Source organism: Dipodomys merriami, unplaced genomic scaffold (assembly GCF_024711535.1).
Source record: "Dipodomys merriami isolate MVZ:Mamm:240054 unplaced genomic scaffold, mDipMer1.0.p SCAF_6, whole genome shotgun sequence".
NCBI lineage: Eukaryota > Metazoa > Chordata > Mammalia > Rodentia > Heteromyidae > Dipodomys > Dipodomys merriami.
In genome coordinates, this window is record NW_027206179.1 from 1,635,053 (window position 1) to 1,769,139 (window position 134,087).

The following is a 134,087-nucleotide window of genomic DNA, read 5'->3' on the forward strand; positions in this document are numbered from 1 at the left end:
GGTAGCCTCCGCCTTCATCATCGTCCTCTGCTGCGCCATCGTGGTGGAGAATCTGTTGGTCCTTATCGCCGTGGCTCGCAACAGCAAGTTCCATTCGGCCATGTATTTGTTCCTGGGGAATCTGGCCGCCTCCGATCTCCTGGCCGGGGTGGCGTTTGTGGCTAACACCTTGCTCTCGGGTCCCGTCACCCTGTGGCTGACGCCCGTCCAGTGGTTCGCCCGGGAGGGCTCTGCTTTCATCACACTGTCGGCGTCCGTCTTCAGCCTGCTGGCGATCGCCATCGAACGACACGTGGCCATCGCCAAGGTCAAGGTGTACGGCAGCGACAAGAACTGCCGGATGCTGTTGCTCATCGGGGCGTCGTGGCTCATCTCGCTCATCCTGGGGGGCTTGCCCATCCTCGGCTGGAACTGCCTGGGGCGCCTGGAGGCCTGTTCCACGGTGCTGCCCCTCTACGCCAAGCCCTACGTGCTGTGCGTGGTCACGATCTTCTCCGTGATCTTGCTGGCCATCGTGGCCTTGTACATTCGCATCTATTGCATGGTCCGCTCCAGCCACGCGGACGTGGCTGGTCCTCAGACCCTGGCTTTGCTCAAGACGGTCACCATCGTGCTGGGAGTGTTCATTGTCTGCTGGCTGCCCGCCTTTAGTATCCTCCTTTTGGATTATGCCTGCCCCGTGCGCGCCTGTCCCGTCCTCTACAAAGCCCACTATTTCTTCGCCTTCGCCACCCTCAACTCCCTGCTCAACCCTGTCATCTATACCTGGCGCAGCCGGGATCTTCGGCGGGAGGTGCTGCGTCCCTTCCAGTGCTGGCGTCGGGCCACGGGGGTCACAGGACGGCGAGGGGGCACCCCGGGCCATCGCCTGCTTCCCTTACGCAGCTCCAGCTCTCTGGAGAGAGCAATGCACGCGCCCACGTCCCCCACGTTCTTCGAAAGCAACACTGTGGTCTGACCGATGTTCAGGCCACAGCGGGTCACCACCAACACGCCTATTCCGGGGAACGAGGTGTGTGTGTGGGGGGGCTGTCCAGCCAGAAGCCCCCTCCCCCCCAATTCTGCAGAACTGGGTGAGAAGGAACATCACTCGTTCACAGCCTGGGGCGACTTTTGGAAGCCACCGGCCAGTCCCAAGGCAAGGACGAGACCGTGTGAGACTCAAAATGACCAGGTGATGCTGGGTGTCGGTGCTCACGCCTGTAATCCCGGCTACTCAGGAGGGCTGACGATCGGAGTTTGTGAGACTCTGAATCTAACTCCAATGAACCACCAAAGAGCGAGACGTGGCGCTGTGGCTCGAAGCGGTAGAGCACTTAGCCAAGTCTAGGGTGACGAGGGCTAAGCAGAAATAGTTCCCCACTGATTAAAAAAAAAAAAAGGATTTCACCATCTTCCTGCCTGACCGTCCACCCCGCCCCCAGCTCCCTTCTAGAAATGTCTCTGAATCACCTGAGGCAGGGGCGTAGGGAGCTGCTTTCTTGCTTCCTGAGCCCGGATCCTCTGTCTGCCCGGTCTCCTCCTCCTTGCCAGCCTCCTCCTCCCCTTCCCTCTCCGATGCCAATCATGGGGGGGGTGGCGCTTGGGGGGTGACTGAGCCCCATTCCCCATTCTCAGACCAGACAATTGCACTATTGGGGTGCAGAGGAATTGCCAAAGACTGGAAAAACCTGCTTGGGGAAAGGCTTTGGGCCTCTTAGAGCGAGGAAATACTTGAGAATGTTCTGGGGGGGGCGATGTAGCAGCAGCTCGCGCAATAAGTCCCATTTTTATACTTTCCTCCCCAGCGGAGGGTCCCGCAAGCAGAGAAGCCTCGGACCCACCGAGCCACCCTGTAGGCTGTTTTAAAACACAGCATGGGAGAGGGGTGCACAAGGACATGGGCCTTTTGTTCCCCCACAAAGACTCTGCAAGCCTGCACCCACCACCGTGCCTCACACCTGGAATCCCAGCCATTCGGGAGGCTGAGGTCTGAGGATCCAGGTTCAAAGCCAGCCTGGGCAGGAAAGTCCATAAGACTTACCTTTAAAGAACTAGCAGAACAAACATAAAAGCCAGAAATAGAGTTGTGGCTCCAGTGGTAGTGCGCTAGCTTTGAGTACAAAAGCTCAGGGAGAGCGCTCAGGACCTGAGTTCAAGCCCCAGGACTGGCACAATTTAAAAAAAAAAACAAAAAGACTTTGCAAAACATCTTGTGGATAAATTGTAGGGCAATTACGGTACAAACTATTTATGTGTCTGTGTGCGGTGTGTGCTGCTCTCCCTCTTCCTGCCCTCCCCACCCCCTCGATGTTCCGTGTCTCTATGTGTGTGTGTGTGTGTCCACGCTGAGTAACTTCTTGTGAATGCAAAGGCTGGGGAGGGGGGGGCTTTGGGGGTGCAAGGAGCCAATTGGGAGCTCAGCTCCCCTCAAACAGCTTCCCGATGTCACCCCTCAGCCCCACCTTGGAGACCCAGAGCCGGCCTAATAAACGGTTCCGTTTTTCTCTTTCTGGTAGTGGTTGTGTCTTTTGGGGTGCTTAGACACCCCCGGCTTTATTTATTTAGCTTTGTTTTGTTTTTGTTTGGTCGTGGGGCTTGAACTCAGGGCCTGGGCGCTGTCCCTCAGCTCTGCAGCTCAAGGCCAGCGCTCTACCACTTGAGCCACAGCGCCACTTCCAGTTTTCTGGTGGTTTATTGGAGATAAGAGTCTCATGGACTTTCCTGCCTGGGCTGGCTTTGAACCGCGATCCTCAGATCTCACAGCCTCCTGAGTAGCTAGGATGACTGGGCCAGTGCCTGGCCCAGCTTTACTTATTACTATTATTATTATTATTATTATTATTTTAGGTCCAAGAAGGGAACTCAAACTGGTACCTGAGCACGTTCTCGCTCATTGGCCAGCCCTCTGCCAGTGGGGCCCCGCCCCCTGCTCCAGGCCCTCCCCAAGCTTTCTGCTGGCTCCTCCCCCACCCTCAGGCCCCGCCCCCTTGTCTGAGCTGGGCGTTCAGCTGCTTCTGAGAAAATACCAGCAACCTTGATCTTTTCCCTGAGCTGCTAGAGGAGTTTGAGGGGCGCCCGCATTACTTCAAAGAGAGCCTAGGGGGTTATTGTGTGTGTGTGTGTGGGGGGGTGCTCCTCTGTAGGTCCTGATACCCTCCCCCATCTCACTAACCCCACCCCCAACCCAAGGAAGACTTAACCTTTATCAAACACCTTCCAGGCCTGAACTCTTCTGCTGGTAGAACCAAATTTAAACTCTTGCTGGGGAGGAGTGGGGGAAAGATGAGTTCAGAGAGGTTGTGTGAGCTGTGCAGGGTCACACAGCTCCAGGTCAGAAAATTGCCAGATTGGAAACCTAGCAAGATGACTCCAGATCCTCCTACAGGCTCCACTCCTACCAGGCGACACAGAAGCCCCCTTCAGTCCCTCCGTGCTTGGGAAGGGGGTTACACGTCTTCCCCTAGAACCGGGCTGAGGCAACATTAGCTGGGTTTTTGGGCCCTAACTGTGTTCCTTGGAAGATACTCTCCTCAGGCCCTGAGATCAGAGCCTGGTGGCTTCTTCAGGGACAAATCTGAGCAGGGCACTGGTGGCTCACAGCTCTAATCCTAGCTACTCAGGAGGCTGAGGATCCTGAGGATTGTAGTTCAAAGCCAGCCTAGGCAGGCAACTCTATGAGATCCTTATTTCTAATGAACCACCAAAAAAGACAACAAGAGCAGCTCAAGTGATAGTGTGCCAGCCTTGAGCAAAAACAGAAAGAAAAAGAAAGCGCAGGGACAAAACTCAGGCCCTGAGTTCTGAGTTCAAGTTGTGGGACAGGCACAGAGAGATAGAAGAGCTAGAGAGAGAGCCGGGCGCTGGTGGCTCACGCCTGTCATCCTAGCTACTCACGAGGCTGAGATCTGAGGATCGCGGTTCAAAATAAAAATTAAAAATAAACTACTCAGAAAATCGGAAGAGGCCTTGTGGCTCGCTAGCCTGGAGCTGAAGAGCCAGAGTTCAAGCCCCATGACTGACCAAAAAAAAAAAAAAAAAAGGCTGAGATCTGAGGATCGCAGTTCAAAGCCAGCCCAGGCAGAAAAATCCCTGCGAGACTCTTATCTCCACATGAACCACTAGAAAACTCGAAGTGTCGCTGTGGCTCAAGTGGTAGAGCGCTTGCCGTGAGCTGAAGAGCTCAGAGACAGCGCCCAGGCCCTCAGTGTAATCCCCATGATTAAAAAAAAAAAGAACTGGGGGGGGATTCCAGCCCCCCCCAAACTGGAGCTGCTCCCAGGAAGGCCAGCAAAAGGCCAACAAGAAGAGGCAGAGACAGAAGCCTCCAGCTCCCACTGGAAGTCCCCTGTGTGGACACGAGGCCCCACTGGAAGCCAGCTCCGGGGGAGCGGTTAGTGTGGGTTGGGGAAATACCATGGGCCCAAGTCCATGCAATTCTCCCAAACATACAACCCAAACACACTTCTGTCTCCTCCTCCAGGCCTGGTGCAAATGAGGCCACCCCCTCAGAGAACCCCTCTCTGACCACCCCTCTCCTATGTCCCTCCTCCACTGATCACCTGACACTAAATTATATCAGCAATTTACCTGCGTCTCCTATGAAAATATAAGCACCCCGGCCAGGCACCTGTGGCTCACGCCCATAATCCCAGATACTCAGGTGTCAGATCTACAGGATTGGGGCTTGACACAAGTCAGGGCAGGGAAGTCCATGAGACTCCTTGTCTCCCGTGAACCAGCAAAAAGCTCAGCTGGAGGCATGACTCAAGTGGTAGAGCACCAGCAGTAAGCTAGCAAGCTGGAGCAAGCTGGGGCAAGTACAAAGTCCTGAGTTCAAGGCATGGCACATACCCACCACAAAAAACTTAAGGATAGGGCCTGGCGCTGGTGGCTCGTGCCTGTCATCCTAGCTACTCAGGAGGCTGAGATCTGAGGATTGTGGTTCAAAGCCAGCCCCGGCAGGAAAGTCTGTGAGACTCTTATCTCCAGTAAACCACCAGAAAACCAGAAGTGGTGCTGTGGATCAAGAGGCAAAGCACTAGCTTGAGCTGAAGAACTGAGGTAAAGCACCCAGACCCAGAGTTCAAGCCCCACAACTGACCAAAAAAAAAGAACCAAAAAACTTAAGGATAGGACTGAACTTGTTTTGTTCATCCACGTGTATCTAAAACCTTGAACAATTCTGGGGAGAAAATAAGGAGGGGTGGGTGAGTGCTAGTGTGCGCACCTGCTGGGCACATGGTCCTGGGTTTGATTCACAATGCTGAAGAGAACAAGAAGGAAGAAGGAAGGAAGGAAGACTGCTTCATGGGTTTCTTTTTTTTTTTTTCTTTTTGGTCGGTCGTGGGGCTTGAACTCTGGGCCTGGGCGCTGTCCCTCAGCTCTTCAGCTCAAGGGGAGCGCTCTACCACTTGAGCTACAGCGCCACTTCCGGTTTTCTGGTGATTTATTGGAGATAGGAGTCTCATGGTCTCTCTTGCCCGGGCTGGCTTTGAACTGCGATCCTCAGATCTCAGCCTCCTGAGTAGCTAGGATTACAGGCGTGAGCCACCAGCGCCCGGCTGCTTCATGGGTTTCTACCCCAGGACCTTTGCAACTTCTGTCTCCTCTTCCTGGACTTAAATACAGCAGGTGCTTAATCAGGGCTGAATGAACAAAAGCAAAGGCAAATAGTGGTTGTTTCTGGTGAGTGTTTAGTACAAATTAGGGGGTTGTGGATATAGCTCAGAAAAGTCCCTGAAACTTTTTTTTTGGGGGGGTATGGTTGTGGGGCCTGAATTCTGGGCGCTGTCCCTCAGCTCTTCAGCTCAAGGCAAGCGCTCTAACACTGAGCCACCTTCCCAGCCCCTCCCTGAGACTTTTATCTCCATTTAACTAGTAAAAAGCCAGAAGTGGAAGTATGGCTCAAGTGGTAGAGCCTTGGACAAAAATACTTAGGGCTAAACCCCTGAGTTCAAGCCCAAGTTCTAGCACAAAATAAATTAAATAGAAAAAAAAATATTTTTGGCTATTTTTAAATAGTGAGGCCAGAGAAAATCTTTGGACAAGTTATACAGCACATTCATTGGCTAGTTGTTTGGACAAATGGCTAATAATAATTTAATAATAGTAATTATTATTACATGATCTATAGTGCCTTATTATAATATGGTATTACATTTAATTATATGTCATATATTGTAGTAATATATGGTATAGTGATAATAATTACTATTACTATTATTAGCAGTATTGGGATTTGAACTCAGGGCCTTGCACTGCCACCAGAGGCCTGCTCTCAGCCAAAGTGATGCGAAAGTGATGCAAGCTAATTATAATAATAAAAACTGGCCAGCACCGGTGGCTCACGCCTCTAATCCTAACTACTCAGAGGCTGAGATCTGAGGATTGAGGTTCAAGGCTAGCCTGGGCAGGAAAATCCATGAGACTGTTATGTCCAATCAACCAGCAGAAAATGCTGGAAGTAGAGCTGTGGCTCAAGTGATAGAGGACTAGCCTTGAGGACAAAAGCTCAGGGACAGCCCCCCGGCCCTAAGTTGTAATTGTCAGAAGAAGGTTTTTTGTTTTTTTTTTTGCCAGTCCTGGGGCTTGAACTCAGGAACTGGGCGCTGTCCTTGAGCTTTTTTACTCAAGGCTAGAGCTCTACCACTTAAGACACAGCACCACCTCTGGCTTTTTCTGTGTATGTGGTACTGAGGAATTGAACCCAGGGCTTCATGCTTGCTAGGCAAGCACTCTACCACTAAGCCATATTCCCAGCCCTGTCAGAAGAATTTTTGTTTCATTTTGTCAGTCGTGGGGCTTGAACTCTGGGCCTGGGCGCTATCCCCTTAGCTCTTCAGCTCAAGGTGAGCGCTCTACTACTTGAGCCACAGCACCACTTCCGGTTTTCTGGTAGTTCATTGGAGATAAGAGTCTCACGGACTTTGCTGCCCGGGCTGGCTTTGAACCATGATCCTCAGATCTCAGCCTCCTGAGTAGCTGGGATGACAGGTGTGAGCCACCGGTGCCAGCTTCCATTCTGCTTTTTGATAAGAGGAAAGAGTCTCACGGACTTTGCTGCCCGGGCTGGCTTTGAACCGCGATCCTCAGATCTCAGCCTCCTGAGTAGCTAGGATGACAGGCGTGAGCCACAGGTGCCCGGCTGTCAGAAGAATATTATATCCATGAATTGACTATTTGAAACAACCCTTTAGAGTAAGTGTTATTATCAGTTGTATGATTGGTAAGGAAACTGAGCCGTAGACCTCAAGTAAGCTGCTCTAGGTCAAGTAGCATGTGCGAGGAGAGGCCTGGGTTTGAAGGGGTGCTCATCTGTTTTTGTTTTTGTTTTTTGGGTCCGGTGATGGGGCCTGAACTCTGGGCCTGGGCGCTGTCCCTCAGCTCTTCAGCTCAAGGTGAGCGCTCTACCACTTGAGCCACAGCACCACTTCCGGCTTTTTTCTTCTTGCTTATGTGGTGCTGAGGAATCGAACCCAGGGCCTCAAGCATGCAAGGCAAGCGCTCTACCACTGAGCCACCTTCCCAGCCCAGGGGTGCTCATCTGAAAGGCCATCATCACAGCTGGGACCTGGTAGCTCACACTTGGGAAGCTGAGATCCAGAAGATCTTAGTTCAAAGCCAGCCTGAGCAAGAGAGTCCATGTACTCCAATTAACCAGCAAAAAAGCTTATCTGGAGGTGATGTTCAGGCGTACAGCACCCTCTGTAAGCCAGAATGGCAAACAAGAGAAGCCCTGGATTCAAGCCCAAGTATGGCTCAAAAAAACAAGGCCTAGGAGCAATGGCTCTCACCTATAATCCTAGCTATTCGAGAAGCTGAGATCTGAGGATCTTGGTTCAAAACCAGCATGGGTGGGAAAGCCCATGAGACTCTTTCCTCTTATCAAAAAGCAGAATGGAAGCTGGCACCGGTGGCTCACACCTGTCATCCCAGCTACTCAGGAGGCTGAGATCTGAGGATCATGGCTCAAAGCCAGCCCGGGCAGCAAAGTCCGTGACACTCTTACCTCCAATGAACTACCAGAAAACCGAAGTGGCACTGTGACTCAACCGATAGAGCGCTCACCTTGAGACAGTGCCCAGGCCCTGAGTTCAAGCCCCACAACTGATCAAAAAAAAAAAAAAAAAAAAAAAAAGAACCGGAACTATGGCTCAAGTGGTAGAAAAAAAGCTTTCAGAGAAGATTTGCCTAGGGCCAGAAGGACAGATGCCCAATTGCGAGCACTTTGGGCTCCTATCTGTCCATCCATCTGTCCACGAAACTATCCATTTCTTTCCCATGATCTGTCCATCCATCTACCACCCACTCATCCATCCTGTAAGCGGCCATCCCAGAAGGCCACACGGACACAGTCATGTACAGAAGGAGGTTTATCAGAGGGGCTAACATGGCTATCTCCCCTGCGGGAGAGGGAGCAAAATGGCACCTGTCCCTACTGGGGACATTTTGCTGATGCAGCTGGTGGGCCAGATCCAAGCTGCTCTGGGAAGTGAAGAAGGAGGGGCTGAAGACCTGAAGTGGAGGGAATGCTAACACAGCCAACCAACCACCCACTCATCCTACCATCCATTCATCCATCCATCCACCCACTCACCCTGCCATCCATCCATTCATCCATCCACCCACTCACCCTGCCATCCATCCATTCATCCTGCCCTCCATTCATCCATCCTGCCATCCATTCATCATCCATCCGCCCACATTCATTCATCTGTCCAGTCATTGTTTTCATTCACTTACCCCATTCATCCATCTCCATCCATTCATCTAAATTGCTCAGCAAATTTCTCCAGGGAAAGTCCTTCTTTTATATAACCTCAAGGAACCTATCAGAAGAAGATAAAAGCAAAATGAAAAACTAGCAGAAGCATGAAGGCTCCAGATCTCAATCAGATTCACCAATGAGCTCATTACTGATCAGCTCAAATCGAGTCTTTATCCACTGTTTGTTCTGATCCTGTGTCTCTTACAGCCCAGAGCTCCTGAACCATGGAGATTAGTTATTTGCTAGAGTGTCCTTTAATGGGATTGTCTGTAGCTCCCTCCCCACTGGACTCCAGAGTGATTTTTGGCCTGCTGCTGGTAGCTCCTGCTTATCATTCTAACTACTCAAGAGGCCGAGATCTGAGGACTGCAGTTCAAAGCCAGCCTGAGCAAGAGTCTGTGAGCCTCTTTTCTCCAATGAACCACCAGAAAAGCAGATGTGAGCCAGGCGCTGATGGCTCATGCCTATAATCCTAGCTACTCAGGAGGCTGAGATCTGAGGATCGCCATTCAAAGCCAGCCCAGGCAGGAAAGTCTTTGAGACTTATTTCCAATAAACCACCAGAAACCCGGAAGTGGTGCTGTGGCTCAAGTGGTAGAGCGCTAACCTTGAGCTGAAGAGCTGAGGGACAGTGCCCAGGCCCAGAGTTCAAGCCCCATGACTGACAAAAAAAACCAAAAACCAAAAAACAAGTGAAGTTGTGGCTCAAAGTGGTAGAGTGTTAGCCTTGAACAGAAAATCTCAAGGATAACCGGGCGCCGGTGGCTCACGCCTGTAATCCTAGCTACTCAGGAGGCTGAGATCTGAGGATCGTGGTTCAAAGCCAGCCCAGGGAAGGAAAGTCTGTGGGACTCTTATCACCAATAAACTACCAAAGAGTTTTAGAAGTGGAGTTGTAGCTCAAGGGGTAGGAGCACTAGTTCAGGGCAGTGTTTGGGCACTGAGTTCAAGCCCCAGGACCAGCATAAAATAAAGTTATTATTTCCTCTGCTTTTTCTTCTTCTTCTTCTTCTTTTTTTTTTGTAGGCTGTGGGGCTTGAACTCTGGGCTTGGGCGCTGTCCCTCAGCTCTTCAGCTCAAGGTGAGCACTCTACGCTTGAGCCACAGTGCCACTTCGGGTTTTCTAGTGGTTAATTGGAGATAAGAGTCTCACAGACTTTCCTGCCTGATCCTCAGATCTCAGCCTCATGAGTAGCTAGGATGACAGGTGTGAGCCACTGGCACCCGGCTTGCTTTTTCTTTTTTAAATTTTGTTATTAGAAAGGTGATGTACAGAGGAGTTACAGTTATATTAGTCAAGGAATAAGTACCTTTCTTTTCTTTTCTTTTTGTCAGTCATAGGGCCTGAACTCTGGGCCTGGGCACTCTCCCTCAGTTCTTCTACCACTTGAGCCACAGCGCCACTTCTTGCTTTTTCTGCTTATGTGGTGCTGAGGAATGGAACCCAGGGTTTCCTGCATGCAAGGCAAATGCTCTACCCCTGAGCCACCTTCCCAGCCCCCGAGTACATTTCTTTTTGACAATCATGTCACCTCTTTCCCTTCCTCTCTCCCAGTTTTTCCCTCCTGTCCCCACCCGAAATTGTATGGTTCATTTTCAACAGTGTCTAGTGAGTACCATGGCTGCATTTGTTCACTTTTTGTCCCTCCATTTCTTTGCTCACCCCTTATCCTCCCCAATATTTCCTCTTTTGTAATGATTAAGTAGTTATGGGGGAAGTATTTTAACTCTTCATCTTACTATTCAGCAGACTTTCATTCTTTCTTGCTCAGTTAAGTTATGACTCACTGGATATTTTGATGCAAATCTGAGATCTCCCCAAATCATTTCATTTGCAGTTGTTTTACTTTCTATCTGTAAGACAGCCACACTTACAAAAGCAAAAACAAACAAACAACAACAAAACCAGTGTTAGTAGTTCATACCTATAATCTTAGCTACTCAGGAGGCTGGGATCTGAGGATCACAGTTCAAAGCCAGTCCGGGCAGGAAAGTCTATGAGACTCTTCTCTCTAATGAACCACCAAAAAGGAAAAGAAAAAAAAAAATCTGAGACGGGGCGCTCTGGCTCCAAGTGGCAGAGTGGTAGCCTTGAGCAGAAGAGCTCAGGGACAGTACCCGGGCCCTGAGTTCAAATCCCAACACCAACAAGAAAAAAGAAAGAGAGAGAGGAAAAAAGAGAGAAGGAAGGCAGAAGCAAGCTGAAAAAGCTGAGCAAGAGGGGGTCCCGCGTTCAAGCTCTGGGACTGTCTTCCACGCCCAGATGTTCACCATCAGGTACCAGGTGCATGGGGCATGCCTGCAAGTTCCACCTACTCACGAGGAAAGAGATCTGAAGGATTACAGTTTGATACCAATCCCCTGTGGAAAAAGCTAGCAAGGCCCTGATCTCAGTCAACAAGCCAGGTGGGAGTGGTGTGTGCCTAGTCGCCCATCTGGATGGTGGACATCCATAGGTGGATTTCGATCCAAGCCTGGTCTGAAAGGAAAACATAAGACCCTGCTTGAAAAAGTAACTGAAGCCAGGCTTCAGGCTCATGCCTGCCATCCCAGTTCAAAGCCAGCCCAGGCAGGAAAGTCTATGAGACTCTTATTTCCAATTAACCACCAGAAAACCAGAAGTGGTGCTGTGGTTCAAGTGGTAGAGCGCTAGCCTTGAGCTGAAGAGCTGAGGGACAGCGCCCAGACCCAGAGTTCAAGCCCCACAACAACCACCAAAAAAGTAACTGAAATGGGTCTGGCTGGGAAGGTGGCTCAGTGGTAGAGTGCTTGCCTAGCATGCATGAGGCCCTGGGTTCGATTCCTCAGTACCACATACTTAGAAAAAGCCAGAAATGGCTCTGTGGCTCGAGTGGTAGAGTATTAGCCTAGAGCAAAAACAACACAGGGACAAGGCCCTGAGTTCAAATCTCAGGACTGGTGACTATAAATAAATAACTGAAGCAAAAAAGGTCTGGAGACATGGCTCAAGTCGTACCAGCTGTGGGTATAGCACTGACCTGCTTAACAAGCATGATGTCCTGAGTTCAAATCCCCAAGACTACAAATATTAAAAAAAAAATCCAATCTTGATGGCAAAAAATAGCACCTCTTTGGACATTGCCTTGGAAGTATTATTCAAAGGCAATTATAATCTTACCAGAGGACCCATCAATTTGCCTCCAGGGCCATCTTCCTAAGAGATCTCCACGGAGATCTCAGGTGAATTCATAATAGCTCCAAAGTAGAAACAATTCAGATGTTCATTCACTTGAACCAGAAAAACATGGAACCTACAATGAAGTAATATGTAGCCATGAAAAGGAACCTGATCATTGCACTTAACCCATTATTTAAAAGAAGGAGGAGGAGGAGGAGGAGGAGGAGGAGGAGGAGGAGGAAGAGGAGGAGGAGGAGGAGGAGGGGGAGGAGGAGGAGGAGGAGGGAGGAGGTGGAGGGGGAGAGGGGGAGGAGGGAGGAGGGGGAGGGGGAGGAGGAGGAGGAGGAGAGCCACTTGCTTGTAATCCTAGATATTTAGGAGGCTGAGATCTGAAGACTGAGGTTCGAAGCCAGCCCAGACAGGAGTGTCAGTTCACGAGACTCTTATCTCCAATGAACCACCAAAGAGTCAGAATTGGAGCTGTCATTCAAAGTGGTATAGTGCTAGGCTTGATCGCAAAAGCTGAGGGACACTTCTTAGGCCCTGAGTTCAAGCTCCAGGACTGGTACCAAAGGAAGGGGGAGAAGGAGGCTGAAAGAAAAGGAAGTCAGGGAAGAGAAGGAGGAGGAGGATAAAGAGGAAAAGGAGAACGAGAAGGAGAAAGAGGAAGGGGAAGAGGAGAAGAAGGAGAAAGAGAAGGGGAAGGGGAGGAGGAAGAGGAGGAAGAAAGAAGGAGAAAAGCTTCTGAGTCCAGGTAGCTCAAGTTTGTCATACCAGTTACTTGGGAGGCAGAGATTGTGAGGATTGCAATTTGAGGCCAGCTTGAACAAAACAAAAACCAAAGAACCCTCAACAGTTCCTGAGACCCAATCTCAACAGAAAAAGCTAGATCTAGTGATTCACACCGGCCGGTGCTGGCGGCTCACACCTGTAATCCTAGCTACTCAGGAGGCTGAGATCTGAGGATCATAGTTCAAAGCCAGCCCGGGCAGGAAAATCCATGAAACTCTAAACTCCAATAAAGTACTCAGAAGGGACACAATGGCTTAAAGTGGTAGAGTGCTAGAGAAAGACGATGCCCAGGTCCTGATTTCAAGCCTAATGACCAACAATAATTAGCAACAGTGAAAAAAGGTCTACCAGGTCAGCCTGGAAGAAAAAGAGAGACCCTCTCTCAACAATAACCAGAGAAAAAAGACTGGTTGGTATGGCTCAAGCAGTAGAGTGCCTTTCTAGCAAATTCCAGTAACTAAAACAAACCAACCCACCCTTATATTTTCTCTATTCTTTTTGTTGTTGTTGTTGTGTTGGTCGTGGGGCTTGAACTCAGGGTCTAGGCGCTGTCCCTTAGCTCTTTAGCTCAAGGCAAGCGCTCTACCACTTAAGCCACAGTGCCACCACCTCTGGTTTTCTAGTAGTTTCTTGGAGGTAACGGTCTCATGGAGTTTCCTGCCTGAGCTGGCTTTGAACCGTAATCCACAGATCTCAGCCTCCTGAGTAGCTAGGCTGACAGCTGTGAGCCACCGGTGCCGGGCTCATTTCCCTTTTTTAGAATATTTTGTGTGCCAATCCTGGCGCTTGAACTCAGGGCCTGGGCAATGTCCGTGAGCTTTTTTGCTCAAGGCTGGTGCTCTACCACTTGAACCACACCTCTACTGCTAGCTTTTTTTTGCTGCAAACCACACACAGCAGCAACAACAACAACAATAACAACAACAGGACATGAAGTCACACAGGCTTTGCTGCTCAGGCTGGCTTTGAACTACGATCCTCAGATCCTCAGCCTCCTGGGCAGGCGTGAGGAACTGCCCGCCCCATCCCAGCCCCTCCAAATGCTGTTTTGAAAGCGCTTTGGGTGAGGTATGCAAAGGGAATGTGGCTTGCGTAAGCCTTGGATACTTTATATAATGACATTTCCACATAGTTAAAGCAATTCTGCTCCCTTGCCCAGGGGACATTTGGTGATGCCTGCAGACATTTCTAGTGGTCCTGTGGGGGCGGGGGAAGGTTGCTATGGCACCCGTGATCAGAGGTAGGGATGCTCCTCCCACAATGCACAGCAAAAGCCTCCCCCTGACCAAAGAGAATTCAAATTCAACTCTTTTTTTGGTTGTTGTTGTTGGTCGTGGGGCTTGAACTGTGGGCCTGGGCACTGTCCCTGAGCTTCTTTTGCTCATGGCTAGCACTCTACTACTTGAGCCAAAGCATCATTTCCAGGTTTTTCTGTGTGTGTGTGGTACTGAGGAATGGAACCCAGGGCTTCATGCGTGCTAGGCAAGCACTCTACCACTGAGCCATGGTTTCCCAGCCCTCAAATTCAACTCTTATTGTCAACAGGCCCCAGGCTAAGCAGAAAATGAAAACTGGATCTCTTTCTGTCTCTATCTCTCCATTCCCATGATCCTGGGTTCCCAGTCTAGGTTCTAGAAACATCCCCACATGCCCTGAATCAAGATTGAGCCTCTAGCTTTCCCAGGTATTCTGAATAACTTGGAGATTGCTTGTTGGAGACTCAGTTGTGGTTCATTGGGTGTGTGTGTGGGGGGTCAATTTGGAGGTATCTCAGGTGAAACCCTTTGGGGTTTAATGATGTGGGCGGGCCCAGCTTGTATTTCTACCCCTGGGGCAGGGACCTGACACTTTCCCTTTGGGCAGTTTCAGAAGTGAATGTCGTAACTTCACTTCGTTTTCCTGGAAGGTAGGTAATTTCTTCTGTTTAACTTTTTCCTTTCTGAGCGTAACCACTGGCTTTCTCTAGGGCCACTGTGGGCGATAGTTGGGGGACCCTGGGTCTGAGCAGACCTAGAGGCAGACTGTCTGTACAAGGGATTTGGGAAGAAGAGAGGAGCCCCCTTCCCTGAAATGGAGAAGGAAAGTGGGGAGGGATGGATAATAACCTCTATAAATGGTATTATGCAGAGTGTGTGTGTGTGTGTGTGTGTGTGTGTGTGTGTGTGTGTGTGTGTGTGTGTGTGTGTGTGTGTGTGTGTGTGTGTGTGTGTGTGTGTGTGTGTGTGTGTGTGTGTGTGTGTGTGTGTGTGTGTGTGTGTGTGTGTGTGTGTGTGTGTGTGTGTGTACTGAGGCTTGAACTCGGGCCTGAGCATTGTCAATTAACTTTTTTATTCAAGGCTGGTGCTTTTGACACGTGAGCCACAATTTTCCCTGCCAGCATTTGCTGCTTAATTGAAGATTGTGTCCCAGGGTTTCTAGCCAGGTCTGGCTTCAGTCCATGATCCTCAGGTCTCAGCCTCCTGAGTAGCTAGGATTATAGGTGTGAACACTGATGCTCAGTTTTATTAGTATACATGAGCATTAGTACATATTAGTACAGTTTCATTAGTATACATGAGCCCACTCAGCTATCTTTCAGTGTTTGCTTTTGAACTCGCATGACACAGTAGATTGGAGGCCAACAAATTATGAAAATATGTTTACTTTCTGGATTTTTTTTACAGCAAAAGCCTTATATATAGTATTCACAACAGTGAATACTATAAGCGTGAGTTGAGTGTGGTGGTACACACGTGTAAAGAAGAACCAGGAGAGCTGGGTGCTGGTGGCTCACACTTGTAATCCCAGCTACTCAGGAGGCTGAGATCTGAGGATCACAGTTTGAAGCCAGCCAGGGCAGAAAAGTCCCTGTGGGACTCTTACCTTCAAGTAATGACTTAAAAACTAGAAGTGGTGGGCTGGGAAGGTGGCTCAGTGGTAGAACGCTTGCCTTGCATGCATGAGGCCCTGGGTTCGATTCCTCAGCACCACATAAGCAAAAAGAAAAAAAGCCGGAAGTGGCGCTGTGGCTCAAGTGGTAGAGCGCTAGCCTTGAGCTAAAGAGCTGAGGGACAGCGCCCAGGCCCAGAGTTCAGGCCCCACGACTGGCAAAAAAAAAAAACAAACAACAACAAAAAAAAACAAATATACACACACACACACAAAAAACCTAGAAGTGGTGGGCTGGGAAGATGGCTCAGTGGTAGAGTGCTTGCCTTGCATGCCTGAGGCCCTGGGTTCGATTCCTCAGCACCACATAAGCAAAAAGAAAAAAAGCCGGAAGTGGCGCTGTGGCTCAAGTGGTAGAGCGCTAGCCTTGAGCTGAAGAGCTGAGGGACAGCACCCAGGCCCAGAGTTCAGGCCCCACTACTGGACCCCCCCCCCAAAAAAAAAGAAAATAAAAGCAGGAAGATCCAGAATTCCTGGCCAGCCTAGATTACCTAGGGAGATGCTGCTATCTCCAAAAAAGGCCAAGCATGGTGGCATATTCCTGTAATTGCTTCTGCTTAGGAGGAGAGGAGATAGGAAAGTCGTGGTTTGAGATCAGCACCGAAAAAGACCAGGAGCTCAGTAATCCTAGCTACTCAGGAGGCTGAGATATGAGGGTGGAGGTTCCAAGCCAAGTGGGGCAGATAAATCAATGGAAGTCTTAATCACCAATTAAAGTCAATGGAACGCTTACTCACCAATTAACCACCAAAATGTTACAAGGGGAGGCGTGGCTTAAGGGGTTGAGCACCAGCCTTTAGTGAAAAAGCTGAGGGTAGGCATCCAGGTCCGGAGTTCAAGCCCCAGTACACACGCACCCCAAAGCAAAAACAAAATAACCACTAGATCTTATTCGAAATAAAACAGAACCCTTATTAGACTTTATCTAAAAAACTAAAAAACAAGCGGCCTGGGGTGGGGCCGGCGTGGTCACAAGCCTGGGAGCTGGGGGCGGGGAATTGGGTGTGTGTGTAGGGAAAGCGGGGGAACTGAGGCTTGCTTGCCGCATTTCCCCTCTGACTAAGGAACTTGAGCCGTTTTCCAGACAGGCTGGCTCACTTCATTCCTTTTGGTTAAGTGTCTTGTCAACTCCTTTGTCCACCGAATAGCCATAGGGATTTCAGGGCCTTGTAGGAAAGGAAGGAAGCTCTTTTGTGTCTGGTAGGTGTGGGTTCCTTGTTAGGCTCTGGGGGAGCCATCTAGCAGTCATCTAGGGGGCACGTTGGGGGTGATGGAAGGAGGGAGGGGTCCTCGTGACATGTGAAGAGGAGGAGGAGCAGGAGGATCTCAGGAGAGGAGGAAGGTGGGAATTTGGGAAGGAGGCAGGGCTGGTTCAGGGGAAGGGCTGTGAGCCTTGGGCCTGGACATTGAAGGGGACACTTACGGGCTCTCTACCATCCATGGTGGTTATGGGGGGCCCTAGGCTGGCTCAAGGGCCCCACAAAGCTCTAGCTGTGCCCAGCACACTGCAGAGAAGGACTTGGGGGTTCCGTGTGTGTGTGTGTGTGTGTGTGTGTGTGTGTGTGTGTGTCCTGGGCCTGTATGGAGAGGAGTGTGTGTGTGTGTATGTCCTGGGCCTGTATGGAGGAGTGTGTGTGTGTGTGTGTGTGTGTGTGTGTGTGTGTGTGTGTGTTTGACCTGGGCCTTGATTTGAGCTCAGAGCCTGGGTGCGTGTGTGTGTGTGTGTGTGTGTGTGTGTGTGTGTGTGTGTGTGTGTGTGTGTGTGTGTGTGTGTGTGTGTGTGTGTGTGTGTGTGTTTGACCTGGGCCTTGATTTGAGCTCAGAGCCTGGGTGCTGTCCCTGAACTTTTTTGTGCTCAAGACTGGCCATTCTATCACTTGAGCCCGATTGCCACTTCCGGCTTTTAAGTGATTGGTGGGAGATCCAGAGTCTCAGAGTTGGCTGCTCAAGAGGGCTTGGAACGCGATCCTCCTATCTCAGCCTCCTGCGTAGGTAGGCCAGATTTACAAGGTGTCCAGCTGAGCCTGGGGGAACTTCTGGGGTACAGTTGAAGGGTGAGAGATGAAATGGAGGATGGTTGAGTCAGACCCAAGTGCTGGGGTGGGGCAGGGAGGGTCTTGGTGCTGGACCCCAGTTCTGGGGCTGTGACAAGCCTTACTTGGGGTACCAGAGACCAGCTAGTAGCTGATTGAGCTACAGCCACGGATCACCTGGCCTGCTTGGGGCTCAGGACACCGGGCCAGCCTTCTGTCAGCTCTCAAACCCTAATTTGGGGAGCCTGGACTTCAGTCAGCTGGGGATCTAGCTGGAAGCAGTAATGGGGGGGAGGGGAGGGCGGGTTGCAGGTCAGGTGGAGCAGTGAATGCCTACAAAGGGTGCTGGTGGTTCATCGCCCAGGTTCTAGTCATTTCTGTGAAGGGTGGGTCCTAGCTATGGTGGGGAGGGGTAGCTGGTGAGGACAATTATGCCAGAGGACAGGTTATACTGTGCCTGTTCTCGGCTCCCTTCCTTTCTCTTCTAGCCTCTCCCCCCTCCCCCCCAGCTACCTTGTGTGTGTGTGTGTGTGTGTGTGTGTGTGTGTGTGTGTGTGTGTGTGTGTGTGTGTGTGTGTGTGTGTGTGTGTGTGTGTGTGTGTGTGTGTGTGTGTGTGTGTGTGTGTGTTGGTCCTGGAGCTTAAACTCAGGATCTGCACACTGCTGTCCTTTCTTCGTTCAAAGCTGGCGCTCTACCACTCCAGCCACAGCTCCACTTCTGTGGGTTTTTTTTGATCAGTCAGGGGCTTGAACTCTGGGCCTGGACACTGTCCTTCAGCTTTTCAGCTCAAGGCAAGCGCTCTACCACTTGAGCCACAGCGCCACTTCTGATTTTCTGGTGGTTTATTGGCGATAAGAGTCTCAAGGGCTTTCCTGCCCAGGCTGGCTTTGAACCATGATCCTCAGATCTCAGCCTCTTGAGCAGCTAGGATGACAGGTGAGCCACCAGCAGCACCTGGCGTCACTTCTGGCTTTTTGGTTGTTGGTGAATTGAAGATTATTCACAGGCTTGGCTTGTCCATCCTGCCTTCAAAGCACAATTCTCACATCTCAGCTGCATGAGTAGCTAAGACTACCGGTGTGAGCCATGAACTTGGGACTGATTTGAACTTGGGACTTCCCATTCTGTAGAAAAGTGCTATACCACTTGAACCATGATGTCCCAGGCCCTTGTTTTCCTATTGACTCTCTTCCTTTGCCTTTCTCTGGGTCTGCCAGGGTTTGAATGTTTGTCTCTATTGCATTGCTTTCTTCCCCCCATCCCTTCCCCCTCTCCCCTCCTTCCCCCTTCCCCTCCTTTCTCTCCTTCCCCTTTTCTTCCCCTTTCCCCTCCTTTCTCTCCTTCCCCTTCCCCTCTTCTCCCCCACCTATGGTCTTGGGATGCTGGGGTTAGAACTCTGGGCCTCTGGTCTGCAGGGCAAGTTCTCTACCACTGAGCTATACCCCTACCATGGAGTTTTATTCTTACCTTTGGAATTTCTACTGGTCAGATGAATGAACTAAGGCAGGCAACACAGGGACTGAAGACAGACCTACTTTTGCAACCTGATCCACTTGGGCCTCAGTTTCCCTATGTAGAACAGAAATGACACTATGGTGGGGGGCAGAGAACAGCTTTTTTTTTTTTTTTTTTTTTTTGCCAGTCGTGGGGCCTAAACTCTAGCTTTTTCTGCTTATGTGGTGCTGGGGAATGGAACCCAGGGCCTCATGCATGGAAGGCAAGCGCTCTACCACTGAGCCACCTTCCCAGCTAGAGAGAGCAGCTTTATTAACTCACCAGCATTAGGCCCTTTCCATGCTCAGATAGTAACTGAACTGGTAACTAACTACATCTGGCTTTTTGTTAATAAAGTTTTATTGAAAGTCATAGCTTGAGATGGTTGTCTGGTCTTCTGCAGCAAGTCTGTCTTCCTCTGTACCAGGATAAAAAGAGTGGATGAAAGAGTCTTGGAGCTAAGTGCTGGTGGCTCATGCTTATAATCCTAGCTACTCAGTATGCTATGACCCATCTTGGTTGGAAGTCAGCCTAGGCAGGAAAGTCCTTGACACACTTATTTCTGATAAATCAGCCCAAAACAAAACAAAAAACTGGAAGGAGAGGTGTGGTTCAAGAGGTAGAGTACCAGCCTGGAGTAAAACAGCTAAGGGCTCTGTATGAGGCTGAGTTCAAGCCCCTGTACTGGCTCACATATCAAAAAGGATCTTGGACATTTGAATGCTATAGAGCCACAAGGTAAGCAGAATGGTGTGGGTAGGGTACAGGGGATTTTTTTTCTTCTGACTGGGCTGAGGAATGTATGTTTAAAAGAATTGGATAGGGGCTGGGAAGGTGGCTCAGTGGTAGAGCACTTGCCTTGCATGCTCGAGGCTCTGGGTTTGATTCCTCAGCACCACATAAGAAAAAAGCTGGAAGTGGTGCTGTGGCTCAAGTGGTAGAGCGCTAGCCTTGAGCTGAAGAGCTGAGGGACAGTGCCCAGGCCCAGACCCCCCCCCCAAAAAAAAATTGGATAGTATGGTTTTGTTGTTGTGATGGTCTAGGGTCTGGAATTTAGGGCCTGGGCAATGTCCTTTTTTTTTTTTCTTTTTTCCAATTATTAGCTCTTTATCACTAGAACCATGCTGTACTTGCAGCTTTTTGGTGGCTAACTGGAGATGAGAATCTCGGATCCCCACCACCACACAATTTGAACCACAATCCTTCTATCTCAGCCTGCTGAGTAGCTAGGATTACAGGCAGAACCTACAGCGCTCAATCTGAATATGTAGTTTCGTATTGGAAGTGATGCATTATCTCCCGTTCTAACGTGAAACTGGACCCACTGACCGTGAGTGAGCGTGGTCCCCGGCCTCCCCTGCAGGGCGAGATGGATTCTAAACCTCTCTCTTCTGGTGGAGGTTCTATTTAACAGGCTAGATTTTTTACACAGTGCCAAGGACCTGCTCAAGGTCAGATGCTGAACACAGAGGCTGAAGGTGGATTGGAACTGAGGGCTTTTGAGGCTACCTCCTCCCCCCAGAGCGGCTGGGGTTTCCAGTATGATGTTTAGAATGAGCAAAGGAATGAATGAATGTCTCAGGCGGCCCGGGCGCGTGTCTCCCCGCCCCCCTCCCCTTCCCATAGACAACAGTGTTGGCAAAGCTTGGGCGAAACCATGGCGCTGCGCTGGGAAGGGGGAGTCGCGCCCATTCGGCGCATGCGCACCACTCCGCTCCCAGTCAGTCCCTATGTAGTAGAGCGCGCGGCTCCGGCGTGGTACGTCCGGCCGTCCCCCCCGCGCGCGGGGCCCGGGTGGTACAGGCGGCCTCCGCTCGCCGCCCCTCCCAGTTGGTTTCCGCGCGAAAAAACCTCAGGCCTCCAGCGCTGTTGCCGCCGCCGCCGCCGCCGCCGCGTCCCGTGCAGCTTCGGAGAAGATGCCGGCCCGAACCGCCCCGGCCCGAGTGCCCGCCTTGGCCACCCCGGCCATCTCCCTCCCCGAAGATGTCCGTAGGCGGTAGGTGATCAGCAGGGGAGAAAGAAAAGGGGGGTCGAGGGGACGCGGAGACGGGAAGAGGCCGAGGCCGGGCCGGGGTGCGGTGTAAGGGGGGGGTCTTTCCTCCCCCCCCCCCCCCCCCGCCTTCCCCGCGGCCGGCGGCCTCCGCTGACAGGCGGGCACGCATGCGCAGTGTGGCCCTGCGAGGCGCGCAGCGGTTGGCGGCGCGCAGGATGGAGCTTCCGGTCCCGCCGTTTTTCCCTCCTTGGCCATTTGGCGCCAAAAAAGCAAAACAACAACAACAAAAAACAACCAAAAGGACATAACCACGGGCACCTGGTTGCCGTGGGACTGGGGGTGCGGGAGGGGATTTGCTTGTGATGGTTCCCGGAGAGAGGGAGCTTGCTGTGCGGGATCGCCTGCCCCGACGCGCAGGAAGTGGGCAGCTCTGCAGTCCCCTGGAGCCCCCATCCTCGGGGCTTCCACTTCCGGTGCCTGGCCTGGCTCCCCCACACCCCGGGGCAGCGTGTGTGGGAGGGGTGGGGTTCCTTGTACCCCCGTGGCACCACGATCTTTGCAGGGGAGCAGGGTGGTGCCTGGAGCAGGCACGGTGCATGCATGGTGCTTGGTGCTTGCAGGCCCAGGGGCCCTTCTTGGTCAATGGGGGCCCACGTTCCTTGGGATCCCAAGGAAGCCGAACCTGTGAGAACCCGCAGCTGTTGTTTAGTATGTACACAGTGGGCAGATCGAGGGGGAGAGGATGCCCTCCACCATCATGGCTTCCTCTCCCGCCCCCCCCCCCTTCGAATTCTTAGCAAGTGTGGTTTCTATGGGGGGTTTTCTGTGCCGAAGAGTTGGCGGGAAGATGGATCCGGCCTCCCCTTACAAATCAGTCCTAGAGACTTGTTTTGCCAGAGCCTGGTGCATTAGTCACTCAGAGCCCTGCCTGGGTCTGGATAGCCCTGCACCGTATTTACCGCACCTATTTTCTACCCTTTTCTTAAGTTTGGTGGTGGCTGTCTTTGTGCCAGGCTGGCTCTGGTTTGGGGCCTTGGGGAATGAAGTGGGGGTGGGGATGGTGTTTTGATTTAAACTTTTTTTTCTTAACATACTGTGGTTCTGACGGAGAGCCTGGTCCACGCCAGGCAAGCATTATAGCAGCAAGCTACACAGATTTTTTTTTTTGTCCTGAGCCTTTTTCTTAAAGCTAGTGCTCTACCACTTGAGCCACAGCACCACTTCTGGCTTTCTGGTGGTGAGTTGGAGATAAGAGTCTCATGGATTTTCTTGCCCAGACTGGCTTTGAACTGCGATCCTCATATCTCAGCTTCCTGAGTAGCTAGAATTACAGAAATGTGCCACCAGCGCCTGGCCAGATCTTTTTATTTCCTCTTAATCTTGAAATGGAGTCTTTTGAAGTTGTCCACTCTTGACACCCCCTGGCCCATTCGGCTTTTTTTCTCCATTCTTGGGCTTGAACTCAGGGCCTAGGCACTGTCCCTGAGCTTCTTTTGTTCAAGGCTAGCACTCTACCACTTGAGCCACAATGCCACTTCCGGCTTTTTCTGTTGATGTGGTACTAAGGAATTGAACCCAGGGCTTCATGCATGCTGGGCAAGCACTCTACCACTAAGCCACATTTCCAGCCCTCACAGGGACTTTTCTCCTTGGGCTGGCTTCGAACGGCAATCCTCTGATCCTCAGTCTCCTGAGTGGCTAGAATTACAGGTGTGCGCCACTAGTACCGGGCTTATTACTACCCTGCTTATTACTGTCATTTCTATACAGCTGATTTAACCTTTGCGATTATTACAGCTTTCTTGTCATTCTGTGAGATTTAAGCTGGGTCTCAAAAGCCTTGCACTCTACCTCTCCTGCCACTAGAGTGGGTGTGGAATAGGGCAAAGCTGACTTGACTTTTTCTACCTTTACCCTCCGAGGTAGAGGTTAGAGGACCACAGTCACTGCAGATGAAATCCTGAGCTGCCTGTAACCCTCTGTTGTGCCTGTCGCCTCTAGATGCCCATCAATGGTCTGGGCCACCTGGTTGCACCGCCGGGATAGTGTCCCCATCCAGTGTCCCCATTAGAGTGCCTGCCTGTCCCCATCTGCCCTGAACAGAAGTCTTCATCACCTGCAACCTCATGGTCAGCAGTGTATTTTTTTGTTGTTGGTCCTGGGGCTTGAACTCTGGGCCTGGACGCTGTCCCTCAGCTTTTCAGCTCAAGGCAAGTGCTCTACCACTTGAGCTGCAGTGCCACTTTGTTTTCTGAATGGTTTATTGGAGATCAGAGTCTCACGGACTTTCCTGCCCGGGCTGGCTTTGAACTGCAATCCTCAGATCTCAGCCTCCTGAGTAGCTAGGATGGCGGGTGTGAGCCACCGAGGCCTGCCATTTTCTGTTCTGTTCTTTTTTGCCAGTTATGGAGCTTGAACTCAGGACCTGGGTGCTGTCTCTGAGCAATTTGTATTCCAGGCTAATGACCTACCACTTTGAGCCACAGCGCCACTTCTGGTTTTCTGGTGGTGCCCAGGCTGAATTCACATCTGAGCCACCTGAGTGGCTAGGATTACAGGCATGAGCCACCAGCACCTGGCTCATTTCCTTAGCTTTTGTGTCCAGGTATGTTAGTCCTTTTTCTTTTTTTGTGTGTGCTAATCCTAGGGCTTAAAACTCAGGGTCTGGGCCCTGTCCCTAAGCATTTGTGCTCAAGGCTTGTGCTCTACCACTTGAACCATAGCCCTACTACTGACTTTTTTTTGGTGCTTCATTGGAGATGAGTCTCCCAGACTTTCTTGCCCAGGCTGGTTTTGAACCATGATCCTCAGATCTAGGCCTGCTCAGTAGCTAGGATTAGAGGCGTGAGCCATTGGCAACCGGCTTCCTCTTCCTTTTTTTTTTTGCTAGGGCTAGCACTCTACCACTTGAGCCACAGTTCCACTTGTTTTTCTGTGTATGTGGTACTGAGGAATCAAACCTAGGGCTTCATGCATGCTAGGCAAGTATTCTACCACTGAGCCACCTTCACAGCGCTTCTTTTACTCTTTATTTATTTCTTTTGTCTGTAGTGGGGCTTGAACTCTGGTCCTGGGCGCTGTCCCTGTGCTCTTCAGCTCAAGGAGAGCACTCTACCACTTGAGCCACAGTTCAGTGCCGCTTCCGGTTTTCTGGTGGTTCATTAGAGATTAGTCTCAAGACCATTCCTGCCCAGGTTGGCAGGCTGGCTTTGAACTGGAATCCTTAGATCTCAGCCTCCTCAGTAGCTAGGATGATAAGCGTGAGTCACCAGGGCCCGGCATTTTTGAGTTTAATTCTACTGTTACAGTGTTGAACAGAGGTGTACATTACTGTTTGATTTTTCTCTTTGAGAAGGGTCTCACTCTGTTGCTCAGGCTGCCTCTAAACTTGGTCCTCCTGCCTCAGCCTCCCTAATACTGGATTGTAGATCAACACTGCCATACCTGTCTGTGTGTTGGGGGAGGGGGGGGACATTGATGATGATGAGATACTACTCAAATACTCTACTAGGGAGCCATACCCTCCACTCGGAAATAATCATGTGTATTTGTTACCTTACAGTTGTGTGTCAGGAATCCTCGGTGGGTCTCAGCAGCTGGAAACAGAAGTGTCTGCAGGTTTCATTCCTTTGCAGAGACCCTAGAAAGAATGTCTCTTCCAAGGCAAGAGTGGCTCACACCTGTAATCCTGGCTAATCAGGAGGCTGAGGATCATGGTTCAAAGCCAGCCCTGGCAGGAAAGTCCTTGAGACTTGATCTCCAATGAAGTAACAAAAAAGCTGGAAGTGGAGCCAGCCTTGAGCAAAAGCTCAGGGCTAGCGTGCACTGGCAAAAAACAGGGTGTTTTTTGTTCTCTCAGGGTGTGAGCAGGATTCGGCAATGACTGGAAGCTCTGGTCTCTCATCTCTTGTTGATTAAAGCTGAGAACTGGTCCTAGTTTTTGGGAAGGTTTTTTCTCCCCTTCCTCCACCTTTCAACTACACACTGCTCCATCTTTACTACATACTTGTATTTCTTTTGAAATGCCTCTAGAATGTTTTTTGCTGGTCCTGGGGCTTGAACTCAGGGACTAGGCACTGTCCCTGAGCCTCTTTGTGTTCAAGGCTAGCGCTTTACCACTTGATCCACAGCACCACTTCTTGCTTTTGGAGTAGTTTATTGAAGTAAGCATCAGATTTTCCTGCTTGGGTTGGCTTTGAACCAAGATCCTCAGATCTCAGCCTCCTGAGTAGCTAGGATGACAGGCGTGAGCCATTGGCACCGGACCTTTTTTTTTTTTTTTTTTTTTGGTGAGCCCTGGAATTTCAACCAGGGCCTTCAGCTTTCTAGGTAGGTCCTCTACCATTTGCATCATGCCCCCAGTCTGGCAGCCAGACTTAAGCAGGGGTTGAGAATGGAGGCGTACAGCTCAATGTTAGAACCTGCACTTAGCTTGCCAGAGACCCTAGTTTCCATCCTGTTCTCAGACTACATTTCAAAGCAGTACTGCTGGCTTTAAGGGTGTGAAGAGTTGACTTGCCATTTTGTAATCTGTTCCTATCTAATACTACATGCTTTGGCCAGATTAATTTCCCTAAAGCAGGGTGCTGTTGTTGGCTTGTTGGCTGTGGAACAAACCCCAGACTATCAAGCCTATGTTTCAGACTGTCGCCCTCTTCCTGTCTCTGGCCTTGCTGTCCCGCCTTTGGTGCTTGATCTGTTTCTTGGGCGATCCCCAGGCCAGCTTCTGCACTGGGGTATGCCTACATGGTTGTCTCTGCCCTGTGCTTTTGTAACATTGCCCTTTTGTTTTGGGCAGGCTTTAACTGTAAATTACCAATTTTTGCGCGTATATATGTCTGCGCATGTGCACACAGACATATATATACAACCTTTTGTTTGCTGGTCCTGGGCTTGAACTCAGGGCCTGCCCCTTAGCCTTTTTGCTCAAGACTGGTGCTCTACCACTTGAGCCACAACCTTGACTTTCAGCGTTTTGCTGGCTCATTTGGAGATTAGAGTCTTGTTGGAGACTTTGCTGCCTGACCTCATTTCAAACCTCCCATCCTCAGATCTCAGCTTCCTGAGTAGCTAGGATGATAGGTGTGCTCCAACAGTGCCCCGCCTAAGTATATTCATTTTTGGGCCAGTCCTGGGGCTTGGTTGGGGCTTGGGCACTGTCCCAAGCTCAAGGCTAGCACTCTACCACTTGAGCCACAGCACCACTTCCAGCTCTTTCTGTGTATGTGGTGGTGAGGAATTGAACCCAGGGCTTCACAAACACTATCACTAAGCCTCATTCCCAGCCCCCTTCACCCCCCTCCCCCCCATTTATACCTATTTATCTCCCCTCTTAAATGACTAATGTCAAGTAGGAGTGAGTCATGAGGTCTCAGGCCCTGTGGAGAGAGCTGAGGTTGTTTTCATGTTCTCCCGTATTTGATCCTTCTCTTTGTTCCGCCGCTAATACTCCTGGGCATGAGGTGGAGGACAGAAATCTCACTGGGAGAGGAGTGGACTTGACCTTTGGGGGGAACTTGGTGGTGATCCCCAAGCACTGTTTAGGCACTTAAGAGAGACGCTGCGGCGGGCCGGCCTACCCCCTTGGTGGGCGTGGCTTGGCGGCGCGGGGGCGTGGCTTCGCCTGGGAGCCCTTCCCTGAGAGGCTGGGATCAGTCTGTGCTCAGTCTCAGCACTGCGCGTGCGCACACCCCGCCAGCCGCTCTGCTCTACGTGGGATTTCAGTCTGACATGCCCCTGGCTGGAGGGGCGGCGTGGTGCAGCTGTTCTTTTCAGGCTCGCCGCAGGGCTGCGATGACTTTTTGCCAGCCACGTGCTCCAGGGCCTTCTTGCAGTTGTTTTTTAAACATTTCCCCCCCCCCTTCCTCCTGAGTGTTGGGGATGGAGCCCAGGATCTGAGCGTGCGACATGAGGTCACCCCCCTCTACCCCTGGGGGGGGGCGGCCCCCAGCACTCCTACTCTTGGAAGTCGCTGTGGGGCTTCCGGACTCCAGGATACGCAGTCTAGGTAATCACGTGGTTTGTAGTTGAATATTTCTCCAGCCACCCAGCAAGTTAGAAGGTCCCTTCCTGGTGGCACCACATCCGGCCTCCCAGCTTGCCGTCTGAAACGACCCGCACACGGTAGACGGGCACAAATGTGAGTAGGAAGTAGGAAGCTGGGTCCGCTCTGTGACGCTGGCCTGGCACGGACCCTGGGCTTCCTCAGGTGCCAGGCTGACCTGGCCGATGGTGCTTAATCGTCTACAAAGGCCAGCCAGAGCTCGCTGCCCTTCAGCTAAAGATCACTGAGCTCCTGGTCTGTGTGGCTGCTGGGCCCTGGATCCAGAGATGTCACTAGCCTGGTCCCTGCCCAGGGCACCTTCATTCCAAACACCAGACACCAATCCAGCTGGTTAGACTTGTTTGCTGCACTGTCTGCAGGCAGCTTCTGCCATTTCTATGCCACTTTCCGGTCTCTTCCTCATTGTCTGCCCCTTCTCTATTTTTCCCTTACAAATCAAGTCTAACTAAAAACACTGCATTGATTCCCTCCCCACTAGGGCTTGAACGCAGGGCCTAGGTATTGGCCTTGAGCGTTTTCACTCAAGGCTAGCACCCTACCACTTTGATACACAGCTCCCCTTCTGGTTTTTGGTGGTTCATTGGAGATCAGAGTCTCATGGACTTTTCCTTCCTTAGCTGGCTTTGAACTGTGATCTTTAGATCTCCGCCTCCTGAGTAGCTGGGATTTCAGGCGTGAGCCACCAGTGCCTGGCTTATTTTTTGGGTGGTACTGAGTCAAGCTTCCTAGGCAGATTCTCAACCCCTTGAACCCACACCTTCAGATGCTTTGGAGATGGAATCTTTTTTTTTTTTTTTTTTGTCATGGGGCTTGAACTCTGGGCCTGGGTTCTGTTCCTGAGCTCTTTGGCTCAAGGCTAGCGCTCTACCACTTTGAGCCACAGCACTACTTGCAGATTTTTAATGGAGGTAAGAGTCATGGACTTTCCTGCCTGGGCTGGCTTTGAACTGCGATCCTCAGACCTCAGCCTCCTGAGTAGCTAGGATGACAGGCACAAGCCACCTTTTGTAACTTCATCTCCAGCTGCCCTGTGCGGCAGCATACCCAACTGCTGGCCCTAGAGGCCTGACTCGCCCATCTCAATACTTGTGGTTCTGCCGTGGTCAGCTGTCAGTTCCTTCGGTCCCCTCAGGGTGGCGCTAGTGCACTCATTGTAACACTTGCCACAGCCTTTTGCATGCTTATCAGACCTAACAGGAAAAAGCCTCAGTAGGTCTGATTGATATCCACTGGTAGAAGGACCTCAACAGTGGGATGTACCTTCTGCAAAACCAGGAAAGTCTTGAAAGTTGTAGTATTGATTCTCAAAGATAAATGAAGTTGATAACCAGTGTTTTTCCATTTCCTTTCCCCCAGGCTCAAAGACTTGGAAAGAGACAGCTTAACAGAAAAGGTAAGCTATTTTTTTTTTAATTACTTATTTATTTTTTGTCAGTCGTGGGGTCTGAACTCTGGTCCCTCAGCTCTTGCGCTCAAGGCGAGCGCTCTACCACTTGAGCCACAGCACCACTTCTGGCTTTTTCTGTGTATGTGGTACTGAGGAATCGAACCCAGGGCCTCATGCATGCAAGGCAAGCACTCTACCATTGAGCCACCTTCCCAGCCCCATAAATTTCTTTTTTTCTTTTGCCAACACTGGGGCTGGAACTCGGGTCTCGTGTTCTTGCTGTTTGTTTGTTTTTTGGGTCCGGTTGTGGGGCCTGAACTCTGGGCCTGGGCGCTGCCCCTCAGCTCTTCATCTCAAGGCTAGCGCTCTACCACTTGAGCCACAGCGCCACTTCTGGCTTTTTTTTTGCTTATGTGGTGCTGAGGAATTGAACCCAGGGCCTCATGCATGCAAGGCAAGCGCTCTACCACTGAGCCACCTTCCCAGCCCTTCTTGCTGTTTTTTAACTCATTGCTGACACCCACTCTAAGCTACAGCTCTCCTTCTGGCTTCTTGCTAGTTAAGTGAGTTTTCATGGACTTTGCTGATCAGACTGGCTCCAAACCTTGATCCTCAGATCTCAGCCTTCTAAGTGTCTGGGATTACAGGCGTGAGCCCACAGCACTGGGCTCATTGTCAACATGTGTGAAAATAGGAACATCCTATTTTGGCCATACTTGCCCTTTTTCCTGTACACTTTAAAAAACTCATCTCTAGGTGATTTGCTTAAACATACTGTATAATGTAAATATCATGTCACTTTCTGCTGTGGCTTTAGGGAATAAGAACAAGAAAAAGACTTAGGGCAGTGGTGCCGTGGCTCTAAGTGGTAGGGCACTAGTCTGGAGCAAAAAACATTAAGCAGCACCCAGACACTTAGGCTAGGAGGCGATGGCTCACGTCTGTAATCCTACTCAGGAGGCTGAGGTCTAAGGATCACAGGTGCAAGCCAGCCTAGGCAGGAAAGTTCTTGAGACTCTAATCGCCAATTAATCACAGAAAAGCTGGAAGTGGCACTGTGGCTCAGGTGATGTGCTAGCCTTGAGCAAAAGGAACTCAGGAACAGTACCCTGGTCCCGAGTTCAAGCTCCAGGACCAGAAAAAAACTTGGAATATGAACACAATTTTTAGACTATTTTGCATATGAGTTTGTTGTTACAGGGCTGAGTGTGTGCATGTGTGCATGCGTGTGTGCATGTGTGCTCGTGCCTGTACTGGGGCTTGAACTTGGGGCCTGGCCCCTTTTCCTTGGCTGTTTTGCTCAAAGCTGGTTGTACCACTTGAACCACAGATTCAAGTGTGGCTTTTTGTTGATAATTGGAGATAAGCTTTATGGCCTTTCCTACTGGGGCTGGCTTTGAACTGCCATGTTCAGATCTAATCCTCTTGAGTAGCTAGGATTACAGGTGTGAGCCACGTTGCTGGGCCTGCATTGGATTTTGTGGCTGACACGATGTTAACTCCTGTTAGGTCACTGGCCTTGAAGGCAGCTTAGTTTCTTGAGTATGCGTCTTGTTCGCGGATTTGTTAGCAGTTGAGGACTGTTCACACCTGTGTCCTTCCCTTAGGAGTGCGTGAAGGAGAAATTGAATCTCTTGCACGAATTTCTGCAAACCGAAATAAAGAATCAGTTGTGTGATTTGGAAACCAAATTGCATAAGGAAGAATTATCTGAGGTAAGAGTGTGTTCTTGGCCTCCTGACTTCCACCAAGAGCTCTCCCTGGCCAGGCACTGGGTGGCTCACACCTCTAAGCTACTCAGGAGGCTGAGATCTGAGGATCAAGGTTCGAAGCCAGCCTGGGCAGGAAAGTCTGTAAGACTCCTATCTCTATTAACCACCAGAAAATCGGAAGTGGGGCCGTGGCTGAAAGCGGTAGAGTGCTAGCCTTGAGAACAAAAGCTCAGGGACAGCGCCCAGGCCCTGAGATGACACCCCATGACTGACCAAAACCAAGACAGGCAGAAAGCGCCGCGCTCGCCCTGCTGCCTGCGAATTCTAAGGGAGCGAGCTGTCGCCTCGTGACGTCACTTGTTTGCATTCACTGCTAAATTATCCTTTCCCGCTGTAGGAGGGCTACCTGGCTAAAGTCAAATCCCTTTTAAATAAAGATTTGTCCTTGGAGAACGGAGCTCACACATTCAGTCGACAAACGAATGGCTATCTAGAAAATCGGAATCGAGAAGGCCGGAGAAGGGGAATGACCGAGCCAAATACGCCCCCAGCTCCCACTTCTAAAGCTCGGACACCCCGTAGAAGCAAGACCGATTTGGAGACGAAGCGTAAGGCCACTTGACCTGTTCTTACCCTCGCAGGCTACGGCTCGGAGCGGACAGTCAGCCTGGGATGAATGACTCTGGGTGGTAGAGGATAAGGATGGGAGTAGGGAAGACCCAGGGTTAGTGAATTTCAGCTCAGGAATTGGTAAACTGATTGCTTGAAGTGGGGGTGGGGGTGGGGTAGGGATGGAAGGGTATGCCGGGCTTGGTGGCACATGCCTGTAATCCCGGCACTTGGGAAGCTAAGGTAGGAGGATCACAAATTTAAAGCCAGCCTGGGCCACACTGTGACCCTTAATCTTAAAAACACAAAACCTAACTCTTAAGACCGCTTATTGGCCAGGTTCCTGGTTTTCTTCAGTAGCTTGGTCTTGAAGTAGCCCATGTCTGTGCACTTGTCTGTTCCTAATGGTGTCTTCTTCCTTGCTTTCTTTTACATAGCGGAAACCCCATCCAGCTCCGTGGTTACAAGGAGGACTACCAGGCAGACCTCGATCACATCTCATTTCTCAAAGGCGTCAGTATTGATTGAATGGGGCATTGATTGCTTAGGCCTTGTTGGATGTAATCAGCATGAATGACTTCCATACTGTGCAGAATTTTTGTGTGTGTGGTGTGTGTGTGTGGTGTGTGTGTGTGCGTGCGTGCGTGCGCGCTTGTATTGGGGCTTGAACTAGGGGCCTAGATGCTATCTGAGCCTTTTTTTTGCCAATCCTGGGACTTGAACTTGGGGCCTGGGCATTGTCCCTGAGAATCTTTTTTTCTGCTCAAGGTTAGCATTCTACCACTTGGAGCACAGCATCAGATCTGGCCTTGTCTGTTTATGTAGTGCTGAGGAATCGAACCCAAGGCTTTGTGCATGCTGCTAAGCAAGCACTCTACTACTAAGCCACAGTCCTAGCTCATCTATCTATATTTTTTATGTTGGTCGTGGGGCTTGAACTTGGGGCCTGGGAGCTGTCTCTGAGCTCTTTTTGCTCAAGGAGAGTGCTCTACCACTTTGAGCCACAGCGCCACTTTGGGTTTTCTGGTGGTTCATGGGAGACTAGTCTCATAGACTTTCTTGTGGGGCTGGCTTTGAACCGCGATCCTCAGATCTCCTCTGAGTATCTAGGTTGACAGATGTGAGCCGCTGGTGCTCCCTTCCTGCTGTTCTTTTTAGCCTTTTCACTCAAGGTTGGCGTTCTGCCATTTGAGCCCCACCTGCCCTTCAGGCTTCTTAGCAGTTTGTAGCAGATACTAGTGCCAGGCTTTTCTACCCAGCCTGGCTTTGAACCCATGATCCTCAGATCTGAGCCTCCTGTGTAGCTAGGATTTAAGGCATGAGCTACCACGAGGCCTTTATCACGCTCACTTGGGCACTTGGGACACGGTGATGGTAGTCAGCCTGCCATTGAAGGGTTAACTAGGCGTGTTGCACGTGCTGACACCGAGGCTCGGGACATGGGTTTGGGGGTTGGTGGTGGGGCTCGGTGGAGGGCTGGGGTTTCTGAGCTCATCGCTCCGCATTTGCCACAGCCCCACCAAGCGGAAACCCCTGGAGGAATCTGAAAGTCTGAAATCAGAACCCGAGTCAATGGAAGAAGAGGAACACGATCAGGTGCGCTGTCCTTGTCCACTCGGGGTGCTTCTTGTGCGGGGTCTGGCCAGGAGGCCAGCATGCAGTCGCTTTCCCCAGGGAGGGCAGTGCAGGGTGCGCATGCGCATCTGGGGGTATGTGCAGGGAAGGCATTCTGGGGAGTGGACGGGCTCGGTGCACAAGGCAGACCTGGATGCTTGAACTGGGGCCGGGGAGAGCTGAGTGCTGGCATAGCTCAGTCTGAAGGACCAATTGAATTTTTTTTTTTGGTAGGTTATGGTGCTTGAACTCGGGGCCTGGGCACTGTCCCTGAGTCACTGTGCTCAAGTCTAGCCTTCTACCACTTGAGCCACAGCGCCACTTCTGGTTTTGAGTGGTTTATTGGAGATAAGTCTCAGTCTTTCCTGCCCGGGCTGGCTTTGAACCTCAATCCTCAGATCTCAGCCTCCTGAGTAGCTAGGATTACAGGCGTGAGCCACCAGCGCCCGGCTTCCCCTTTATTCTCGTGGTGATCCTGGGGCTTGAACTCCTGGCCTCCCACTTGATAGTCGCTGCTCAATTGCTAGCGCCGGGCCCCCAGCCTAGGATTGCTCTAGCACTTCATAACAGTGCTTGTTTATTGGGGTTCTGAGAATTGAACCCCAGCAGCTTGTGTGTGCTAAGTGTGTGCCCAACCACTGAGCTCCCTCTCAGCTTTACCCATGAGCTTCACCCAGGACACCCAAGGTCAAGACTCTCAGGGAAGCTGGGCACTGATGCTCACATCTGTAGATCTGAGGGTCACTGGTTTGAAGCCACCCTAGGCAGGAAAGGCCAGGAAATTCTGTCTCCAGTGAACTACTAAAAACCAGAAGTTGAGCTGTGGTTCAAGTTGGTAGAGCACTAGCCTTGAGCACCAAAGCTCAGAGCCAGCGTCCAGGTCCCAAGTTCAAGCCCCATGAACCACCCTCAAAAAAAGCAACCAAAAACACCAAAAAAAAATGAGTAAAGGGGCTGGGAAGTTGGCTCAGTGGTAGAGGGCTTGCCTTGCATGCCTGAGGCCCTGGGTTCCATTCCTCAGCACCACATAAGAAAAAAGCCGGAAGTGGAGCTGTAACTCAAGTGGTAGAGCGCTGGCCTGGAGCTGAAAAGCTGAGGGACAGCGCCCAGGCCTAGAGTTCAGGCCCCACGACCGGACTTCCCCCCCCCCCCAAAAAAAATGAGTAAAACCCAGGCTGATAGCTTTAGAGTATACACCCCTCCTCTCCTACATGTTCCTAACTTCATGATGTGTATTCCCTGAATAGTTGTTGTATCAGTTCAGATTGGCTTCCAAATGATTTTCCTACCTTCCTTCCGCCTCCTGCATGCTGGGATTAAAGGCATGCATTACTCTGCCCAGCTTCCAGCTTCGTTTACATTTAACTCCTGCTTTTGGCCCTGCTCTTCCTTTAAAATCAATTTCTTTTCTGTTTTTCCTCCCCTCCCCTCCCTCCTCCCCCTCTCTGCACAGGAGGAGAAGAGGCGTAGAGTTACATCCATGGAATCGTAAGTATCATTCCTATTCTTTGGCTGTTCATTTTATTTTCATTTTGTGCATTGTATCATTTTGGGTATGGAAATGTTCTGGAGGGTTTGCGAGGGTTGCTAGTGAGTTTTTCCATCATAGGCCTGTTAATAAGCTGAGTTTTGGGGTCACATTCCTCCCCTTGGTTGTAAAGCAGGAGTTGTGTCCCAGGGGAATTTGTGGTCAGAGGCTATTGAACGGTTGCCGCATACGAGCCCTGAGACTCCTGGGGAGGGGAGGGGGGTCTGGGATGACCGCTGGGAAGAGATGGGGTGCATTTTCTGGGGGTGTTTTAAGTGTGACAAGTGCTTGGTGCTTTGTGTTCAGAGGCGCTGAGAGTCCTGCAGCAGAAGTGGAGACTGCTCCAGAAGCCGCCGGGGACCCGGAGATGAGCATCAAAGTAAAGCCTGGCACCCCAAGTGTTGTCCACCCCACCTGAGTGTCCTCCAGGCCCCCTTTGGCTATTGGAGTAAGGGTGGGAGGAAATGACCTTCAGGATGGCTGGGAATGGCGTATGACTGGGTCAGATGGCCATTCAAGGTCACCAGGGGCAAAGTCAGGTTTTCTTTTCTTTTTTGGGGGTCATTCATGGGTCTTGAACTCCAGGTCCGGGCGCTGTCCCTGAACTCTTCAGCTCAAAGGCTAGTGCCCTACCACTTGAGCCACAGCGCCACTTTCAGTTTTCTCTGGCTAATTGGAGATGAGTCTCAAGGGCGTTCCTGCCCAGGCTGCCTTTGAACCGAGTTCCTCAAATCTCAGCCTCCTGAGTAGCTAGGATGAGAGGCAGAAGCCACCAGCTTCTAACCATCTAAGAATATTTTTAATTGCCCATCTCACTCCACCAAAAGGATTGTGGGGCTGGGAAGGTGGCTCAGTGGTAGAGCGCTTGCCTTGCATGCCTGAGGCCCTGGGTTCGATTCCTCAGCCACCACATAAGCAAAAAGAACAAAGCCGGAAGTGGCGCTGTGGCTCAAGTGGTCGAGCGCTAGCCTTGAGCTGAAGAGCTGAGGGACAGCGCCCAGGCCCAGAGTTCAGGCCCACGACCGGACCAAAAAAAAGATTGTCTTGTGACAGCCAGTCCTGACTGCCAGAGAGAGGATAGGGACTTGGGTCCTGTCTCGATGGGTCAGTTTGGCAATGGAAGAAACTCATCTAGCCTTTTCTTTTCTCCTAGGAGGAAAGCCTCGAAAGTCCTGTCCAACAGCTGTAAGTCTAGTTAACCTACTTCTGCGCTCTATCTGCAGCCTGTGGGTCGGTCTGTCTGCAGCCTGTGGGTCGGTCTGTCTGCAGCCTGTGGGTCGGTCTGTCTGCAGCCTGTGGGTCGGTCTGTCTGCAGCCTGTGGGTCGGTCTGTCTGCAGCCTGTGGGTCGGTCTGTCTGCAGCCTGTGGGTCGGTCTGTCTGCAGCCTGTGGGTCGGTCTGTCTGCAGCCTGTGGGTCGGTCTGTCTGCAGCCTGTGGGTCGGTCTGTCTGCAGCCTGTGGGTCGGTCTGTCTGCAGCCTGTCTGTCCTAGGGCTTGAACTCAGGGCCTGTGCGTTGTCCCTAGACCTTTTTGCTCAAGGCTGGCACTTTGCCACTGGAGCCGCAGCTCCACTTCCAGCTTTTTTTGGTGTAGGTAGTGGAGCTGGGTCTCATGGGCTTTTCTTAACCAGGTTGGCTTCACACTGCTATTCTCAGATCTCGGCCTCATGAGCCGCTGGGGTTACAGGCACGAGGCACCAGCACTTGGCTTAGCTTTGTGCTTTGTTGAGGTTTCATTGCTAACGTGAAGACCTGGTAAAAGGATGGGTGGGTTCTAAGCCCCTGCGGGGGGGGGGGGGGGGGGAGGGCGGGGGAGGAGGGAAAAGGGAGTAACAAAACCCTTAATGTTCAGAGGAGTCAGGGCTCACACTCTAACCCAGCTACTCAGAGGCAGATTGGAAGGATTGTGATTGAGGCCAGCTGGGGCAAATCAAGTAAGACACAGCTAGGGCGATCTTCCTTGCTCCGCCGCCTGTGTGCTGGGATTACAGGGATGCACCACTATGCCTGCCACCACTATGCCACTATCTCCTTTTTCTTCTGTTGGTTGTGGGGCTTGAACTCTGAGCCTGGGCGCTGTCCCTCAGCTCTTCAGCTCAAGGCTAGCGCTCTACCACTTGAGCCACAGCACCACTTCCGGCCTTTTCTGCTCATGTGGTGCTGAGGAATCGAACCCAGGGCCTCACTGCATGCAAGGCAAGCGCTCTACCACTGAGCCACCTTCCCAGCCCACACATGTATTTTTGAGCCTCTGTTAAAATTGGCTGAAGCAATATTGGGGCTCTAGACAGGTGACAGTGTCTCATGCCTGTAATCCTACTCAGGAGGCTGAGATCTGAGGCTCCTGGTTCAAAGCCAGCCTGAGCAGGAAAGCCTGTGAGACTTACTTCCACTGAACCACCCGAGGACAGAAGTGTTGTGGCTCAAGTGGTAGATTGCTGGCCGTGAGCACAAAACTAAGGGACAGCGCCCGGGTCCTGAATTCAAGTCCCGGACCGGCAGAACAAACAACCCAACACCACACTAATCATCCTGTGATCTCTATGATGGGGTCGTAATACAAGAGAGCTCGGGGGCTTCCTTGGACGAAGATGGATGAGGAAGGAGCCCACTGAGTCACTCGCTGCCTCGTGTTCTTGGTTTCTGCAGAACGCCTAAATTGGAGGAGCCAGACCGAGAAGCCAGTCCAGGAACAGACGCACAGATGGAGGAAGATGACCCGGATGTCAAGGTTGGAGGCTTTTGTTTTCCCTTCGCTCTGCTTTATAGAGATTCTTACTTGACTGGGAGGGAAAAAAACATGTAGGGCAGGGTTCTGTGTTCACATCTAGCCCCGCACACTGTGGCAGTTGTAGACATGGTTCACCTGATGTCCCCTGGGGTCACTGGGGACTGTGGGTGTCAGTGCCCCACGTACCTAGTGTGGTCAGCTCACAGCCCTAGTGGCCTCAGAGCCTGGGGGTTCTGCTCTCTTACGCCCCCTGCTGGCCATGGTCTTCAGCTGGTAGCATGAAGGGAACAGTCTCCCCCAAGGCTGGGGAGGCGTTGGGCTCTGGCCACAGCTGGTACATCTGGGGGCCATCGATGCAGCTGGTAGTCCTGTCTCGCGGTGGAGGACTGTGAGCATTGATCTTGGCCTTTTGCCTACCATTGACTTTTTGTTGGTGGTGGTGGTGGTTGGCTGTGGGATTTGAACTCAGAGCCTCGTCACTGTCCCTGATCTCTCTTGCTCAAGGCTAGCACTCTACCTCCTTGAGCCACTCTACCCCCTTGAGCACTACTTCCTGTTTTCTGGTGCTTGGTCTCGTGATCTTTCTTGCCCTGGCTGACTTCAAACTGCGATCCTCAAATCTTAGCCTCCTGAGTAGCTAAGATATAGGCGTGAGCCACCAGTGCCCAGTGAATCTTAACAGACTTGGGGCCCTGGCTGGCTTTGAACTGTGATCTTCAGGTCTGACTCGTCCATAGCCAGGATTAGATGAGAGCCACCAGTGCCCAGCACAGAACTCTTAAAAACTTCCTGGCTGGGTTCAATTCCTCAGTACCACATACACAGAAAAAGCTGGAAGTGGCACTAGCCTTGAGCAAAAGCTCAGGGCCATCACCCAGGTCCTGAGTTCAATCCCCAGGACTGGCAATAAACTAATACTTTTTGGCAGTGTTGGAGATCGTGGAAGGTTCTAGTTACTGCTTTTTGGGTCGGAGACTAATGGATGGCGCTGGGAGCCCGGTGCTCAGCCTTAGGCTCCCAGGCCTCTGCTCTCCTTGCCTCCAGTTCTCCGCTGTGTTGGAATCTGACCTTTTCCTCTGTCTCCACCTCCCTTTTTCCCCTGGCAGGATGAAAAGAAGCCTAAGAGTCAACTCAGGGACGTGTAAGTGATTGGGGTGCTATGTTTGGCATTCGGGAAATGTGGGGTGATGGGAGTTTTCTGGGGATAACGGTAGTGCTATGAGGGTGAGGCAGGACCAAGCGGTACTCCACGCCTGCTTCCCTCCACGTCTGCGCAATCTCGTGGGTGCCGCAACCCGAGGACCCGCTTTTCTCCACGTCAGGGAGGGTGCCGGAAAGACCATACGTATTTTGGGGGGCGGGGGGAATGGGTTGTGCAGTTACCAGGGTTGGAACTAAGCCTTGAGCTTGGCTTGGCTCGCTTGGTGGATGTTCCGCCACGTGAGCCACACTTCGCTCTGGCTTTTGGCTGGATATTTTGGGAGATGAAGTCCCAATTTTTCTGCCCCAGCCTGGCTTTGAACTTCCAGACGTGAGCCACCCTCACCTCCCCAGCGAGTTGCTCTGCCTGTTTTTTTTTTCTTGCCAGTCCTGGGGCTTGAACCCAGGGCCTGGGCGCTGTCCCTGAGCTGCTTTTGCTCAAGGCGAGCACTCTACTACTTGAGCCACAGCGCCACCTTTGGCTTTTTCTGTGTCTGTGGTGCTGAGGAATGGAACCCAGGGCTTCACGCATGCTCGGCCGGCACTCTACCACTGAGCCACAGTCCCAGTCCCAATTGCTTTGCTTGTTGATAGCGAGATAGTTATTTGACATTTTGGGTCCAAGAAGGGCAACGCGTTTTTCCCAGCTCACATTTAAGTATTTGCTCACTTGGCCAGGACTCCCAAACGGAAAACGAGACCGGAAAAGCGACCAACTCCACACACATCTGCATCAAGAGCCACCCGTGAGAGTGTAAGGCAACATTCTTGATTCTTTTTTAAATCTTGGCAGCATAGGGATTTGAACTCGGGCCTTTTGGACTTAGTAGAAAAGTGCTCTGCCCCTTGAACCTCACACTCAGCCCTTCGTGCTTGCGCTTCTGATAAGAGAGCCCTGCCTGGTTTCCGACATGGTTTGTTCCACCACTGCCTTGCATGTAGCTGGGATTACAGGCAGACACTACTGTGCACGGCTTCCCCTGACTTTCCTTTGAATCGAGCCCTGCACAAGATCTAGATAAATGTACGGTCATGTGTTTAAACCTAGGAACATGGTCTGGGAAACGAGTTTTCTATGAGCTGGTTATTGTGGCTGGCTTTTACACGAGCACAGTGAGTGTGACCGTCACATGAATGTCATATACGGGGTTCATTGGTGACCCAAACACCATGAGGCAGCCCAGATCTCTAGCTTGTGCAAGGCGCTTTTATTTTCTGTTCTCCATTTTGCCTGGTCTTCCCCGCCTTCAGTTCTGTCTCTTGTAGGGTTGGGTGAGGTGGTGGGATTGGGGGTGAGTATTTTCTAGAGAACTCTGGAGGTGATTGGTTTTCATAGGAGACCCGAGAGTCTCTGTTGTATTAACATTGCTCCCAAACCTCGCCTGCCATCCGCCTGATCAGCTCACCTGCCTGATCTTCTCACTTGGTTGAGTTCTTTTCTCAAAGACCCCAGGGCCTTTGCACATGTTGGCAAGTACTTTACCACTGAGCCCCACCCAGCCCTCATTAAGTGGACAATTCCTTCTGCACAGTACATCATTAGAATTGGCTCACTGTGAATGTCGCCATCCCTGCGTGTCGGTATGCCCAGTCCCCATGGACCGGCATTCAGGGAAGACATTCATGTCCCTCTCTTCACAATGCGAACAAGCCTCTTGGCAAATGACCTCCTGGTTACTTTCTTACGAGGCGGGTGGGACCCCAGAGGGCCGTCCCCTCTTTATCCTCCTTGGGGGCTCCCCTCACGAAAATGTCCCAGCTGTTGGGGGCCACACTGGCATGGCCTTCAGGATCCCTGTGCCCAATAGAGACACGGGGACCGAGGGCTGGTGTGGACACTTATCTGTACTGGGGCACGGCTTGCTGTGCACCAGCCTTGCAAGCTCACTGGCTTTTCCTAAAGGTAACGCTTGATTTCCCCTGGCCTCCCCTGAAACTTCATGTTTGTGGGACTGGGACTTGAACTCGGGGCCTCAAAGTTGCTAGGGGTGGTCTACCATTCGAGCCATGCCCCTAGCCTTTGTGAAACTTGGTTTTGGATGGGGATGGTCACTTGTGGGATTTGAACTTGGGGCCTGGGTGACGTCCCTGTGCTTTTACACTCGAGGCTGGTGTTCTGCCACTTGAGCCAGAGTACCACTTTGGACTTTTTGGTAGTTAATTGAAGATCCATCTCATGACTTTTTTCCTGCCGGGCTAGCTTTGGACTGTTATCCTCAGATCTAAGGCTCCTGAGTAGCAAGGATTACAGGCATGAGCCACCGGCGCCCAGTGCTCCTTGTAAAACTCCCTATGGGGTGTTGGGCCATAAAACTTTTTTTGAGATAGGATCTTACCTATATCCCACACTTTCCTGGAACTCTCCCTCCTCCTGCCTCAGCCTCCTGAGTGCTGGGACTGCAGGCATGTACAACTATGCCCCACTTGGGCATAAAATGGAGGAGTGTGGGATTTTTGGTGCTGGGTCAGATCCTGCCTCTTGACAGTGTTGCTGTGTGGGTTGATCACCTTTGGTTTCTTGGTCTGGATGCAGAGTATTGACTTAACTTTCTTAACGTACTATTCCTCTTTTCTTCTAGGATGAGAAAAGAAGCAAAACCAAAGAAATGTAAGAACTCTTTGTCATGGTTGTTGTGCCAGTACTGGCACTTGAACTCGGGGCCCTGGGGGCGTCCTCGTGGCCTGACATCTCCTGTGTGGGTGGGGGGGACACTGGTCCGCTGGGGTCTGTGACACCGTTCCCAGTTGATAAACCTTATGTTCTTTGCGCAGAGCTGAGAAAAAAGAGACCGGGACCAAAGCGATGCTGAACCTCAAGGTAAACTACGCACTGTGGGGGGCAGGAAGGAGGCTGGAGAGAGGGAGCCCTACGCATGCGCCCCGCTGACACCCCTGGCCGCGCCCCCCTGCCCCCCACAGCCACAGGAGCCCAGGTGTTCGGAGTGCGGGCAGTACCTGGACGACCTGGACCTCAAGTATGAGCAGCACCCCCACGATGCCGTAAGTGCCAGCTCTCCGGTCCCCCCTTCCCGTCCCGTGTCCCCCCCCCTCCCCCCCTCCAGTGCCTCTGCCTCACTTGGGCCCTGGTCCCTCAGCTGGAGGAGCCCCAGATGTTGACCAATGAGAAACTCTCCATCTTCGATGACACCAACGAATCTGGCTTCGAGAGTTATGAGGCTTTACCCCAGCACAAGCTGACGGGCTTCAGGTAAGCCACGCCCACGGGCATGGGCTGGGCTGGGGCCTCATAAGCCACGCCCACGGGCATGGGCTGGGCTCAGCTTCAGGTAAGCCACGCCCACGCGGGCATGGGCTGGGCTCAGGCCTGGTCTGCCAGCTGCTCCCCCCCATCCCTGCCCCCACGTGGGCATCCCAGACCTCTAAGGCTGTGAGTGGCACCATCTTGGTGGCTGTAGTTGTTTTGACACTTGGATCACATTGCAAACCTTGCCCAAGTCTGGATACTGGGCCCTAAACACGGGGGGGGGGGGGGGGGGGCGGGGAGGGAGACTTCCAGCTACTTTGCCTTAAGGCTAAGCATTCTACCACTTGAGCCACAACACCACTTCTAGCTTTTTCCATGATTAATTGGAGATAAGAGTCTCACAGACTTTCTTGCTGGGCTGGCTTTGAACCACGATCCTCAGATCTCAGCCTCCTGAGTAGCTAGGATGACAGGCTTGAGCCACTGACACCTGGCTTTTTTATTTCCTTTTTGGTCGGTTGTGGGGCCTGAACTCCGGGCCTGGGCGCTGTCCCTCAGCTCTTCTGCTCAAGGCTAGCACTCTACCACTTGAGCCACAGCGCCACTTCTGGCTTTTTTGGTGGTTTATTGAAGAGCAGCATCTCCCAGACTTCTCTTCCCTGGGCTAGCTGGGAACCAGCCCTTCCCCTCCCTCCGCCCCCTCCCACCCTCTTGGTATGTACCTAATTGTCCTGAAATAGTTGCACATCACGTTCATCACAGACCTGCTCTATAATAGGGTTTCTTCTTGTCGGCCCCCTGTGCCTGGCCTCGGCTCCCTGTCCACGTGAGGTCGGCATGGAACCTTCCAGTAGCCCTCACCATGCTTCTCTCGCTTGCCTAGAAAAGCAATCGCTTCCCCACCTGCCCTGGCTCTGGCCAGCTTTCAAAGCGGGCTGACCATTGATAAGGTAGCCCGGCTGGCAGACGGTTCTCGAAGCCTGCGCTCACGGCCTGGGTGACAGTGCCCGGCCCGGGGCTGGGGCTTTGTGTCATCGCGTGGGCCTGGGCCTCTCTGTGCGTGGAGACCTGCCACAGTGGCTCAGCTGTAAAATGTCCCCTGACCGTCTACCTAGTGTGTATTGCAAGCGCGGCCATCTGTGTCCCATCGACACCGGCCTGATCGAGAAGAACGTGGAGCTCTTCTTTTCTGGGTCGGCCAAAGCCATCTATGAGGACAACCCATCTCTTGAAGGTACGTGGAAAGTTCCAGAAGGGGATCTTGGGGGGAGCTGGTTTCCAAACCAACCCAACTGGGGAAAATACTCTGTGTATGTTCCATCCTGGGGCCAAGCTGGTTCCTGTCTGTGCACACAGGTGGCGTGAATGGCAAACATCTGGGTCCCATCAACGAGTGGTGGATCACAGGCTTCGATGGCGGGGAGAAAGTGCTCATGGGCTTCAGCACCGGTAACGGAGCAGTCGGGGCCCTGGTGCGGGGGAGGGGCTTCCAGGGTGACGCATGGGACCCAGGCTCCGTGGTGGAGCCTCATGTTTGAGTAGGTCAGAGCAGAGCTTGGTGCCTCACGCCTGTAATCCAAGCTCCTCAAAGGGCGGAGATCTGAGGATCGCAGTTCACAGCCAGACCCACCAGGAAAAGCCTGAGATGTTAGTCTGCAAATGACCACCAAAAAGCTGGAAATAGAGCTGAGGCTCAAGGGATAGAATGACAGCTTTGAGTGAAAAAGCTCAGACAGTGCTCAGGCCCTGAGTTCAAGCCCCAGGACCGGCAAGAAAAGAAAAAAAAAAGGCAGGTACTGTTTTTTAATAGCTGTGTTCCCTCAGCGTTTGCTGAATACATCCTCATGGACCCCAGCCCAGAGTACGCCCCCATATTTGGGCAGATGCAGGAGAAGGTGTACATCAGCAAGATAGTGGTGGAATTCCTCCTGGGGAACCCTGACGCCACGTATGAAGACCTCATCAACAAGATTGAGGTGAGGTGACCTGTGCTAGCTCCCAGGAGCCAGCAAAAAGCTGGAAGTGGTCATATGGCTCAAGTGGTAGAGCACCAGCCTTGAGAAAAACCAAAATTGTGGGGCAAGGCCCAGACACTGAGTTCAAGCCCCAGTACTACCCCAAAAACAGTTAACAAAGGAATACATAAGTAAGGTAATCCTGTCACCAGTGGCTTACACCTATCAGATCCTCAAGTGGCTGAGGATCAAGAATTCCAAGCCAGCCTTGCCAGGAAATGCCCTTAGAGACTCCCCATCTCCAGTTGGTGACGGAAATGCTTGACTGGAGCCGTGGTTCAAGTGGTAGAGCACCAGCCCCCCAAAACAACAAAACTGAGCAAGACTGCCGGGTCTCCATCCCACACCTCAGGGCAAACACAGAATATAGGAAACACCTGTCTTTTGTGTTTAGTTTTATTACTTGGGGATGGAACCCAGGACCTTCGTACATGCCAGGCAAATGCTTTACCACCTTGTGTTTTGTAATTTCACTTTTTTTTTTTTTTTTAATTCCTGCCCAAAGACCACAGTGCCTCCTTCCGGCCTGAACCTGAACCACTTCACCGAGGACTCGCTTCTGCGCCACGCGCAGTTCGTGGTGGGACAGGTGGAGAGCTACGACAGGGCCAAGGACACGGACGAAGAGCCCATCTACCTGAGCCCCTGCATGAGGGCCCTCATCAAGCTGTGCGGCGTGACGCTGGGACAGAGGTAGGGACCCCCGCAGCCGGGAAGGCCCCACGCGTCCTCCGTAAGCGGGGCGCTGGCGGCTCATCCAGGGCTGTCATCCCAGCTGGGTCAGGAGGCTGGGATCTGAGGATCACGGTTTGAGGCCAGCTCGGGCAGGGAAGTCCAGGAGACTCTGATCTCGAATGAATCCCCTGCAAACAGGAAGTGGCGCTGTGACTCAGTGGTACCGCGCTAGCCTGGAGTGAAATGAAAGCCCAGGGACAGCGCCCAGGCCCTGAGTTCAGGCCCCACAACTGACCGTTATCCTCCGCGTCCGCTGCCCCTAAGATGGTTGCCTCCTCTTTTGCCCTCAGACGAGCCGTGAGCAGCCGCTCCATGAAACCCCCTGCCAAGGACAAAGACAAGGGCCCCACGAAGGCCACCACCACCAAGCTGGTCTACCAGATCTTCGACACCTTCTTTGCCGAACAAATCGAAAAGGATGAGAGGGCCGACCGGGAGGACAAGGAGAATAATTCCAAACGCCGCCGCTGTGGTGTCTGCGAGGTAGCCACGCCCCCTCCCGCCACTGCCACGCCCCCTCCCGCCACTGCCACGCCTACCTCTCATCCTGCCCCAGCCACGCCCCCTGCCAGCCGCCTGTTGGCTCTGTAGCTGGGGACAGATGGCTCTGGGTAAGTGGCCCCGTGTTTACTCGCAGGGCTGTGGGTTCCAGGTCCGCCTGGGCATCCACGCCAAGCCCTGTCAGCACCTGGGCAAGCGCCTGTCACGCCAGCCATGACAAGGTCGCTTGAAGTACGCGGGTCGCGGTCCAGTGCGAGCTGTTTTGCCAGTGGCTCGTGCCTGTCATGCCAGCTACTCGGGAACCTGGGATCTGAGCGTGGGTTCTAGGCCAGCCCGGACAGGAAAGTCCATGAGACTCTTGCTTGCACTAAACTGCCCAAAGGCCGGAGGTGGAGCTGTGGCTGGAGCTAAAAACCTCAGGGATAGCAGGCCCTGAGTTCAAACCCCAGGAAGGGCACAAAAACTATAAAAACAGAAGGGGGTTGCTGCAGGCATGCCCAGTGGCTGAGGCCTTGAGTTCAAACGAGTCCACCCCCAAAACGAAAAGGACAGCCAGGTACTTGTACTCGTTCACACCTGTTATCCAAGCTACTGAGGCGACTGAGATCGGAGGCTCAAGAACGCAAATCCAGCCCGGGCAGGGCAAATCCATGAGCCCCATCTCCTGCGCTCAGCGCAAAGCCAGAAGTGAAGGTGTGGTCTACATGGTAGAGCACCACCCTGAGTGCAAAAAGCTAAGATTAGCAGCCCAGGCCTGAGTTCAAGCCCCACTATTGGCACAAACGCCCAGCACCCCGCCAAGGATGGCTACTTGAGGTGCCCTGGGCTTTCCTTCGAAGGTGTGCCAGCAGCCCGAGTGTGGCGTGTGCAGGGCGTGCATGGACATGGTCAAGTTTGGCGGGAGTGGGCGGAGCAAGCAGGCGTGCGTGCAGCGCAGGTAGGTGGCAAGCGCCCCCTGCTGGCCGGCGGCAGAGCACAGGGCCCGCCCGCATGGCCTCTGCGGCCTGGGCCAGCGGGGCCCTGCCGGTGGACACGTTTTCTGCCCCGTGGGCGCACAGGTGTCCCAACCTGGCCATGAAGGAGGCCGAGGAAGACGAGGAGGTGGACGACAACATCCCGGAAATGCCATCGCCCAAGAAGATGCACCAGGCCAAGAAGAAGAAGCAGAACAAGGCGCGGATCTCCTGGGTCGGTCCAGCCATCAAGGTGAGCTTGGCCCAGGACCTGAGACAGCTGGGTGGCTTTTGGTTTTGTGTTATGGTTCCAGTCCTGGGAGGCCTTGAACTCGGGGCCTGAGGGCTGTCTCTGAGGTTTTTTTGGTTTTCTTTTTTTGGGGGGTCCGGTCGTGGGGCCTGAACTCTGGGCCTGGGCGCTGCCCCTCAGCTCTTCAGCTCAAGGCTAGCGCTCTACCACTTGAGCCACAGCGCCACTTCTGGCTTTTTTCTTTTTGCTTATGTGGTGCTGAGGAATCGAACTCTGGGCCTCATGCATGCAAGGCAAGCGCTCTACCACTGAGCCACCTTCCCAGCCCCTGAGTTTTGGTTTTTTGTTCATTAATTTCTTTTACTCAAGGCCAATGCTCTACTGTTTGAGCCACAGCGCCACTTCCGGCTTTTTCTGTTTATGGGGTGCTGAGGAATGGAACCCAGGGCCTCATGCATGTGAGGCAAGCACTCTACCACGGAGCCACCTTCCCAGCCACATCGTTTTTACTTTTAATTTTTTTCTTAGCTGATAATGGGGCTTAAATTCTGACTTAGCTTTTTTTTTTTTTTTTTTTTTGGATCTTAACTGCTTGAGCCATACTTCCAGCCCAGCATTTTGCTGGTTTCTTAAAGGTAGAGCTTCTGGCCGTTTTTTTTTTTTTTTTTTTTTTAATTGGTCGTGAGGCTTGGACTCTTGGGTCTGGGCGCTGTCCCTCAGCTCTTCAGCTCAAGGCTAGCGCTCTACCACTTGAGCCACAGCACCACTTCTGGTTTTCTGGTGGTTCATTGACAATAAGTTTCACGGCCTTTCCTGTCCAGGCTGGCTTTGAACCATGATCCTCAGATCTCAGCCTCCTGAGTAGCTAGATTAAAGGTGTGAGTCACCGGTGCCTGGCCTTCTTTTTTTTGGCCTATGCTGTCCTTGAACCTCAATTCTCAGGTCTTGGTCACCTGTCGCAAGGGATGATACATGAATTTAGGGACCACCACCCTGGGCCGCTCCCCATTGTCACCTGTTTCAGGTTGAAGGGAAGAAGACTTTCTACCAGAAGGTGTGCATCGACGAGGAGACTCTGGAGGTGGGCGACTGCGTCTCCGTCATCCCTGATGACTCCTCCAAGCCGCTCTACCTCGCAAGGTGCGTGGCCCAACACCTGTGCTGGGTGACGTAGCTCACACCTGTCATCCCAGCTACTCCGGAGGCTGCGAGGGGACCCTCGTGGTTCAAAGCCAGCCTGGGTGGGAAAGCTGGGAGCCTCTTCTTGCCAATGAATCGCAAAAGCCCGAAGTGGCGCTGTGGCTTCTGTGTAGAGCACCAGCCCCAAGCAGAGACGCCGGGCTCTAAAACCAAACTTCCCCGCATGCGCCTCCTGCGGCCCAGCGTCACGCCCGCGTGTCACACACCCGCGTGTCACACACCCGCTGTCCTGTCGCTGCCCGCAGGGCCACGGCGCTGTGGGAGGACGGCAGCGGGAAGATGTTCCACGCACACTGGTTCTGCGCGGGGTCGGACACGGTCCTGGGCGCCACGTCGGACCCGCGGGAGCTGTTCCTGGTGGACGAGTGCGAGGACATGCAGCTGTCGTACGTACACAGCAAGGTCACCGTGATCCACAAGCCGCCGTCGCCCAACTGGGCCATGGAGGTGAGTGTGCGTGGTGCCCCCCACCCCCCTCACCACCCCAGGCTCTGGGGCTGACCCCCCCCTGCGCCTTTGTCCCCCAAGGGAGGCCTGGAGCCCGAGGACATGCTACTGGGCGAAGTCAATGATGGCAAGACCTACTTCTACCAGCTGTGGTACGACCAGGACTACGCCAGGTTTGAGTCCCCGCCCAAGATGCAGCCCACGGAGGACAACAAGCACAAGTGAGTGTCAGGAGCCGGCCTCCGCGCTCGGGCCTCCGCGCTCGGGCCTCCGCGCTCGGGCCTCCGCGCTCGGGCCTCCGCGCTCGGGCCTCCGCGCTCGGGCCTCCGCGCTCGGGCCTCCGCGCTCGCTTACTGCCTCTCCCACTCACGCTCTTTGCTGACTTTGGGGATATGAGAAGTCTTGGGGCGGGGGGGAGAGTTGGCCCTAAGGTCAAGCCCTAGTACTATGGGTTCTCACCTGGCTTTCTCACGCTCATGGCTGGGGATCTACCACTTGAGCCACGTCTTCACTTCCAGGTTTTAGGCTGGTGAGTTAGAGGTGTCTTGGGACGGTTTGGCTCCTCTGCCCTTCGCATCCTGAGCATCAGGATTGCACGTGTGCACTGCCGGCACCCAGCAGTAGGAAAAGCAGTGGGCCAGGATCTCCCGGGCTGGAACTCCTTGGGTTAGGGGGTCTTCTTGCTTCGGTTTTGCTTCCCACGTAGCTGGTACTATAGGTGTCTCTGACATACCAGCTTTGTGGTTTGTTTTTTGTCGGTTGTAGGGCCTGAACGCTGGGCCTGGGCGCTGTCCCTCAGCTCAAGGCAAGCGCTCTACCACTTGAGCCACAGCGCCACTGCCGGTTTTCTGGTGGTTCATTGGAGATGAGAGTCTCACGGACTTTCCTGGCCAGGCTGGCTTTGAACCGCGATCCTCAGATCTCAGCCTCCTGAGTAGCTAGGATGACTTAGTGTCCAGCTCTCTAGTCACTTTTCACACAGGGTTTTAGGTTTCTGGCTCAGGTTAGCCTCGCCCAGTCTTTCCACCTCCACTTTCCGTGTAGCTGCTATTCAGGTACGCTCCACTGAGCTTGGCCTAACTCTTCGTTCTTTGAGGTCTGGTGTTTGTCTATAGCGCAGGCTGGCCTCACACTCCAATCCTCCTGCCTCAGCCTCTCTAGTGCTGGGATTACAGGTGTGAGCCATCATGCTGAGCTCTTCTCAGCCACACTCCTATGGCTGGCTTTGTTTTCTTGGGTTCTGTCTCTGGGTATTTGGGGGGGGGTGGCAGTCTTCAGTGCCTCGGGTCTGTTTGCTTCCTGCAGGTTCTGCGTGAGCTGCGCCCGGCTGGCGGAGATGAGACAGAAGGAGATTCCCAGGGTCTTGGAGCAGGTGGATGAGCTGGACAACCGGTTCTTCTACAGCTCGGCCACCAAGAACGGCGTGGTGTACCGTGTGGGCGACGGGGTGTACCTGCCCCCCGAGGCCTTCGCGTTCAAGTGAGCCCCCTTGTTCCCTGCCAGCGGGCACCCCCAACTTCTGTGCCCCTCAGATCACACTTGAGCTCTGTGCCAGACCCATGACGAGGTAGCCAGTGGGTGAGGGCTGATCCTGCTGGGCTGCCAGCTGCCCCATGTTGCTGCAGAATGCGGGAGCTGAGCATTGTGATCACGCATGTAATCCCAGCTGCTCCGTAGGCTGAGGTTGGAGGATTGAGGGTTCAAAGCCAGCCTGGGCAGCAAAGTCTTGAGACGGCTTCATCTCTAATGAACCATGCAACAAGCTTAGATGTGGGGCTGTGGCTCAAGTGGTGGAGCGCCAGCCTTTGAGAAATCTCAGCATCCCAGGCCCTGAGTTCAAATCCTAGGACTGGTGTGTGCGCGCGCACGCACACACACACACACACACAAACACACACACACACACACACTCGGTAGCCCCAGTGTCATGTGGCCTGACCCCCACTTCTCCACAGCATCAAGCTGTCCAGCCCCATAAAGCGCCCAAAGAAGGAGCCTGTGAACGAGCACCTGTATCCGGAGCACTACCGGAAGTACTCGGACTACATTAAAGGGAGCAACCTGGACGCCCCCGAGCCCTACCGCATTGGCCGCATCAAGGAGATTTTCTGCACCAAGAAGAGCAACGGCAAGCCCAATGAAGCAGACATCAAGATCCGCGTCAACAAGTTCTACAGGTAGGTGGGCGGACCCCCTTCCAGAAGCTTCTACCAGGGCTGGTTTTCTAGTCTTGGCTGTGACTCCAGCTGGTCAGGAAGCAGGGATGGGCGGCTGCGTTCCCCAGCCATCCCCATGGACCCGCGTGTTGAGACCCCGTGTGTACCAGTCGGCCAGGTGGGGTGAGGTACTCCTGTCATCCCAGCTCTGAACGAGGCCTCAGTTGGATCTTGGTTCAGGCTAGCTTGGACACGAATGCCAGACCCTACGAAAGGGCCAGGGACGCGGGGTTCGATGGAGAGCTGCCAGAACAGATGTACACAGCTGTTTCAAACGTGTCTTGCTTTTTGGGGTTTTATTTTTGGTCATGAGACTTGAACTCGGGTCCTGGGTGTGCAGCCCCTGAACTCTTGCTCGAGGCTGGTGCTCTACCACTGCGAGGCGCAGCGCCACTTGTGATTTTCTGGTAGTTCATTGGAGATGAGTCTTCATAGAACTTCTTGCCCTGATTAGTTTTGAACCACGATCCTCAGTTCTCAGCCTCCTGAGTAGCTGGGATTACAGGCATCAGCCACCACACGGGGCCTGGCTCTTTGAGCTCAGTGGATCCCTACTGCCTTAGCCGAGCCATATAGCACCTCAACCCCGCTCCCCAGCCCCCCAAGATCTTGCGTGACATGGCCAACATCCCAGTGTCTCCCAAACTGGGAAACGCTTCCAGTGGCCCTCCTTGTGGGTAAGGGGGCGCAGTATGTTGTGATTCCTTGAGAGCTCCCAAGCAAGCATCCTCCCCGCACAGGCCGGAGAACACGCACAAGTCCACGCCCGCCAGCTACCACGCAGACATCAACATGCTGTACTGGAGCGACGAGGAGGCCGTGGTGGACTTCAAGACAGCGCAGGGCCGCTGCACGGTGGAGTACGGCGAGGACCTGCCCGAGTGCGTGCAGGAGTACTCGGCCCGCGGCCCCGACCGCTTCTACTTCATCGAGGTGCGCCCCCCCCCCCAACTGCCCCGATCGCTTCTACTCCATCGAGGTGTGGCCCCCACAGCACGCGCCGCCCCATGGGCCTGGCGGTCGTCTTTGGCGTTTCAAGGAAAAGTGGGAAGTCAGGCACCAGTAGCGCACACCTGTAATCCCAGCCACTCGGGAGGCTGAGATAGGAGGATCGTGGTTCAAAGCCAGTCCAGGCCAACAAAGTCCATGAGACTCTTGTTATAAATCTCCAAAAAAGCTGCTAGTGGAGCTGTGGCGCCAGTGATTGCTTTTTCACTTGTGGCTGGTGCTGTAAGGGACGAGGCCCGGGTCCTGAGTTCAAGTCCCAGTAATAGCGCACACAGAACACAAAGGGAAACAGGTTGTTGGCCGCTAGGAACTGAGGAGTAGGATTTGGTTTGGCATTTTGCAGTGTGGTTAAAAAAAAAAGTACACCATACTGGTAGCCAATTAGCTATGATTCTAGCAACAAGTTAGCTAACTTTCTTTATGGTGGGTCTTGAACTCAGGGCCTGGGCACTGTCCCAGAGTTCTTTTGCTCAAGGCCTAGCCCTCTACCACTTTGAGTCACAGCTCCACCGGTTTTTGAGTGAACCACTGGAAATAGTCTCTCAGACTTTTCCTGCCCAGGCTGGCTTCGAACTGCCATCCTCCAATCTTGAAGCTGGGATTACAGGCAGGAGCCACGGGTGCCCAACCCAAATGAACTTTCCTAGAAGTGTGCCGGGGCAGGGACCGAGGGCCGCGTTCCCTCCGAGCCTCACGGCCGCTTCTTTCCAGGCCTACAATGCAAAGAGCAAAAGCTTCGAAGACCCCCCAAACCACGCCCGCAGCCCCGGGAATAAAGGGAAAGGAAAAGGCAAAGGTAAAAAGACCCCTTCCCACCTTGGGGTGTGGAGGTGCACCCCTGGGGTATGGGGCTTGAACTCTGGGCCTGGGCGCTGTCCCTCCGCTCTTAAGCTCAAGGCGAGCGCTCTACCACTTGATCCACAGCGCCACTACCAGTTTTTTGGTGGTTTATTGGAGATCAGAGTCTGATGGCCTCTCCTTGCCTGGGCTGGCCTTGAACTGCGATCCTCAGGTCTCAGCCTCCTAAGTAGCTAGGGTGACAGGCGGGAGCCCCGGCGCTGCGGAGTGGCCGGAAGTCCCCCTTTTCCCCGCCCCCTTGGTTGGTGCGCACTGCGCGTGCGCGGCCTCCACCTTTGCTTGTGGCCTCCTCCAGGGAAAAGCAAGGCGAAGGCGGCGCCGGCGCCGGAGCCCAGCGAGCCCGAGGCCGGGAGGCTGCCCAAGCTGCGCACCCTTGACGTGTTCTCGGGCTGCGGGGGCTTGTCCGAGGGATTCCACCAGGCCGGTAGGCGCCATTGGGGAGGGGGCGGTCGTGGGGAGTAGGGGGCTGCTTGGGGGGAAGGCCGGCCCCTCCCCGATGTCCCCATGCGGTCCTCCTGTCCCCCCGATGGCCCCATGCCATCCTGCCCCCCGATGCCCCCCATGCCGTCCTGCCCCCCGATGCCCCCCATGCCGTCCTGCCCCCCGATGCCCCCCATGCCGTCCTGCCCCCCGATGCCCCCCATGCCGTCCTGACCCCCGATGCCCCCCATGCCGTCCTCCTGACCCCCGATGCCCCCATGCCGTCCCCCCCACGCAGGCATCTCGGAGACGCTGTGGGCCATCGAGATGTGGGAGCCGGCGGCGCAGGCGTTCCGCCTGAACAACCCCGCGTCCACCGTGTTCACCGAGGACTGCAACGTGCTGCTGAAGCTGGTCATGGCGGGGGAGGTGGCCAACGCCCTGGGCCAGCGGCTCCCCCAGAAGGGCGACGTGGAGATGCTGTGCGGCGGGCCGCCCTGCCAGGGCTTCAGCGGCATGAACCGCTTCAACTCCCGCACCTACTCCAAGTTCAAGAACTCCCTGGTGGTCTCCTTCCTCAGGTAGTCACAGGTCGGAGGGGAGCGGGGTGCCGGGGTGCCCGCCCAGGATGCTGGATGGGGGCAGAGGCCCCTGCCCGCTCTCCCGCCAAGGTCCCTCATCCCACGTCTCCTCCCCTGTAGCTACTGTGACTACTACCGACCCCGCTTCTTCCTCCTGGAGAACGTGCGCAACTTCGTGTCCTTCAAACGCTCCATGGTGCTGAAGCTCACGCTGCGCTGCCTGGTCCGCATGGGCTACCAGTGTACTTTTGGGGTGCTGCAGGTGTGTGCTTCACCCTGTCCTGATGTGCCCCCACCCACTCGTTCCTGTCCAGAGAGGGCTGGGCAGGCCAGGGCACAGGGTTGCCTACTGCTCAGCCTGTTGTGTCAAAGTGGGGGTGTCAGGGGCCTGGCAGGAAGGGGGCTGGGGTGACCGAGGGAACCGGGGCGCCTCTGGTAAAATGTTGGCTCTGGACTGCGGTGGCAGTGGGGGAGGGGTGTACCCTCCCCCCCATCTGTGGGGAGCCCCCTCCCCCTCCCAGAGTCAGGCTGGTGCGGGGTTTGGGGTGTCTGATCGTGGGGTGCGGCCCTCCCTGGCGCAGGCGGGGCAGTACGGCGTGGCCCAGACGCGCAGGCGCGCTATCATCCTGGCGGCGGCCCCCGGGGAGCAGCTGCCCCTGTTCCCCGAGCCCCTGCACGTGTTCGCGCCCCGGGCCTGCCAGTTGAGCGTCGTGGTGGACGACAAGAAGTTTGTCAGCAACATCACGAGGTAGGAAGCCCCCCTCCCCGTCCCCCCGGGGTGCGGCCCGGCCGCGGGGTCCCCCAGGCGCTCAGGCTCTCCGCCCTGGTGCAGGTTGAGCTCCGGCCCCTACCGCACCATCACCGTGCGGGACACCATGTCCGACCTCCCCGAGATCCAGAACGGCGCGTCGGCCTCTGAGATCTCCTACAACGGGGAGCCCCAGTCCTGGTTCCAGCGGCAGCTCCGGGGCTCCCACTACCAGCCCATCCTCAGAGACCACATCTGCAAGGTAGCGCCGGCCTGCGGCTCCTCCCTGCCGGCCCGGCCCCGTGCCCTTCCCGCTGGGGCCCCTGGTGGGGTGCGGCCCCCCCCTCTTTCGGCCCGGGCTGAGCCCCGTACCCCCTGCAGGACATGAGCCCCCTGGTGGCCGCGCGCATGCGCCACATCCCGCTGGCGCCCGGCTCGGACTGGCGGGACCTGCCCAACATCGAGGTGCGGCTGTCGGACAACACCATCACCAAGAAGCTGCGCTACAACTACCACGACCGCAAGCACGGCCGCAGCCGCTCGGGGGCGCTGCGGGGCGTGTGCTCCTGCGTGCAGGGTACGGCGGCCGGGGTCCCCCGGGCCGGGGGGGGGGTTCCCTGCGGGCAGTGTGAGCGATCGGGGGTGGGGCAGTGTGTGAGCGATCGGGGGTGGGGGTTCCCCACGGGCAGTGTGAGCGATCGGGGGTGGGGGGGTCCCCGCGGGCAGTGTGTGAGTGATCGGGGTCCCAGGGCGGGGGTTGGGGGGTCCCCGCGGGCAGTGTGTGAGCGATCGGGGGTGGGGGGGTCCCCGCGGGCAGTGTGTGAGCGATCGGGGGTGGGGGGGTCCCCGCGGGCAGTGTGTGAGCGATCGGGGGTGGGGGGGTCCCCGCGGGCAGTGTGAGCGATCGGGGTCCCGGGGCCGGGGGTGGGGGTCCCCGCGGGCAGTGTGTGAGCGATCGGGGTCCCCGCGGGTTGGGGGGGTCCCCGCGGGCAGTGTGTGAGCGATCGGGGTCCCGGGGCCGGGGCCGGGGGGTCCCCGCGGGCAGTGTGTGAGCGATCGGGGGTTGGGGTTCCCCACGGGCAGTGTGAGCGATCGGGGGTGGGGGGGTCCCCGCGGGCAGTATGTGAGCAATCGGGGGTGGGGGGTCCCCGCGGGCAGTGTGTGAGCAATCGGGGGTGGGGGGTCCCCGCGGGCAGTGTGTGAGCGATCGGGGTCCCGGGGCCGGGGGTGGGGGTCCCCGCGGGCAGTGTGTGAGCGATCGGGGTCCCCGCGGGTTGGGGGGTCCCCGCGGGCAGTGTGTGAGCGATCGGGGTCCCGCCGCCCGGGCCCCGCCGCTCAGCGCCCCCTCTCGCAGCCGGCACCCCCTGCGACCCGCTGGCGCGGCAGTTCAACACGCTCATCCCCTGGTGCCTGCCGCACACCGGGAACCGCCACAACCACTGGGCCGGGCTGTACGGGCGGCTGGAGTGGGACGGCTTCTTCAGCACCACCGTCACCAACCCCGAGCCCATGGGCAAGCAGGTGCGTCCCGGGGCGCTGGGGGTCCCCGCACCCGCCCCCCCCCCCGCCTCCTCCGCTCACCCCACGCCTGCCTCCACCCAGGGCCGCGTGCTGCACCCCGAGCAGCACCGCGTGGTCAGCGTGCGGGAGTGCGCGCGCTCCCAAGGCTTCCCCGACACCTACCGGCTGTTCGGCAACATCCTGGACCGGCACCGCCAGGTCAGGGGGCGTGGTCAGGGCGGGGCGTGTCCGCAGTCTGGGCGGGGCGTGGTCTCGGTGGGGCGTGCCCGCGGTCTCGGTGGGGGCGTGGTTGCGGAAGGGCTGGTCCACTGGGAAGTCACGGCGGGGGCGGGGCCACGCCCTCACGCACCACCTCCCGGCCCCCAGGTGGGGAACGCGGTCCCGCCGCCCCTGGCCAAAGCCATCTGCCTGGAGATCAAGCAGTGCCTGTTGGCCAAGGCTCGAGAGAGCGCCTCAGGTACGCGGGGCCCCCATGCTCGGGGTGGCGGGGATCCGGGACCCGGTTCCAGGACCCTCGTCGGGGTTGGGAGGGGCCACAGCCCGGCTACGCTGTTGAACTTGCTTGGCAAGTCGCCGGCCTTCGGTGCCTATGGGAACTAATAGACGGCGCACCTAAGGCCGCCGTGGGCTCCTCGGAGCCGGGGCGGCGAGGGCCCGATCGCGCGTGCGTGGCGGGCGCCTGGCTGGGTGGTCGCCGTCCCTAGCAAAGACTCCTCCTCGCCCGCAGCGCAAGCGAAAGAGGAAGAGGAGGAGAAGGGCGCCCAGGGCTAGGCCGCCCGGCCGCGCGCCCGTCCTGTCGCCAGGAGCCCGCGCTCGCTGCCGGTGTTGTGCTGTTGACATGTCTGTGTCAGTTGGATGGTGTCCACGCGGCGCCGGGCGCCCTGGCCGAGCTGAGTTCTTCCTGTGACTTTCTTTCCCTTCGTTTTTGTTGTTTTTTTTTTTTTTTTTGGCTTCTCCACGACTTAGCAAAGCAGTGATCACCCTCTCAATTTTAAAAAGAAACTTTTTTACGACGGCATTATATCCAAGCGACCACTTCCCGGGTGGAAATCAAGACTTTATGTAGTTTTTGTATGTTGTAATATTTCTTCAAATAAATCTATAAAGCATCGAAACTACCGGACTGATTGACTCGGGGCTGAACTGAGCCCCGCTCAGCTAGCTGGCCTTGTGTGGGGCGCGGGTGTTAACTCCTGGGATCCTGGTTCTGGCCGCTGAGGTGCAAATGGAACTTTTTATTTGGTCTGGAATGGAATTGTGATGCCTGGTGATACAGCAGCTGTCTTGTGACCATGGGGACTGGCAGAGGATCACGGGACAAGAACTCACTGCCCAGCTGTGGGCCTCTCCAGCCCTGAACAAAACCCCTCGTTTGCTTAAGACTTAGATGAAATTGGGTGCAAGTGGCTTACACCTGTAACCCTAACTCCTTAGGAAGCTGAGATCTGAGGATCGGTTTGAAAGCTAATTGGGACAGGAGAGAGTCTGGAGACCCTTATCTCCAATTAGCCAAAAGTCAAGTGGTGTTGTGGATCAAAGCGGTAGGAGGACTAACCTTGAGCATAAAGTGCGAAGGGGCAGTGCGCAGGCCCTGGGTTCAAGCCCCAGGACTGGCAAAGGGGAAAAGGCTTATTTGGGCTTGGCAGTCAACCCAGCTTGACAAGCACCCTGGATTCTACCACAAACCATAACTAATGTAGTTCATCTGTGGGAAAGGATTTGCTAGGAAGTGCTTTTAAAAACTAAAGTGGCTGGGAAGGTGGCTCAGTGGTAGAGTGCTCGCCTCGCATGCATGAGGCCCTGGGTTCGATTCCTCAGGACCACATACACAGAAAAGGCCGGAAGTGGTGCTGTGGCTCAAGTGGTAGAGCGCTACCCTTGAGCAAAAGAAGCTCAGGGACAGCGCCCAGGCCCCAAGTTCAAGCCCCAAGACTGGACAGCAAAATTTTAAAAAGCCACTCCATGTCAATCACCCAGAAGGCCGCAGAAGTGGGAAACGCCCACCCTGGCCGCCGTCGGTGCGCTTCTGTGGGTGACCCCTAGACGGCGCCCTAGCCCCCTGTCCTCAACCGGGGCCCTGAGACCCGCGAAGTATCCAAGGGAATGCGCCCTGGAATGAATCCCAGCACGGAGCGGGGTGGAGGATCACAGGCTGGGCCAGCGTGGGGCTTCAGGAGCCAAAGCAGCCCAGGCCTGTGCACTGATCCCCAGTACGTACTTTATTTATTTTCTATCAGCTCCATCACTGCCCCCCCACCCCCCCACCTGGTATCTGGATTTGCTTATCTGAGCTACCTTGGGTGCACCCACACTGTGTTGGTTTTTCTTCTTGGTTTGATTTAAACCAGCTTGGCTGGTGCTCTACCACTTGCACAGCTCCACTTCTGGCTTCTGTGTATGTGGTACCTAGGAATCGAACCCAGGGCCTCATGCATACTAGGCAAGTCTACCTCTAAGCCACGTGCCCAGCCCAGGGTTTTACTTTCAAATTGCTCAGTATTGTTTGGTGCTAGTGGCTCACGCCTGCAATCCTAGCTAGTCAGGAGGCTGAGATCTGAGGATGATGGTTCAAAGCCAGCCTGGACAGAAAGGTGTATGAGACTAAGCTCCAGTGAACCACTCAAAAGCTGGAGTGGAGCGGTGGCTCAAGTGGTAGAGCACTAGCCTTGAGCACAAAAACTCAGGGACAGGTGTGCTCAGGCCCTGAGTTCCAGCCCCAGGATCAGCACACAAAAGTAAAAGAAAAGTTGGATTTAAACAAGGTCATTAAAGTGAGTCCTAATCCAGCATGAGAGGTGCCCTTGGAGGGATTACAGCAGACAAGTGCAGAGCTCAAAAGCCGTGAGGATTCAGAAGAGGTTGCTAAGGAGAGACGCAGAAGACTTGCTTACTGACTCTGAATTCCGCACCAAGGCCTCCAGAACTGCAAGAGAATAAACTTCCCTTTTACCCACTGAGTCTGATTTTTTTTCTAGCTGCAGGGCTGGAATTTGGGGCCTGGTCCCTGTCTTGAGTTCTTTTGCCACAGCACCACTTCCGGTTTTCTGGTGGCTTATTAGAGATAAGAGTCTCACAGACTTTCCTACCCAGGCTGGCTTTGAACTTCGATCCTCAGCTCTCAGCCTCCTGAGTAGCTAGGATGACAGCTGTGAGCCACTGGTGTCCAGCTCAGGCCCAGGTTTCCTTATGGTCAGATAACTTGGGGTTTACATCACGTGCTTTCGTCCGAGAATACCCGGTGTTCTGTGGTGGATTTCGACACTGCAGCACTTGAATGGACTCTGCCCCGTGATCGGCAGATACTTAGTTCTTGTGATTGCCATCAGCTCTCACAAACAACTCTTCTTGGGCTTTGGGGGTGAGGTGCGGGAGAAGTTGAGAGTTGTTCAGGGTCTTGTTATGTAACCCAGGCTGCCTTGAATCCAAGTCTTACTGCCTCTACCTGCTGAGTGCTGGGATTACAGGCGTGCACTACTGTAACCTGCTGGAATACACAATTTATACATTCCTTTCATCTGAGCCTGGGGCTGGTGGCTCACACCTGGAATCCTAGCTTCTCAGGAGGCTGAGATCTGAGGATCATAATTCAAAGCCAGCCCCAAGCAGGAAAGTCTCCAATTAGCTATGAAAAACTGGAAGTGGAACTGTGGCTCAAGTGATAGAATGCCCATCTTGAGCCTAAAAGCTCAGGGACAGTGCCTAGACCCTATGTTAAGCCCAGGATCAGCATACACAAAAAGGTTGAGGGGGCTGAGAAGGTGGCTCTGTGGTAGAGCGCTTGCCTTGCATGCCTGAGGCCCTGGGTTTGATTCCTCAGCACCACATAAGCAAAAAGAAAAAAGCCAGAAGTGGTGCTGTGGCTCAAGTGGTAGAGCGCTCGCCTTGAGCTGAAGAGCTGAGGGACAGCGCCCAGGCCCAGAGTTCAGGCCTCACGACTGGATCCTCCCCCCCCCCCCCAAAAAAAAAAAAAGTTGAAAGTGGAGTGCCTGATCTGAATAATTTCATGTCAAATGGATCATCAACCACCCTGTTTTTTTGTTTTTTTGTTTTTGCCAGTCCTGGGGCTTGAACTCAGGGCCAGACACTGTCCCTGAGCTTCTTTTTGCTCAAGGCTAGCACTACCGCTTGAGCCACAGCACCACTTCTGGCATTTTCTGCTTACGTGGTGCTGAGGAATCAACCCCAGGGCTTCATGCATGCGAGGCAAGCACTCTACCACTGAGCCACATCCCCAGCCACCCTCTTATCTTTTTTGTCGTGTTAGGCTAGAACTTTATATATGTGTAGGGGGAGGGAGGAGGAGCCTGGCAGTGAACCCTGGGCCTTTGCACAAGCTTAGCACATGCCCTGTCACTAAGCCGCGCCTCACCCCTGATGTTAAGTCGAGTGACTTCGATAGGTAAAATTAGGCTCATCCCAGCTGCCAGTCTGGACTATATAAAATGCTGGCTCGAAAGAATGAGAACTGACCATGTGCTGGTGGCTCACGCCTGTCATCCTAGCTACTCAGGATGCTGAGATCTGAGGATCATGGTTCAAAGCCAGCCAGGGCAGGAAAAGTCCATGAGACTTGTTGGTTGTGGGGCTTGAACTCTGGCCTATGTGCTGTTCCTGAGCTCTTCAGCTCAAGGTAAGTACTCTACCACCTGAGCCACAGCGCCACTTCCGGCTTTCTGGTGGTTCATTGGACATAAGAGTCTCAGTACCAGGCTGGTACTCAACCATGATCCTCAGATCTCAGCCTCCCGAGTAGGTAGAATGACAGGCGTGAGCCACTGGCACCGGCTTAGGAGACTTTTTTTTTTTTTTGGGTCCGGTCGTGGGGCCTGAACTCTGGGCCTGGGCGTTGTCCCTCAGCTCTTCAGCTCAAGGCTAGTGCTCTACCACTTGAGCCACAGCGCCACTTCCAGCTTTGTTCTTTTTGTTTATGTGGTGCTGAGGAATCGAACCCAGGGCCTCTGGCATGTAAGGCAAGCGCTTTACCACTGAGCCACCTTCCCAGCCCTTAGGAGACTCTTAAGAGCAATAAACTACTCAGAAAAAGCTGGAGGGCTGTGACTCAGTGGTAGAGTGCTATCCTGGAGCCCAGAGAGACTCAGGGACAACACCCAGGCCCTGAGTTCAAGAACAGAAAGTGTGGCTCAGGAGTAGATTGCTGGCCTGGAATGGGAAAGGCCAAATGAGAGCATGCAGCCATTAGTTGAAGCCTTGGTACTGGCACAAAAAGAAACAAGAGAAAGGACAACATTTGCTATTTTAGAAGTGACCCAGTCATGAAAGAATTGTTCTGTGTGTGTTTATGTGCCAGTCCTGGGGCTTGAATTCAGAACCTAGGTGCTCTTCCTGAGTTTTTTTTTTTTTTTTCTGAAGGTTGGTGCTCTACCACTTGAGCCACAGCTCCACTTCTGGCTTTTTGCTAGTGAATTGGAGATGAAGAATCTCACAGCCTTTCCTGCCCAGGCTCTCTTTGGACCTTGATCCTCAGATCTCAGCCCCCTCTTTAGCTAGGATTGCAGGTGGGAGCCACCGGTGCCTGGCTTCTATTTCTACATGTAGGAAGCCAGACCCTGGGTGGATTCCTGGAGTCCTAGCGATGGCGAGCTTACAACAAGACCTGCGTTCCTGGCCCGCCTTGCGTAGATGGAGCAAGACTTTGTCTCAGGATGATTTTTAAAAAGTCAGAAAATAATTTCCGAGCGGTTGAAGGCGTGGCACAGGCGCCAGCCCATGAGCAGCAGTGTCAGGCGCCGAGTTCGAGTCCTGGGATTCTGGGACAAGTACATACAGACATACAGAATATATTCTGAGCCGCTCCCCAGCTCCCCACGCTGGGAAAGCCAGCGCCACAGGCTGCGCGTCCGCCTCCTGCCGCCACGGGGCGCGCGAGAGCAACGCGGCAGGGCCGCTCTAGGCCGCGGCGGCGGCGTCGCCGGAAGTCTCGTTCTCCGGCCACTTCCGCTCTCTTGGCCCTGGCTGGGGCTGCGTGGAGAGGCCTGCACGATGCCGACCGGCGACTTTGAGTGAGTCCGGGGGGCCGCGGGGGGAGCCTGCAGGGGCGATCTGCGGGTCTGGGGGGGAGTGGCAGGCCCGGGGTCCCCGAGGCCGGGCCTCGCCCACCCCAGCCCTTCCTTTGCCCCTCTCTCCGCAGTTCGAAGCCCAGCTGGGCCGACCAGGTGGAGGAGGAGGGAGAGGATGGTGAGTCGGGCCGGCGCCCTGCCGCTTCCGGCTGCCCGCTCGTGCCCGATGATCTGGGGGTCCCCTCCCCTGCGCCCCACGCCATCCTGAGGCCAACCTTCCCACAGGTCCCTGGAGGAAGGAACTCCTGACACCCTAAGATGGCTTCGTGGCTTGACCCCCCCCTTCATGCATGGGGTCCCCCTAACCTTGCCCAGTGCTCCAGGTCGCCCCGATCGCTCTCTGTCCCTCTTTCCCCCAGCTCCTGGTGGGGGTGTCAACGCCCCCCCCACCCCGGCCCCTCCATTCCCTCCAGCTGACCCCCCCCTTCCTCTCCATGGCTGCCCTCGGCAGATAAATGCGTCACCAGCGAGCTGCTCAAAGGGATTCCTCTGGCCACTGGCGACACCAGCCCCGAGCCGGAGCTGGTACCTGGAGGTGAGTGGCTGCCTCTTCACCCCATCCCCTGGCCTCCGGGGAGCCCTCTCCCCCTCCCCCGGGACTCAGTTTCCCTGCTCTTTTTCAGCACCATTGCCGCCTCCGAAGGAGGTCATCAATGGAGACATAAAGACGGTGACGGAGTACAAGATAGACGAGGATGGCAAGAAGTTCAAGGTGAGGCGGGGGCGGCGCTGTGGGGACTCAGGGTGGACCAGGAAGGGCTGCTGGTCCCAGGAAGCCTGGCCTGTCTTCCTCCCATCCGCAGATCGTCCGCACCTTTAGAATCGAGACCCGGAAGGCGTCCAAAGCCGTTGCAAGAAGGAAGGTGAGACCCTCTTTTGCCTGTTTGTGGGGCTCATCCAGGACTGGGACACAAGAATTGGGAAAGTTTGAGATAGAAGTTCAGCTCACTGTTACAGATGTATTTATTTGTTTTCAGTCGCTGATGGGGCTTGAACTCAGGGCCTGAGTGCTGTCCCTGAGCTCTTTTTTTTTTTTTTTTTTTTTTTTGGGGTCCGGTCGTGGGGCCTGAACTCTGGGCGCTGTCCCTCAGCTCTTCAGCTCAAGGCTAGCACTCTATCACTTGAGCACAGTGCCACTTCCGGCTTTTTTCTTTTTGCTTATGTGGTGCGGAGGAATCGAACCCAGGGCCTCAGGCATGCAAGGCAAGCGCTCTACCACTGAGCCATCTTCCCAGCCCCCTGAGCTCTTTTCACTCAAGGCTAGCGCTCTACCACTTTGAGCCACAGCACCACTTCTGGCATTTTGTGGTTCTTTAGAAATGGGAGTCTCACGGACTTTCCTGTCCAGGCTGGCTTTGAACCATGATCCTCAGATCTCAGTCTTCTGAGTAGGATTACGGGGGTGAGCCACCAAAGCCCCGCCTGGTTGTTTTTATGTTCTTGCGACAAGATTTTATTATGTAGCCCCCACGGCCTGTGCCTCCCGAGTGCCAGGATTACAGGCATGCCTCTGAGGGCTGGGCTGTAGTCAAGGCTGGTTCAGATTTTACTCCTTTTCCCTTGAGGCAGAGGAAGCAACTTTATTCACCCACACAGGGCTTTTGGAAGAGTCTCAGTGGCACACATCGTGCCAGGCTTTACACCAGGCATTTGCTGGAGCTGTGACTGGTGACCTCCATAGTGGCCTGGGGTTGGGGTGGGGGGTGAGGGGGACAGATGTGGTCCCTGTTTTCGAGGAGGTAGTGAGGCTGGAATTCCTCAGCTGACTCACCTAGACCCATGCCCTGAACAGTGCCAGAGTTGGTGGCAGGCCGGCCGCTGTGACCTAGCGCTCTACTACTTGAGCTCCAATTCTGGCACTTCGGGTGGCTCACTGGCAGACTTTCCTGCCCAAGCTGGCTTCCAACCAAGATCCTCACATTTCACCTTCCTGAGTAGTTAGGATGGCAGGCGTGAGCCACCAGCACCCAGCTTCTGACCTGTAACTCTCCCCCCCCCCCCCCCCACACACACCCTGTCCCTTGCCTGTCCTTGAACCCAGAACTGGAAGAAGTTTGGAAACTCAGAGTTTGACCCGCCAGGGCCCAACGTGGCCACCACCACAGTCAGCGATGACGTCTCCATGACGTTCATCACCAGCAAAGAGGTAAGGGGGGAGGTGGTGGCTTGGGGGTGTGGCTGTGCGGGGTTTGGGGGGGTGGAGGAGAGGTGGCAGGGTCCCTGAGCCCTCACCCCACACACTCCTGCTCCCCACCAGGACCTGAACTGCCAGGAGGAGGAGGACCCGATGAACAAGCTCAAGGGCCAGAAGATCGTGTCCTGCCGCATCTGCAAGGGTGACCACTGGACCACCCGCTGCCCCTACAAGGACACCCTGGGGCCCATGCAGAAGGAGCTGGCCGAGCAGCTGGGCCTGTCCACCGGCGAGAAGGAGAAGCTGCCTGGAGGTGCGGGGCTGTCTGGGGCAGGGTTCCTCTGGCTCTCCTCTCCTGCCCCCCCCCCCCCAGGTTGCTGGCCAGCGCCTGGCTCGGACACCGGCCTGGGCCACGGCCTGAGTGCTGCTGGGGACGGTCGTGCCTCTGTTTTGCCCTCATTCCTCTGGTGGCTAAGCATTGGGAGTTGAGGGTGCAGTGTGTGGCCTGTCTGCGCATGCGCGCCCGCAGCCCCAGTGGCGGCCTCGGTCCTTAGAGCTGTCTGCTAGCTGCGTTGTCACCTGCCATGCTTGGGGACCCGGGCTTCCTGGGGGTCGCGCGGCAGGTGTTGCCCGGGTGGTGGCTCTGTGGGATGGGGGGGCGTCTGTCCCGTGGCTCTTGCTCCGCCAGCGAGGGCTTGCGCGCCTCTTCCGTCCTTGGGGTCGCCGAGGTTTGTGGGGCGCCCTGGCCCGGGCGGGGCTGAGCGGGCCCTGTGGGGCGTCTGGTTGGCAGAGCTGGAGCCGGTGCAGGCCGCGCAGAACAAGACGGGGAAGTACGTGCCGCCCAGCCTGCGTGACGGGGCCAGCCGCCGCGGGGAGTCCATGCAGCCCAACCGCAGAGGTGAGGCCCTGCGCCCCGGGGATGGTGGGGGGGGGACCCCAGCCGCCGCGGGGAGTCCATCCATGCAGCCCAACCGCAGAGGTGAGGCCCTGCGCCCCGGGGATGGTGGGGGGGGGACCCCAGCCGCCGCGGGGAGTCCATGCAGCCCAACTGCAGAGGTGAGGCCCTGCGCCCCGGGGCCGGCGGGCGCAGGGGGGGGCACCCCGAGCCTCCCCCAGCCCCGCCCCCCACCATCGCCTTCTCACCCCCCCCCCCCCCCCGCAGCCGACGACAACGCCACCATCCGCGTCACCAACCTGTCGGAGGACACGCGGGAGACGGACCTGCAGGAGCTCTTCCGGCCCTTCGGCTCCATCTCCCGCATCTACCTGGCCAAGGACAAGACCACCGGCCAGTCCAAGGTGCGCGGGCCGCCCGGGCCGGGCAGCGGGCGAGCCGGGCAGCGGGCCCGCGCCCGCCCCTCACCCCGCCTCCCCCCGCCGCCCCCTCCAGGGCTTCGCCTTCATCAGCTTCCACCGCCGGGAGGACGCGGCCCGCGCCATCGCCGGGGTGTCCGGCTTCGGCTACGACCACCTCATCCTCAACGTGGAGTGGGCCAAGTAAGCCCCGCCCCCTCCGCCGCTGCTCAGCCTATAGCCTGCGGGCCCCGCCCTCTGGTGCTCCACCCCCAGTGGCAGGCGCCGCCACGCCCCCTCGCAGTCCCCTCACAGGCTCCGCCTCTGGCCGTGCGCACCACGCCCCTCCAGGCCACGCCCCCTCCAGGCCACGCCCCTCCCGTCAATCTCCTGCCACTGCACACCTTGAACCTCCCAGCTCTGAACAGCCGCCCCACCTGCTTGTCCCGGATTCCAGGGTCCTCCTTGCCTGGGACGTGGCCCGGCTCCCCCTGGGCCCTTGGTCACCACACTGCCTATTTGGGGCCCACGGAGCCCCCACAATGGGGGGGGTGCTTGAGGGTGTTCTGACCCCACATCTCATCCTTCCCTCCTCCAGGCCATCCACCAACTGAGGCCCGGCTCTGCTGGACCCTGGATGAGAAAGCCTGCGCAAGTGCGGTCGCCGAGGGCAGTAAAGAAGGCACAAAGCAGCTTGTGTGTGTTTGGCTTTATTGTGTTGGGGTGCAGGGTGGGGTGGCGTACCAGTCCTGCTGGGGCTCGAACCCAGAGCCTGGTGTTGTCCTTGAGCTGTTTTGCTTAAGGCTGGCGCTTCTGCCGTCTGAGTCACAGCTCCACACTTCTGGCTTTCTGGTCATTAATTGGAGAGTCTCTGAGCTTTCCTTTCCCAGCTGGCTTTGTCCTCGGCCTGAGTGGCTGACAGGTGTGGCCCTCCCTGCCACCTGTCCCAGCCCAGGGTCTGAGCATGGGGTGGGGGGGTGCTCTGGATGTCTTGGGGCGGAAGTGGCTGCAGGGCCACGTCAGGGCCCAGGGCCTGTCACCCTGCCTTGTCACCGTCGCAGGGGCCTGTGGTGAGCAGCAGGCTGGGCCGGGCTTCGGGGCTGGCCAGTGCGGTGAGAGGCTGGTCTTGGCCGGGACGCTGGTCCCGCAGGTCCCGCCCCGCCCTGCAGGCTGGGCAGCCCAGGCTGGGCACCACGGCCATGTAGAGCAGCGGGTGGGTGCACATGGCAAGGGGCACCAGGCCCCGCGTCACCTGGAAGCCCAGGTAGGGCCCCAGCTCCAGCGCCCGCACCGCCTGGGCCTCGTCGGCGAAGCCGGGGCAGCGGGCCAGCCAGCGCTGCCGGGCGGCCACGTTGAGCACGCGCAGGACCAGGTAGGGCACGTAGGAGCTGGCGTACACCGCCACCCCCGCGGCCACCAGCAAGGCCACGCGCAGCTTCTCGGCGGCCGACATGCTGTGGCTGCGCAGCACGGCGCGGCCCAGGGCGCCGAAGGCCAGCAGCGTGAGCAGCAGGGGCAGCGCGCCGCCCAGCGCCGCCAGCGCCAGGCTGTAGGCTCTGAAGGCGGGGAGCTGGCCGGCCGCCCCGGTGCCCAGACACCGGACGCAGGCCTGGGGCCTGGCCGCGCCGCACTCCCGCCCCGGCCCCTCCGGCCCCTCGAGGTGGGCGAAGCCGAGGGCGGGCGCGGCCAGCAGCGCGGCCAGCACCCAGGCCGAGGCGCTCAGGGCCCACGCGTGGCGGGGCCGCAGGCGGCTGCGGGCGAGGAAGGGGTGCGCCACCCCCAGGTAGCGCGCGAGGCTGATGCAGGTGATGAAGAGGACGCCGCCCAGCAGGTTCCACGCGGACAGGAAGCGCTCCAGCCGGCAGGCCGCCAGCCCGTAGCGCCAGCTCTTGGGCGGGTAGAAGTAGGCGGCCATCGGCGGCAGCGCCAGCGCCGACAGCAGGTTGCTGGCGGCCAGCTGCGCGGAGAACACCACGGCGGGCGGCCACGGCCGCCGCTCCCGGCGGCTGAAGCGGTACAGGGCCAGGCCGTTGCCCGCCACGGCCACCAGGAACTCGGCCACCAGGACGGGCCACAGGTAGGCCTCCTGGAAGCTGCTCAGGTGGCGGGCGGCGGCGGCCGAGAAGTTGGCCGGGCAGGGCCTGGCGCCTGGGGGTGGGAGCACGGCTGAGCCCGCGGCGCCCGCCCCGCCGGCCATGTCCCGCCTCGCTTCCTCAATCTGCGGCACCCGTCACTCGCCCCCTCCTCCCGTCGGAAAAGCTGGGGGGGCGTCAGTGGCACCGCACCCCTGGGCGCCCAAAGCCTTTGGTTACAGCCCCGGGGCCTCGGCACCGCACTGCTCAACGCGGTGCCTGGCTGGGCCTCCCCGCGCCCGCCTCTGGGCCGCTCCTACCCCCACTGCCCGCATCCTGGAAGGTTCCATCCAGCCCCTAGTCAATCTGACCTTTGGCCCCACAGCCCCCCCCCCCCCCCGCCCAGGCGTCCCCACCACGGACGGAGCCCGCCCTCACCTGGGCCTGCGGCTGCCATGGCCCCGCTCCCGCTCCGCCTCCGCTCCCCGCGCCGATCGGCTCCAGCCCGGGCCGGCAGGCCGCCCCGCGCCGCCCCGCCCCCGCTTCCTTCCGCATCGTCCCCGACGGCCGGGGGCGGGGCCGGCGCACACAGCGAGCGCAGCCCGGCCCGGCCCCCCCAGCCCCGGCTCCCGCACCCCCAGGCCCGGCCCGGCCCCCCCAAGCCCCGGCTCCCGTCCCCCCCAAGCCCCGGCTCCCGTCCCGTGTGAGCGGGCGGCGGCGGCAGTGCCCGAGGCGGACGAGCCGGTTCCAGCGTTTATTGGCAGCAGATGAGGGGACAGCTCCTTTATGAAAGGAAACCGGGGCGCCCGGGCCCCAATGTGGGGCGTTCCGCCGTGCGGCGGCGCTCGCTCAGGAGCCTCTCCTCGGGCCCCGGCCCCGGCCCGCAGCCTTGGGCCCCGGCCTGGCCCGCGCCCCCCGGGGCTCGGGCGGCCTCCGCGCTGCGCCCCGGCCCCGCTGCCGCTGCTGCCGCTTCCCGCCGGGAGGCCCCGGCCGCCTGCGCTTGGCCGCCGTCGGGAACATGTCTGCGGGGAGACAGGGTCGGTCAGGGTCGGTCAGGCCCGGGGCGGCCCCCGCCCCCCCCCCCGCCGCCGGCGCAGGCGCACACCCTCGTCTGGCTCCTCGCCCACGGCCTGGCGGAAGTACTCGGCTTCATCCTCCTCCTCCTCCGCCTCCTCCGGGGGCGCCCCGGGGTCCTCCGCGTCGCTGTCGCCGCCGGCCCCGAGCCGGGCCCGCTTCATGCCCGCCAGGCTCTTCTTCCTGGAGGACAGGGCAGGGTCAGCGGGCCGCCGGCCTCGCTGCTGCCCCCGCGCCCCGCGCCCCGGCCCCGCGCCCCCGGCCCCGCACAGACTTGTTGGCCTCGCGCCGCTCGCGCTTGCGCAGCACGTCCTCCGCCTGCTTTTCGCGCCGCTGCGCCTTGAGCCGCAGCTTCTCCTCCTTGGCCGCCAGGATGGCCTGCAGCTCCTCCTCCGTCTTGTGCACTGCCGGGAGGGGGGGACCGGTTTACGGGGGTCCCCGCGGCGGGGCGCCGCTCCCGGCCGGGCCCCCCAAGCCCGCCGCGCCTCACCGAAGCTGTGGAACAGCACGTTGCCAGCGCCCACGCCCTCCTGGATCTTAATGAGCCGCAGGGTCATCCGGGGACCGATCTGGGGGGCGGGGGGGGGGTGAGAAATCAGCGCTTATGCAAGGCTGGGGGGCAGCGGGGGGCCTGCCCCACGCCCCCCCTCACCTCCGTGAGGCGCACGGCGCTCTGCTGGGCGCGCATGTTGCCGCGGCCCGCGATGGCCTGGGGCAGCTCCGTGACGTTGTGCTCCCCGTCGGGCTCCGCCTCGCTTTCCGACAGCCCAGCACCCCTGCGGGGGGCACAGGCAGGACTCTGAGCCGGGCGACCCCGGAGCTGGAGCCCCGGGCACCGCAGCACCCCGCGGCCGCGCCTGCTCACGTGGCCAGCAGCTCGCTGATGTCCTGCAGGCGGCTCATGTTGGGGAACTTCTCCTGCAGCAGCTTCTTCATCCCGCGGCTGGCGCCCACCGGGACCACTTTGATGCTGCTGCAGGGGGGAGGGGGGCCGGGTCAGGGCTGCGATCAGAGGGCGCGGCAGATCCCCGGGTCCTCCCCCCCTCCCCACAGTGCGTCAGCGCGTTTACTTTGAGGCTGAACCGTCACGGGGTCTCAGCAGCATCAGCGTCATCAGCCGCACACCCGCGCCCCTACCCTGCCCCCCTCCACCCCCCAGCAGCACTCACTAATGTCGGAAGTCCAGCTCCTGGGAGTCAGGGTTGTAGTTGATGAGCAGGCAGCGCTTGATGGTGTTCAGGTTCACCTGCAAGGGAAAGCGGCAGGGCCACGTGAACCAGGGTCAATCAAGCACACCGGTGAGGGTTCACAGGCTGGGGGGAGGCCGGGCCTCTGCGGGCAGTGCCCACGGGTTCTGCACTTTACCAAGGACGCACAGATCAGATTTCTACCAAGCCCCAGCTCGTTACACAGCTAACCCAACACCCACAGTGCCATGGGGTCGAAGCTGGGGCTCCTGACTTCATCACTTGGTAAGAAGCCTCTGAGCTCAAAGCTGGACTGGGCCACACAACCCAGCCTCAAAACAAAAACAAGCTCATCTGGAACCTGGTATGCCTCTAATCTTACCTACTCAAGGAAATGAGATCTGAGGATCACAGTTCAAAGCCAGCTTTGGCAGGAAAGTCCGTGAGATTCTTTTTTTTTTTTTTTTTTTTTGGGGGGGGGGTCCGGTTGTGGGGCCTGAACTCTGGGCCTGGGCACTGTCCCTCAGCTCTTCAGCTCAAGGCTAGCACTCTACCACTTGAGCCACAGCGCCACTTCTGGCTTTTTTCTTTTTGCTTATGTGGTGCTGAGGAATCGAACCCAGGGCCTCATGCATGCAAGGCAAGCCCTCCACCACTGAGCCACCTTCCCAGCCCCTCCGTGAGACCTGATACCTCCACCCCACCACCCTGTGCCCACAAGATGCCTGACCCACCTTGTGCACGTTGATGGAGGGGAACAGGTTCTGGAACATGGTGGCCATGAGCTTCACATGCATGCCGTGGGGGCCGAAGCTGTTGAGGACCAGGAGGGGCGGGTGGGCAAACTGCTGCTCGTGCATGCGGTGCCGGCGCAGCGAGGAGACCACGTCACGCACCAGCGTGTACTGCAGGGCAAGGAGGTGAGTAGGTGACCTGGGCCTAGGGCTGTGTCCCCAAGCCTTCCTTCTCCCCCACTGCTGCTCCTTACCTTATTGACCTGGAAAGTCAGGGTCGGGCCTCCAGGAAGGCGCATCAGCTTCTGCAGGAAAACGGGGTGAGTTAATGGTGGCAGGATCCAGCCGGGTGGGAGGGGGCCTGGGCTCTGTGTCCCATCTTCTTCAGAGCGTTTACTTTGAAGCCAGAATCATGGCAGCTCAGAGGCATAGGGGTTCATCATGAGAGATGGGAGGAGGCCGCCTGGGGATGGGGGGGTGAGGGTTGGGGGGGGGGAGGAGTTAGTGGGGAAACAAAAGATGAAGAGGGTCCACTCACAAAGTATACGCTGGTGTCCGTTTTGCTCAAAATCAGGAAGTGTGTGACCCCCAGGGGCCCGGCCACTGCCACACAGTCCTTCAGGGAGTTTTTCTTGCGAACCTACACGTTGTAAAAAAGGGAAAGGGGTCAATACTGAACAGATCCCACATCGAGCAGAGGTCACTGCAGATGGGGAACCACGACACTCCGGGTCTCCTGAGTAAGTAATAACATTGAGCCGCGGGGGCCGGGCTCCGCGTGAAGCGCTCATCAGCCCTCAGCGCGCCCGTGAAGCAGATCCCAGGCTGGACGCAGGGAGGGAGCCATCCCGCGGCCCGTCTCCCCGCGGCCCGTCTCCCCGCGGCCCCTCTCCCCGCGGCGCAGACCTGCAGGCGGCTGGCGGTGAGCGGCTCCACGACGCGCCGCAGGTCCAGGCTGAGCTGCCGCACGCTGCGGCCCGCGCGGCCCCGGGTGAACACGAACGAGTGCGGCTGCGCGGCGTAGGCCTCGAGGTTGCGCTGCTGCGCCTGGGCGCGCGCGCGCTTCTGGTGCCGGGACTGCGGAGACGGACAGGGCCGGGGCACAGACGCAGGGTGAGCCGGCGGGGTCCCCGCCGCCACGCCCCCTCCGCCCAGCCCGGCGGCCCGGACTCACCTTCCCCGACTGCCCCATGCTGCCGTCTGCTCCACGAGGCCGCTTCTGCGGCCGTTTCCGGCGCCCGGAGGCTCACTTCCGGCGCCCTTCCGGTGACGTCACCCCGCGCGCGCGATTGCGGGGCGGGGGAGAAGGAGGGAAATCGATGGGACGCGTTGCTATGGAGATGGTGGGCGGGGCTCTGCTGCCAGAGACGTTCAGAGAATCTGGTACACGGGTTCGAATCCCTCCTCGGTCCATTTCCTCCAGCTCTACTATTGAAAAACTTTTTAAGTTTTTGGTCAATTCAGGGCTTGAACCAAGAGCCTGGGCACGGTCCCTGAACCTGTGTGTGCTCAAAGTGCTCTACCCTTTGAGCCACAGCACCCCTTCCAGAGTTTTTGTTGTTGTTGTTTTGAGTGGTTCATTGGGGATCAGAGTCTCACAAGAGCTTTTTCTGCCCAGGCTGGCTTTGAGGAGGGTCTGGTCGTGGTCCTGAACTCTGGGTCTGGGCGCTGTCCCTCAGCTCTTCAGCTCACGGCTAGCGCTCTACACTTGAGCCACAGGCCACTTCTGGCTTTTTCTGCTTATGTGGTGCTGAGGAATCGAACCCAGGGCCTCATGCATGCAAGGCAAGCACTTTACCACTGAGCCACCTTCCCAGGCTCCCCCGCCACCCCCTGCCCGGGCTGGCTTTGAAACATGATCCTCAGACCTCAGTCTCCTGGGTAGCTAGGACTATAGGCCTGAGTCACTGGTGCCCAGCTGAAACTTTTTTTTACCTGCTAAAATTTTATTTTTCCTGATGAAATTCCCACTGTCACTCTTCCTAATGGATCCGCACTCCCACTCTGAAACAATTTCAACAGGCTTCACATCCTATTTTCATGTCATATTCATTCCCATACCTCTTCATTGCTAGCTCCGCCCGCCAGCCTATTTTACTTTGTCATTCTGTGTGTGTGTGTGTGTGTATGAGTGCATGCACTATCTCCTGTCCTTGAACTTTTTGTTCTTTTTTTCCCTTTTCTTTTTCGTTCCTTCTTTCTTTTTTCTTTTTCTTTTTCTGATCAAGGCTAGTTAGTACTCTACCACTTGAGAAACACCTCTACTTCTGGGTTTTTGGTGGTTAGAGATTGGTCTCAGTGGCGCTGTGGTTCAAAGTGGTAAAGTGCTGGCCTTCAGCAAAGACAGCTCTGGGACACGGCCCAGGCCCTGAGTTCAAGCCCCATGACCAAAAAGATAATAAAAAATAAAAATAGCAGATGTATGAGCCGGCACTGGTGGCTCATGCTTGTAAATCCTAGGTACTCAGGAAACTGAGATCTGAGAATCAAAGTTTGAAACCAGCCCAGGCAGGAAAGTACCTGAGACTCTTATCTCTAACCATATAAAAACTGGAAGTGATAAGGGCTCAAAGTGGTAGTGTATTAGCCTTCAGCTTTTGAAAAAGCTCAGGGACAGTGCCCAGGCCCTGAGTTCAAGCCCCAGGACCAACAACAACAAAAATAGTTTCATAAACTTTCCCGCCCCGACTGGCTTTGACTTGTGATCTTTAGATCTCAGACTCCTGAGTAGTTAGGATTACAGGTGTGAGCCACCAACTAGCTCCATCACTTTTTTTTTTTTATAACAGGTCTTGAACTCAGGGCTCGGTTGCTGTCCCTGAGCTTTTTCACTCAAGGCTAGTGCTCTATGACTAAGCCACAGTACCACTTCTGGTTTTCTGGTGGTTAATTGGAGATAAGAGTTTCGTGGACTTTCCTGGCTGAACTGGCTTTGTACTGTGATCCTTAGATCTCAGCCTCTGTGTAGCTAGAATTTCTATTATTATTATTAGTAGTAGTAGTCAGTCATTGGCTTGAACTCTGGGCCTGGGCACTATCCCTCAGTTCTTCAGCTCAAGGTGAGCGCTGTACCACTTGAGCCACACACAGTGTCACTTCCAGCTTTTTGTGCTTTATGTGGTGTTGAGGAATCCAACCCAGGGCCTCAAGCATGCGAGCCAAGCACTCTACTACTGAGCCACTTTCCTGGCTCCTATATTATTTTTTGTAAGTGCCCACCGCACCAAGGTTTTCTACATGGCATTTCAGATATGCATGTACCATATTTCCCGCAGAAACAACCCTCCCAGCTCTCTCTGTCTCTGAGATGACGCCTCTCTATTAGCTTGTACTGGCTTGGCTTTGAATATGAACTCACCATCCTTCTGCCTCTGCTTCTGCCGTTTTGTGGCTTGGAGGCTGATAACGAAACCCATATTGTGGGGGTGTCCCCATGCCTTTATTTGCAAATAAAGAGACCTAAAGGCAATGCTCAATGCAGCCAGATACAGACCAGACGGGGCCTGAAGCCACTGCCTTTTTTTCCTCCTCTGGCTGTCCTGTCCAGGGCCCTGTCTGTCCATGAGACGAGACATGGAAAGTCCACATCACCTCCTGGCAACTCTGGGCAAGCCAGACATTCGGTGAATAACTCACCTCCTCCTTCTTTCCACTCCAAGCCCCTGACTTGGCCTCAAGATGCTTGGCTTCCTCCCCAAAACCTTGTGGTGGGGGGGGAGGAGGAGGGGGGGACACCCCTCGCTGGGTTGAACATCTCTATCCCCTCCCACCAGTTCCCCCTCCACCGTGCGTTCTCCCCAATTCCCTCTCCTCTCCTCCACTCCTACCTCTCTGCCCCCTCCCTGTCTGAAACTCCCCCCCTCCCCAATTTCACCCATCATCCTTCTCATCGGCTGCAAGCTGACCTCGTCCTCTGGTCCCTGTCCCCATCCACCCAGCTCCCAGGCTCTCCTGGCAGATCTCTATGTCCCCCATCTCTCCTTCCTCTGCCAATGAGGAAGCCGGAGGGGCTGGGAAGGGGGCTGAAGGCGGGGAGGCCCGTCTCAGGCCTGAAGCCCAGCCTGGCAGCCTTTCTCCCCTCAAATCCGGGACGACCATTTCCTCTCTGAGCCCTGGAGTGCACTCGGGTTACTCCCCAGTTCAAGACGGTGGAAAGGAGGAGAAGGAGTAGTGCCTGAGCTCAGCAGCTCCTCACCCAGGTTGGGGAACCTGGCTTTGGCCTTGGGGATGGGGTGGGGGGCCAGGGGTTCTGCATGATCGGTGAGAAATGGACAGCAGGGGTCTTCCTTCCTGTTCCGTCCCTGTGGGCTGAGCCTGGTGGGACTGTGTGGCCGGGTGTGTGAAAGAAAGATATCTGGAACAAGCAGCCAGGGGCTGATGGGTGTTGCTGGGTGTGTGGATCACCGATCATAAGTGTGCAACACAGATCTAGACGCTTGAACCGTGGAGTATCTTCAAGTTGCACTCCGTGTGTGTGAGGGGGGGTGGAGGGGGGTATTTTTCTCTTAAATATTGAGGTGTTGTGTGGAGGGGTTGCCGTGATGTTCTGCATTGTTCCTGAATGTGTATCACGCTTCTGCTTGTGTGTGTCTGTGTGTGTGTGGGGGGAAGCGGGGGTTTGTGGGCATAGATGCCAGAGGCCTGCAACAACTCTACTTGGAGCCACGCCCCTACTTTCAAGCCACGCCCCACTAGGGAGCCACGCCCACCCCAGTCCTTGGCCCCACCAGGTAGCTGCACCTCCTACTGTAACCCCGCCCCTACCTCCAAGCTCCGCCCCTGGCCCCGCCCACTCTGGTTTTGTGCCCATGTGACCACACCTCCTATTACTTTAGCCCGCCCTGCATCTGAGCCAGGCCCACCCCCTGTCCCATGTCCTATCACATAGCTGCACCTACAATTTTAGCCACGCCCACCCCTGAACCACGCCCACCCCGTTCTATACTTGCAGCTACATCTTACTTGAGCCACGCCCACTTGTGCTTTCTGCCCACCAGGTAGCCACACCTCCTGTTCTTTGAGCCACGCCCCGTTTTGAGCCACGCCCCTACCATCAGTCCCCTCCCCTCTGATCTATGCCCCCCCTGTAGGTGTACCGCCTACTATCTTAGCCACGCCCAGTTCCGAGCCACACCCACCCTGTTCTATGCCTCACCAGGAAGCTGCATCAGCTTTAGCCACGCCCCACATTTGAGCCACACCCTCCTCAAGCCACACCCACAACCAGCTCGGGCTCCTCCACTACTTTTGCCCTGCTTCTCCATCTAGCCTCACCCCTACCACTGAGCCCTGCATGCAACCTCCTGAAGGTGTCTTCCTGTCTGTTACTTTGTGCATTCAGGAGCCAAGCTCCCTGGAATGAATTCTGTCACCTCTTTTTCTGTCTGTGTGACCCATAGGCAAGTCATTCACCCTCTCTGAGCTTTAGTTATGAAAAAATGTGTACAGGTTACTGCGACCTGCCACCCAGCAGGTGCCTGGTGAAGGTCCCCATCGCTGGTCCCCCTGTGTGTGCTGTGGGTGTGGGGGAGTCTGGGCTCCGAACTGCCTGATTCTCTGTCCTCTGCTAGGAGGAAAAGAAGCGAGAGAGGCATCCGGGGCAGTGACCTGTCTTATCAGGCTCTGGAGCCCTGGGTTGGGAGAGTCTGGCAGCTGGGCCTCAGTTCTCATGGAGGAAATGCTAAATATTTACAATTGCTGCGCTGGGTTGGGGGTGGGGGGTTCTCAGCCCTCTCCCTCCTTCTCTCTTACCCGCCTCAGCCATTCCCCAGCTCAGAGGTCCTCCTGGACCCTCCGCTCTTCCTGGGACTTCCTGTGTCTGCAGAGAACCTCGCTGGATCATGGCGGGTCTCGGTGGTGAGAGGTGAGGGAGAGGGGCCCAGGAGGAGGTGGGGGGCAGATCCCTGATCCTGGCAGGCCGCGTGAGTTTGAATGTGGCAGCATCTGGGGCTGATGGGCGAGTTCCAAGTGTCGGGAAGCATAGACAGGGGGGCTGCGCATAGTGGTGCATGCCTGTAGCCACAGCCACACCATCCGGAGGCAGAGGCAAGAGGATCTTGAGTTCCAGGACTGTCTGGGGGGGGGGGTTCCCATCGTGAGACCCCTCCATCTCAAATATAAAAAGTTGAACTCTTCCGTGGCTTGTGGGAGGCCCTGCGTCCCATCCGTCAGCATTTGCCTGGGAAGGCAGAGCCAAGCGGACCAGGCCAACACGGGCACCAGAAGGTTCTGAGCAGAGGGGTGTGCGGGGCCTTAGAGGTGCTCACAGGCCGCCGGGCGGCTATGGCGGTGGTGGGGACTAGGCCGAGGCTGAGGTCAGAAGGTTGGAAACCAGGGAGGCATCAGCTGTAAGGAGATCCGGATGGCGCCTGGAGCAAGGGAGAGAGAGAGGGAGGGGTGGGGGTGGGGGAAGAGGGGGGGATGGGGTCTAACCAGGAAGGGGGTCTGGGGGGGGTTAGATCTGCTGGGGCAAGAAGATGGCAGAAGCCAGGGGGGGGTCACGCCTCTCAGCTGCTCCCAGGACACTGGGATCTGAGAGGATCCCGGTTCGAAGCCAGCCCGGGCAGGAAAATCCAATGAACCACCAGTAAAAGACGGGAGAGCCGTGGTTCAAGTGGGGGGGAGCAAAAGAGCTCGGGGACCAGCGCCCAGGTCCTGAGTTCGAGCCCCAGCACTGACACCTCCCCCCCAAGCTTGATGAATGAATTTAGCCCCGGGCAGCCAGAGGACTAAAAGACCAGGGCAGGGTCCTGGGGAGGCGCCTCACCAGTGCATCCCTCCGTGGGAGCAGATGGGGGGGCTGCCGGCGGATATCGGGGTACCACCCCCTCCTCCCTCTCTGCCTGCAGGCTGGCCGTGTGCACGCTCCTCCGGCTGCAGCTGCTGCTCGCGCTGGGCGCGTGGTGCGCGCGGGCGAGCGCCCCGCGCTGCAGCTACACCTTCGTGCTGCCCGCGCACAAGTTCACGGGCGCCGTGTGCTGGAGCGGAGGCCCCGCCCCCGCGCGCCCGACGGCCGAGGCCGCCAACGCCAGCGAGCTGGCCGCGCTGCGCGTGCGCCTGGGGCGCCACGAGGAGCAGCTGCGCGAGCTGCAGCGATTGGCCGCCGCCGACGGCGCCGTGGCCGGCGAGGTGCGCGCGCTGCGCAAGGAGAGCCGCGGCCTGAGCGCGCGCCTGGGCCAACTGCGCGCGCAGCTGCAGGACGAGGCGGCGCCGGGGGCGGGGCCGACGGCGTCGGGGGCGGAGCCCGGGGCGGAGCCTGCCGCCGCGCTGGAGCTGCTCGGCCAGCGCGTGCTCAATGCCTCGGCCGAGGCGCAGCGGGCCGCCGCCCGCTTCCACCTGCTGGACGCCCGCTTCCGGGAGCTGGCCCAGCTGGTGAGCCGGCAGAGCGGCCTCATCGCCCGCCTGGAGCGCCTGTGCCCCGCGGGCGCCGCCGGGCAGCAGCAGGTAATCGCCTGGAGCCATTATCCGCAATTCCAAAACCCGAAAGAGATGTAAATACATAAATGTAAATATGTACTGTCTGCACTCATATGTGCGGACATGGTGTATGTAATGTAGAGTACATCCAAACATACTATATAATACGTAAATACGCAAGTACATATATAACCATATGTAACTAATATGTAAGTACATGTAATATATAACATATAATATATAAATACAGCATATGTAAATATATATGTACATATGTAATACTATATGGTATAAACATAGTATACAATATATAATATATGAATATATCAATATAGCATATGTGGTATATAGTGTAATTATATGAATATAGTATATGTAAAATATAGTATATATAAATACATAAACACATATATAAATATATGGTATATATAAATAGTATATAGTATGTACATAGTATATATAAATATGTATTTATATAGTATATAGAAACTTATAAATACATATATAACTATGTGAATATAGTACATATTACATATAATGCAATAACATGTAAATATATATAAATAAATATATATATATATGAGCAGGTATTGAGAGTCTTCCCCACTTGATGTAAATATTCAGGCAAATTATTATCACCACCACAGAAAGTCCAAGAAGTGTCTCTTTGTGCCTTGTTAAGCAGCGTTGTGGAACTCAAGGCCTCTGCGTACTTACTTGCCGGGCTTTGCTCAGTTTGTGGGTAGAAAGGAACACCAGTCAAGATTTTAATGGTGCTCTGCCGCTGGAGCCACACCTCCAGCCCTGCTTTTTGCTGGTTACTTTGGAGGTGGGATTTTTTTTTTTCTTTTCCTTTTTTTTTTTTTTTTTGCTGGTCCTGGGGCTTGAACTCTGGGCCTGGGCACTGTCCCTCAGCTCTTCAGCTCAAGGCTGGTGCTCTACCACTTGAGCCACAGCGCCACTTCTGGTTTTCTGGTGGTTTATTGGAGATGAGTCTCATGGACTTTCCTGCCCGGGCTGGCTTTGAACCGCGATCCTCAGATCTCAGCCTCATGAGTAACTAGGATGACAGGCGCGCCTATTCTGTAACACGATCCTCAGATCTCAGCCTCATGAGTAACTAGGATGACAGGCGTGAGCCACGGGCACCCGACAGGATTTTTTTCTTTTCTATTCTGTAACACAATCCTCCAGATCTCAGCTTCCTGACCGGGAGTGTTAGCCAGCTGAGCCTGGCCTCCCAGGTTTTTGGGGTTCCCCTTTCTTCCTGCAGTGCCAGGGCTGGAACCTAGCACCTGGAATATGCTAGGCCACTGTTCTACCACACAGCCGCACCTCAGCCCTGTTCCTAACTTTCGGGTTCGAGATTGTTGTGCTGTTGGTCCTTACTTACGTTAAGGAGTAGGTGAGGGAGAAGTTGGTAAGTTAATACTCAACGCTGGGTGTGTTCTCCTAGTATTCCTATTTGAAGAGAGGGAAACTGAGGCAGAGGCCAGTTAAGCTCTGAGCACCAGATCAGGCCTGTTAGTTCAGGGCCCCCGAAACGCAGCCTCTGGCACCGAGGCAGATTCCGGCACGTCTGGCTTTCTTCCTTACCCCAGGTCCTGCCGCCACCCCTGGTGCCTGTGGTACCCCTGAGTCTCGTGGGCAGTGCCAATAACCCCAGCAGGAGAGAAGACAGTCTGAGACTGCAGGGACCCCCAGCCTCTCCCATGCCCGCAGGGAACCCTGCTGCCCCCACCAAACCAGCAGGTAAGATGGGGCGGGGGGAGTTGGGGAGTGTCGAGACTACTGGGAGATTCCTAGACTTCACTGTGGGTAGGAAGAAATGGAAGTCCGAATTTTAAGGGGAGGTTCCACTCATCATGAGAGGATCTGAGGAAATGAGCCTCTTATTTTGATGGGGGGGACAAAAAGCTGGCACTCTTATTCTGATAAAAAGGGGGGAAAAACAGACCAGGCTGGTAATACAGCACAGTGGTGGAGCGCCTGTACACAAGGCTTTGGCTCCATCTTCATTACCACATATGCGCGTGCGCACACACACACACACACACACACACACACACACACACACACACACACACACACACACAGCTAAGCTTTGTGTGTCTACACCAGTACTGGGGTTTGAACTCAGGCCCTTGCACTCACTTGGCTTTTTTCCACCAGCTGGCACTTTATCTCTTGGGCCATACCTCTGGATCCAGCTTTTGTTTTTGCTGTTAAATGGGTTTTTTTCCTGTTTGGGCTAGTTTCAAATTTTGATCCTCAGATCTCAAGAGTCTTGAATAGCTAGGACTTCAGGTGAGTGGTACAAGTCACCCAACAAAGATCAGACTTGTTTCTAGGGTGTGAATAGTTTAAAAAAAGAAAAGAATTCCAGGAGTCAATCATATTTTGGCGAGGGCACAGAAGATTTAGGACTGCTACTCTGGTGAGTTGGTTCAGACTTCTACTCTGGTAAGGAGACCACAGATGTCGTTTGAGAATCCCAGACTTCCTATTTGCCCTGGTGAGAGAAGAGAGACTGGAAGATCTTCCTTAGGTTAGGAAATGGCTGCTGGTGCTCTTATGTAGGGTGAGGGATGTGGAGAGACAGTACACTTATTTGGGTGAGGGGATCAATACATCCTGAAATCTAATCCCAACAAGGGAATGGTTGGTCCCGGTGTCCTGACATACCCCCAACTGTGTCCATAGGTCCCTGGCGTGATTGCGCAGAGGCCCACGAGGCCGGACACAGGCAGAGCAGAGTGTACGAGCTCCGGCCGGGCCGCCACGGGTTTGCAGCCTGGTGTGAGCAGCAGCTGGAGGGTGGCGGGTGGACGGTGATCCAGCGCCGGCAAGATGGCTCCGTCAACTTCTTCACTACGTGGCAGCACTACAAGGTGGGCTTTGGGCAGCCTGATGGGGAATACTGGCTGGGCCTCGAACCCATCTATCAGCTGACCAGCCGCGGGGACCACGAGCTCCTGGTGCTGCTGGAGGACTGGGGGGGGCGTGGGGCCCGCGCCCACTACGACAGCTTCTCCCTGGAACCCGAGAGCGACCACTACCGCCTGCGGCTGGGCCAGTACCGGGGCGATGCCGGAGACTCGCTTTCCTGGCACAATGACAAACCCTTCAGCACCGTGGATAGGGACCGAGACTCCTATTCTGGTAAGGAGGACTTTTATTCTGGTGGGAGGACAGGGGAGGTGGGGCTTACTCTGGTGGGGGAAAATGAAGAGCAGTGGAGAGCCAGGGACCTTTTAAGATGAAGGACAGGGAGTCCAGATTCCTTGAGAGTCAAGACTGGAATCCTGAGCTGTGGAGGCCTGGGGTGGTGGCTTGGGGGTCTTACACAGGTGTATATGTTCAATCACCTTGTTACACACTGCCCGCCCCCAGCCCAGAATCTTATTCTAGGAAGTGGTGAAAAAAGTATGTATTTTAAGCTGGGTGCTGGCGGCTCACACCGGTCAGCTTAGCTACTCAGGAGGCTGAGATCTGAGGATCACGGTTTGAAACCAGCCTGGGTAGGAAAGTCCCTCAGACTCCTATCTCCAACGGACCACCAGAAAACCGGAAGTGGTGCTGTGGCTCAAGTGGTAGAGTTCTAGCCTTGAGCAAAAAAAAAAGCTCAGGGCCAGTTCTCAGGCCCTGAGTTCAAGCCCCACCTCGGGGGTTGGAGTATCCATAGCTACATATCTATATATTCATATAGTGCGTGTGAGTACTTTGAGTTTGAACTCAGTATCTGGACGCTGTTCCGAAGGTTTTTTCCCCCCCTCAAGGCTAGCTCTCTAGGAAGTGGTGAGTTTAATTTCCCTAACGAACAGTGGAAGACTCCCCTACCCTACTCCACAGAAAAGGTGGGAAGAGGGCATGACTCAGGTGAAGATAGGGAAAATGAAAGCTGGTACTCTGAAGGAAAACGTGGGCCATGAGGGCTTTTATTTTGGTGAGGAGATGGAGGGAAACCAGGCTTCATCAGGTTGCAAACTGGGGGGAGGGAAGGAGGGGAATGGGGGGAGGTCGGGCTAAAGAAAGCCTTTGCCCCCATGAAAGTGCTAGGAAGCAGACTTTTATTCTGGTGGGGGAACACGGCCTCTCTCTGCCCCTCCAGGTAACTGTGCCCTGTACCAGCGTGGGGGCTGGTGGTACCACGCGTGCGCTCACTCCAACCTCAACGGCGTGTGGCACCGGGGCGGCCACTACCGGAGCCGCTACCAGGACGGGGTGTACTGGGCCGAGTTCCGAGGAGGGGCGTACTCTCTGAAGAAGGCTGCCATGCTCATCCGGCCTGTCAGGCCGTGACGCGTGTTCTGGGGGGTGACTGTGTGTGTGGTGGGGGGACACGTCCCCCCTCAATCCTGATCAACCTGGCCACCTTTCCTTTTGTGTGAGTTAGCAAAAAGGAAAAAAAAAAAAAAAGAGAGAAGAAAACCCACCAAAAATAAAAGGGGGGGCCGGGGCCCCCCCAGGCTCAGAAGGTCCCAGCGGGTCCCCATGGGGGGCTGAGCGCAGATCTGTCTTTATAGAGAGAGAAAGAACAAAAAATACCCACAGGAGGAGCGCGGCGGGTGTGTGCGGGCCGGGTCACGCCCGGGCGCCCCCCTCCTCCTCGTCCTCCTCCTCCTCGTCCTCCTCCTCCTTCAGGTCCTCCAGGATGAGGTTGTCCAGGTCGTCCAGCAGGCCGCCCTGGCTCAGGCAGGTGGCCACGGTGGAGCCGCTGCTGACGTGCGGGGCGCTGGGGTGCAGGACTTTGGGCAGATGGTTCTGTTTGCGGCTCTTGGGGTGCGCGCACGACGTCCCGGGCACGTGGGGCTCTGGGGAGCACGAGGCGGGGGTCAGGGCCGCGCAGGCCGGGAGGCCCGGGTCCCGGCCGCCATCCCGGCTGCCCCGGAGCCTGCGATCTGAGGGTCGGGTTCGAGGCCGGCCCGGGCCGGAGCCTTGGGAGACTCGGATCTCCAGGGAGCCTCGCACAGCCAGAAGCGGCGCGGGGCTGGGGCGGCGCGCTCGCCCGGCAGGCAGCAGCCCGGGACGGCGCCGGGGGCTGGGGCGGCGCGCTCCCCCGGCAGGCAGCAGCCCGGGGACGGTGCGGGGCTGGGGCGGCGCGCTCCCCCGGCAGGCAGCAGCCCGGGGACGGTGCGGGGCTGGGGCGGCGCGCTCGCCCGGCGGGCAGCAGCCCGGGACGGCGCGGGGCCGAGCTCACACCCGAGCTCACACCGGAGCCCGCACCCGCGCTCACACCCGCGCTCACACCCGAGCCACAAGCGAGCTCACTCACACCCGAGCTCACACCCGCGCTCACACCCGAGCTCACTCACACCCGAGCTCACACCCGCGCTCACACCCGAGCTCACTCACACCCGAGCCACACCCGAGCTCAGCGCGCTCGCCTGGCAGGCAGCAGCCCAGGGACGGCGCCAGGCCGAGCTCACACCCGCGTTCACACCCGAGCTCACACCCGCGTTCACACCCGAGCTCACACCCGAGCTCACTCATACCCCAGCTCACACCCCAGCTCACACCCGAGCTCACTCACACCCGAGCTCATACCCGAGCTCACACCCGCGCTCAGCGCGCTCGCCTGGCAGGCAGCAGCCCAAGGACGGCGCCAGGCCGAGCTCACACCCGAGCTCACACCCGAGCTCACTCACACCCGAGCTCACTCACACCCGAGCTCCCTCACACCCCAGCTCACACCCGCGCTCACACCCGCGCTCACACCCGAGCTCCCTCACACCCGAGCTCACACCCACAAACATGGGGCAGGCGCGAAGCGGGGAGCCAGGCCCGGCCTGCTGCGCAGTGAACTTCAGCAGGGACACGACGCCGTCTTTTCTTTTGGTTTGGTTTTTGGTCAGTCGTGGGCCTGAACTCTGGGCCTGGCGCCGCCTCAGCTCCTCAGCTCAAGGCCGGCGCTACCAGAGCCACCTTCCCAGCCCTGAGACACAGGATCCCCAGCGGGGACCGCAGCAGGCCCGCCCCTCCCGGCCTCCCCACCCTCCCCTCCCCTTCCAGGGCCTGGCCTCCTCCCCACCCTCCCCTCCCGGGCTGGCCTCCTCCCCACCCTCCCCTCCCGGCCTCCCCACCCTCCCCTTCCCGGGCCTGGCCTCCCCCCCAGCCTCGTCTCCCCTCCCCACCCTCCCCACCCTCCCCTCCCAGCCTCCCCACCCTCCCCTCCCGGGCTGGCCTCCTCCCCACCCTCCCCTCCCGGCCTCCCCACCCTCCCCTTCCAGGGCCTGGCCTCCCTCCCCACCCTCCCCTCCCCTCCCGGGCCTCATCTCCCCTCCCCACCCTCCCCTCCCGGGCCTGGCCTCCCCTCCCCAGGCCTCCACAGCCCCCCCCCCCCGCACCCCTTCCCCTGGCCTCCCCACCCTCACCTCTCCAGCCTGGCTTTCCTTCCCTGGGCCTCCGCTCCCCAGCCTCCCCGAGGCCAGCCTCCCCTCCTGGCCCTCCGCTCCCCAGACCCGGCCTCCCTTCCCCTCCCCGGCCTCCGCTCCCCAGCCTCCCCTCCCTGGCCTCCCCCCTCCAGCCTGGCTTTCCTTCCCTGAGCCTCCCCTCCCCGGCCTCCCTGGCCTCCCCTCCCCTGCTCCCCGGACCTCCCCTCCCCGGCCTCCCTTCCCCTCCCCGGACCTCCCCTCCCCGGGCCTCCCCTCCCCGGCCTCTCACCTCTCCGGTTGTAGCAGTCCGCCGCCGAGCAGGAGTGCGTGTGCGAGCTCCGCCGGTCCATGTTCCGGTCCCAGCGCGGGGGTAGGATCCGCGTTGGATACACGGGGAAGCCACACCCGTAGCAGGGGGACGGGGACCCCATTTGTGCCCAGCCCCTGGGGGGCGGGCAGGGCGGTGAGGGCCGAGGGGGCGGGCGGGCGCGGGGCGGGGCGGGAGGGCGGGGCCGGGCGGTGGGCGGGGCCGGGCGGTGGGCGGGGCTCGGGTGGGCGGGGGCCGCGCCCTCACCGGAAGTTGTGCCGACACTTGGGACAGTGGAACTCGGCCAGGCCCCACATCTTGTCGGGTGGCACCGGATCGTAGCGCTTGCGACACTTCCGGCATCTGGAGACCTGGGTGGGGGTCGGGGGTCCTGCTGGGACTGCCCGCCCCCACCTTCCGTAAAGATAGACACCCCCCTCGGGCTGCGCCCCACTCCCTGCCAAGAACGAGCTAGACACTGATCCGAAGCACAGACTGGTCGGGGTTCAGAGGCCAGATTGGGGGGCGTGGGTGTCAGGTGTGATTTCTGACCATCAAAGGCCAGGGCACCGAGTTTGGCTTCTCAAATAAGTGGAAGGCACATGCAGCCGAGGGTCAGGGGTCAGGGGTCGTGTGTGCCTGGTCAGGTCAGGCAGGGGTGTGTGCTGAGGAGGGGTGGGGGTGGGGACTGAAGGTCAGCCTTGGAGCAGGACTTGGTGTTTGCGAGGCAGCACTGGGCGCTGGCCTTGTTTGCCGTTTCTTTTTCTTTGACCCCTGGCCAGCTATACTCGTGGATTCACCCGCACACCTGGGGTTATACAGGAGTGAGATGCCACACTGGGCTCACTGGTTGCCATGGGGTCTCTTGAATTTTCTTCCCCCAAGCTGGCCTGCGCCCTGACACCTTCCCAAATGGCTCATCCCCCAGAGGTGTCAGGCTGGGAGCTGTCACCTCCTTGCGCTGGGGTACGCGTCGCCACCAAACATCATCACAGGAGGAGCAGGCGAACTGCCGGTCCACGGCGGGGATGAGGTCGTCCTGGGCGCGCTGGAACATGCGCAGATTGGCTTCCGTCAGCGGCAAGAGGGACGTGGCCACTGCCTGCGGGAAGGGGAGGGGGGGATGAGGGGGGGCCACCCCCTCAATCCACCACACATCCCCCTTTCTGTGTTGGCACTCTGGCCAGCCCAGCACCAATACCCACACACCTGGATGTCCCGGTCCTGCTTCATGTCCTCTGGTGGGTCCTGGGGGCAGAGAATGTGGAGTCAGCTTGTGTGTGTGTGTGCGCGCGTGTGCCAGGGCTGGGACTTGAACTTAAGGCCCAGGCAACTGTCCCTGAGCTTTGTTTTTGTTTTGCTCAAGACTGGTACTCAAGGCTGGTCAAGTGGACCCACATTTGCCTGTTCACTGGAGATAAGCACCGCTCAGGTGGCCAGCCTGGGCTGGCTTTGAACTGTGATCCTTGGATCTCAGCCTCCTGAGTAGTTACAGGCGTGAGCCACAGAGGCTGGCTTGGAGATGGTTTTCTGATCTGTTCCCCAAAAGGATCCTCTGCAAGGAAGGCCGGAGGGGCTCCCAATTGGGGAGACGGGGCCCTAGCTAGCTCCCTCTGAAAATGATGAACCCCAAACCACCAGGAGCTCCCCCCTTCTCCCAAAGTACAGGACTTGCTTCTGAGTCAGGTGTTTGACGCCAGCCGTCCAAACAGCCTGAGAGGTGGGCACCAGGTACCCCCATTTCTGAATCTGAGATCTCCCTGATGTTGGGCAGCTGCACCCCATTTTCCCCGCCGGCCAAGCCCACATGCCATCTGTATGTGACACAACGCAATCAGGCTGACCAGGTTCCAATCCCAGCTCTGATCACCTCTTGCCTCAGGAAGTGACCTGGGCCTCAGTTTCCCAGTCTGCAGAATGGGAAGAAGAGACCACATGAATGTGTTTTGGGGTCGAAACCAGTTTACCCAGAGTCCCGGCAAACTGTGACAGTGCTCAGTCAATGCTTTCTTTGGTCCTTTTTGTGTGTGCTAGTACTGGGGCTTGAACTCAGGACCTCAATCTCTCGTTTGGATTTTTTTTTATCCCCACGCAAGGCTGGCACTCTACCGCTTGAGCCACAGTTCCACTTCTGACTTTTTTTTGCTGGTTCGTTAGATGTAAGAGTCTCACACTCTCCTATGCAGCCTGGCTTTGAACTGTGATCCTCAGATCTCAGTCTCCTGAGTAGCTAGGATTATAGATGTGAGCACTGGAGCCCAGTCTATTTTTACAGTCTTATTCTAACACATACTTGATCATATTCTTTATTTTTATTTTTGTCCATCTTGGGGCTTGAACTCAGGGCCTGGGCGCTGTCCCTAAAGTCTTTTGCTCCAGACTATATATCACTCTTAACACTTTGAGCCACAGCTCCACATCGGATTGGAGATAAACGTCTCTCAGAGACTTTTCTGTCCCGATTAGCTTCAAACCATGATCCTCAGATCTCAACTTCCTGAGTAGCTAGGATTACAGGTGAGAGCCAACAAGCGTCTGGCTATACTATTTAATTATTAACTGCGGTGAGCTTTTCAGGCAGGCTAAATCCAGTTTACCAACCACCAAAGTGGTTCTCGGAGTCCCCCCTAGCCTGGGTGGAAAGCGATCTTCAAAAGCCATTCTGGTTTCCTTTCTTCCCGCCTTAGTTCAATCAGCACAGTAATGAGCACCTACTGTTTGCAGGCCCCTCACGCTGGGAGCAGATGGAAAGGTTAAAGAGCGAGGAGGTCGGCTGATCAGCTGCGGACAGGTGGGCCGGAGGGCGGGCAGTGCCCTCGGGGTCCGTGGCTGGCCGGGGCGCCCTCTGCCCTTGCGCCCCTTCCCCCCCTTCTTTACGCAGAGGGGTCAGGTTACCTGGGCATCCAGGTCCTTACTCAGTTCCTGTCCATCTTTCTGCTTCACACCTGGGGGGAAGAAGTGAAGGGCTCTAGAAGGGTGCGGAGGAGTTGGAAGGTAGGGGGGGGCCTCTTCCTTACCCCCCACTTCCTCCAAAGCCACGCCCCCTAGGGATGGAGGGGTGTGTGTGTTGGGGGGGTCCCCTGCAGGGCTCACCGTAGACGATGGAGCGTCCCACACCCGTATGATCACTTCCAAATTTCTTCATCAAAGCCCCCGCCTTTTGGGGGGACACCTTGCCATGAAACTTCTCCCGCAGGCGCCTGACGCTCTTCTCCAACTGCGGGGGGGGGGGGAGCAGGCGGGGGTGGGGGGCTGGGGGAGGGGCGAGGCCGCCCCGCCCGCGCCCCGACGGCTGGGACGCGACTCTCAGGCTTGCTGGGGTCCCCCTCCCCCCCTTCCTACCCCTGCACGGCATTTCCTGGAAAAAGCCAAAGTCTTCCGGCTGGGCATGGGGGGGAGGGCGCGGAGTGGGGGGGCGACCCCGGCCTCCGGGGGTGCGGGGGGGTCCGAGGAGGGAGGGGGCACCTCGACCACGCGCGCCCCGCTCTTCCTCGGGGAGGGGGGCAGGGGTCCCCCGAGGCCGCGGGACGGGGCTGGTGTTTTCCGGGGGAGGCCGCGGGGTGCGCGCCGCGGGGGCGGGGGCGGCGCGGCGCGCGGGGCCCGGCGCGGGCGGGGTGCGGGGCGCGGGGTCCCCCCTCCCGGCCCCAGCTCTGCCTACCTCCACCCCGTCCTGAGCCATGGTGCGGGCCCGGGTCCGGCCGCGCCCTCGGAGCGCCGCGCCGCGCAGCTGGGGCGGGCCCGGCCCCGGCTCCGCCCGCCCGCCCGCGGCTCCGCCCGCCCGCCCGCGGCCCCTTTCGCTTTCGTTTCCTGGGGTGCAGAGAGAGAGAGACCGGGGAGGGGGAGACGGGGCGCCCGGCGCTGCCCGGCCCCGGGGATGCGGGGTCCGCGCCCTGCGGCGGCGGGGCGCGCGCGGCTCGGGCGCCGAGCCGTCACGTGACCCCCGCGTCCCGCGTGGGGGCGGGGCCGCCCGGCGACGCCGCGGCCGGGGCGCGCGACCCCCCCTTTCCCACGCGTGGGAACGGCCCCCGACACTCCGGCGCGGCCCCGCCCCCGCTCCCGCTGCCCGCCCCAGGCCCGGCCCCGCCCCCGCGCGCGGCCGCGCCCCCGCTCCCACTGCCCGCCCCAGGCCCGGCCCCGCCTCCGCGCGCGGCCCCGCCCCCGCTCCCACTGCCCGCCCCAGGCCCGGCCCCGCCCCCGCTGCCCGCCCCCGCGCGCGGCCGCGCCCCCGCTCCCACTGCCCGCCCCAGGCCCGGCCCCGCCCCCGCGCGCGGCCCCGCCCCCGCTCCCACTGCCCGCCCCAGGCCCGGCCCCGCCCCCGCGCGGCCCCGCCCCCGCGCGCGGCCCCGCCCCCGCTCCCACTGCCCGCCCCAGGCCCGGCCCCGCCCCTGCGCGCGGCCCCGCCCCCAGCCCCCACTGCCCGCCCCAGGCCCGGCCCCGCCCCCGCGCGCGGCCCCGCCCCCAGCCCCCACTGCCCGCCCCAGGCCCGGCCCCGCCCCCGCGCGCGGCCCCGCCCCCAGCCCCCACTGCCCGCCCCCGCGCGCGGCCCCGCCCCCAGGCCTGGCCCCGCCCCCGGGTCCGCCCCCACTGCCCGCCCCCACGCGCTGCCTGCCCCACTGCCCCCCCTCCCCCGCTCGAGGCCCCGCCTCCGGCCCCGCCCCCGCTGCCCCGCCCCCGAAAGGCCCCGCCCCGCCCCCATCCCATTCAGGCTCTGAGCCCCTCACCAGGACTGCCGCGCCTCAGTTTACCGCCCTGTAAAATGGGGCTGGCCAGGATCAGGAACTCCCCTCCACCCCGTGGCTGGGATCCTGTGCTCCTTAGTTAATTTCGTTCTCTTTGGCGGGGGGGGGGGGGGGGGGGGGGTGTCCCGGGGCTGGAACTCAGGGCCCGAGCGCTGTCCCTCTGGAGTTTGTTTTTCCCCTTTCTGAAGGCCTGGCGCTCTACCACTTGAGCCACAGCTCCACTTTTGACTCTTCGCTGCCTAATTGGAAAGAAGGAGTCCGATCCGGGCCGGTTTCAAACCACGATCCTCAGATCGCGGCCTCCTGAGTAGCTGGGAAGACCGACGGACAGACAGACATGGGGCACCCAGCCCAGCTGCGAATCGATTCTTCATGGTTATGGGGCCTGCGCAGCTCAGGCAGACCGGGGTGCTGGCGATGATGGAGAAGAGGCAACGCTCCGAATTCTGGGGATCAGCAGACGATGGCCAGCCTGGGGGGGGCACAGCTGGAGATGGCTTCTTGGAGACAAGGAGGAGGTTTGTGCAGAGGCCCTGGGGTCTGAGGTTTTAGTGGGGTGCATAGAGGGTGGAAGGACGCAGGAGAGACTCTGGGGGCTTGGGACAGAGCATTGCAGCTGGAGCCCTGTGGCTGATGGGTCTCTGTAAGAGGGGACGGGCTGCACCCCACCCCCCAATGCTGTCCCTTCTCCCGGTCACGACAACCAAAAAAAAATGTCTCCAGACATTGCTAATGCCGGCTGTTGTGGCCAAATCCACTGAGGAAAAAGAATCTAATCTTCTTTCCTCCAATGTTGTACCCCTATCAATTAAAAAACAACAACAAAACAAACACCCAAACCCTAAAGTCCCATTCCCAGATAATTTGAAAGCTATATTCAAAATGATGGTGTCCATATACTATAGATGCTCTTCAGAAAAAAAAAAAATTGAAAACAGATCCAAGCACGGTGGTGCATGCCTGTAATCCCTGAACTCAGGAGACTGAGACAGCAAGAATACATTACCATATGTACCCAATAATGGAACTGGTCAATCATTATTGGGTTGAATACCCAATAAAAAGAAAAATAATCTGTAGAAGAGACATCGATAAGCCTGTTTATTGCTACACTATTCAAAATTGCCAACAGATGCTCATTCAACTTCAGGCTCCATGAACAGATGAATGGATTAAGAAAATGGAAACCACATACACAGGGGAATACTACTCAGCCAGGAAAAGGCAAAAATCCTCTTGTTTGCAACCAGCTGGACAAGACTGGAGTGGTAACTAGATCAAGTGAAATAAACCCAGCCCCAAAAGCCAAAAAAGTGTAGGGTCTCACTTATTTGTAGAAGTTAAGAATGTTAATCCCCTAGGTGCTGGTGCCTCATGCTTGTTACTTAGGAGGCTGAGATCTGAGGATTGTGGTTCAAAGCCAGCCTGGTTTTTTCTTTCTTATTTTTGGTTGTTCATGGGACTTGAACTCAGGACCCTGGGCACTGTTCCTGAGCTCTTTTGCTCGAGTCTAATAGTGCTCTACCACTTTGAGCCACAGTGCCACTTCCTCCATGAAGAAGACTCTTATCTTCAATTACCCAGCCTAAAATAAAAAAATGGAGCTGTGGCTCAGATGGTAGAGTTCTAGTCTTGAGCACAAAAGCTCAGGGACAGAACCCAGACCCTGAATTCAAGCCTCAGTACTGGTGTGTGCATGCGTGTAGACACAAAAACACGTACATGTGTACATACACACACACATACTGAGAAGTTCTGCTCAGTGAAGTAAAGAGTAGTGAAAGGGACAGGAAGTCCTGTAGTATGATTGGGAAAGTGTAAGGGGGGAAGGAGGTAATCAATGCCGAAGAGGTCAGCAGAGAGGATCAAGTAATAGAGCACCTGCTTAGCAATTATGAGTCCCTGCATTCAGACCTCAGCACTATTTTTTTGTTGTTGTTGTTGGTTGTGGGGCTTGAACTCTGGGCCTGGGCGCTGTCCCTCAGCTCTTGAGTTGAAGGCTAGTGCTCTACCACTAGAGCCACAGCGCCACTTCCGTTTTTCTGGTGGTTAATTGGAGACCAGAGACTCATAGACTTTCCTGCCCGGGCTGGCTTTGAACCATGATCCTCAGATCGCAGCCTCCTGTGTAGCTAGGATTATAGGTGAGAGCCACTGGCCCCTGGCTGAATAATAACTTTTAAAATTAACAAAAATAAATAAGCTTGGCATAATGGCACATAGCTAGAATGCCTGTATGTAGGAGGCTGAGGCAGGAGGATCATGGCTTGATACACTGCCAGATGTTGCCTTAACAACATCTGCCCTTACAATCAATAATAAATAGAAATACAACAGGGCCGAGCGCGTGGCTCAGTGGTAAAATGCTTGCCTAGCATGCAAGAGTCCCTGGCTTGAATCTCCCAATACTGGGGAAGAAAAATTTAAAAAAATTACAGCTAAAAGGATCAATGATATATAATGCCAAATGTCAGTGTAATATATAATATTATAAATTTCTATCTTTATTATATATCTTTTTGTTGTTGTTGGTGGTCTTGGAGCTTGAACTCTGGCCTGGATGCTGTCCCTCAGCTCTTCAGCTCAAGGGGAGCACTCTACCGCTTGAGCCACAGCGCCACTTCTGGTTTCCTGGTGGTTCATTGGAGATCAGAGGCTCAGGGACTTTCCTGCCCGGGCTGGCTTTGAACCCTGATCCTCAGATCTCAGCCTCCTGAGTAGCTAGGATGACAGGTGTGCGCCACCAGCACCCAGCTTCACCTGTTTTTATAAGGAGCTGTGGAATGGAGTAAATGCAGTCACCAGCAAGAAAGGTGGCCGATAACACTTCAGTATGACTGAGTTACAGATGGAATCTATTTGATCCATCTTTTCGTTATTTTGTGATGAGTAAATAAGCAACAGAAAAGGGGCTGAAGGCCGTGGTTCAGGTAGTAGTGCACCTGCCTGGCAAATACAAGGTCCTGAGATCAGTTCCTAGCACTGCAGAACAAACAAACAAACAAATACAAGACAGAAAGAAAGGTAAACAAGATGTTTAGGTCAGTGGTAAAGTACTTGTTTAGCATGAGGACCTTGTTTCTATCCTCAGCACTGCAACGTAAATGTATATGTATTGCATAGAATGTATATTATTAAGGTTGATAACATGCAGACATGTATTCATATACACATTCATGTCTATGAAACACAGATTGGCGTGTGCATGAGCGCCTAGCGGTGTTAGTAAAGTACTGCTGAACCAACCCTTCCTTTCCTCCCTCTTCTCTCTCCTCCGTCCTTCCCTCTCTCCTCCTCCTTTAAAGTTGGGTTTGAATTCTTGGTACTATAGATAAGCCACGCCCAAGGGTCACGAGCCACGCCCCCACAAGCCACGCCCCCGACTCGAAGTCGCTGCCCGGCATCGGGCCGCGCCCCCAGCCCCAGCTTTTGGGCTGTGTAAACCTCCACCCTCACCTTTATTGTCTCGACTGCATATTCCCCCCCCCTTTTTTTTTTGAAAGGACAATAACACGGGTGAACCTCTGGGAACAGATCGGAGATGACAGCCGAGACGCTGAGAAGCGCGCTGGGTTTGCTGGTTACAGAACGTCCCCTCAGAGCCCAGACGTCTGAGGAACGTTCCTTGCAGGACAGAACGCAATTGTTCCAGCTTCGTGAAATCAGTTGCTGCATTCTATTTTTTCCAGGAATACAGGTCTGTGCGAAAGTAAACAAACCTATTTAAGGTCTGGGATTCAATGAACCGGGAAAATTGCAATGTCCCAAATAAATACTCTGGGTGGCTGTGTGGCTCAGCGGTGGGGGCGTGGCTCAGCCGTAGAGGGCGTGGTTAAGAGTCCTAGACTTGGCTCAGCAATAGAGGCTAGCTTAGCAGTAGGGGCGTGGCTAAGAAGTGGGCGTGGCTCAGCAGTAAGCGGAATGGCTTGCCAGTACAATCATAGCTTAGCGGCAGGGGCGTGGCTTAGCATGGAGGTGTGGTCCAGCCGTGGGCCTGGCTCAATGGTGGGGGCGTGGCTCAGATGTAAGGGCGGGGCTAAGCAGTAGCGGGCTTGGCTTAGCAGTAGGGGCATGGCTCTGAGGGGGGGCACTGGAGGCGTGGCTTAGAAGTGGGGGCGTGGCTCACTGGTAGAGCTGCAGCCTAGCAAGCAGGATGCCCTGGGTTCAACCCCCAGTAACACCAAAGTAAATAACTAAATAAAGGCGTGTAATTGGTAGAGGGGCAGTGAGTGCAAAGGTTCCTGGTGTAGGACTCAACTTGGGTGCTGGAAAGGCACAAAGGAGGCCAATGAGAGTTCTGATCAGAACTGTGTAAGAAAGTGACAGGTCCTTGAGCTGAAGAGCTGAGGGACAGCGCCCAGGCCCAGAGTTCAGACCCCACGACTGGACCCCCCCCCAAAAAAAAAAAGAAAAAAAAAAAGAAAGTGACAGGTATCCGGGTAGGTTGTTTGTTCACGGGCCCCTGCTGAAAGTTGGAGCAGGAACAAATGTCCAGAGTTGGGGGTCTACTATGCTGTGTTATTCTGTATCTTTTATCTGAAGATGAACCCAAGAGCCTTGCCTTCTGGAAGACTCCTTTCCAGAGATCTTAGGGTCTCAGGACTCACAGCCATGGTTTCCTATGTATTCTGAGAATTCCTTCAGCTGCTTCACCAAGTTTTCTTTGCCCATGTTCCCTTTCTGTTTGCCCAGGACACAGGAAGAACTGTGGACAGGAGACAGGTAAGTGGGTGAGGAGAGCCTGGTATCTATGGCGCTGGGGGACCTCCCCTCCGTGTCCCTCTGCCCTGCTTGGTGGCCTGCTTGGAGTGTTCACAAGTTTAAGTCCTTCTCTGGTCTTCTAGTCTCTCATTCTGGAGATTAAAGGGGGGAAAATAAGTAAATATAAAAATGTCCCTTTCTCAGACTCTTTAGTGCCCTCTGTTGGAAAACAGAGGTAATATTAAATATTCACATAGAAGCCTGACACCAGTGGCTCACTCCTATAATCCTACCTACCCAGGAGGCTGAAATCTGAGGATCAAGGTTCAAAGCCAGCCCGGGAAGGAAAGTCCATGAGACTGTTACCTCCAATTAATCACAGAGAAAGCCAGAAGTGGCTCTGTGGCTCAAGTGGTACAGTGTTAGCCTTGAGCAAAAGAGCTCAGGGACAGCGCCCAGGCCCAGAATTAAAGCCCCAGGACTGGAAAAAAAAATCTGGAAATGGAGCTGTGGCTCAAATGGTGTAGCGCGAACACTAAGGGGAAAAGCTAAGAGACAGAACCCAGGCCCTGAGTTCAAGCCCCAGTAGTGACCAAAATGAATGAATGAATATTTAAATAAATAAATGCCCATGTAGTCTTGTGAATGAGATTTCCTGGAGTTAGTTGTGCAGTGCATAACTGAGATAAGGCACTTATTCTTATAACCCCAGGATGTCTGTCACGGGCAGGGGGCATAGAAGACACATTGCTCCAAGGGCACAATACTGCCCATCCATGGAAGAGACTCAGTGTGAGAGGATACTACACTATGATCCCCCCCAAGGGGAGGCCCCCCTACCATCCCATCACATATCAGTCTTGATGATGGCTTGGAGATACGTGCTGTAGTGGCTGGAGGAGTATAAGGCCTCCAATGTTTTCAGCTGGTAAGTGGGCTTCCCCTCCCTCTGTTCCCTCTCCCCCACTCCAGAGTCCACACCTGCCCCACTGGCAGCCACCGGGAGTGCTTTTTGTCTCTTTGCTTCCTGCCTCAGGGTTGGGCACTGCTCTACAATGTCAGGAAGCAGGTTGCTTTTGTAGCTGTCTCTGCAGCTCTTGTCTGTGTCCACTGCCCTTTACTCCACGCCTGGCCGGAGGCCCTGGGGGCTCTAGGCCTGTCTTTTTTTGTCTGTACTCTCTCTCTCTCTCTCTCTCTCTCTCTCTCTCTCTCTCTCTCTCTCTCTGTGATAGGATCTCCCTATGTAGCCTAGATTTGCCTGGAACCTGCGATCCTCCTGGATCTTGAACCTCCTGCCTCAGCCTCCCGGTGTTGGGCTCCCATTATCGTGGGCTGGACTTGTCTCCTTCTCTCATCTTTGGTAGGACCTCAGAGTTTTCCACCATCTCTGTCCTGGCCTTTCTGTCCATGTTCAGCCTCGAGGACAGCCAAGAGATGGCCAAGATCTCTTGGACCCCGAGCCTGGCCTCCCCCTCTCCCTCCCTCCCAGCCCTGTGGTCTGACCCCACTCATGACACATCTGCAGATGTCTTTGTGGCAGGCCTTTCACAGGGAAGATCACTCGCTGGGCAAGTTGTGGAAGGTGCTGAACCTGGGGGCTGTGGGGCAGAGTGCCCAGGACTGGCTGGGCACAGCCTTCCTGGAGCTGGCTGCTCTCCTGGTCCCACCCCCAACAGGCCCCACCATTCAGACTCTGGCCCTGCCCCTTTATGGCCCCGCCCCTAACAAGCTCCATCTCTCCAGGCTCTACCTTTTGACTCTAATCCCGCCCCTCTACTGGCCCCGCCTCCAGAAGGCTCCACCCCTCCAGACTATTCCTATCCCTTTCCTGGTCCCATGCCTCTATATCGCCCCGCCTACCAGGCTTTGGCCAAGCCCCTTCCTGGCTCCACCCCCTATCAGGCTCCTCCTTCGTGGACTCTGACCCCTTTTCCTGTCCCTGTACTCACCCTGCCCGGCCCAGGCACCCTTGGCAGGCCCCACCTCTTTGGAAGCTCCGCCCCTCTTGTCCTGCTCCATACGCCAGGAGGCCAAGTTCAATCTCCATTGGTTCTGCAGTTTCCTGGCCACGCCCACTTAGGATCAGGAAGGCCACGCCCTGTATGAGCATCCAGGTCCAGCCACCGCCCTGTCCCCTGGTCTCAGGCCTCTGTGCGCCCAGACCTTGGCTCACAAGGCTCCTAGATGTCCGGTGGCCAGGGTGGCCTGAAGGAACTCAGCCTGAAGCATCCTATGGAGGGTGGGCGAGGGGGAGTTAGAGAGAGAGAGAGAAATATCCAAAATCAGCACCACGGACAGCAGCACCAGTCCCTTCAGCACCACGGACAGCGCCCTGCCCCTGGGGCCCTAGGCTCCATTGCTCACCTGAGTGGACCCCAAGCCTCCCCACAAGCTGAGCCTCCGCTGAGCCATGGCCTCTCTGCATCAGCGCATGGGCCCGGCCTCCACCACGGGCAGGGAGGCCAGCTCGCCCCTGGCCAGTGGGTTTTGTGTAGGAGACACCGCAGGAGCTCTTCCTTCTCGTTATCCTCCGCTCCCCAGCCCCGTTTCTCTGTCAGGCGCTTTGTGCTGCATAGACTTTATAGGAAGTATCTTTGCAAAGGTGGACAGCTCGAAATCACGCACGGAAGCCAAGGTGCAGGCACGGGTCTGTGGTCCCAGATCTCTGGAGGGAGGCTACAGGATCATGAGTTCTAGATCAGCCTGAGCTAAGGAGAGACTGACTCAAAAACGACAAAACAAACCCCCTAGCACTGGGCACCAGTGGCTCATGTTTGTAATCCTGGCTACTGTGGAGGATGAGATCTGAGGATCACAGTTCAAAGCCAACCTGGGGAGGAAAGCCTGTGCGACTCTCTTTTTTTTGCCAGTCCTGGGGCTTGAACTCAGGGCCTGGACATTGTCCCTGAGCTTCTTTTGCTCAAAGCTAACACTCTACCACTTGAACCACAGCACCACTTCTGATTTTTTCTGTGTATATGGTACTGAGGAATCGAACCTAGGGCTTCATGCATGCTAGGCAAGCACTCTACCACTGAGCCAACTTCCCAGCCCTTTGTGACTTTTATCTCCAGTAAATTACTCAAAAAAAAAAAAAAAAGAAAGAAAAGCCAGAAGGGGCATTTTGCTCAAGTGGTAGAGCACTAGCTTTGGAGCACAAAGAGGTTCAAGGACAGCACTCAGGCCCTGAGTTCAAGCCCCAGAACTGACAGAAAATCAAACCAAACAAACAAAATAAACAGCCTAAAGGACAAGACTCAGGGGGCTGGGAAGTTGGCTCAGTGGTAGAGCGCTTGCCTTGCATGCATGAGGCCCTGGGTTCGATTCCTCAGCACCACATAAGCAAAAAGAAAAAAGCCGGAAGTGGCGCTGTGGCTCAAGTGGTAGAGTGCTAGCCTTGAGCTGAAGAGCTGAGGGACAGTGCCCAGGACAGTTCAGGCCCCATGACCGGACCCAAAAAACAAACAAACAAACAAACAAAAGGACAAGACTCAGAAGCTTTTAGACATGGGGTGTTGAGGGGTCAAGCAGTCCTTCCAATCTACGATAAGCAGGTTTTCCTTCCTGCTTCACTGTTCTTCACGGCTTTTGGAGGACAGAGAAGATGGGATGTGGGGTCTTGGTGGGCCTGGGAAGCTGAGACTGCCTGTAACCAGATCCTCATCGCCCTCTACCACACCTCACCAAGCTCTCTCCATGAGGAAATGCCCAGGGCCTTTCACATCTGGAATCCCTCCCTCCCTCCCTTCCTCCCTTCCCTCCTTTCCTCCTTTCTCCCTTCCTAATTTCCTTCCTTCCTTCTTATTTTCTTTCTTTTTCTCCCACCCTTCTTTTATTCCTCCTTTTTTTTTTTTGGCCTGTCCTGGGGCTTGAACACAGGGCCTGGGCACTGCCCCTGAGCTTCTTTTTTTGGGGGGGGGTTCCAGTCGTGGGGCCTGAACTCTGGGCCTGGGCGCTGTCCCTCAGCTCTTCAGCTCAAGGCTAGTGCTCTACCACTTGAGCCACAGCACCACTTCCTGCTTTTTTTCTTTTTGCTTATGTGGTGCTGGGGAATCGAACCCAGGGCCTCATGCATGCAAGGCAAGCGCTCTACTACTGAGCCACCTTCCCAGACCCTTCCCCTGAGCTTCTTTTGCTCAAGGCCTGCACTCTAACACTTGAGCCACAGCACCACTTTCAGTTTTTGAGTGGTTAATTGGAGACCAGAGTCTCACAGACTTTCCTGCACTGGCTGGCTTTGAACGGCGATCCTCAGATCTCAGCCTCCTGAGTAGCTAGGATGACAGGCGTGAGCCACCGGCGCCTGGCTCTTTTCCTTTCTTTTTTCCCTCCTTCCTTCTTTATTCTTCCCTCCTTCCTTTTCTTCCTTCTAAAGGCCAGTTGAATCCAATGATACCTGCAAAGCTCTAAGAGTCCACATCCACTGTGGGAATCTCAAGAGGAAGAAGTACCAGGGTTCAGTGCACCGGCGGCTCATGCCTGCAAACCTAGCTACTCAGGAGGCTGAGATCTGAGGATCAAGGTGCAAAGCCAGCCTGGGCAGGAAAGTCCCTAGACTCTTATCTCCAATAAACCATTAGAAAGCCGGAAGTGGTGCTGTGGCTGAAGCTGTAGAGCACTCGCCTTGAGCTGAAGAGCTGAGGGACAGCACCCAGGCCCAGAGTTCAAGCCCCACGACCGACCACCCCCCAAAAAAAAAACGTAGACCACTGGCCTGGCGCTGGTGGCTCATGCCTGTCATCCTAGCTACTCAGGAGGCTGAGATCTGAGGATCGCGGTTCAAAGCCAGCCCGGGCAGGAAAGTCCATGAGACTCTTATCTCCAATGAACTACCAGAAAACCAGAAGTGGTGCTGTGGCTCAAGCAGTAGAGGGCCAGCCTTGAGCTGAAGAACTGAGGGACAGCGCCCCGCCCCAGAGTTCAAGCCCCAAGACTGACAAAAAACAAAACAAAATAAAAAAAACAGCAAAAAATCGAGCACCATATTCCCTTTGGTGGCCTCACATTTTCCTCTTGCTTTCCTCTCCATCTCTCTCTGGAATGAGAACCCCTAAATATGATCACTTTGCTAGAACTTTCCTTTTCTTGGTAGTATTGGGGCTTGAACCCAGGACCTATTGTCTACTATACATTTTTTTTTGCCAGTCTGGGGGCTTGAACTCAGGGCCTGCACACTGTCCCTGAGCTTCTTTTGGTCAAAGCTAGCACTCTACCACTTGAGCCACAGTGCCACTTCCAGTTTTTTTTCTGTTTCTGTGGTACTGGGGAATCAAACCTTGGGGTTCATGCATGCTAGGCAAACATCTCTACCACTAAGCCACATTCCAGGCCTGGTCCATTTCCCTTGACCTGTGCCGATCTAATTAAATCTAACATGAAGGAGTAAGAGGGATCCCCAATTATCTAATGAGAAGCAGTGGGGAGGCTGCTCCTCCAAGCAGGGGGCTTGTGGATACAGGTGTCCCCAAGACTCCCATGAATCTACAGGGAATCTTTTCCTGAGGGAACCCCATATCTCCTGGCAGAGAGACACATGATCCCTGGTACTGATATATGGGCTGGGCACTGGTGGCTCACACCTGTCATCCTAGCTACTCAGGAGGCTGAGAGCTGAGGATCATGGTTTGCAGCCAGCCTGGGCAGAATAGTCTGTGAGACTCCTATCTCCAGTGATCCACCAAAAAGTCAGAAGTGGAGTGTTGTGGCTCAAGTGGTAGAGCACTGAACAAAAAAGCTCCTGGACAGCCCTTGGGATTGGTGGGTAGGGACAAGCAGAAAGCAGCCCCTGGCTCCTAGTTGGATGGCATGTTCCCTGCCCTCGGGAGAGTTGTTCCAGCAGGGCCAGAGCTGGTGTTTCTTCCCCTTTCCCAATTCTCCATGTGAGAAGCCACGTGGCTCTCAGACCTCTGGGGGCCCCTCATCTGCCCAGCTGGCAGCCTGCAGAGACATCCAGGGCTGCTTCCCTCTGTCTTCAGGCATAGCAGCACCCAGCTTTCCCTTTGCTTGCATCTGCTTGATAAGTGTTGTTTGTTTGTTTTGGTCAGTTGTGGGGCTTGAACTCACGGCCTGGGTGCTGTCCCTGAGCTCTTCAGCTCAAGGCTAGCACTCTACCACTTTGAGCCACAGCGGCACTTTCTGGTGGTTCATTGGAGATAAGAGTCTCATGGACTTTCCTGCCCAGGCTGGCTTTAAATCATGATCCTCAGATCTCAGCCTCCTGAATAGGCTAGGATTATAGGTGTGAGCCACCAGCACCCAGCTTCCCTGAGCTTTTTGACTCAAGGTTATTGCTTTACCACTTGAGCGACATCTTCATTTCTGGCTTAGTGTTTGGTGGTTCATTTGAGGTAAGAGTCTCACAGACTTTTCTGCCCTGTCTGGCTTTGAACTGGGATCCTCAGTTCCCAGCTTCCTGAGTAGCCCGGATTACAGGCGTGAGCCAAGAGTACCTGGACAGACAAAACTCTTTTAAAATTTTTTGGGTCAATTTGCAAATAAGGAAGACAGAAGAGGCTAGGAATGTGGCTTAGTGGTAGAGAGCTTGCTTAGCATGCATAAAGCCCTGGGTTCCATTCCTCAGTACCACAAACACAGAAAAAGCCAAAATGGCGCTGTGGCTTAAGTGATAGACTACTAGCCTTGAGCAAAAGAAGCACAGGGACAGCGCCCAGGCCCTGAGTTCAAACCCCAGGACTGGCAAAAACAACAACAACAACAGAAAAACCCAAAAACCAGGAGAGCTGGGTGCTGGTGGCACACACCTGTCATCCTAGCTACTCAGGCTGAGAGCTGAGGTCCATGGTTCAAAACCAGCCCAGGCAGGAAGGACTACAAGACCGTTATCTCTAGTGACCTACCAGAAAAACCAGAAGTGATGCTGTGGCTCAAAGTGGTAAAGCACTAGCCTTGAGCAAAAAAAAAAAAAGCTCAGAGACAGAGCCCAGGCCCTGAGTTCAAGCCCTGCGCCTGACCAAACAAAAAAAGAAAACAGGGGGAAGGTGTCCTAGCTCCAGATTTTGCACCTCAGAATCCAAGGCGCAGAGAGATCTTGCTCAGGGCCACACAGTGGAGCTGAGTTCCGGGCCCCCAGCCTCTGCTGTTCAAGATCAAGGTCAAGTGTCATTCCGCACTTGGACACCAGAGGGCGCGCAAGGAGCCCGCTCCTGCGCGGCCCCTTCCGCTGGAATGCGAGCGGCGGGAGGGCGGGGCCGCTGGCTCCCAGCGTCCTGCAGGGATGCGTGGCCTGGGGTGTCTCCCACCTCGCCCAGGGCTTGGAGCCCAGAACTTCCTAGGAAAAGGCTGAGCTAGGCCTCAAGAGACCCAAAGATGATACCAAAAACCCGACTCATAAACCAATGGCTGGTTTTGTTTTTAATTAAATACATTCTAGCATGTGTTAGGTGTTTATTAGACACCTAGCAGCGCTTAGTAGGGAACTTTTCACCCAGTTCTGAGACTTGCTGGTGTTCTCGTCTGTTGGGGCCCAGTTTCTCACACCGCCTTTTTGGGGGGGGAGGGGGAGGATGTACTAGTTGATGTGTTTTGACCTCAGGGCCTCACATTTCCTGGGCTTGCTTGCTCAGTTGATGTGCTATCACTTGAGTCACGTTTCCAGTCCAGGTTTTTGCTGGCTTTGCACTACAATCGTCTGGATCTCAGCCTTATGGCTATGTAGAATTACAGATGTGAGCTGTTGGCCATAGGCTTCAAGGGATTGTGTGTGTGTGTGTGTGTGTGTGTGTGTGTGTGCTAGTCCTTGGACTTGAACTCAAGCTCTGGGACCTGCCTCTGAGCTTTGTTGCTTCTGGCTTTTTGGTGGTTCATTGGAGGTAGGAGTCTCATGTCTTTCCTGCGTGGGCTGACTTTGAACCTTGATCCTCAGAAGTCAAGCTTCCTGAGTAGCTGGAATGACAGGTGTGAGCCGCTGGTGCCAAGCACATTTGTTTTCTTTTGAAGTCTTGCTTTTGGAGCCCGCCTGGTCCAGGGAGGGCTGCTGGCAGGGAGAATGTTTAAGTCTACGGCTAACCCAGAGGAAACATTCAAGTCACCTTGGGTGCCAAGTGTGCAGTAGTAATTCCTTGTGTGCTTGGATCATGTAGCTGATGCATGGCTCATCTAGCGTGGCAGTCAAGGAAGTCTTCCTGGAAGAAGTGGTACATAGGAGAAACGGGAGAATCTCAGTGAATGAGGCCTGAGTGGGCTGTGGTGTTGTCGTCTGTAGTTCCAGCGACTTTGGAGGCTGAAGCAGGAGGATTGTTGGAGCCCAGGAGGTCAGCCATAGTGATATTCCATCTTCAATGACTGGCAAAAAGCTGGACTGGAAGCATGGCTCAAATAGTAAGTTGCTATCTCAGTAAGCAAGTGAGCCTAAATTCAAGCCCCAGCAAAAAGTTAAAAAAAAAAATAAAAAAGCAAACTGGGGGCTGGAGAGCTTGAGCTGAAGAGCTGAGGGACAGCGCCCAGGCCCAGAGTTCAGGCCCCACGACCAGACCCCCCCCAAAAAAAACCCCAAAAAAGCAAACTGGGAAGTAAAGGTTTGAACTTCAAAATAGGAGGTTAGACTTCTGGTCTCCTTACTATGTAAAGGGTTTCTAAGAACTAATAAAAATAACAACAATGCAATAAAAATATTTAGGCAAAATGATCGCACAATTGAAGCACAGCTTTTTTTTTTTTTTTTTTTTCTGTCGGTTGAGGGGCTTGAACTCTGGGCCTGGGCGCTGTCCCTCAGCTCTTCAGCTCAAGGCGAGCGCTCTACCCCTTGAGCCACAGCGCCACTTCTGGTTTTCTGGTGGTTTATTGGAGATAGGAGTCTCAGGGACTTTCCTGCCCAGGCTGGCTTTGAACCGTGATCCTCAGATCTCAACCTCCTGAGTAGCTAGGATGACAGGCAGAGGCCACCGACACCTGGGGCTTGAGTGCCTGGCTGGTTTTCTTTCTTTCTTTCTTTCTTTTTTAAAGTATTTACTAAATCAACTTTATTACTCATCTTTAATTCTCAAATATTTCTCATTTTTAAATGTTACAAAATTCCATTAAATCACTCAATTTCTTTATAGATTCTATGAAGCTACTTATGAAAACGTTCAACCCCTCTCATAATAACACAAATGCAAGTTCAAACCTCACTGGGACACTACCTTGCCTCCTGTAGTTTGGGAAAATATCTGGTGCTGGTGGCTCATGCCTGTCAGCCTAGGAGGCTGAGACCTGAGGATCATGGTTCAAAGCCAGCCTGTGCAGGAAACCCCTGAGACTCTTATCTCCAATGAACCAGCAAAAAGCTGGCAGTGGAGCTGTGGCTCAGGTGGTAAGGCACCAGCACCCAACTCCTGAGTTCAAGGTCCAGGCCTAGCTCACATGCATGCGCGCGCGCACACACGCACACACACACACACACACACACACACACACACACACACACGGGGAAAATACACTTGAGTCACAAGGGCTATAGGAAAGCAAGCGAGCTAGGGTGTGAAGCAAGCTAGGGTGTGGACACAGCTCTTCCGAACGCTGGGGATGAATTCGGTCACATTCACCACGATGACAAATACACAGATTCTTTTTTTCTTTTTTTTGGCAGAAGCATTTTGTGAGCAGAGTCCTTGCACACGTGTGAGGCAATGAGTGCAAGAGCTAGTCATGGCTGCACTTAGACCCCAAGGACCTCGGCTGACCACAGGCCTGGCAGGAGAGGCCCAGACACAAAGCCCCACACAGCCCCACGTTGCACCACGATGCGTGCTATGCAAGGGGGGAATTCCCATGCGAAGCCATCACAGAAAGCCTCCAAGGCACACATATCAATGCAGAAGAGAACCCGAATGCAAACTTGTGCTTAGTGCACTGCTTTTCAGAAAAACAATAAGATGGGCTTGTATATTCTTTTTTGCATTAAGTATTTTGTGAACTGGGCGCCCCTGGCTCACGCCTGTCATCCCAGCTACTCAGGAGGCTGAAATCTGAGGATCAAGGTTTGAAGCCAGCCTGGGCAGGAAAGTCCGTGAGACTCTTATCTGCAATGAATCACCAGAAAACCAGACGTGGAGATATGGCCCAAGTGATAAAGTCGAGCCAGCCTTGAACAACAACAACAACAAAATGCACCCAGGTCTTGAGTTCAAGTTCTAGTACTGGCACACACATGTGGATGTGTGCGTGTGTGCACACACATATATTGTGTTTATTTTTCAGTTGTGGTAAAATGTACATACAATAAAATCTACCATCCTAGCCTTTAAATTATAAAAAATATTTGCTTCCCTCCCTCCCTCCTTCCCTCCCTCCCTCCCTCCCTCCATCCCTCCCTCCGTCCCTCCCTCCTTCCGTCCCTTCCTCCCTTCTTTCCTTCCTCCCTTCCTTCCTTCCTTCCTTCCTTCCTTCCTTCCTTCCACCAGTCCTGCAGCTTGAACTCAGGGCCTGCACACTATCCCTGGCATCTTTTGCTCAAGGCTAGCACTTTACCACTTGAACCACAGCAGCACTTGTGGCTTCTTCTGTGTATGTGGCACTGAAGAATGGAACCCAGGGCTTCATGCATGCTCGGCAAGCGCTCTACCCCTAAGCCACCTCCTCAACCCCAACTTTCTGTTTTTGAGACAAGATATTGCCCTGTATCCCTGGCTAGTTTCACACTCCTGATCTCCTGTCTCAGCTGACTGAGTGCTTGGATTACAGGTGTGCGTTGCCACACCTGTACTCTCTTCACCATTCTAAAGTGTATAACACAGTTCTATCCATTTCTGGAACAGCTCAGGAAAGAAAGAAGGAGGCAGGAAGGAAGGAAAGAGGAAAGGATGGGAGGAGCTCTGGAGGGAAGAAGAGAGAGGGGAGGGAGGATCAGCTGCAGAATCTGAGAGAGCTCTGGGAGGGTTTTGGCCAGGGCAGCTGGACTGGGGCGGGCTGGAGGAGCCTTCTGAAGATGTCCAGCATCTTCATCTGGACACTGGCCGACAGTGGCGGGTGAGCAATGGCGCCAGCTGGGATTTAATAACAGCTTGCCTTTGCTCCATTTGCTTCCTCCAGCCTTGGGAGAAGTCTTCCCCACAGAAGGTGACTCACTCATTTGGGCAGCAGAGAAATTTCCCAGGTGGAGCCTTGGGAAAGAGAAAGGCCTGGCTGGAGGCAGAAGGAAGGGGACACTCTGCCATTCCTGCCAGCTGCGCCTTCCCTGGGGGTCAGGGGACTTGGGGACACCTGTGGGGGTCTCACACTCAGTCCTGTGGCTCACAAGTGATTTTATTTTTTTCTGGTCATGGGCTTGAACTCTGGGCCTGGGCGCTGTCCCTCAGCTCTTCAGCTCAAGGCGAGCGCTCTACCACTTGAGCCTCAGTGTCACTTCCGGTTTTCTGGTGGTTTATTGGAGACAAGAGTCTCACAGACTTTCCTGCCCAGGCTGGCTTTGAACCTCGATCCTCAGATCTCAGCCTCCTGTGTGGCTAGGATGACAGGCGTGAGCCACCAGTGTCCTACTTTTTTTTTTTTAATTGAAGTGTCACAAAGATGGGTTTATTATTTCCTGTAATAATGACCGGCTAGTGTGTACACAAACACACTTTGCTAGTGACACCATGATCAAGAAGCAAAGGAAGGAAGGAAGGAAGGGAGGAATAAGGGAGGAGGGAAGAGAGAGGGGAGAGAGGATCACCAAGTGCGGGGTGCGCTGAGGGAGGCGTTGGTCTGGGGTCACCCTGTTTTTAGATCACACCTTCTTCCAAGAAGCTCTTTGCCTGCCCAGGCTGGCTCCAACTTCCTGACATGGAAACTCAAAGCAGGTGGAGCATTTTGCTGAATGAATTTAGGAATGAATGGACACATGGAAGACAAATGAATTTATAAGTTGGACCCTGATGGCTCACACCTGTCATCCTAGCTACTCAGGAGGCTGAGATCTGAGGATCACTGTTCAAAGCCACCGAAGGGAGAAAAGTCCACAAGACTCCTCGACAATGAAGCACCAAGAAGCCAGGAATGGAGCTGTGGCTCAAGTGGTAGAGCGCCAGCCTTGAGCACAAAAGCTCAGAGACAGCACCCAAGCCCTGAGTTCAAGCCCATGACCGACAAAACAAACAAACAAATAAATGAGTGATTGAATGAATGCATGAAAGAATTTATGCAGGCAGGCGTGCATTTATAAATGAATGCATGCAGGAGCAAATGCATTCACGAATGAACTTAGAATGAATGGATGCATCCTGGGTGACCAAGGGATTTTATGAATGAATGGATTTATGAATGAGCGCGAGTCCTGCCCACGGAGTGGATGAAGGAGGCGGTGCCAGCCTCTGTCCTGCTCATCCTGGCCACACCCGTTTGGGGAGGCAACCACCGGCCAGGCATCGAAGGCCCAGGCTGAGGAGGCCTGGCCAGCGGAAGAGGAGTCTGTGGGCCATCCGCACGTACAGGCCGCCTGAGGGGTCCACAGCTCTGAGCACTGTCAGAGGAGCATAGCGCGCATTGGTCTGTCTTCGCAGGGGAGGTCGGGTTGCACCGATGACCTTGACGATGACCTGTGGGATGGAGCCTTGAGCTCTGGAGCCCTCCCCACTCTCGAGATCCCCTGAGGCCCACCAACATGTGGCATCGGTGACTACCGGGCCACTTACCTTGGCCACATCCTGTGGGCTCTGACCCACGGAGCGGAAGAGCTCCGCGGAGGCTGGGAGGTAGAGGTCCCGGAAGAAGGCCAAGGTGTCAGGATCAGCCCCTGGAAACTCACTTGTAGAGATCTGAGCCAACAGCTTCCCCTCGAACTCTGTGATCACCGGGCCGGGCTCCACCAGGGAGACGCTGGGCAAGGGGCAGGGCTGGGGTGGGTCTGGTGTCCTGATCCAGGGCTCCTCCATTTTGCCCAGGACTGACCCCCTCCACTCCCCCCATCTATCTACCTATCTATCTATCTATCTATCTATCTATCTATCTATCTATCTATCTATCTATCTATCTATCTATCATCTATCTATCTATCATCTATCTATCTATCTATCTTTCTGTGCTGGTCCTGGGGCTTGAACTCTGGGCCTGGGTGCTGTCCCTCAGCTCTTCAGTTCAAGGCGAGCACTCTACCACTTGAGCCACAGTGCCACTTTTAATTTTCTGGTGGTTAATTGGAAATAAGAGTTTCACAGACTTTCTGCCCGGGCTGGCTTTGAACCGTGATCCTCAGATCTCAGCCTCCTGCGTGGCTAGGATGACAGGTGTAAACCACTGGTGCCCAGCTTCCGTATCTCTTTTATTTCCTGTCTGCTTTTCCTCCATCTCTTGCACTGCCTCTGTCTCCCCCATCCTTACTCTCTGTCCCCTCTGCCATTACTCATCATTCCCCTTCCCCTTTCCCTCCTCCTCTCTAACTCCTTGCCCCAGCTCTGCCCCAGTGTCTGTCCCTTCTCACAAGATATTGAATTGAAGCAATTGGATGGCGAGGCTCTCGAAGAATCCTTCCAGGGCAAACTTGGAGGCGGCGTAGACATCATTGAACATGACACCTGGGAGGGTTGGAGGGTAGAGGGCTGTGTGTGTGTGTGTGTGTGTGTGTGTGTGTGTGTGTGTGTGTGTGTGTGTGTATGTGTGTGTGTATGTGTGTGTGTTCGTGTGTGTGTGTATGTGTGTGAGCGTGTGTGTGTGTGTGTGTGTGTGTATGTGTGTTGGGCAGCCTGTGTGATGGGCTTTGTGGGTCCCTCAGTGATGGAGTGAGAATAAGGGGAATCTCATTAAGGGTCTTATTATTAGGTGTTGAATGAGTTTTGAAGATGAACAAGGAGAAGCAGAGCTCTGGAACTTTTCCAGGTGGAGGGAGGGTGGGAGTCTAGAAGGTTCTAGGAGGGTAGTCTCACTCTTGGAAGCATGGATGGCAAGCAGGTATCTGTGAGGGTAGGCCCATGACAGACATCACTAATCAACTGCTACTCTCTTTTTCTGCTCAGTCTAAGGATCCTCAATCTAGACCTCTCCAGGGTCTGGTGGGAGATCTTTGGCAAGAAGGAGTCTCAGGGGAAGGAGTACTGATGGTTCTTTTGGGCTTGGGGAAGTGGTTGTGTCAGAAGTGGAGTTGATTCTGGGATGTGGATGGCATCAATGGCACACATGCCATTTGCCACCTATTCTTATGCCAGGGCAGGCCTAGTTAATCCATCCCAGAGCTTTCTTTTTGAGCTGCAAGATACCTCTCATCTTAGCTCTCCATCCATCCAACCAACCAACCAACCATCCATCCATTCATCCATCCATCCACCCATTCACCTATCCATTCATCCATCCATCTACCCATTCACCTATCTATTCATCCATCCATCCATCCATCTACCTATTTACCTATCCCTTCATCCATCCATCTATCCATCCACCCACCTATTTACCTATCCCTTCATCCATCCATCCATCCACCCATCCATCCATCATCTACCCATCTGTCTATTCACCCATCCATCTAGCCATCCACCCATCTATCTATTCACCCATCCATCCATCTATCTATTTATCCACACACCCATTCATCCATCCATCCATCCATCCATCCATCCATCCATCCATCCATCCATCCACTTATCCACTTAGCTCTCTTAGGCTCCTTTGGAATAGGAGCTAAGCTCTTGTCCACCCTCTGGGGAGGGTCACTCTAAGGGTGGGAGTCCAGGGCTCACCTTGAAGTCCCATAACACTGCTGACCACCACGATGTGACCCCGTCGTCTCCTCTTCATGCTTGGAAGCACAGCTTTGACCAGACGGATGGCCCCAAAAAAGTTGGTGTCAAAGACGTTCTGCATGGTAGTTATGCTGAGCCCCTCCAGGGGGCCCACCAGCCCCACTCCTGCATTATTCACTGAGGAAGAAGTGTTGGGTGTTACCTTGAGGTCTCCCCATCAATCACCCCACTCCACTTTGAGTCCAGGGTATCATGGGTGGATACATGCAGGCCCTTGGGAAGGTTGAAACACAGGGGTTTGTTTCAGGCAACTCTGGGCCCCAGGTGGGTGGGAGAACTCTTGGAAACTAAATTTCCTGTAAGGCGTGAGCAATTCAGCTCAGCCCCCAAATTGCACCGAAATGGTTTCATCACCCTCCTGCTTAGAGACCATGAGTTGTTGCTTCATAATAATTACTCCTCCAGGTGACTCATTAGAAGTAATTTTTCCCAACCACATATGGTTTTCTTCATATGTGGGAACGTCTAGTCCATTCCATGCCACCCCCCAAACAAAACAAAACAGATCTCAAATGGCTCTTGACATCTCCAGTGAACTGATGGGTGTTCCTGGCTCTTGAACAACTGGTCTACCTCTTTATTCAGGGTGAGAAGGAGCCAGAGGGCTGGTGTTCACGCCTTGTCTATTCTTGGTCCAGGGAAAGGGGAAAGTCTCACCCAACACATCCACGTCCCCTCCTGGGATGTGACTGAGGCACTGGGCCACTGAGTCATCATTGCACACATCCAGCTGCGCCACGGTGAGAGTCTTCCCCAGAGCACTGCCAGCAGATGCCTCCAGGGCCTCCTTCTTTCCAAGGTCCCTCATGGTGGCTACCACTGGGGACAGAGATCAGAGACAGGACAGGCTCCATCCCCTGTGTGTTTCTATGATCTTATGTGAGCAGTGCAATTTTACATACCACATATTCAACAGATGCACACATTCATGCACACCCACATCCATCTATCTGCCCCTCTATCCATCCACCAATTCATCTACACACTCATTCACCCATCCCTTCACCCATCTCTCCAACCACTCACCTATCCACCCATCCACCCACTCACCCATCTATCCAGCTACTCACCCATCCATCCACCCATTCATCCATCCACTCACCCTACCCATCTAATGTCCATCCATCGCCTCATCCTTCCATCTATCATCGATCCATCCACTCATTCATCCATTCATCCACTTATCCATCTACCTGCCCACCCATCCATCCATCCACCTATCTGTTTTTATTCATCCATCTATCTATCTATCCACAAACACTGGGTATCTCCTGTACACTGCACTTTATTCTGGATGCTGGGGCTAAATAAGATGCAGCATCTGCTTTTATGGAACTTATAGCTAATGAGAAAGACAACACAAAGAAAGACTGTGAGCCTAGTGTTGGTGACTCACGCCTACAATCCTGGCTGCTCAGGAGGCTAAGATCTGAGAATCTAGGTTCAAAGCCAACCAGGGCAAGAAAGTCTGTGAGACCCTTTATTTCCAATGAATCAGCCAAAAAGCTATAAGTGGAACTGTGTTAGCCTTGAGGGGAGAAAAGCCCAGCACTCAAGCCCTGAGATCTAGCTCCAGGATGGGGACACACACACACACACACACACACACACACACACACACACAAAACAGAGGGCAGAGGAGAGGGCTGGATGATACAGCTGTGCCAACTAGACTGAAGCTCTGAACCCCAGAGCTTCCGCCTTCCCCCCAGTCTCCTCTTGAGCAACAGCCCTTGCTGCCCTCCTTGGCAGTCTGCTATGGGTCAGAGGTTGCTAGGGCGGGGGTACACGTTGGAACCATGCGCTCCAGACCTATAGGAAGTGCCAGAAGGAAAGATCTGCCTCTAAGCTCTAAGTCTGGGTGCTTCTAAGAGGTTTAGCTCAGTGCAGTAATCTGGGGAGGAACTTCACGGAGGCTCTTCTTTCTTGTCTGGGTCAACTGAAAGGAAGCTGGGCAGGCAGGAAAGTCTTCCTGGAACAGTTCTTTAAAACAACAACAATAACAAAACACTGCTGGGCTGGGAAGGTGGCTCAGTGGTAGAGTGATTGCCTAGCATGCATGAAGCCCTGGGTTCGCTTCCTCAGTACCACATACACAGAAAAAGCTGGAGGTGGCGCTGTGGCTCATGTGGTAGAGTGCTAGCCTTGAGCAAAAAGGGATGATGCTCAGGTCCTGAGTTCAAGCCCCAGGACTGGCAAAAAACAAAAAACCTCTCATGCACCCAGCCAGCTAGCTCTCTTTTAGACACCCAGGGTCATGCCTAGCACCCAAGAAACAGGTCTAAACCCTCAAGTGGCACTGGAAGGGAGACAATGGAGAGGGGTTGGGGGGAGTCTTGAGGATTCAGTCCAACCCCTGCTGTGCTCGGGCCGCACCCTGGGCCCCTTACCTTGGTAACACTGCCTAGGATCATGAGCCAGCTGGACTGCAAGTTCCAGGCCGATTCCTGAAGAACATCCGGAGATCAGCACTGTCCGTGGGGAAGCCGCCATGTTGCCCTCTTGGACACGTGACCTGACATGGAGGGGCACTGCCCCATCCCACATCCACCACTCCCCTCCCCCCCCCAGCTCGTCTGCAACTTTGCTTAAGCTATCTGCCTAATCTCCTGCTGGGAACAGGGCCAGGAGATCTCTCCTGGAGTTTCAGTCCAGTGTGAGGAATTAGGAGAACATTTTTTTTTTCTTTTTCCTTTGCTTACTCTGAATGAAAGGAAAAAAAAAAAAAGAATCTCTAATTGGAGGAAAAGAGTAAGGGAAAACCCCAGAAACTGTGGTCCCAGGCCGGGGCTTGTAGAACTGTCGGAAGAGTGCAGTTAAAGCACCAGAAGTTAGACTGTAGGAAGAACTTCCTAGCAAGGGCGTGCAGAGTAGGAACTTGGTGAGAATCTTTTAAACCACATTTTGATATAGTTTGAGATCCCTGGTGGAGGGGTCTAAAGGGGATAAGAATAGGCTGGGTTTTTTTTGGGGGGGGGAACTCCCTCTTTTTCTCCCACTCCAGGGGCCCCCCAATCTCTTCCTCACGCCAGATGGGGCCCCACCCCCTTTTCTCCAAGGACACAGAGACTCTTTGTCTATGGAGCCTGGGCTGGGACGGAGCTGCCAGTGTGTGTGTGTGTGTGTGGGGGTATTTGGGGCCAAGGATCCAGCCCTTTGGGTCCTCTTTGGTGGGAGGAGAGGCAGAGGAACGGGGGAGGGGAAGGGGAGAAAGGAGGTGCAGTGGTTGGGGGTTGGTGAGCCCCGGGTTCTAGTCCTAGCAAGGCAAGGAATCTAGAGGAGAGCAAAATCTAGATGTTTGGAGATGGCGAGTTCAGTGTACCAGAACCCCCAGATTCTGAGATGTGAGTACAGAGATGGAAATCTAGAGTGCGGATAAGGAAGCCAGCTTGGGGGTGATGGGGGTGGGCTAGGATGAGGATGCTCCCCTAATCCCAGGCCTCTGAACCTCAGATCTGCGAGGAGCGTGGGGGGGGGCTAAGGCTGGAACCTCGAATTCTCAGGCAGACTAGGAGCGGCCCTTCCCGCGGTGGGTGGGTGGGGCACCTCCCCGCTTCCAGCCCAGGCTCCAGCCAGCCAATCAGCGCACGGGACACACTCCCCTCCCCCCTGTCCGCCCCCGCCCCGTGTTCCCTCCCCCCCAGCTCCTCCCCGCGGGGCGCCGGGGGCGCAGGGTGCGGCCTGGGGCGCGGGCTCCGCCAGTCCTGCGGCTGCGCTGCTGTCCGGCCGGGCTGCCCCGAGCCTCTGCCCCGCTGAGTCCCGGTCCCCGGTCCGGGGCCCCGCCAGGCGCTGGGGATGGACGGCTGCCGGGGCCTGGGCCTCTGCTCGCTGCTGGCCGCGCTGCAGCTGCTGCCCTGGACGCGGGCCGGTGAGCTTGGAGGGGGAGCGTACGGGCTTTGGGGTGCGGATGAGGGGGCACACGGGGTGCAGGTGAGCACGATGTCCACCTCTGGCTGATTTGTGGGGTGTGGGAAGGGAGGGGGGACCCGGGAAACGTGTGTGCGGTGTGGACAGAGGGGTGCGTGGGGATGGGCGCTGTGGTGCACGCCTGCCATCCCGGCCACCCGGGAGGCTGAGGTCTGAGGACAGCCGGTGGATGCCAGACTCATCTCCAATGGAAAAGCCAGAAGTGGAGCTGTGGCTCAAGGAGTAGAGTGCTAGCACCGAGCCAAAGCAAAAGAAAACAAACAACAGAACCGGCCAGGAGCCAGGCACCTGGGGGCTCACCCTGTCAGCCTGGTCACTCAGGAGGCTGAGATCTGAGGATGGTGGTTCGAAGCCAGCCCTGGTCAGGAAAGTCCGTGAGGCTCTTATCTCCAATGAACCACAAAGAGCTGGAAATGGAGCTGTGGCCCAAATGGAAGGGCACTAGCCTTGAGAAGAAGAAGTTCAGAAATAGTGCCCAGGCCCTGAGTTCAAGTCCCAGGACAGGCACAAAAAGAAGGAAGGAAGGAAGGAAGGAGGGAAGGAAGGAAGGAAGGAAGGAAGGAGGGAAGGAAGGAAGGAAGGAGGGAAGGAAGGAAGGAAGGAAGGAGGGAAAGAGGGAGGGAAGGAAGGAGGGAGAGAAGGAAGGAGGGAAGGAGGGAGGGATGGAAGGAAGGAAAGAAGGAAAGAAGGAGGGAGGAAGGAAGGAAATGGAGGCGGTTTGTAAGTGTATGCTGCTGCGTGCAGCCCTGGACATGCTGAGTTGTTTGGGTGTTGTGAGAGATGAGAATCCTGGGTCTGACCTGTGTGTGTGTGTGTGCTTGTGCGTGTGTTACACATGTGCGTGTGTGGCCTTGTGCGGGCAGCTGTGGCCGCGCTGGCTGGGTTTGGGGAGCTGTATTAGAAGCCAATCTCTGATTCTGAAGTTGGGGGCCGGTGTCTGTGTGGAGCAATGCAGGGATCCCCTAGAGGATGGTTTCACCCCATCCTTCCTCTGCCCCGCGCCCCCTCCTTTCCTCCCAGCCCTCCTCCCCCGTCTCCCCCCCCTTCCTCCGCGGTCCCCAGAGCCAGCGCGGTCAGCACCATGGACAGGGCCGCGGGGCGCGGGGCGGGGCGGGGCGGGGCGGGGCGGGGCGGGGCGCGGGGCCCCCACCCCAGCCGGCCTGTTTTTCCCGAAGAATTTCTCAGGGCACCGTCTTCACCTCCCCCCGCCCCTCCCCTCTCCCCGCCCCTCACCAGAGGTCCCAGGGCGGGGGTGGGGTGGGGGTGGGAGGAGGGGGGACCACAGGCCGGCGTGAGTCAGAGCTGACGCACGCCCAGCTGTGCACATCTGGCTGGGCGCCGGCAGGGCTTGGATGGGGGGGTGGGGGGGAGGGTGGGGGGGAGAGGATGAGGGGGTAGGGGGAGTCCCTCAGGGTGAAGAGGTCTCTGTGGCTCTTGAAATTGGGGTTGGGAAGGTGGCTCAGTGGTAGAGCGCTTGCCTTGCATGCTCAAGGCCCTGGGTTCGATTCCTCAGCACCACATAAGCAAAAAGAAAAAAGCCAGAAGTGGCGCTGTGGCTCAAGTGGTAGAGCACTAGCCTTGAGCTGAAGAGCTGAGGGACAGTGCCCAGGCCCATAGTTCAGGCCCCACGACCGGACCCAAAAAAAAAAAAAAAGAAATTGGTGGAATGGATGATCAGAGATTCCCCCCAATCTAGAAAGATCCTCAGGGTGGGATCTGCCAGAAGCTAAGGCACACACACTCACGTGTACGCACACACACACGTATGTGCACTGTACCACACTGCCCCAAATTTCTGTCCAGTCCTGCCGGGTGTCTGCCCCTTTCCCATGCTCACACACCCACGGCTCCTGCCGGCTGTGAGACTCCAGGGACTGCCAGGAAATGTGGGACACCATGGCCACACCCTGGGCCCCCCTAGACACAACCCCAGCCCGGCCTCCTGCCAGGCCCTGTCACCCTCCTACGCTTCCAGATTCACACACGCACACACACACACATACACACACACACAGAGTCACACAGCATTCCCACCAATCACCTATTGGCTGCCATGGCTCCATTCTCTCACCCACCCTCACAACCAGTCCCAGCTATTGACCACCCCGCAGGGCCTGAACATCTCCACTCACACCAACACCCAGCCACGTGCCGAACAACTTCACCAACACACACCACCAGAGACCAACCAACTGTTCGCATACATGCTGTCTCCTCCACCCCCTCCATGCATCCAGACACCCACACTGGGACAATCACACACACCCTCGTGGATTTGTCCACACCACCTCTCCTCTCTGACCATCTTGAAGGCGGGGAACCCCAGCCTCATTCCTGTCTGCTCCCCGCTTTGTCATCCTCTGTGTCTTAGACCCCACCCACCCAGCATCTCCCTAGGGCTTTGGCCAGCACAGGAAGAGGGTGCTTGTGTGTGGGGTGGGTGGGTAGGGAATGGGGAGCTAGGTCCTTGACAGACCCTCCCCCCAACCTTCCAACCCTGCAGGCGGGACTCAATGCCTCTAGTGTGTCTTCTTGTCCCTCAGCCAGCCATGGAAAGAAAGGCCAGTCAGTTTCCCAAAGGTCATTACACAAGGGACAGCAGACAGCAGCAGGAGCTCTTTGGGTTAGATGCCAGGAAGGACTTTTGTAATGGGAATGAACCATGGCCCCCAGGGAGACCCCTTTTCCACTGTAAAGAGGCTGGGGTGGGGCAGGGTGAGGTGTAGGGAGCTTGGGCAGTTGGGGTGATTTTTCTGCTCCCCCCATCCCCCAGGGGAACTGACCCTTGTGGTGTGGAGAGCCTGGGAGTCCAGATCTTTAGCCCTAGAGAGCTGTAACCCAAATACTTTGCACATAGCTCGGCCACTGAGCGGGCAATTAAAGATGGGGGTGGGGCAGAGAGAGATGGAGACAGTTAAACATGTGTAGAGAAGCAGGACACTATGGCTCATGCCTATAATCCCAGCTACTCAGGAGGCTGAGATCTAAAGATCATGGTTTGAAGCCAGCCCTGGGCAGAAAAGTCTGTGAGATTTCTTGCTTCCACCCAGAAGCTGGAAGTAGAGCTATGGATCAAGTGGTAGAGCGTTAGCCTTGAGCTCAAAAGCTCAGGGGCAGAACCCAGGCCCTGAGTTCAAGCCCTAGAGAGTCAGAAATGGAAGGAGTAATCAAATCCGGATATACAGAGGAAGGGAATGAGACTGATTTATTGATGGATTCAGGGCTGAGTGCAGAGAACTGAAAAATGGGAATAGAAAATGGGACAGATGGCTGGAGAGGTGGCTCAGTGGCAGAGTGTTTGCCTAGCATTCATGAAGCCCTGGGTTCCATCCCTCAGTACCACATACACAGAAAAAGCTGGAAGTGGCGCTGTGGCTCAAGTGGTAGAGCGCTAGCTTTGAGCCAAAGAAGCTCAGGACCAATGCTCAGGCCCTGAGTTCAAGCCCAGGACTGGCACAATAAATAAATAAATAAAGAATTTTTTTTAAAAGAGAAAATAAAAAGTGAATGGGACCAGGATGAGCCGGGTATGATGGCTCCTGCCTATAATCCCAGCAATGTGGGAGGCAGAGATTAGAAGGACTGAGCTTCCAGGGCTGTGGGAATGCAAAGTGAGTGAGACCTCATCTCAATCAATAAACCGAGTGTGGATGGTTCTCACTTGCAATCTCACCTCCACAGGGAGGATCCTAATCTGAGGCTGGCTCTGGGGCGAAAACTTGGGAGGCCCTACCTGTAACATACCAGAAGACAGAAAGGGGGCTGGGTGGGTGAGGCTCAAGTGTGGTGTACCTGCTTAACAAGGGACATCAGAGAGGGGGGGGGAGGGGGAGGAGGAAGGGGAGGGGGAGGGGGAGAAGGAGAGGGAGAGAGGGAAGGAGAGAAAGTAGGGGCAGGAGAGATCAGGGACTGGAGCTAGGGAGGGGGGGGGTCTGTGGAGTTTGGAACTCGACACTTCTGTCTCAGAAAGAGCTAGGATGGGGGGGGTCTTCATCTAAGCCTTTACCTCCCCTGAATCTGGCCCCCCAGTTCCACTTCCCAGCCATGAGATCAGCAGAGCCATCCCCCACCCCCCACAGGGGAGGGGTGAGATCATGGCAGATTGGGCCCAATCTAGCTTCTTGCCAAGAGGCTGGGTCACCGGGTTAGTGGGGCAGTCGGCTGAGGGTGGGGGAGGGGCCAGGCAGAGGCTTGGGGCCTAGAGGAGGAGGGGGGACCCCAGGGAAGCCCCCACAGGTCCTGCCCAAGCCATGTGTTTCCACTTAACATTAGCCATGGCTGCCCGGGGTGGGGCCTGGATTAAGGTCGGGTTGGAGCACATCAGTGTCTTCTTTTTCTAGGTTGAGAGAGGGAGAGGGTTGGGGGGAGGGTGGAAAGGTGACCCTGAGTTGTAGGTCAAGAGAGAAGAGAGAGGAGAGAAAGAGAGAGAGCGAGAGCCATTTATTGTAGCTATTCGCAGCTCAGAGTGACAGAGGCCAAAGGAAGAGGTCACAGGAAGGAATGAGAGAGAAACAGGGAGGAAGAAATCAGAGGGCTAGATAAGACTGCGGCAGGCATCAACAAAGAAGTTAGCATCTAGGATGGGCAGGGTGGCAGCCACCTGTAATCTCAGCCACTCCGGCGGCAGAGACAGCAGGACCTTTGAGTTCAATGCCAGCCTGAGAGAAGTTAGTGAGATACCCCCCCCACTCCTCCCCCCTCCATCTCAAAAGCCAAATCAAACTCGAAACAATAGAAGTCAGGCACTGGTGGCTCATGCCTATAAGCTAGCCTGGGCCAGGAAGTCCATGAAACTCTTTTTTTTGTTGTTGTTGTTGGTCATGGGACTTGAACTCTGGGCCTGGGTGCTGTCCCTCAGCTCTTCAGCTCAAGGCGAGTGCTCTTCCACTTGAGCCACAGTGCCACTTCTGATTTTCTGGTGGTTCATTGGAGATAAGAGTCTCATGGGCTTTCCTGACTGGACTGGCTTTGAACCGTGATCCTCAGATCTCAGCCTCCTGAGTAGCTAGGATGACAGGTGGGAGCCACCGGCGCCCGGCTCCATGAGACTTTTTTTTTTTTTTTCTTTTTGCTTATGTGGTGCTGAGGAATCAAACCCAGGGCCTCGAGCATGCAAGGCAAGTGCTCTACCACTGAGCCACCTTCCCAGCCCCCTCCATTAGACTCTTATCTCCAATGAACCACCAAAAATAAGCTGGAAGTGGTGCTGCGGCTCTAAGTGGTAGAGCTGATCAGGCTTGAGCTCAAAAACTCAGAGACAAGGGCTGGGAAGGTGGCTCAGTGGTAGAGCGCTCGCCTTGAGCTGAAGAGCTGAGGGACAGCGCCTCAGGCCCAGAGTTCAAGCCCCTAGGACGGGTGGGTGTGAAAACCCAAAACAAACACCAGAGCCAAAATCAAAGGGGTAGAGATCTAAAAGAAAAGTGAGGGGAGACAGTGCTCTGGGTATGGAGGCCCGCGGGGTGGAGGAAGGGGGTCCAAGGCTCTTCAGAAAAACTGGAGGTCAAAGGAGGAGACCGGAGGGGGAGGGGTGAGCAAATACCAGCTCCCTCCCACCCCCTACCTTCCCCCCCCACCCCCACGGGTTTCCCCTGGCAAGGGGGCTCCAGACCAGCCCGTGCGGGGGAGTAGAAATAGGGGACAGTTTGGCTCTGGGGCTCAAGCCAGGAAGTTTTGATTCATTCTAGAACTAGGTCAGCTTTTTTTTTTTTTGTTTTTTTTTTTCCCTCACCAAAAAGCAAGGGAAAAAAATAAATAAGAGGAATCAACAGACGAATGCGGCCCAAAACATCTGTGGGGCCATCAAGGGGGTGGGGGGGAGAGACATGTTGTTAGTCCTGGGCCTATGTGCTTTGTGTGTGTGTGTGTGTGTCCTGGGGCTTGACCTCAAGGTCCAGGTGCTGTCCCTGAACTTTTTTTCTTTTTGGTCAGTTGTGGGGCTTGAACTCTGGGCCTGAGCGCTGTCCCTCAGCTCTTCAGCTCAAGGTGAAAAGGCTTCTGGTTTTCTGAGTGGTTTATTGGAGATAAGAGACTCACGGGGCTGGGAAGGTGGCTCAGTGGTAGAGCGCTTGCCTTGCATGCCTAAGGCCCTGGGTTCGATTCCTCAGCACCACATTAAAAAAAAAAGCCAGAAGTGGCGCTGAGGGACAGCGCCCAGGCCCAGAGTTCAGGCCCCATGACTGGACCCCCCCAAAAAAAGAGTCTCACAGACGTTTCCTGCCCGGGCTGGCTTTGAACTGTGAACCTCAGATCTCAGCCTCCTGAGTAGCTAGGATGACAGGCGCGAGCCGCCGGTGCCCGGCCCCCAGCTTTTTTATTTTATTTTACTCCTCAAAGCTGGTACTCTGTCACTTGAGCCACAGCTTCATTTCTGGCTTTTTGCGGGTTCATTGGAGGGAAGAGTCACAGCCTTTCCTGCCCCAGCTGCCTTTGAACCTCGATCCTCACATCTCAGCCTCCTGAGTAGCTGGGATTACAGGCGTGAGCACCAGCACCCAGCCCTCACTGCTTCTTCCCAACTCATAACCCTAGGGTCCTGGGCTGGTTCTAACCGCCCGATCCCACCCTGGTTTTCTCTCTACAGCGGAGCCCGTGGATGTCTTGGAGGTTCTAGGTGTGCGAGGGGGCCAGGCTGGTGTCCCTGAAAGGCCTGGCCTGTGTCCCCACAGAGTTCCAGAGGGTGACCGGGCATTCCGAGTGGGCAAGGCCAGCGTGCTCAGTGTCCCCACCCTGGAGCTCTTCCCGGGTGAGTGAGAGCAGGAGGAGGGACCGGAAGTCATGGCTGGAGAGATGCATGTCACTGGAGGGGGGGTCTGCTGACCTGTCTCTCCCCTCCCCCAACACACCCCTTTCCTCTCCTTCCACTCAGACGGGCGATTTCCTGAGAACTTCTCTGTGCTGGCCACTCTGCGTGCCCGGTCAGCTGGGCGCTCCATTCTTCTGTCTATTTATGATGAAAAGGGTGCCAGGCAGCTGGGGCTGGCGCTGGGGCCAGGCCTGGGCATCGTAGGGGCCTCCTGGAGTCCCCTCCCTCCACCTGTCAACCTCACAGATGGCAGGTGAGAATATTGAAGGAGGGGGGGTCCCCAAGTTGCCGCCGGGTGAGACACCCCAGCACTGAGACCCCTCTCCCTTCTCCCGCCCTGGTAGGTGGCACCGTGTGGCGGTCAGCGTGGACGGCGACGTGGCCACGCTGGTCACTGACTGTGAACGCCAGCCGTCTGTCTCGGGAAGAGGACCTGGGGTCATCAGTACGGCTGGACACATGGTTTTGGGGACCCAGGAGTTTCAGGAAGAAAGTTTTGAGGTAGGGAGTTCAGAGAGGAGGGAAACTGAGACAGAAGGTGGCTTTGAATTTTTTTGTTGTTGTTGTGGGGTTTGAACTCCGGGCCTGGGCGCTGTCCCTGAGCTGCTTCAGCTCAAGGCGAGTGCTCTACCACTTGAGCCACAGCACCGCTTCTGGATTTTTTCTGTGATTAATTGGAGATGAGAGTCTCACGGAGGTTCCTGCCCAGGCTGGCTTTGAACCGCGATCCTCAGATCTCAGCCTCTTGAAGTAGCTGGAATGACAGGCGTGAGCCACCGGAGCCCTGCTCAGTCGAGTATTGCACCCCACCTATCAGGAAGGGGTGGTGACCTTTGTCACCCTCAGAAGCCCAGAGAAGGAAAGATTGAATTCATGTCACGCATACTTGGCACCCAGGGGTCCCAGCCTACATCTGTCCTGCGTAGATGCATTTTTCCCTGACCCCCAGGCCCTGGGCTGAGCAAAGCCCCTGTCCCAGACAGGCCTCCAGATATGGAGGATCGCGGTTCAAAGCCAGCCTGGGGGAGAAAGTCTATGAGACTCTTATCTCCAGAGAACCACCAGAAAGCCGGAGGTGGCGCTGTGGCTCAAGTGGTAAAACACTAGCCTTGAAGGAAAGAGCACAGGGACAGTGCCTAGGCTCTGAGTTCAAGACCCAGGACTGACACACACACACACACACATAGACACACACACACACACACACACACGCTTGGGGTGCCCAGGGGAGTACCTGGGGTGAGCCTGTAACTTTCCCCTGTCCCCATCCTCTCTCAAGGGGGACATCCAGGAACTTCTGATAATCCCAGACCCCCAGGCCGCCTTCCAGGCCTGCGAACAGTACCTCCCTGGCTGTGAACCCGCGGATCCCACAACCACAGGGGTGAGTGTGTGTGTGTGTGTGTGTGTGTGTGTGTGTGTGTGAGCTACGGCCCTACCCGCCCTGAGTCACCCTGACTCCAACTCTCAGGAATGAGAATTCTGCACTAGTGGATGGATCCCACGGGATCCCAGGTGACCATCTTTCCTGGGGGAGGGCGGGGTGCACCAGGCCTGACCATGATCCTCTTTCCAGACCCCCCAGGAAGAGTCAGGGACCCCAACCCCTCCCCCTCGACGCAAGGGGAAAGGGAAAGGGAAAGGGAAGAAGAAAGGGCGTGGTCGCAAAGGGAAGGGCAGGAAGAAGAACAAGGAATCGTTGGCCCTAAGTTCGACCCCCGCTGGCACCCTGGAGAATCAGGTAAGGCCCACCTGTGACCCTTCACCTCCGTGGATTCCCGACTCCTCCGTCCAACCTTGCTCCTCCAATCTTTGGTTGCTCTCAGATGGTGACTGCACACCAAGGAGGACCCCATCTCAACCCCACAACCCAGAAGGGATGTACCCCTGTTTATGCTAACTACAAGGGAGGAAGAGGTGGGAGAATCGTGGGTGGCAGGCGTGGCTCAGGTGGTAGAGAGCCTGCCAGTGAAAGAAAGCGTCAGATACCCAAATTCAAGTCCCAATTTTAGACCAACCGAAACCCCTCCAACAGTCATGGACTAGGCTCACCCCAAACACACAGACCCTACCTGGAAGACTAGTTAAAGCAAAAGAGGGCTGGGGGCTGGCTCGAGTGGTGAACTTGCCTGCCTAGCAAGCACTAAGTCTTTAGTTCAAACTCCAGTACAGCCGGGCGCTGTGGCTCACGCCTGTCATCCCAGCTACTCAGGAGACTGAGAGCTGAGGATCAGGGTTCAAAACCAGCCCAGGCAGGAAAGCCCATGAGACTCTTATCTCCAATGAACCACCAAAAAGCCAAAAGTGAAGCTGTGGCTCAGGCAACAGAGCTCTAGCCTTGAGTAAAAAGAAGGTCAGGACAGCACCCACGCCCTGAGTTCAAGCCCTAGGATTGATACGCACACGCGTGTACACACACACACACACACACACACACACACACACACACACACACACACACACACACACACACACGAGTTACCGAAATGCTATTGGGTAGCAGAATTAGTTTCTTTGGGTGGGGTCAGTGAAGGGTGTTCATTGTTGGAGGAATAATTGTTTTAGGGGGTCACTAATGTGGGTGTTGCTTGTTGGGGAGTCACAGATTGAGAAGATCTCTGGGTGCTGAGCCGTTGATGGAGATTATAAATGGGGATGGGGTACCCTTGGATCACTGCTGTAGAAAGGGGATCTGGTCATTGGTTTGAGGGGTCACTGGTTGTCCCACAACTCAATCCCAGATCTTTCTGTCCCAGAACGCAGACACCAGGAGTGCTTCACTCCAGAACCTTCCGCAGCTCCACACCCGCCTCGTAGGTCTCCCTGCCCCTGCCCCTCCCCCTCACTTCCTTCCACCCAGATCACTTTTGCAGCTGTCCAGGCCGGAAGGTGCTGATCGTGTTTGCGGCCTGGCTGGCTGGCTGCTGAGCTCTGCCCTGGGAGACGCCGGGGGTGGGGGGTGGGGGGTGGGGGTGAGGGGTGCTAGGCTGCCAAAAGTCTGACTCTGAGCACTGACCTTGGCCTTGATCTCTGGGCTGTGGAGTTAGCTGGGCTCTGCTCCCTGGCCCCGCCCTGCTCTTCACCCATGCAGCCTGGCTGGCCACCAGGGGAGCCCACGTTTCTGGTTTTTGGTTTTGTCGGTCATGGGGCTTGAACTCAGGGTCTGGACACTCTCTCTGAGCTTTTTCCGCTCAAGGCGAGTGCTCTACCGCTTTGAGCCACAGCGCCCCTTCTGGTTTCCTGGAGGTTTGTTGGAGATGAGAGTCTCACGGACTTTCCTGCCTCGGCTGGCTTTGAACCACGATCCTCAGATCTCAGCCTCCTGAGTAGCTGGGATTACAGGCGTGAGCCACTGATGCCTGGCTCTCCCTCCTGTATTGATCAACCTGACCCCAGATTCCTGATACTCATCCACTCCAGACCTCCACTGCTGTCCCCAACACGGAGACACCAGTGCCAGCCCTGTCCCCAACTGCCACACCTGCGGTTGTCACCACTACTGTGACCATTGGCCACAATGTCACCATCTTCCAGGTCAGTGGCAGGTGGATGGTTCTGGAAAGGGGAGATCCTGGAGGGGTGTGTGTGGCCTGCAGTCAAAGATCAGGTGCAAACCAGGCCTGTCCCTTTGTCCTCGGGGGAGAAGGACCCTGGCAGTGGAATCGAACTGACGATCCCTGAGCTTGACCCGGCCGAGGAGGATGAAGCAGGAGGCCGCCCAACTGTGGGTCCTGAATTCCGAGCAGCAGAACAGCCATCTAGAACTGAGTTCCAGATCTTTCCTGTAAGTCCTGTGGGGGGGGGGTGGAGGGGGCTACTCTGCAGGTGGACAGCAGAGGAAGGTAGCGAGGGCAGCAAAGAAACCTGTAGAATAAACAAGAAAAAGCTGAGGCCAGGCACCGGTGGCTCACGCCTGTCATCCCAGCTGCTCAGGAGGCTGAGATCTGAGGATCACAGTTCAAAGCCAGCCCGGGCAGGAAAGTCCGTGAGACTCTTATCTCCAATAAACCACCAGAAAACGGGAAGTGGCGCTGTGGCTCAAGTGGTAGAGCGCTCGCCAGCTGAAGAGCTGAGGGACAGTGCCCAGGCCCAGAGTTCAAGCCCCACGACCACCACCACCACCACCAAAAGTTAGTGGATCCCATCTCCACAGACAAGCTGGTTGGGATGCCATGTGCTGATGGCCCCAGAGGTAGGGCACAGAGGTAGGCAGGTCCCAATTTGAGGCTAGCCCAGAGCACGCCCTGAATAGACTTGCCAAGCTGGAATTCAGGGGAGGTGGTGAAAGCTGGGGAGTAAGGCTTAGAACTCAGCAGAGAAGAGGGATGATATTTTTATCCAGAGCACCAGAGGAAATGACATCTCTAGCTTTGGTGTTGGACAAAGGGTGTGTGCCAGTGCCTGCGTGCCTATCCAGTACCGAGCATCGTTTTAACTCCTTCATCCTCACTGGGGACGTAGACCATTACCATTCACTCAGTCCCCAAAACAGATGACCTATGACCTGCAACTGGCCATAGGCTTTGACTAACTTCCCCAAATCACTGAGCTGGTCTGAGGCAGAGCCAGGATGAGGGCCCTCAGGAGATCAGACCCTTGACCTGGATGTAGCCCTGCCTGATTGGTGGAGGAGACTGAGCTTGATGCCTATTGGCTGAAGAAAGGAGGGGATGCAGATGCAGAGGGTGGGTGCTGTGTGTGGAAGCGTGGGCATGGCTCACATCTCTTTTCTCCCCACTCCTGTCCCCAGGGCACTGGAGAGAAGGGAGAAAAAGGAGAACCGGCTGTGGTAGAGCAGGTGAGGGGCGGAATCTGTGCCGGGGCCGAGGGGCTCTCTTGGACAGGGGTCATGCCTATTTCTTTCTCTAGGGTCAGCAATTTGAAGGACCTCCGGGATCCCCAGGACCACGAGTAAGTAATGACCATGTTCCCCTTCTTCCTAGTTTCCTCCTCTGTTTGGAGACAGTCTTCCTCTGTGGCCCAGGTTGGCCTGGAACTTATGATCTTGCTGCCTTGGCTTCCTGAGTGCTGGGATTATAGGCATGCAACACTATACCTGGCTCTTTGCTGTCTGAGTGAGGAGTGAAGTAGTTAAGCCTTTGGGGAATTGGGAGCAATGTTGCCTGGATATTTGGTGTCCAAAGGATGAATGAAAATAAGGGTTGAGGTATGGGGTTCAGTGTCTATTAAGGGTTCAGTAGGCCTTGAGAGCTGGAGGTCAGGGGTCAGGGGTTAGAGGTTGGTTGAGTTCCATCTGGCTCAAATTTTGCATTTCTTGTGACTTTTGTTTCTCTGTCCCCAACAGGGACTAGTTGGTCCCTCAGGACCTCCTGGTCCCCCAGGATTTCCAGGGGACCGCGGTCTTCCGGTAAGAGACTCTCCCTGTGGTGTGGCTCCAGTAGGGGGATGAGATTTCCGGTTGGGAGCTTGAAGCATGCGTGAGAGGGACTGGGTCTGGGGAGACCACGGCAGCTCTGGCATTGCCTGAGGCCCTGGGTTCGATTCCTCAGCACCACCTAAGCAGAAAAAGCCGGAAGTGGCGCTGTAGCTCAAGTGGTAGAGCGCTCGCCTTGAGCTGAAACGCTAAGGGACAGCGCCCAGGCCGGGAGTTCAAGCCCCACTACCAACAACAATAGATTTTCCTGCCCGGGCTGGCTTTGAACCGGGATCCTCAGATCCCAGTCTCCTGAGTAGCTAGCGTGACAGGTGTGAGCCATTTTTGTCTCTTGATCTTTCTCTCAGGGCCCTGCTGGCCTTCCAGGGATCCCCGGCATTGATGGGGTTCGGGGCCCACCGGGCACTGTGATCATGATGCCGGTAAGGAGAGCGCCACCCCTGGGGGTGGAGTTCTGATGGAGGACAAGGGAATGCTGGGGGGTGGGGGGGGGCGGGGCCGGGGACGCTTCTTGCTGCTTTCCTCACCTGTGATTTCTCTTAGTTCCAGTTTGCGAGTGGTTCCCTCAAAGGACCCCCAGTCTCCTTTCAGCAGGCTCAGGCCCAGGCAGTCCTGCAGCAGGCCCAGGTGTGTGTGTGTGTGTGTGTGTGTGTGTGTGTGTGTATTGGAGGGACTGTGACTATGCGAGGTGACAGCGATGAAGTGAAGGGCTGGTCAGGAGTTGGGGGGACTTCTGTCTCCTAAAGATGTCAGTCTTGGGTTTCCCTTGCTGGAATAAAATACCTGGGTCTAACAACAACAACAAAGCTCCCCCAAACCCCAGACAGTGAGTTCCAAGAGCTGAGAAGCTGAAGCGCATGGTGCTGCCCCCTGGTGGCGGTGTCTTGCTGCTGCATGCCATGGCAGAGGGTACCACAGAGCCAGTAGGGGGCAGGCCATCCTAGGGGCCCCACCCCTGGCAACCCCATCTTAACCTCCCAGAGACACCACCTGGGGCTTCCATTTACACATCTGGAAGGGGGGACATATTGGGAAACCAGAGAAGCCCCCTTGTAGGGACTGCTGGTGATGGGGGTGCTCATGAGAGACTTGGGGCTCCTCCGTTCTCTCTGTCTTTTCAGCTCTCCATGAAAGGCCCCCCCGGCCCCGTGGGGCTCACCGGGCGCCCAGGCCCTGTGGTAAGATACACATATCTGGGGAACCTCTGTCCACGGAGACGGTCCTCACCCCCTCTGACCGCACCCCCATGTCTCCTCCCCCAAGGGTCTCCCTGGATATCCAGGTCTGAAAGGGGACTTGGGAGAAGCGGGGCCACAGGTGAGCTCCGGGAGGGTGGGGTGGGGTGCGGTGGCCCCCAGGGAGGTGAAAGGGGCCCCCATGGGGGTGTCAGCGATGCTGGGAACGCCTGAAACTCCCACAGAGTCCCACAGGAAACATGTCCTCTGCTTGACCCGCCCTCCCTTCCCTTTCTCCCTCTCCTTCCTCCCTCCCTCCCTTCTTCCCTATTTTCTTCTTCCTTCCTTCTCCCTCTTCCTTCCTCCTTTTCTCCTCCCTCCGTCCTCCTCTCCCTCTCTCCTCCTCTCCCTCCCTCTCTTCCTTCTTTTCTCCCTTTCTCCCTTCCTTTTTCCCATCTTCTCTCTCTCATTTTCTTTCTTCCCCCTCATGTTTCTCCTCTCTCCTTTCCTTCCTTCCTTCCTTCCATTCTTCCTTCCTCCTCCCTCCCTCTTTTTCCTTCCTCCTTTTCTTTCTCCCTTCCTTCCTTCTTTCTTTCCTCCTCCCTCCCTTCCTTCTTTCTTCCTCTCCCTCCTTCCTTTTCTTCCTCCTTCTCTCTTCCCCTCCCTCCCCTCTCTCCCCCTTCTTCCCCCCTTCCTCCCTCTCTCCCTCCCTCCCTCCCTCCCTCCCTCCCTCCCTCCCTCCCTTCCTTCCTTCTTTCCTTCTTCCTCCCTCCCTCCTTTTCTTCTAGGGTCCCCGAGGACTGCAGGGCCCCCCTGGGCCTCCCGGCCGAGAGGGCAAGATGGTGAGTAGCTCCTGGGTCCCCAGATCACCCCGGATCCACCTGCCCAGCCCCCAGCCTGACCTGGCTGTCTGGGGGTCTGAGTGTCGTTGGCAGGAGCAGAGCGCTGGGCTCTGGGGGTGCGGTCAGCCTGCAAAGCCCAAGTGCAGCCCAGGGCCCAGAAATTCACACACCCAGCAAGGAGAATGCGTGTGTGCGTGCATCTGCACATGTGTGTGTGTGGTGTGTTTGTGTGTGTGTGGTATGTTTGTGTGTGTGTGTGTGGTGTGTGGTGTGTGTGGTGTGTGTGTGGTGTGTGTGTGTGGTGTGTGTGTGGTGTGTGTGTGGTGTGTGTGTGGTGTGTGTGTGGTGTGTGTGTGTGGTGTGTGTGTGTGTGTGGTGTGTGTGTGGTGTGTGTGTGTGTGTGGTGTGTGTGTGATGTGTGTGTGGTGTGGTGTGTGTGTGATGTGTGTGTGGTGTGGTGTGTGTGGTGTGCGTGTGTGTGTGGTGTGTGTGTGCATGGTGTGTGTGTGCATGGTGTGTGTGTGTGTGGTGTGTGTGTGTGTGGTGTGTGTGTGGATTGTGTGTGTGTGGTGTGGTGTGTGTGTGTGTGTGGTGTGTGTGTGTGTGTGGTGTGTGTGTGATGTGTGTGTGATGTGTGTGTGGTGTGTGTGTGGTGTGGTGTGTGTGGTGTGCGTGTGTGGTGTGCGTGTGTGTGTGGTGTGTGTGTGCATGGTGTGTGTGTGCATGGTGTGTGTGTGTGGTGTATGGTGTGTGTGTGTGGTGTGTGTGCATGGTGTGTGTGTGCATGGTGTGTGTGTGTGTGGTGTGTGTGTGTGTGTGGTGTGTGTGTGGATTGTGTGTGTGTGTGTGTGGTGTGTGTGTGTGGTGTATGGTGTGTGTGTGTGGTGTGCGTGTGTGGTGTGCGTGTGTGGTGTATGGTGTGTGTGTGTGGTGTATGGTGTGTGTGTGTGGTGTATGGTGTGTGTGTGTGGTGTGGTGTGTGTGTGTGTGTGGTGTGTGTGTGATGTGTGTGTGGTGTGTGTGTGGTGTGGTGTGTGTGGTGTGCGTGTGTGGTGTGCGTGTGTGTGTGGTGTGTGTGTGCATGGTGTGTGTGTGCATGGTGTGTGTGTGTGGTGTGTGTGTGTGTGGTGTGTGTGTGGATTGTGTGTGTGTGGTGTATGGTGTGTGTGTGTGGTGTATGGTGTGTGTGTGTGGTGTATGGTGTGTGTGTGTGGTGTGTGTGTGTGTGTGTGGTGTGTGTGTGGTGTGTGTGTGTGGTGTGTGTGTGGTGTGTGTGGTGTGTGTGTGGTGTGTGTGGTGTGTGTGTGGTGTGTGTGTGTGTGTGTGGTGTGTGTGTGTGTGTGTGGTGTGTGTGTGTGTGGTGTGTGTGGTGTGTGTGTGTGTGTGTGGTGTGTGTGTGTGTGTGTGGTGTGTGTGTGGTGTGTGTGTGTGTGTGGTGTGTGTGTGATGTGTGTGTGGTGTGTGTGGTGTGGTGTGTGTGGTGTGCGTGTGTGGTGTGCGTGTGTGTGTGGTGTGTGTGTGCATGGTGTGTGTGTGCATGGTGTGTGTGTGTGGTGTGTGTGTGGATTGTGTGTGTGTGGTGTATGGTGTGTGTGCATGGTGTGTGTGTGCATGGTGTGTGTGTGTGGTGTGTGTGTGTGTGGTGTGTGTGTGTGGATTGTGTGTGTGTGGTGTATTGTGTGTGTGTGTGTGGTGTGCGTGTGTGGTGTGTGTGTGTGTGTGGTGTGTGTGTGTGTGGTGTGTGTGTGCATGGTGTGTGTGTGTGTGTGGTGTGTGTGTGTGTGGTGTGTGTGGATTGTGTGTGTGTGTGTGTGGTGTATGGTGTGTGTGTGTGTGTGTGGATTGTGTGTGCGTGCGTGCGTGCGCATGCGTGGTATGTTGGAATTGGAACTCCGCATTTTGGTCTTGCTAGCCCGGTGCTCTACTACTGGAGCCACACTCCCATCCCTTCTTTGCTTTCGCTTATTTTTCAGTTAGTCCTGCTCTCTGTCTCTGTCTCTGTCTCTCTCCCTCTTGCCCTGGGCCAGCCTCGGGCTGCGATCTTGCTACCTCTGCCTCTCACGTGGCTGGGATTGTAGGTGTGCGCTATCACACCTGGCCTGAAGATGGGAATCTTAAAAAAAAATCAGTCATGGGGCTTGAACTCAGCGTCTGGGTGCTGTTCCTGAGCATTTTTGTTCAAGGTTCTAGCTCTACCCTTGGGTTTTTTTTTGTGGTTCAGTGGAGATAAGAGTCTCATGGACTTTCCTGCTGGGGCTGGCTTTGAACCATGTTTGTCAGATCTCAGCTTTCTGAGTAGCTGGGATTACAGGCGTGAGCCACCAGTGCCTGGCTAATGTCAGTGGGTGCAGTGGAGATGTGTTTGCCAAATGAAGTTTGTACTCAGAGAAGTTCACAGCACAGAACTCAATAAAAAGACATAGATATGTGTGTGTGTGTGTGTGTGTGTGTGTGTGTGTGTGTGTGTGTGTGTGTGTATTAGGGTTTGAACTCTGGGCCTGGGCGCTATCCTTGAGCTTTTTTTATTTTTGCTCAAGGCTGGCACTCTACCACTTGAGCCCCAGCTCCACTTCCAGCTCTTTGGGGGTTCACTGGAGATAAGAGTCTCCTGGACTGGCTTCCAACTGTAATCTTTGAATCTCAGCCTCCTGAGTAGCCAGGATTACAGGCGTGAGCCACTGTACCCAGCATGTCCTATGCATGTAGATGATGAGATGATGACTGCAGCTCCTGATTTTGGGGGGGGGGAGGGAAGGCTTGTCTTTGAGTCTTGGGCCCCCCTTTCCTTTAGGGCCGCTCTGGAGCAGATGGGGCTCGGGGCCTCCCGGGAGACACAGGACCTAAGGTCAGCTCTACAGTAGGACTGGGCGGTGGTGGGGACTGTTTGAGTCAAGGGTTCAGGACTCAGCTGGTGTCTCTTTGCACAGGGTGATCGAGGTTTTGATGGTCTACCGGGCCTGCCTGGTGAGAAAGGCCACAGGGTGAGTAGTTTCCTGTCCCCATCCACCCCTCCTGGCTCCTCCCCTCTGTCATCCTCAAGGCCTGAGTCTAAGTTCACCTCGCCTGTGCCTTCTCTTGGTGCCGGTCCAGAGACTTGAACTCAGGGCCTGGGCACTGTCCATGAGCTTTTGTGTTCAAGGCTGGTGCTCTCCCACTTTGAACCCCACGTCCACTGCCAGCTTTTGGGTGGTTTATTGGAGATAACAGTCTCACGGATTTTTGTTTTCCGCGGAGGCTGACTTTGAACCGGGATCTTCAGATCTCAGCCTCCCGAGTAGCTAGGATTAGAGGCGGGAGCCACCAGTGCCTTGGCTTCCAACCTCCTCTCTTCTCCTGATGAGTGTGTGGGTGTCTCCTCTCCCATCTCCCCTCTGTCCCCCACTCCAGGGTGACGTTGGCCACGTGGGACTGCCAGGCCCCCCAGGAGAGGACGGGGCGAAGGTGAGTTTATAGGAGAATTAGGGGGAGGGGGATCTGGAGGGTCAGAAGCCTGGTTGGACCAGCAATAAGGAGGGGGGAATTCAGGGACTGAATGGGAGGGTGTTCGTGGCGTGTCAGGAAGCCTCTCTATAAAGAACCTAGAAGTGGCTGTGAAGACTAGAGGTAAGACTTAGGTTGTAAGTCCAGACCAGGTACCAGGAGCTCACGTCTGTAATCCCAGCTACTCAGGAGGCTGAGATCTGAGGATCACAGTTCAAAGCCAGCCTAGGCAGGAAAGTCCATGAGATTCTTATCTCCCATAAACCACTCAGAAAACCAGAAGCGGAGCTATGGCCCAAGTGGTAGAGCGCTTGCCTTGAGCTGAAGAGCTGAGGGACAGCGCCCAGGCCCAGAGTTCAGGCCCCACGACCGACCAAAAAGAAGAAGAAAATGCTGGAGACCTTTGTTCTCACTTAACTCTGAGGCTCCCTGCTTGGGGGGGCACCTTGATGGGGGGCTCATACCCCCCTTCCTGATAGCAACTCCTCCTCACAGGGAGCAGAAGGACCTCCAGGGCCCACGGGCCAGGCCGGGGAGCCGGTGCGTATCAACCCCTCCCCAACGACCCCCCTTCTCCCTCCGTGTGAGTGGAGAGGGACGGGGGCCTCAGTCCCTGAACACAGTGAGCTGAGCTGTACCCCACTTCTCTGCAGGGGCCGCGAGGTCTCATTGGTCCCAGAGGCTCCCCTGGTCCCCTGGGACGCCCGGTAAGAACGCTACTGTCTTGGGTTTCTTGCCTGTCTGCTTTTGTCTCCTGACATTTCATCCCAGGCTGTCCTCCATCCTCCCTCCTCCCTCCTCCCTCCTCCATCCTCTGTCCTCCATCCTCCGTCCTCCATCCTCAGTCCTCTGTCTTCCATCTTCTGTCCTGGTCTCACAGCCTGGTCTCTACTCCCCAGGGTGTCACCGGAAGTGATGGGGCCCCAGGCGCCAAAGGCAATGTGGTAAGTACGGGATCCTCTGACCCCCGGCCCTTTGCACATGCCAATGCCACCATCTTTGTCCGTGCCGGTGACCCTTCCCATCAGCTTTACCCACGTGGGACACCCGTGTCACTGCACCCTCTCTTTCCCCGCAGGGACCTCCGGGAGAGCCAGGCCCCCCAGGACAACAGGGAAACCATGGGTCACAGGTTGGAATTGTCTTTCCCAGTCCTTGGGGGCGGGGGGGGGGGCGGTGGTCCACTGAGACCCTAGGCCTCTCCTCCCCTCCCCGATCTGGAGACTCACGGTGCTACTCCCCCACTTTCCATCTTTTCAGGGAATCCCCGGCCCCCAGGGACCCATCGGCTCTCCTGGGGAGAAGGTGAGCCACCCCCCCTTCACCGTCCCAGCGTCTCAGACAATTTTCCTCAAGCCTGTCACCAGGAAAAGCACCCCTACTTCCTGTTTTGTTTTGTTGGTTGTGGGGCTTGAACTCTGGGCCTGGGCGCTGTCCCTGAGCTCTTCAGCTCAAGGCGAGCGCTCTAACACTTGAGCCACAGTGCCACTTCCGGTTTTCTGGTGGTTTATTGATGATAAGAGTTTCATGGACTTTCCTGCCCGGGCTGGCTTTGAACCCCGATCCTCAGATCTCAGCCTCCTGAGGAGCTGGGATGACAGGCGTGAGCCACCAGCGCCCCCCCTCTACTTTTTAATAAAAGCAGTCCTGGGGCTCGAACTCAGGGCCTCAGTGGTGCTCTTGAGCTTGTTCACTCAAAGCTACCTCTCTGCACTGGAGCCACAGCTCCACTTCCAGCGTTTTTTGTTGATTCACTGGAGATAAAGAGCCTCGCAGGCTCTCCTGGCCCGGGGTTGGCTCTAAACTCTGGTATTTAGCTGTCAGCTTCTTGAGTAGCTAGGATTATTATAGGCATGCGTCCCCATTGCCTGGCTAGACTTTAATTTTTCGACATAGGATCTCACTGAGTAGGACAGGTTGGCCTCGAACTTTCCCTCCTCCTGCCTTAGCCTCCTGAGTGCTGGGATTACAGGCATCTGTCACCATGCCCAGCCTTCCTCCCCATAAACCCACCTTCCTTCCTTCCTTCCTTCCTTCCTTCCTTCCTTCCTTCCTTCCTTCCTTCCTTCCTTCCTTCCTTCCTTCCTTTTCTTTTTCTTTTCCTTCTTTAAGGCTTCTTTTATCCATTCTGTCATCCCCTTTCTTGCCAGCCCAGACTTACAGAGTCTCCTTGTTGGGGAAGGGTCAGCGGTGAAGCCGAAGCCCATCTGGCCCAGCTCACACAGGGAGACATTGTCAGGACGCAGAACAAGCCTGAGCCTGTCACAGAGGGGCTTCTGAGACTCCTGGGCGGGGAACCCCGCTTCCTGCGGCCTCTGCGTCCCTGTCTCTGGCACACAAGCTTCGCTCTGGTGTGTCTGCTCTGGGCTTTGTCTCCTGTCCCTGCGACTTCCTCCCCCATCCTCTGCTGTGTGGCATTAACCATTTCCACCTCTGTGACCAGAGATTGTTGGCCAGAGTCACGCAGTCAGCCTTGGTGTTTCTTTCTGGAAGCTGATTGGCTGAGCCTGGCCAAGGTATCCCCCTACTGACCTGGGAAGTGCTCCTAGGATGTAAGGGTCACATGCCTGCCTACGCCCCATGCTTTTGCAGATGGAAGTGTGTGCGTGTGTGCGTGTGTGCGTGTGTGTGTGTGTGTGTGTGTGTGTGTGTGCATGTGTGTGTGTCCTGGGGTTTGAACTCGGGGCCTGGGTGTTCTGCTCCTGTGCTTTCTCTCTCCAAGACTGACCCTCTACCACTCGAATCACAACTCCACTTCTGGCTTTTTTGCATAGTTAATTAGCGGTTAAGAGTCTCATGGACTTTTCTGCCAGTCTGGCCTTGAACCCCGATCCTCAGATCTCAGCCTCTGGGGTTGCTGGGATGACAGGCGGGAGCACTGGGGCTCAGCTCCCTCTCACTCTTCCTATCAGTTAGCTTTCTGTGGAGGAGGATTTCTGAGGCTCAGAGGGCGAGGGGCCTTCCTCAGGCCACACAGCAAGTCTCAGTAGAGCTAGGATGGTGATGAGGTGGTCCTGCCTGTGGTGGAACCCCAGGCCCTCTGAGACCCTTTCTTCTCTTTTCAGGGTCCCCCTGGAAATCCAGGAATTCCAGGTGTCCCCGGAGCTGAGGGTCCCCCGGTGAGACACAGGGGTTGGGGACAAGGCAGCGGGGGGGAAAGGGGGACTTTGGCTGACAAATGTGCGCTCTCGGATGACGTGGTTGGTTTCTCTTTCAGGGTCACCCAGGCCACGAGGGTCCCACAGGAGAGAAAGGGGCGCAGGTGAGTGAGCAGGACAGGAAGGAGGAGAAGGAAGCGGGGTCAGCAGTTGGCGGCCATTGCAGGGGGCGCGGGGAATGCTGGGATCGTGGAGGGGTGGACAGGATGGCATCGACCTTGTTTTTCAGGGTTCTCCAGGACCCGCGGGCCCCCCAGGCTATCCAGGACCTCGGGGCGTTAAGGTAGGCGACACATGGGGTTTCAGGAGTGGGAGTGTTGAGGCGCGTGTCTCGAACTAGCTGGGTCAGACCTTGCCTGGTGATTGTTGAGCCGAAGCATTGGCCAGGCCAGGTGTAATGTGAGCTGGAGTTCGAGTCCCAGCAACGAAACAACTTGTTCCCAGGGCCTCTCAGGCCTCAAAATCCAGCACCGGCCCAGGGCCCGTGGCTCACGCCTGTCATCCTAGCTACTCAGGAGGCTGAGATCTGAGGATCGCGGTTCAAAGCCAGCCCAGGCAGGAAAGTTTGGGAGACTCATCTCCAATGAACCACCAGAAAACTGGAAGTGGAGCCGTGGCTCAAGTGATAAAGCACTCGCATTGAGCTGAAGAGCTGAGGGACAGCGCTCGGGCCCAGAGTTCAGGCCCCACAACCCACAAAAAAGAAAAATAAATCCATCACTGATCAAGTTCCTTAGATGGAAGTCTTTCTTTTCCTCTTTCTTTCTTTCTTTCTTTCTTTCTTTCTTTCTTTCTTTCTTTCTTTCTTTCTTTCTTTCTTTCTTTCTTCCTTCCTTCCTTCCTTCCTTCCTTCCTATTTTTCCTTCCCTCCCTCCCTTCCTTTTTCTTTTTTTGCAAGTCCTGGGGCTTGAACTCAGGGCCTGGGCGCTGTCCCTGAGCTTCTTCAGCTCAAGGCTAGCGCTCTACCACTTAAGCCACAGCCCCACGTCCAGTTCTTTCTGTATATGTGGTACTGAGGAATCGAACCGGTGTCTTCATGCATACTAGGCCCACACTCTACCACAAAGCCACACCCCCAGCCTTATTCTTAGTTATAATGAATGAATCATGCTTGATTCATTATTTTTGATGATTAAATATCCCTAATCTCCAGGTCTCATTTGCAAATCCAGCCCACTCACAGGTTGTCTCCAAAAGCAAAGATAATATAGGTAGGGCGCACTGCCGCCCGTGACCACAGCCATCCACTCAGGGGTCTGGGGCGGGCAGAGAGGCTGCAAAGCGTAGGTTGTAGTTGAATTCTAGTTCCATGGTCCGGGAAGCCAGAGGCCAGGTGTAAACAAGCGTTGTTACCTTGTGGATAATGGAATTTCCCTGAGCTGGAAATAGCCCAGAGTCTCTCCAGAGGCTTCCGCTGTACCAGGTGTCCCTCCTCGCCATTGGCTGAGCCGGGCTGTGTGTGGCCAAATGTGATTATCCGCGTGGTGAGAGCGGGAAGTGTCTAGCTCAGAGCCCTTCCTGTCACCAGCCAGAGTCCTTGTCAGCCCAAAGGGGGACGAGGGGACATTTCTGCCCCAAAGGACTAGGGACAGAGTGACCCTGCACATGAAATTTCCCCTTCCCAGGCTCGCCCTGCACCCATGATCCTAAGGGGATGCTGGTGGGGGGGGGGAGGGGGAGGGGAGGGGCTGTGCCAACAGGACCGGATTGGGGGGAGGGTGTACTTTTGGACTTATTCTGAGCTCTTTAGGGGAATAAGGGGTGTGGGGGGGGGGTCAGAGCCTAGAATATTCCTTAACCAGAGAAGGAGACTGCGAGTTTGTTTATGAATTTATTAATTAAAATTTCAGGGTACCTCTGGCAAC

The 134,087-nt window shown here is 55.6% G+C and overlaps 8 protein-coding genes and 2 non-coding genes across 15 annotated transcripts in view; 5 read left to right on the forward strand and 5 right to left on the reverse strand.

Moving 5' to 3' along the window:
• Positions 1-2,492, forward strand: part of S1pr2 (sphingosine-1-phosphate receptor 2) — an 11,756-nt gene extending 9,264 nt beyond the window's left edge. The window contains exon 2 of the mRNA XM_070002305.1: positions 1-2,492. This exon is cut by the window's left edge and continues 139 nt beyond it. Coding sequence (XP_069858406.1) covers positions 1-958 — 958 coding nt within the window. The 3' untranslated portion in view covers positions 959-2,492.
• An 18,490-nt stretch (positions 2,493-20,982) lies between these two features.
• Positions 20,983-55,745, forward strand: Dnmt1 (DNA methyltransferase 1). 3 transcript variants are annotated; one of them, XM_070002307.1, is made up of 40 exons: positions 20,983-21,132; positions 28,550-28,586; positions 30,188-30,295; positions 30,690-30,900; positions 31,339-31,414; positions 32,416-32,497; positions 33,969-34,003; positions 34,350-34,422; positions 35,197-35,228; positions 36,691-36,772; positions 37,879-37,913; positions 38,651-38,726; positions 40,552-40,580; positions 40,745-40,790; positions 40,892-40,972; positions 41,068-41,180; positions 42,293-42,411; positions 42,534-42,626; positions 43,002-43,153; positions 43,698-43,885; positions 44,218-44,410; positions 45,268-45,365; positions 45,487-45,634; positions 46,656-46,771; positions 47,077-47,278; positions 47,360-47,499; positions 48,584-48,757; positions 49,234-49,455; positions 50,235-50,427; positions 51,214-51,298; positions 51,656-51,784; positions 52,079-52,361; positions 52,482-52,623; positions 52,943-53,109; positions 53,194-53,371; positions 53,491-53,686; positions 54,464-54,630; positions 54,712-54,828; positions 54,997-55,087; positions 55,358-55,745. In XM_070002307.1, the coding sequence occupies exons 1-40, from the start codon at positions 21,053-21,055 to the stop codon at positions 55,399-55,401; spliced, it is 4,833 nt and encodes a 1,610-aa protein (XP_069858408.1). In that variant the 5' UTR covers positions 20,983-21,052; the 3' UTR covers positions 55,402-55,745. The 3 variants fall into 3 exon arrangements, with proteins under 3 accessions (XP_069858408.1, XP_069858409.1, XP_069858410.1); XM_070002308.1 differs by lacking the exon at positions 20,983-21,132 and adding an exon at positions 27,197-27,268; XM_070002309.1 differs by lacking the exons at positions 20,983-21,132; positions 28,550-28,586 and having other exon boundaries at positions 30,217-30,295; positions 30,730-30,900.
• A 4,836-nt stretch (positions 55,746-60,581) lies between these two features.
• On the forward strand, positions 60,582-64,826 carry Eif3g (eukaryotic translation initiation factor 3 subunit G). Its single transcript, XM_070002315.1, has 11 exons — positions 60,582-60,650; positions 60,779-60,825; positions 61,159-61,242; positions 61,331-61,419; positions 61,511-61,570; positions 62,749-62,853; positions 62,965-63,154; positions 63,632-63,739; positions 64,004-64,140; positions 64,232-64,338; positions 64,733-64,826. The coding sequence occupies exons 1-11, from the start codon at positions 60,631-60,633 to the stop codon at positions 64,746-64,748; spliced, it is 963 nt and encodes a 320-aa protein (XP_069858416.1). The 5' UTR covers positions 60,582-60,630; the 3' UTR covers positions 64,749-64,826.
• Positions 64,827-64,838: 12 nt separating this feature from the next.
• On the reverse strand, positions 64,839-70,438 carry Ppan (peter pan homolog). The gene is made up of 13 exons (XM_070002317.1): positions 70,376-70,438; positions 70,108-70,278; positions 69,740-69,841; positions 69,456-69,506; positions 69,202-69,372; positions 68,450-68,526; positions 68,146-68,253; positions 67,933-68,056; positions 67,771-67,849; positions 67,555-67,684; positions 67,312-67,463; positions 67,151-67,228; positions 64,839-66,282 (listed from the first exon to the last, which is right to left on the reverse strand). Exons 1-13 carry the CDS (start codon positions 70,391-70,393, stop codon positions 65,171-65,173), a joined length of 2,373 nt encoding a protein of 790 aa, XP_069858418.1. The 5' UTR covers positions 70,394-70,438; the 3' UTR covers positions 64,839-65,170.
• Positions 68,328-68,407, reverse strand: LOC138814383 (small nucleolar RNA U105B). The gene has a single exon (XR_011367964.1). It is a non-coding gene; the product is annotated as a small nucleolar RNA U105B (small nucleolar RNA).
• On the reverse strand, positions 69,575-69,656 carry LOC138814378 (small nucleolar RNA SNORD105). The gene has a single exon (XR_011367960.1). It is a non-coding gene; the product is annotated as a small nucleolar RNA SNORD105 (small nucleolar RNA).
• Positions 70,439-74,990: 4,552 nt separating the features above from the next.
• On the forward strand, positions 74,991-80,919 carry Angptl6 (angiopoietin like 6). Its single transcript, XM_070002314.1, has 5 exons — positions 74,991-75,064; positions 76,050-76,644; positions 78,219-78,369; positions 79,321-79,779; positions 80,729-80,919. Exons 1-5 carry the CDS (start codon positions 75,042-75,044, stop codon positions 80,917-80,919), a joined length of 1,419 nt encoding a protein of 472 aa, XP_069858415.1. The 5' UTR covers positions 74,991-75,041.
• Shfl (shiftless antiviral inhibitor of ribosomal frameshifting) lies at positions 80,533-87,068 on the reverse strand. Its single transcript, XM_070002316.1, has 8 exons — positions 86,957-87,068; positions 86,392-86,515; positions 86,194-86,243; positions 84,508-84,546; positions 84,251-84,400; positions 83,566-83,669; positions 83,281-83,435; positions 80,533-81,431 (listed from the first exon to the last, which is right to left on the reverse strand). The coding sequence occupies exons 1-8, from the start codon at positions 86,975-86,977 to the stop codon at positions 81,202-81,204; spliced, it is 873 nt and encodes a 290-aa protein (XP_069858417.1). The 5' UTR covers positions 86,978-87,068; the 3' UTR covers positions 80,533-81,201.
• Positions 87,069-105,034: 17,966 nt separating this feature from the next.
• Positions 105,035-109,936, reverse strand: Rdh8 (retinol dehydrogenase 8). Its single transcript, XM_070002011.1, has 6 exons — positions 109,834-109,936; positions 108,101-108,262; positions 107,381-107,560; positions 106,132-106,225; positions 105,347-105,530; positions 105,035-105,250 (listed from the first exon to the last, which is right to left on the reverse strand). The coding sequence occupies exons 1-6, from the start codon at positions 109,934-109,936 to the stop codon at positions 105,035-105,037; spliced, it is 939 nt and encodes a 312-aa protein (XP_069858112.1).
• Positions 109,937-111,169: 1,233 nt separating this feature from the next.
• Positions 111,170-134,087, forward strand: part of Col5a3 (collagen type V alpha 3 chain) — a 44,259-nt gene continuing 21,341 nt past the window's right edge. The window contains exons 1-29 of one of the 4 annotated variants that reach the window (XM_070002310.1): positions 111,170-111,311; positions 117,951-118,112; positions 118,236-118,425; positions 118,517-118,673; positions 119,452-119,556; positions 119,749-119,913; positions 121,569-121,706; positions 121,819-121,956; positions 122,923-122,970; positions 123,042-123,083; positions 123,478-123,540; positions 123,915-123,989; positions 124,111-124,194; positions 124,689-124,745; positions 124,831-124,884; positions 125,531-125,584; positions 128,376-128,429; positions 128,512-128,565; positions 128,972-129,025; positions 129,560-129,604; positions 129,718-129,771; positions 129,964-130,008; positions 130,143-130,196; positions 130,325-130,369; positions 131,215-131,415; positions 132,130-132,183; positions 132,282-132,326; positions 132,452-132,505; positions 134,073-134,087. The exon at positions 134,073-134,087 is cut by the window's right edge and continues 30 nt beyond it. In XM_070002310.1, coding sequence (XP_069858411.1) covers positions 111,239-111,311; positions 117,951-118,112; positions 118,236-118,425; positions 118,517-118,673; positions 119,452-119,556; positions 119,749-119,913; positions 121,569-121,706; positions 121,819-121,956; positions 122,923-122,970; positions 123,042-123,083; positions 123,478-123,540; positions 123,915-123,989; positions 124,111-124,194; positions 124,689-124,745; positions 124,831-124,884; positions 125,531-125,584; positions 128,376-128,429; positions 128,512-128,565; positions 128,972-129,025; positions 129,560-129,604; positions 129,718-129,771; positions 129,964-130,008; positions 130,143-130,196; positions 130,325-130,369; positions 131,215-131,415; positions 132,130-132,183; positions 132,282-132,326; positions 132,452-132,505; positions 134,073-134,087 — 2,379 coding nt within the window. In that variant the 5' untranslated portion in view covers positions 111,170-111,238. The remainder of the gene's footprint in view (positions 111,312-117,950; positions 118,113-118,235; positions 118,426-118,516; positions 118,674-119,451; positions 119,557-119,748; positions 119,914-121,568; positions 121,707-121,818; positions 121,957-122,922; positions 122,971-123,041; positions 123,084-123,477; positions 123,541-123,914; positions 123,990-124,110; positions 124,195-124,688; positions 124,746-124,830; positions 124,885-125,530; positions 125,585-128,375; positions 128,430-128,511; positions 128,566-128,971; positions 129,026-129,559; positions 129,605-129,717; positions 129,772-129,963; positions 130,009-130,142; positions 130,197-130,324; positions 130,370-131,214; positions 131,416-132,129; positions 132,184-132,281; positions 132,327-132,451; positions 132,506-134,072) is intronic. The other 3 variants (XM_070002311.1, XM_070002312.1, XM_070002313.1) reach the window with 3 other exon arrangements.

Coding starts and splice junctions, on each gene's coding strand:
- Dnmt1 (XM_070002307.1), top strand. CDS start 21,053: ATGCCGGCCCGAACCGCCCCGGCCCGAGTGCCCGCCTTGGCCACCCCG. Junction 34,004..34,349: donor AGAGTTACATCCATGGAATC/GTAAGTATCATT, acceptor CTTTGTGTTCAG/AGGCGCTGAGAGTCCTGCAG. Junction 40,791..40,891: donor AAGCGATGCTGAACCTCAAG/GTAAACTACGCA, acceptor TGCCCCCCACAG/CCACAGGAGCCCAGGTGTTC.
- Eif3g (XM_070002315.1), top strand. CDS start 60,631: ATGCCGACCGGCGACTTTGA. Junction 60,651..60,778: donor ATGCCGACCGGCGACTTTGA/GTGAGTCCGGGG, acceptor CTCTCTCCGCAG/TTCGAAGCCCAGCTGGGCCG. Junction 60,826..61,158: donor GGAGGAGGAGGGAGAGGATG/GTGAGTCGGGCC, acceptor TGCCCTCGGCAG/ATAAATGCGTCACCAGCGAG.
- Ppan (XM_070002317.1), bottom strand. Junction 67,685..67,770: donor CGTGCTGTTCCACAGCTTCG/GTGAGGCGCGGC, acceptor CCCTCCCGGCAG/TGCACAAGACGGAGGAGGAG. Junction 67,229..67,311: donor GGGCGAGGAGCCAGACGAGG/GTGTGCGCCTGC, acceptor GTCTCCCCGCAG/ACATGTTCCCGACGGCGGCC.
- Angptl6 (XM_070002314.1), top strand. CDS start 75,042: ATGGCGGGTCTCGGTGGTGAGAG. Junction 75,065..76,049: donor GCGGGTCTCGGTGGTGAGAG/GTGAGGGAGAGG, acceptor CTCTGCCTGCAG/GCTGGCCGTGTGCACGCTCC. Junction 79,780..80,728: donor GGACCGAGACTCCTATTCTG/GTAAGGAGGACT, acceptor CTGCCCCTCCAG/GTAACTGTGCCCTGTACCAG.
- Shfl (XM_070002316.1), bottom strand. CDS start 86,977: ATGGCTCAGGACGGGGTGGAG. Junction 86,516..86,956: donor TGGCTCAGGACGGGGTGGAG/GTAGGCAGAGCT, acceptor CCCCCCCCGCAG/TTGGAGAAGAGCGTCAGGCG. Junction 83,670..84,250: donor GCGTACCCCAGCGCAAGGAG/GTGACAGCTCCC, acceptor ACCCCCACCCAG/GTCTCCAGATGCCGGAAGTG.
- Rdh8 (XM_070002011.1), bottom strand. CDS start 109,936: ATGGCGGCTTCCCCACGGACAGTGCTGATCTCCGGATGTTCTTCAGGA. Junction 108,263..109,833: donor TCCTAGGCAGTGTTACCAAG/GTAAGGGGCCCA, acceptor CTCTGTCCCCAG/TGGTAGCCACCATGAGGGAC. Junction 105,251..105,346: donor GCCCACAGGATGTGGCCAAG/GTAAGTGGCCCG, acceptor TCCATCCCACAG/GTCATCGTCAAGGTCATCGG.